The 106,743-nt window shown below is 40.0% G+C and overlaps 2 protein-coding genes and 1 non-coding gene across 3 annotated transcripts in view; all 3 read left to right on the top strand.

Moving 5' to 3' along the window:
- The window catches only part of LOC122452330 (putative dimethylaniline monooxygenase [N-oxide-forming] 6), a 23,444-nt gene extending 9,507 nt beyond the window's left edge, over nucleotides 1-13,937 (top strand). The window contains exons 6-9 of the mRNA XM_043485843.1: nucleotides 1,610-1,809; nucleotides 9,104-9,459; nucleotides 11,874-11,946; nucleotides 13,595-13,937. Coding sequence (XP_043341778.1) covers nucleotides 1,610-1,809; nucleotides 9,104-9,459; nucleotides 11,874-11,946; nucleotides 13,595-13,937 — 972 coding nt within the window. The remainder of the gene's footprint in view (nucleotides 1-1,609; nucleotides 1,810-9,103; nucleotides 9,460-11,873; nucleotides 11,947-13,594) is intronic.
- Nucleotides 13,938-36,846: 22,909 nt separating this feature from the next.
- Nucleotides 36,847-71,724, top strand: FMO4 (flavin containing dimethylaniline monoxygenase 4). The gene is made up of 8 exons (XM_043485625.1): nucleotides 36,847-36,951; nucleotides 41,240-41,428; nucleotides 42,050-42,212; nucleotides 56,798-56,940; nucleotides 58,063-58,262; nucleotides 59,349-59,701; nucleotides 62,300-62,369; nucleotides 69,219-71,724. Exons 2-8 carry the CDS (start codon nucleotides 41,258-41,260, stop codon nucleotides 69,622-69,624), a joined length of 1,506 nt encoding a protein of 501 aa, XP_043341560.1. The 5' UTR covers nucleotides 36,847-36,951; nucleotides 41,240-41,257; the 3' UTR covers nucleotides 69,625-71,724.
- A 2,074-nt stretch (nucleotides 71,725-73,798) lies between these two features.
- LOC122452697 lies at nucleotides 73,799-73,905 on the top strand. The gene has a single exon (XR_006272845.1). It is a non-coding gene; the product is annotated as a U6 spliceosomal RNA (small nuclear RNA).
- The last annotated feature ends 32,838 nt before the right edge of the window (nucleotides 73,906-106,743 follow it).

The raw sequence follows: 106,743 nt of genomic DNA, 5'->3' as shown, positions 1-106,743 counted from the left end.
TACTTCTTAACTTCAAGGAGGAATAGATAGGTAGGGGTAGGATGACAGGTACATGATCATCATGAAAGGAAGCAATGAGACTTTAGCTGTGGCGTGGCAGCACCATGACTAGATAACCGAACTTTGCGTGGATGAATTGTCAAAGAAGGTTTCCCAGAGGACTCCATGCTGAGTCATGAAAGTGAAAGTGAAGTCACTCAGTCGTGTCTGACTCTTAGCAACTCCACGGACTGAAGCCTAGCAGGCTCCTCTCTCCATGGGATTTTCCATGCAAGAGTACTGGAGTGGGTATACATAACCACTGGTATATATACATAACCAAAAGAACTTAACATATTTCTAATACAAGATTAAACTTGTCACAGTTGAATAGAGAGCTCTCTTACTCCCAGGTGTCAGGTAGTCGTTCTTTGAACACCTATGCACTTGATCTCTGGGGTGGAGAGAAGGTAGTTCTCCCCCTAAATACCTAGTTTCAATTATGGACTACTCATCTTGACCTACCTTTTTAAAAGTGTTCCTACGGTAAAGTGTTCTACCTACAGTGAGGGAGACCTGGGTTCGATCCCCAGCTCAGGAAGATCTCCTGGAGAAGGAAATGGCAACCCACTCCAGTACTCTTGCCTGGAAAATCCCATGGATGGAGGAGCCTGGGAGGCTGCAGTCCATGGGGTCGCTAAGAGTCGGAAACGACTGAGCGACCTCAATTTCACTTTCACTTTCACCTGGATATTAAGGGAAATGTACGGAGATATCCATAGATATGTACTAACATATTTCTAAGGAAATAGGTGCTCAATAAATAAATTTTTAAATGGATATTTAAAAATACCTAAGGATTATTCAAAGTCAGATTCCCTTGGGTTATCACAAAAGTGATAAAATAAATAAGCAGTCGGGCTTGTCTTGGGCTAAAGCAGCTGCCCAAGGTCCTGGAGTGTGTGTGTAGCAAGGACTGGAAAAGGAGACCAGGCACAGAGAATAGAATTAAATCCTTGGCATTTCCTCAGGCTAATTTCAGCCAACAAGTTAGCTGCATTTCCCCTACTCAGCCAAGCAACTACCACCAGCCACCACCACTGACTGATCTTTACTATTTTAGTCTTAAGAGTCGGCAAAGACTATACTTGTCATAGTTGAATCATGCATGCGTGCTAAGTCACTTCAGTCATGCATGACTCTGTGACCATACAGACTGTAGCCCACCAAGCTCCTCTATTCGTGGGATTCTCCAGGCAGTAATACTGGAGTGGCTTGTCATGCCCTCCTCCAGGGGATCTTCCCCACCGAGTGATCTAACCCACTTCTCCTGTGGCTACTGCACTGCTTGGCAGATTTTTTTTTTACCACTGAGCCACCAGGGAACAGAATACTCTCATATTCCAAGGCATCAGATAGTCATTCTTTCAACACCTATACACTCGCTCTCTGGGGTGGAGCGAGAGAGGGTAGTTCTGCCTCTAACTAGCTTCTATCATGGACTACTTATCTTGACCTACCTCTTTAAAAGTTTTCCTACCTGGATAACGTACAGAGATGTCCACAGAATTGTGTTGTATCTGCTTAATTCTTACAGAGCAATATTGAAACCTGTTACCTTCCCTACCAGGTCATTATCAGCACCAGAAGTGGTTCCTGGGTCATGAGTCGGGTTTGGGATGACGGCTATCCTTGGGACATGCTGTATGTGACCCGCTTTGCATCCTTTCTCTGGAATGCCCTTCCTTCATTTGTCTCTGACTGGTTATATGTCAAGAAGATGAACACGTGGTTTAAACATGAAAACTATGGCCTGATGCCTTTAAACAGGTACTACAAATAATACATATCTTATTACTCAAAAAAGTGAACACTGGATTAAGTTGAATTCTTTGTAAGTCTTTCTTTAATTATCTCATTAAGCCTGGTGAAATTAAATTAAGGACTGCATAGGTGACATAGTATAATCAGAGACCATGAATGGGATGAAAATCTTATTGAAATTAGTCTAGTGGTAAAAGTAGTAAGAAAGAATACAAAGTGGGGATGGATCTTGTAGCTAGATCACCCTAACATGCAAGATTCATTTATGGCTGCCACAAGCCATAGCACAGAATTTTGAGGGCTGAGACATCTCATAAATGATTTTCTTGAGGAATATTTTGTCCATGCTTATAGATGAATATGGATAGCAATAGCAAGATGTACTCCTCAAGACTATTGTGGTATTCAGTGAAATTTAAAATATAACAATTACTTTGTGAACTATAAAGCTTTACAAATATCAATTCATATTAGTGTCTTCTAATGGGCATACAAGGAGCAATTAACAAAGTAAGTGTTAATCAACATGTCTCAGCAAGTAGATAGTCTCAAAATGAATGTGCATGCCTCCATGGACAGGTTGACATTTCTGCAGGACAGTGAGGAGGTGTGGAGCATGTAAGGCAGGGAGAGACACAGAACTGATGTAACCTGGTGAATTAATGATTCATTTATTTATTTCTCCATAAAGACAGAGTACAACACCTACTAATTAAAAAGGTATCTAGGTAGATGAATCAGCATATCTGAAAAAAAAGAACATTTAAGTGGGTAAGAAAAAAAAAAGAATTCCTTAGAAATTTCATCTTTGGTCCATGAAAAGCAAAAGCTTTTCATTGTGATTAGAAAGACAGGCTTAAAAAGTGAGAGCAAATTGTTAATTGTAGTAATAAATACAAGGTTTAGTAGCAAATTCTCACTCTGTAGCACTTATCTTACTTTGTCTGGCAGAATGCTATATCCCTCTTGAGAAAAATTTTGATTTCATGCGTTTAAAATTATTTTTTAATGTAATAGAAGTTTCAGGGCTTGTACTGGTAAAGATTTTTGTCTTGTAATAGTAACTGCAACCATATTTTGGCTTTATCCTTCAGACAATAAAAACATAGATTTGGAAATCCATTCATCCAGGAAGGGTTCCAATTACCAAAAGGTACTAATGATATCTTCTTACTCCTCCCTTGGTAGGAAGGGTAACAGGGGAGAAAAACAGGTTTGGCTATGACCTACTTATTGACACCCATAGGCTTAAAGAAGAGATTGCAGAATTAAAGAGGTAGAGAACAGTGTGGAATATAAAAAAAAAAAAAATTCTAAGATTTATAAAGTTTCTTAGTCTTTGAGATAGTTAGAGGAAATTCCAGAATCCTTGAAGGAAACTTAAGTCAAAATGAAGAATTTCATCAAAAAAAAACAACATTCCTACAATTTTGGTAACTGAAGTGCAGTATCAACGTTGTACTTTTTTTTCACAACTACAGTTAATGAAAGGAAAGCAAACATAGCATTAAAACATCTCACCACAGTAGATCTGATTTCCTCATGCAAGATGAGAGCTTATTTATAATAATAGTTCACTTAGAATAATGATGCTTGCACGTGTCAGGCACTGTTTTAAGTGCTTTACAGATAACTATTCATTTGAATCTCACAACAATTTGACGAGACAGCTTCTGTACTATCCCTATTTTCCATATAATACAAAATACAAATACAGAGAAGTAGCAGCTAGTAAGAAGAAGAGCTAGGTTATGAAGTTGGGCCACCTGGCTCCACAATCAGCACCCTTAACAACTTTATTGTGACTAGGAATTAGTTTTATCATCATCTATTTGGGGAGTCTTCAAATAGTTTAAGTTATCCACAAGAGAATATTCAAGTTTCAAGAAGCCAAAAGAAGCAGCTCAGACAGATATTCTTTATTTTTTAAGTATAGTTGATTTACAGTGTTTCAGGTGTAGTGAAGTGATTGTTCAAGCTGGTTTTAGAAAAGGCAGAGGAACAAGAGATCAAATTGCCAACATCCGCTGGATCATCCAAAAAGCAAGAGAGTTCCAGAAAAACATCTACTTCTGCTTTATTGACTATGCCAAAGCCTTTAACTGTGTGGATCACAACAAACTGTGGAAAATTCTGAAACAGATGGGAATACCAGACCACCTGACCTGCCTCTTGAGAAACCTGTATACAGGTCAGGAAGCAACAGTTAGAACTGGACATGGAAAAACAGACTGGTTCCAAATAGGAAAAGGAGTACGTCAACGCTGTATATTGTCACCCTGCTTATTTAACTTATGTGGAGAGTACATCATGAGAAACACTGGGCTGGAGGAAGCACAAGCTGGAATCAAGATTGCTGGGAGAAATATCAATAACCTCAGATATGCAGATGACACCAACCTTATGGCAGAAAGTGAAGAGGAGCTAAAAAGCTTCTTGATGAAAGTGAAACAGGACAGTGAAAAAGTTGGCTTAAAGCTCAACATTCAGAAAACTAAGATCATGGCATCTGGTCCCATCACTTCATGGCAGATAGCTGGGGAAACAGTGGAAACAGTGGCTGACTTTATTTTTCTGGGCTCCAAAATCACTGCAGATGGTGATTGCAGCCATGAAATTAAAAGACGCTTATTCCTTGGAAGGAAAGTTATGACCAACCTAGACAGTATATTAAAAAGCAGAGACATTACTTTGTCAACAAAGGTCCATCTAGTCAAGGCTATGGTTTTTCCAGTGGTCATGTATGGATGTGAGAGTTCGACCATAAAGAAAGCTGAGCACCAAATAATTGATGCTTTTGAACTGTGGTGTTGGAGAAGACTCTTGAGAGTCCCTTGGACTGCAAGGAGATCCAACCAGTCCATCCTGAAGATCAGTCTTGGGTGTTCATTGGAAGGACTGGTTTTGAAGCTGAAACTCCAATACTTTGGCCACCTGATGCAAAGAGCTGACTCATTTGAAAAGACCCTGATGCTGGGAAAGATTGAAGGCAGGAGGAGAAGGGGACGACAGAGGATGAGATGGTTGGATGGCATCATCAACTCAATGGACATGGGTTTGGGTGGACTCTGGGAGTTGGTGATGGACAGGGCAGCCTGGCATGCTGTGGTTCATGGAGTCACAAAGAGTCGGACACGACTGAGCAACTGAACTGAACTGAACTGAACTGAAGTGATTGCTATACATACGTATTCTTTTTCAGATTCTTTTCTGCTATAGATTATTATAAGATGTTGAATATAGTTCTTTGTGCTTCACAGGTCTTTGCTGTTTACCTATTTTGTACATTAAAAAAGGTAAAGTGGGAGTTGCTCAGTCATGTTCAACTCTCTGCGACCCCACAGTCTGTAGCATGCCAGGTTCCTCTGTCCATAGAATTCTCCAGACAAGAATACTGGAGTGCGTTGCCAGGCCCTCTTCCAAAGGATATTTCTGACTCGGGGATCAAACCTGGGTCTCCTGCATTGCAGGCAGATTCTGCAGATCTGAAGCACTAGGGAAGGCCATTTGATACAAAATGCTTGTGTATCTGTTAAACACAGTTTCCCAATTTATCCATTCCTCATGTCCCCTTCAGTAACCATAAGTATGCTTTCTCTGTCTGTGAGTTTATATCAGCTTTATAAAATGTTCATTTGTACCATTTTTAAAGATTCCACATGTAAGTGATGTCATATGATATTTATCTTATTTCACTTAGTATGATCATCTCTAGGTCCATCCATGTTATTGCAAATAGCATTATTTCATTCTTTTTATGGCTGAGTAATATTCCTCTGTGTGTGTGTGTGTGTGTGTACCACATCTATTTTATCCATTCATCTGTCAGTGGACGTTGAGATTGTGTCCATCTCTTGGCTATTGTAAACAGTGCTACAATGAACGTTGAGGTGCATGTATCTTTTAGAATTAGTGTTTTTATCTTTTCCAGATATATGCCCAGGAGTGGGACTGCTGAATAATATGGCAATGTTACTTTTAGTTTTTGAAGGAAAATCCATACTGTTCTCCACAGTGGTTGCACCAATTTACATTCACACGAACAGCATAGGAGGGTTCTCTTTTCTCCAGACCCTCTCCAGCATTTAATATTTGCAGACATTTTAATTGAAGTATAACTTATCTACAATGCTTTAGGTATACAAAGTGATTCAGTTAAATATATATATTCACTCAGTTCATTCGCTCAGTCGTGTCCAACTCTTTGCAACCCCATGGACTGCAGCATGCCAGGCTTCCCTGTCCATCACCAACTGCCAGAGCTTTCTCAAACTCATATCCATTGAATCGGTGATGCCATCCAACCATCTCATCTTCTGTTGTCCCCTTCTCCTGCCTTCAATCTGCCCAGCATCAGGGTCTTTTCCAATGAGTCACTTCTTTGCATCTGGTGGCCAAAGTATTGGAGTTTCAGCTTCAGCATCAGTCCTTCCAATGAATATGCAGGACTGATTTCCTTTAGGATGGACTGGTTGGATCTCCTTGCAGTTCAAGGGACTAGCAAGTCTTCTCTAGCACCATGGTTCAAAAGCATCAATTCTTCAGTGCTCAACTTTCTTTAGAGTCCAACTCTCACATCCATACATGACTACTGGAAAAACCATAACTTTGACTAGACCAACCTTTGTCAGTAATGTCTCTGCTTTTCAATATGCTGTCTAGATTGGTCATAACTTTCTTCCAAGGAGCAAGGGCCTTTTAATTTCAAGACTGAAGTCACCATCTGCAGGGATTTTGGAGCCCAAGAAAATAAAGTCTTTCACCGTTTCCACTGTTTCCCCATCTATTTGCCATGAAGTGAAGGGACCGGATGCCATGATCTTAGTTTTCTGAATGTTGAGTTTTAAGCTAACTTTTCACTCTCCTCTTTCACTTTCATCAAGAGGCTCTTTAGTTTCTCTTCACTTTCTGCCATAAGAGTGGTGTCATCTTCATATCTGAGGTTATTGATATTTCTCCTAGCAATCTTGATTCCAGCTTGTGCTTCATCCAGCCTGGCATCTCACATGATGTACTCTGCATATAAGTTAAATAAGCAGGGTGACAATATACAGCCTTGACGTACTCCTTTCCCAATTTGGAACCAGTCTGATGTTCCATGTTCGGTTCTAACTGTTGCTTATTGACCTGCATACAGATTTCTCAGGAGGCAGGTAAGGTGGTCTCCTATTCCCATCTCTTGAAAATTTTTCCAGTTTGTTGTGATCTACATGGTCAAAGGCTTTGGCATAATCAGTAAAGCAGAAGTAGATGTTTTCCTGAAATTCTCTTGCTTTTTCTATAATACAATGGATCTTGGCAATTTGATCTCTAGTTCCTCTGTCTTTTCTAAATCCAACTTGAATATCTGGGAGTTCTCAGTTCACATACTGTTGAAGCGTGGATTGGAGAATTTTGAGCATTGCTTTGCTAGCATGTGAGATGAGTGTGATTGTGCAGTAGTTTTAACATTCTTTGGCATTGCCCTTCTTTGGGATTGGAATGAAAACTGACCTATTCCAGTCCTAGTGGCCACTGCTGAGTTTTCCAATTTGCTGACATATTGAGTGCAGCACTTTCACAGCATCATCTTTTAGGATTTGAAATAGCTTGACTGGAATTTCATCACCTCCACTAGCTTTGTCTGTAGTGATGCTTCCTAAGGCTCATCTGACTTCACATTCCAGGATGTTTGACTCTAGGTGAGTGATCACACCATCATGGTTATCTGGGTCATGAGTATCTTTTTTGTATAGTTCTGTGTATTTTTTCCACCTCTTCTTAATGTTTATGCTTCTGTTAGGTCCATACCATTTCTGTCCTTTAGACATAAGCTGAAGTTGAATGGTTTAATGAAGACCTACAAGACCTTCTAGAACTAACACCCAAAAAAGATGTCTTTTTTTGCCTTGAAATGAGTATATCATGAGAGACGCTGTGCTGGAGGAAGCACAAGCTGGAATCAAGATTGCCGGGGGAAATATCAATAACCTCAGATATGCAGATGACACTACCCTTGTGGCAGAAAGTGAAGAACTTAAGAACCTCTTGATGAAAGTGAAAGAGGAGAGTGAAAATGCTGGCTTAAAACTCAACATTCTGAAAACTAAAATCATGGAATCTGGTCCCATCACTTCATGGCAAATAGATGGGGAAACAATGGAAACAGTGACAGACTTTATTTTGGGGGGCTCCAAAATCACTGCAGATGGTGGCTGCAGCCTTGAAATTAAAAGACCCTTGTTCCTTGGAAGAAAAGTTATGACCAACCTAGACAGCATATTAAAAAGCAGAGACATTACTTTGCCAACAAATGTCCATTCAGTCAAAGCTATGGTTTTTCCAGTAGTCATATATGGATGTAAGAGTTGGACTATAAAGAAAGCTGACCACTGAAGAATAGATGCTTTTGAATTGTGGTGTTGGAGAAGACTCTTGAGAGTCTCTTAGACTGCAAGGAGATCCAACCAGTCCATCCTAAAGGAAATCAGTCCTGAATGTTCATTGGAAGGACTGATTCTGAAGCTGAAACTCCAATGCTTTGGCCACCTGATGTGAAGAACAGACTCATCTGAAAGGACCCTGATGCTGGGAAAGATTGAAGGCAGGAGGAGAAGGGGACAACAGAGGACGAGATGGTTGGATGGCATCACCAACTCAATGGACATAAGTTTGAGTAAACTCCAGGAGTTGGTGATGGACAGGGAGGCCTGGCATGCTACAGTCCATGACATTGTAAAGAGTTGGGCACAACTGAGCAACTGAACTGAACAGAGATGATTCTGTCGTTTTTGAGATTGTACCCAAGTACTGCATTTCAGACTCTTTTTTGACTATGAGGGCTACTCCATTTCTTCTAAGGGCTGGAGGATATATAGATATATTCAGTTAAAATATATTCTTTTTCAGATTCTTTTCCATTACAGGTTATTAAAAGATACTGAGTATATTTCCTTGTGCTTATTTTATATAGTAGTATGTATCTGAAATCCATAATTGTTATTTGTAGACTTTTTGATGATTCCCATTCTAACTGGTATGAGTTGGTACATCATTGTAGTTTATTATTTCTCTAATAATTAGCAATGTTGAACATCTTTTCATGTGCCTGTTAGCCATCTCTATGTCAAACACATGTTCTTAAGGATTATTAATGTCAACAGGAAAGAACTTTCCAAAAGAAGAGAGTTTAGTTGCCCTCTATGTCTTCATGCTGATGTTCAACTGCTTAAATTTTGTTTCAGTGCTATGGACTATTGCAGATATTTCTTGGAAATGAGGTACTTTATAGCATGGGCCTCCTTCTCTTGTTTCTCCACAGCACCTTAAGGAAAGAGCCTGTGTTCAATGATGAGCTCCCTTCCCGCATCCTATGTGGCACTGTATCCATCAAGCCCAATGTGAAGGAGTTTACAGAGACTTCAGCCGTGTTTGAGGATGGGACAGTGTTTGAGGCCATTGACTATGTCATCTTTGCAACAGGCTATGGTTATGCCTACCCCTTCCTTGATGACTCCATCATCAAAAGCAGAAATAATGAGGTCACTTTGTTCAAAGGCATCTTTCCCCCATTCTTGGAGAAGCCAACCTTGGCTGTGATAGGCCTTGTCCAGTCCCTTGGGGCTACCATCCCCACGGCTGACCTACAGGCCCGCTGGGTTGTTAAAGTATTTGCAAGTAAGTGGGCCCTTCTGTCTTTCATTCATTTAGTCAACAAATATTTACTAAGCATATACTGCATGCCAAGCTCTGTGATAGGTGCTAGGGATATAAAGGGAATAAGACGGACATGAGCCTTGACCTCACAGAGCTTAAAACAGGGTAGGGGGAATGCTACAACAGGAAAAGGTTTAGGGTGTTGTGGTGAGGATAACTGGGTTGTGAGTTATTCTCTAAACATAACATGAGAAAAATAAAAATAACATGTTTTCTCTAAAAACAGCATGAGAAATGGTATAAAGGTAAGAGACAACATGGAGTATGTGAGGAACAAGAAGCATTTTGGTGTAATGAAATATAAAGCAGAGGTAGAGAGTAGCAAGAAAGAAAGGAAGGAAAGAACCAGAGCATGGAGAGCCTTACAAGCTATGTCAGAGAGCTTAAACTTCTCATAGGGGGATTGATAGGACTTTGAAAGCCTATAAAAGCAAGAGAAGGACAGCAGTGGGTTACTGCAATGTCAAATTATACTGCAAAGATTGAAAGGGCCCTGGTGGATGTCAGGGCATGCTGGAGACATTATTGGTGTGAACTCTGTCAAAATAGCAGTGTCAGGCCACTCCTATACTCTATTGATAATCTTCTCCCCCTTCCTCCACCTGGATCCCATGGGCTTCAGGGGCAACAAGTATGTTTGTGTGGACAAATTAAGAATATGAGGGTTACATAGAGAAAAGCAACGTCTCAAATATTGATTTAATTTACTCCAGAAAACTAAAATCATGGCATCTGGCCCCATCACTTCATGGCAAATAGATGGCAAATAGATGGGAAAGGTCCATCTCGTCAAGGCTGTGGTTTTTCCAGTAGTCATGTATGGATGTAAGAATTGAACTATAAAGAAAGCTGAGTGCCAAAGAATTGATGCTTTTGAACTGTGGTGTTGGAGAGTCCCTTGGACTGCGGGGAGATCCAACCAGTCCATCTTAAAGGAGATCAGTCCTGAGTGTTCACTGGAAGGACTGATGTTAAAGCTGAAACTCCAATACTTTGGCCACGTGATGCAAAGAGGTGACTCATTTGAAAAGACCCTGATGCTGGGAAAGATTGAAGGCAGGGGGAGAAGGGGACAACAGAGAATGAGATGGTTGGATGGCATCACCAACCCCATGGAGATGAGTTTGAGTAAACTCCGGGAGTTGGTGATGGACAGAGAGGCCTGGCATGCATATGGTTCATGGAGTCACAAAGAGTCGGACACGACTGAACTACTGAACTGAACTGAATCATATTGATCACCACTGTTATTGAAAGTGTGCTTTTATTCAAGGATTCAAGAACCTTGGCAGTATAGTTGTACCTTACCTAACATACTGTCCATAGAAATTTACACTATAGGTAATAAAGAAAAAGTTACAATCATAGAGCATATGTGTATGTTTTCTTAATATGTTGTGGATAAGTAAATTTCTATTTCAAATGGACCATGAAGGATCATTACTTTCAAAAACCCATCATGAAATCTTTTGTAAATGATTCCATTGTCTTTTTCTCTTGAAAGGCACAACAGTCTTATGGGAAGATCAGATACAGTTCATATATCCAAAAAATTTACATGAAACTAAGGGCATCATTTATTCATTCAACAAATATTCACTGAACACCTGCTATGTGCCAGGCTCTGTCTTGGCACATAAGATACATCGAGCAAAATGACCAGAATTCTGGCCCCTTACTTTCTAATAAGGGGCACAGCAAATATCTGACCACAGGGTACTAGCAGGCTGAGGTGAGATACTAACAATGATTGGGGAGTACTCATGAGAATGTCATAATATCCCCTGCCATTATTACAGAGGCAAAGGAGCTATAGTTAGCAATTGGAAGAGGCCTCCATTAATGTGAAATTTATAAAAACAACTAAAAATTTTCTGTCATCCCTTAAAATATCCTCCTTGGCTACAGGCTGATGTTGGAAAATCCAGATTTCCTTCCATTGTCCCAATTGAATTGTCATGGACCTTAGACTGAATTATTTTACCAGACTATCTCTTGAGATAATTCTTAGTAAGAGGATGCAGAAAGAAATATGAAGACACTGATAAGCTATTATATGCATGAGGCATGTTGAGGATTAGGCCCTCCATAATGTCATCAGAAGTATAAGACTGAGTCACTTGAAGCTACAGACTTCGCCACTGTCACTATCTCATGGAAGGCCAGCTTTGCAGTTCCCAGAGCAAGTTCACTGGCTTCTCAAATCTTTGTTTCTGTGAACTATTATTCTGCTAAACACACTAAAAATAGTTCCTCTTGATACAAAATCTTTTAGGGATATAGTTCATAAACACTGAATGGAATTCATCATATATAATTGCATATTTCTGATTTCTTTTCCTTTTTCAATATCTCTGACTTCATTTCTTTCTTAGATTCATGTACCTTGCCAACTACAAATGAAATGATGGATGACATTGAGGAGAAAATGGGGAAGAAACTCAAATGGTAAGAGATGGTACTTGCTAATGAACAAATCTTAAAATTTGCCTTTACAAGTTGGAAAACATTAATAGATTCTATAAACTTGTCATTAGTCAGTTCACATTTTTGAAACACTTGCTATAATCAAGCAGTATTATATGGGCAAATAATAATCATTATATTTTTTCTCTATAACTGTAGCACACAGGTTCCCAAACAGGGGTGATTTTGCCCCCCAGGGGACATTTGGCAAAATCTGGAGACATTTCTGGTAATTGCAAGTGAAGAGGACATGTTACTGGTATCTAATGGGTAGAAACTGGGGATGCAGAGGACAGTCCACCTAAACAAAGAATTATCCACCTCAAAGTGCCAATAGTGCTGAGGTTGAGAAATGACTCTAACTGTTTTCCCAAGAGCTTCTTTCCCATCAGCCACATGTCTATCAGCAAATTAGCTAACTGGAAAGTGAGCAGTGACAATGCTGTAGAAACCAAATAACCAAGTAGAAACCAAGAAAACCAAATCCAGTATTAAATAGAGTTCACCTGCCCTAATATTTTCTTCTAAAAGAATAGTTACTTCTGATTCATCCAATCATGAGTTTTCAAGTAACCATAAATGGGATTTGTAGGAAATTAAGTGACTCAATATCAGATGTATAAATGTACTCTCTTTTGTGTTAATCACTCCTATAAAAGTCAGTCCTTTTTAAATTAAACATTAAAATCTATTAAAAATAATTAGGCAATGGATCACATATAGATGAATAAGTGACCATATAGGAAGTATTTCTACTTTAAAGTCTCTAACATATCATTCATTAAAGGCCCAAGAAAATCATTGACTAAGGGCCTAAAGAAGAGAAGATATGGGTATACTCAGACTCAACAAAACCTTCCCTGTTTCATACAGAAAGCCATCACAATATTGTAATTATCCTCCAATTAAAATTAATAAATAAAAAAATAAATAAATAAAATAAATAAATAAATAATTTTTTTAAAAATTAAAAGATCAGCAAAAAAAAAAAAACCTCCCCTGCACCTCCTCCAGTTCACAGGAAAGCTCTGTGAAATGAGCACTCCTTTGTGCTAACAGTTCATGTAGCTTACTCTGTTTACTACCCTTTATGACTGAAGCCAATGAGAATAAAGAAGAGGGGAAAGAGAGGCCTCAATGTCAATCCTAGTCTTAAGAATTCCTAAAAGCAAATGAGATCACATTCCAACTAAATGTATGAAACAATTTATAAATTGCAGCAAATATTAAAACTATTCATAAACCCAATTTAAAACACATCAATATAAAAATCTAACTCTGGAGAAGATCTTAAGCAAGTGTCATAGAAAGAATAATCATGTATCAAAGACTAAGTTAATCAGTCACCTTGAGACCCTAGGGTCAGTTCACTCTCAGCTTCATGGCTAGAGAGAAAAACCCAAAATGACATCATACCTGAATAGAGGTTAGAAAGGAGAGGAAAAAACAAAGCCAAGTCGTTTAAGTCAAAGAACATATGATGCATTCTATGTTGTGAGAAAAGAGAGGAGTCAGGGGTATTACTGGAGGTGCTGACTAAAATGCTACTTTTCTGAAAGTAGAAAAATGAAATTTGTGCCTCTGTTTACAACTGTGGCACTCACTCCAATGTGTTCTTTTGTTTCCTCAGGTTTGGCCAGAGCCAGACTCTGCAGACAGATTACATCACATACATGGATGAACTGGGCTCCTTCATAGGGGCCAAACCTAACATACCATGGCTCTTCCTGACTGATCCCCAGCTGGCCCTGGAGGTGTACTTTGGTCCTTGTAGTCCATACCAGTTTCGACTGATGGGACCAGGGAAGTGGGATGGGGCCAGAAATGCCATCCTGACCCAATGGGACAGGACATTAAAGCCAACCAGGACAAGAGCTGTCAGTGAAGCTAAAAGACCCCAACCCTTTTACAATTTGCTTAAAATTCTTTTATTCCCAGTGCTTCTTCTGGCTGTTTTACTTGCATTTTATTGATAAGAAATTTATTTGGGTCTCAGAATTCAGCCTAGAAGTTCAATTACAGATATGTACATACATATATTAAATTTTATAGCTGCTGTTTCCCTTCCTGCAGAAGTAAGAATAAATCCTAGCCCATCTGACTAAAGTCTAAATAAAATGGAAAATAGTATCTCTCTTTATGATGAGAATCTATACTTTAAATAGATCTTCACCTTCTCCCACCTTCTCCCACAGAGTCCCAGAGGAATCAGGTGGAGAGGGAGGTGGGAGGGGGGATCGGGATGGGGAATACATGTAAATCCATGGCTGATTCATGTCAATGTATGACAAAAACCACTACAATATTGTAAAGTAATTAGCCTCCAAATAATAAAAATAAATGAAAAAAAAAAAAGATTTTCACATACTGAATGGGCAAGTTTGGAGATGCTCAAGATAAAGAAAAAGATGGGAGGGTATATGGAAGTAAGCCCAGATTTGTTGGCTGAATAAAGTTTAATAAGCTTTTTAAAGTGTGTTTGGTAATGGGGAGAATTTACATCACAAAAAATGTTGAGTCTTATAACCCATGACACTGTATATCTCTCAATTTTAGATCTTTAATTTCTCCCTCTTGTCTCATGCATCCCACCTGCACTGGGAAGACCCAGAGGAATCGGGTGGAGAGGGAGGTGGGAGGGGGGATCGGGATGGGGAATACGTGTAAATCTATGGCTGATTCATATCAATGTATGACAAAACCCACTGAAATGTTGTGAAGTAATTAGCCTCCAACTAATAAAAAAAAAAAATTTCTCCCTCTTGTAGTTTTTAGCATTGTGCCCATTTTATGTCATGTTTATCCTGAGTATTAAGCATTTTTTAATATTATAGCTTAATTTTTTAAATTTCTTATTGTTTATTGCTAATATATAGAAATGCACTCATTTGTTCTAGGAAATTTATGTAGATCCTATATACTCTACATAAACAATCATGTTGTCTAAAAATAAAGATATTTTACTTCTCTCATTTAAAATTAAATGTATTTTATTTCTTTTTCTGCATTATTGCACTGACTAGAAACTCCAGTATTTTGGATAAAAGTGGGGAGATCAGACATCCTTGCCTTATTCTTGATCTTAGGAATAAAACATTCAGTCTTTCACAATTAAACATGATCTAGCTATAGATTTTTCATTAATGTCCTTCATTAAATTGAAGAACATTCCTTTTGTTCCTAGTTTTCTGAAAATTTTCATCAAGAATGGATTTTGTCTTTTTCAACTGCCTTTTTCTGCATCTATTGAGATGGTCTCTTTTTTGCTTGTTTTAGTTTATAAATATGGTGTTTATAAATATGGTGAATTCCACTGTCCGTTAAACCAATCTTGCATTCCTGAAATAAAACCCAACTTGGTTGTGATAATATTATCCATTTTATATTCAGTAGGATTATATTTGTTAACATCTGATAAGAATTTTTATACTTTTGCCTGTTAGGGATATTAATCTGTCTTTAACTTTCCATAATATTTCTGCCTGGTTTTGGTATCCATGTAACAATGGACTCATAGAACAAGTTGAAGAATATTCTGTCCTCTTTGTCTGGCAGAGTTGTATATAATTGGCATTATTGTTTTCTTAAATGTTTAATGGAAATTACCAGTGAAGCCATCTTTAATCTGAAGTTCTTTGTGCGAAAAAGTTTAAAAATTCAAGTTCTTTCATAGATGTAGGGCTATTCAGGTTGTATGTTTCTTCTTAAGAGAGTTTTGGCAATATATGTATTTCAAGCAATCTGTACCTTTTACCTAAGGTAGTTCAATAGTGACATGATAGTCTTATCAACAAATGGTACTGGAACAATTGGATATTTATATGATACAAAAATAGTGATTTGAAACATAAAAACACTTGAAAACAAGAAAAGTGAAAATTTGAACTTGCCTGGTGGTACAGTGATTAAGAAACTGCCTGCCAACGTAGGGTACATGGATTCAATCCCTGATCCAGGAAGATTCCATATGCCACAGGGCAACAAATGCTATGTGCCACAAATACTGAGCCCATGTTCTAGAGTCCATGAGCTGCAACTCCTGAGACCATGTGCCACAACTTCAAAGCCCTCATTGTCTAGAGCCTGTGCCCTGTAACAGGAGAAACTACAACAAGCAGAAGCCCACACACAGTAACTAGAGAGTAACCCCCACACACCACAACTAGAGAAAGCCCGTGCACAGAAACAAAGACCCAATGCAGCCAAAAATAAAAACAATAAAAATAAATAAATAGAAGAGAATGGAATGAAATATTTTTTTTTAAAAAAAAAAAAGAAGAAACATGATATTCTGAGTGAAGATGTCTATGCTTTAAGAACATGTTTCAAGGTGTGAAGAGTCCCCTCCCTATCCAGACCCAATGCTAGAGGGATGTTTTCCCCAACCAAGATTCTTGTGGAAGTGTGGATAAGTACAGTGTTGGCTCTTTCAATCAAAAAAAAATCTAAGCCAACGGGAAATTTCGTTGGCAAATTGGAGTAGTTGGTATCTTATTCAATCAAAAGGACTATACTGATTTTTATCAAACTAAATTTGATGGGATGCTATTTACAACATCTACGTACTTAGTCCTATGTAGTAAACAGACTTAAGTATGTCTTTTTCCCACCATTTTTACCAGTTATGCAAAATAAGATGAGAACAAAGGAACACTGAGGAGCAACAGAGGTCTACAGAGCAAGGCAACTCAAGGGCACTTCATACTCCTAACTGAGTACTTAGCTGGATCTTTGGTGAAATTCATGTTGTATAAGAATGTGTATATGTATGTGTGTGAATATGTTTGTGACCAAATCCAGTGTGAGGATTATAGCAGGCAAACTCATTAACAAGATAAACAAACAAAACCTTTTTTATCTGTTCATTATCAATGATAACCACTGATTTTTTTTTTTTTTTTTTTACATCAGATTGGGAGAAAGTCTAACAGTTAAGCAACTGCTGGTTTCCCATCAAACACAAACTTCTTTTTCCCCAAACTTTAAACTTTTTATTTTATATTGGGGTACAGCCATTTAACAATATTGTGGTAGTTTCAGGTGAATAGCAAAGGGACTCAGCCATACACAAACTATTTTTAATGTTCTCTTTTACTCCTAAAATCTTAGCATACAGTAATAAATTAAATTGAGATAATATACTTACTGTTACCATCACAGAACTCGTTAACATTGACTCTCTTTCATGTTTGAGAGTACTTCATTAATCTTTGTGGCATTCCCTCTAACAGTCCATGGGGTCACAAAGAGTCAGACACAACTGAGTGACTGAACTGACCTCTATTATCATCACCTTGCCCCATTTTACAATGAAGTGGAAACTTTTAGGTAACATGAGGATTAAGGGTAGCACTAAGGAGTCCTTTCCAAGGGTTAATTGACTAGTTCCTATCATTTTCTCTAAACAACACATGAGGGCGTTGAGAACAAAAAGGACATATTTATGTCACCATACACATATGTGTGTATGTATATGTGTGTATGTATATAATACACATATACATGTTTTTATGTACAAATACACATATACATATACACTGTTTGTGTGTGTATGTATAAATATGACACAATGCCCTTAATTATATTTCTGAAGAGTACTATACTTCATATGTGAATATACTGTATATGTCTTTGTGAGTGTGTGTACATATATAAAACATAGCAAAAATGTAACCAAGATTACAAAAACAATGTGAGAGGAGTAGTGTAGGAAACAGAGAAATATTTCCTGCACTTCTCTAGAAAAGGTTCCCAGAGGAGGTGTCATTTGTTTGGACATATGAAGAATATGCAGGAGAAGATGGAAAACAGTATTCTAATAAGAAGGAATGAATTCGTCAAAGCCATGAATAAAACAAATTCAAGTTCAGTGATAGAAGTAAAGAATATAAAAAGGCAAGTGATAGAAAATAAGGATGAACAGGAAGGTAGGACCAAACTAGATACAGTGTTATACTTTATACTAAGGGCTTTCAGTTTTATGACATCGAAGTGCAGTACATGTCACCCCAAAATATGCCACTATGGCATAAGGATTATCTTGAGGTGAAGCCAACTGGAAATCAAACACAAGAAAAGCTATCTGCCTAAAGGCATGACAGAAATTCACAAAGTCCTCATTGTCTTTACCAGCAAGAACAAAGGTTAATACCTGAAGACAACTTTAGACTCTATCAGCCTGGAAAAAGCACCAGAGGAATCTACATAACAAACTTGACTAAATAGTGTTTATCTTCACCCTTGGAAGCAAAAATCTGCTTTATTTTGTCCTGTCATTTCTCCACAAGTTTATTATCTTTTTGTTGAAAATGCTATATAAATCGGAATTCTAAACCATCTTAAGGAGTTACTCATTTTCCTCTGAAGCTGAAACTCCAATACTTTGGCCACCTCATGTGAAGAGTTGACTCACTGGAAAAGACCCTGATGCTGGGAGGGATTGGGGGCAGGAGGAGAAGGGGACAACTGAGGATGAGATGGCTGGATGGCATCACCGACTCAATGGGCATGAGTTTGAGTAAACTCCGGGAGTTTGTGATGGACAGGGAGGCCTGGTGTGCTGCGATTCATGGGGTCTCAAAGAGTCGGACACGACTGAGCGACTGAACTGAACTGGTGGTTCAGAGGGTAAAGTATCTGCCTGCAATGCGGGAGACCTGGGTTTGATCCAAAGTCTTTCCTGGGTTGGAAAGACTTTGATTGGGCAACAATTGGCCCAAATTGTACTTGAATAACTTGTTTAAGTACGTGCAATATTTGGCAAATAGTATGCATTCAATAAATATTTACTAAGTAACTGCACATGTTCATTATTCCTTTAAAAATATCCCCTCATTCAAATATTATAACAGTTGACCAGCTTCACCCTTTTCCCCAAGATTCTATGAATTAAGGCTTCAATTCATGAAATATTCTCCTTAAATAAAGTATGAGCTATAATCCTAGTATGTATTTTAGAATATTCAAAAATAGACCAGAAATCATCCTTGATTTATAAAGTTAAATCATGTAGTTTTAAATTACACAAAATATACTAGAATTGGAAGTTACAGATGTGTATGCAGAGAAGAAAACCAGCAAAAATTGAAGTTGTTTGTTTTCTTAAGAATTATGATATGGAAAGTGTACTGTTAATAAGATTTAAAGGATTTAGTTAAACATAATGAAGAACTTCCTAATAGTGAGGACTGCTAAAAAAGAATGAGTGGCAAAGAGAAATTGAGCATCTCCTTTTCTAAGAGGCTTTATAAAGATAATAGTCCTTCATAAATCTCACTAAATTTCTATGTGGAATTCATAATGTCATGAGTAGAGTATGAGCTAAAGTTGATTTTTGCTAAATATGACTTCTGTTTTTCAATTTGAAAAGAAACTGAATAAAAGAACAATATTTAAATGGAGAATACTTAGACTAATTAAGAAAAACTAATCATTTACTATTACAGCACAAAACCCATAAAAATTAGAATTATGGAAATTATAAAGATGATCTCTTTGCTAAGAAAATGCCTGCTGAGGTCTATGGCACATTTAAAAGTGAACCATATTACATATTTTTAAAGCAATCATTATTCAAGTTTTTCATTGATTTTTCACTGATACCCTCAAAGGCAAATACCAGTCAGTTTATTTGCCTTAAATTTAAAGTTGGTAGGACTATGTCAATAATCCTCAAGAAATCCTAGTGGATTAAGGTACCATTTCATTCAAAATCAATTGATCCTGAATGTGATCATTATTCAACAACTAGGACATGCAAAGCATTTTGCTAGTAACGAAAAAATAGCTAATCCTGCTTTAAAATAATTTATCTAAACAAACACATACACACAAGCTACATATAAGCAAAAAAATCTGGAGCAGCTGAAGACAGTGAGAGCTGTATAGTGACCCCTCTCCCAGGATCTCCTCATCAAATAATTTGAAACAAGTAGAAATAAAAGACAATTTCTACACCAAAACATTCCTTCAGTATAACTTGAAGACAGAAAACACCAAAACTGCAAAGTAACTGTGAGTTAAAGAGAAAGATTACCAAATAACAATGTGCAACTTCCACTGTGCCACCCATCCTCCATAAGTTGCAAGACTTTGTAGAGGCAGATCAAGAAAAACTGCATGAAAGAAAGATGGAGATAGTGAAGGAGGCTAAGGGTGAGCTGAACAATCTCTAGATTAATTACATTCGCCATGCATTACAAAATACTAGAAAAGCATATAGGCAGATCAGAGTACCGACTAGAGGAAAGGAACTTTAAATACAAGGAATTTGAAGAACTGGGCACCATTTTAAGGATTGGTGCGATATAAATTTTTTTAATATTTTTTATTTTATTTATTTATTTATTTATTATTTATATTTTATTATATATTATTATATTATATATTATATTATTTATTTATTATTTATTTTATTATATTTTATATTTTTTATATTATATACAGATGCAATTTTTTTGAGTAATAATGATTTCTTATTAATTAATTTCAATTGGAGGATAATTTCTTTACAATATCGTGGTGGTATTTGCCATACATCAATATGGATCACCCACAGGTGCATACATGTACCCCCAACCTGAACTCCCCTCCTACCTCCCTCCCCAACCCATCCCTCTGGGTTGCCCCAGTGCCCCAGCTTTGAGTGCCCTGCTTCATGCATTAAACTTGCACTGGTCATCTATTTTACATATGGTAATATACATGTTTCAATGCTATTCTCTCAAATCATCCCACCCGCACCTTCTCCCACAGAGTTCCACAGAGTCTGTTCTTTACATCTGTTTCTCTTTTGCTGCCTTGCATATAGGATCATCATTACCTATACGTCTTTCTAAATTCCACATATATGCGCTAATGTAGTGTATTGATGTTTTTCCTTCTGACTTACTTCACTCTGTATAATAGGCTCCAGTTTCATCCACCTCATTAGAACTGAGTCAAATGCATTCTTTTTTTATAGCTGAGTAATAGTCCATTGTGTATATGTACCACAGTTTCCTTATCCATTCATCTGCCAATGGACATCTAGGTTTCTTCCATGTCCTAGCTATTGTAATCAGTGATGCAATGAAATTTGGGGTACATATGTCTCTTCCAATTCTGGTTTCCTCAGTGTGGAAGCCCAGCAGTGGGATTGCTGGGTCATATGGCAGTTCTATTTCCAGTTTTTTAAGGAAACTCCACACTGTTCTCCATAGTGTCTGTACTAGTTTGCATTCACACCAACAGCTTAAGAGGATTCCCTTTTATCCACACCCTCTCCAGCATTTATTGTTTGCAGATTTTTTGATAGAAGCCATTCTGATCAGTGTGAGATGGTACCTCATTGCGGTTTTTGATTTGCATTTCTCTGATAATGAGTGATCAATCACTTCCTCAGTGATCAATGCAAAGAAATAGAGGAAAACAATACTATGGGAAAGACTAGAGATCTCTTCAAGAAAATTAGAGATGCCAAAGGAACATTTAATGCAAAGCTGAGCACAATAAAGGACAGAAATGATATGGCCCTAACAGAAGCAGAAGATATTAAGAAGAGGTGGCAAGAATACACAGAAGAACTGTACAAAGAAAATCTTCACAAACCAGATAATCACGATGGTGTGATCACTCACCTAGAGCCAGACATCCTGGAATGAGAAGTTCAAGGGGCCTTAGGAAGAATCACTATGAACAAAGCTAGTGGAGGCGATGGAATTCCAGTTGAGCTATTTCAAATCCTGAAAGATGATGCTGTGAAAGTGCTACACTCAATATGCCAGCAAATTTGGAAAACGCAGCAGTGGCCACAGGACTGGTAAAGGTCAGTTTTCATTCCAATCCCAAAGAAAGGCAATGCCAAAAGAATGCTCATACTGCACAATGGCAGTCAACTCACACACTAGCAAAGTAATGCTCAAAATTCTCCAAGCCAGGCTTCAACATTACATGAACTGTGTTCAAGCTGGATTTAGAAAAAGCAGAGGAACCAGAGATAAAATTGCCAACATCCGTTGGATCATAGAAAAAACAAGAGAGTTCCGGGAAAACATCTACTTCTGCTTTATTGACTATGCCAAAGCCTTTGACTGTGGATCACAACAAGCTGTGGAAAATTCTTCGAGAGTTGGGAATACCAGGCCACCTGACCTGCCTCCTGAGAAATCTGTATGCAGGTCAGGAAGCAACAGTTAGAACTGGACATGGAACAACAGACTGGTTCCAAATAGGAAAAGGAGTATGTCAAAGCTGTATATTGTCACCCTGCTTATTTAACTTATATGCAGAGTACATCATGAGGAATGCTGGGCTGGAGGAAGCACGAGCTTGAATCAAGATTGCCAGGAGAATTATCAATAACCTCAGATATGCAGATGACACCACCCTTATGGCAGAAAGTGAAGGAGAACTAAAGAGCCTCTTGATAAAAGTGAAAGAGGAGAGTGGAAAAGTTGGCTTAAAGCTCAACATTCAGAAAACTAAGATTCTGGCATCTGGTCCTATCACTTCATGGAAAATAGATGGGGAAACAATGTAAACAGTGACAGATTTTATTTGGGGGGGGGGGCTCCAAAATCATGCAGATGATGACTGCAGCCATAAAATTAAAACACGCTTGCTCTTCGGAAGAAAAGCTATGACCAACCTAGACAGCATATTAAAAAGCAGAGACATTACTTTGCCAACAAAGGTCCATCCAGTCAAAGCTATGGTTTTTCCAGTAGTCATATATGGATGTGAGAGTTGGACTATAAAGAAAGCTGATGACTAAAAATTGATGTTTTTGAATTGTGGTGTTGGAGAAGACTCTTGAGAGTCCCTTGTACTGCAAGAAGATGAAACTAGTCCATCCTAAAGGAAATCAGTCCTGAATATTCATTGGAAGGACTGATACTAAAGCTGAAACTCCCAATACTTTGGCCACCTGATGCAAAGAACTGACTCTTTTGAAAAGACACTGATGCTGGGCAAGATTGAAGGCAGGAGGAGAAGGGGATGACAGAGGATGAGATAGTTGGATGGTATCACCGACTCAATGGACATGAGTTTGAGTAAACTCTGGGAGTTGGTGTGGACAGGGAGGCCTGGCATGCTGCAGTCCATGGGGTCACAAAGAGTCAGACATGACTAAGTGACTGAATTTAACTGATAATGAGTGCTGTTGAGCATCTTTTCATGTGTTTGTTAGACATCTGTATGTCTTCTTTGGAGAAATATCTGTTTAGTTCTTTGGCCCATTTTTGATTGGGTCATTTATTTTTCTGGTATTGAGTTGCATGAGCAGCTTGTATATTTTTGAGATTAATTCTTTGTCAGTTGCTTCATTTTCTATTATATTCTCCCATTCTGAAGGCTGTCTTTTCACCTTGCTTATAGTTTCCTTTGTTGTGCAAAAGCTTTTAAATTTAATTAGGTCCCATTCATTTATTTTTGTTTTATTTTCATTACTCTAGTAGGTGGTTCATAGAGGATCTTGCTGTGATTTATGTCACAGAGTGTTCTGCCTGTGTTTTCCTCTAAGAGTTTTATAGCTTCGGGTCTTACATTTAGGTTTTTAATCAAATTTTGAGTTTATCTTTGTGTATGTTGTTAGAAAATGTTCTAGTTTCATTCTTTCACATGTAGTTGACCACCTTCCCCAGCACCACATGTCAAAGAGACTATCTTTTCTCCATTGTATATTTTTGCCTCCTTTGTCAAAGATGATGTATCCATAGGTGCATGGATTTATCTCTGGGCTTTCTAATTTGTTCCATTGATCTATGTTTCTGTCTTTGTGCCAGTACCATACTGTCTTGTGATTGTAGCTTTGTAGTATAGGCTGAAGTCAGGCATGTTGATTCCTCCAGTTCCATTCTTCTTTCTCAAGATTGCTTTGGATGTTCGAGTATTTTTTGTATTTTTTTGCCACACAAATTGTGGCAAATAGATGGGGAAACAGTGGAAACAGTGACTGATTTTATTTTCCTGGGCTTCAAAATCACTGCAGATGGTGATTGCAGCCATGAAATTAAAAGAACTTACTCCTTGGAAGGAAAGTTATGACCAACCTAGACAGCATATTAAAAAGCAGAAACATTATGTTGTCAACAAAGGTCTGTCTAGTCAAGGCTATGGTTTTTCCAGTGGTCATATATGGATGAGAAAGTTGGACTACAAAGACAGGTGAGCATCGAAGAATTGATGCTTTTGAACTGTGGTGTTGGAGAAGACTCTTGAGAGTCCCTTGGACTGCAAGGAGATCCAACCAGTCCATCCTAAAGGAGATCAGTCCTGGGTGTTCATTGGAAGGACTGCTGTTGAAGCTGAAACTCCAATACTTTGGCCACCTGATGCAAAGAGCTGACTCATTTGAAAAGACCCTGATGCTGAGAAAGATTGAGGGCAGGAGGAGAAGGGGACAACAGAGGATGAGATGGTTGGATGGCATCACCAACTTCATGGAGACAAATTTGAGTAAACTCCAGGAGTTGCTGATGGACAGAGAGGCCTGGCATGCTGCAGTTCATGGGGTCACAAAGAGTCAGATACGACTGAGCAACTGAACTGAACTGACACAAATTGTGAAATTATTTGTTCTAGTTCTGTGAAGAATACCATTGGTAGCTTGATAGGGATTGTGTCGAATCTATAGTTTGCTTTGGGTAGTATACTCATTTTCACTAATTGATTCTTCTGATCCATGAACATGGTATATTTCTCCATTTATTTGTGTCATCTTTGATTTTTTTAATCAGTGTTTTATAGTTTGCTATATATAGGTCTTTTGTTTCTTAGGTAAATTTATTCCTAAGTTTTTATTCTTTTCATCACAATGGTGAATGGGATTGTTTCCTTAACTTCTTTTTCTGTTTTTTCATTGTTATTGTACAGTAATGCAAGGGATTTCTGCATATTAATTTTATATCCTGTAATTTTACTATATTCTCTAGCTATATTACTATATAGCTCTAGTAATTTTCTGGTGCTATCTTTAGGGTTTTCTATATAGAGGATCATGTCATATACAAAAGTGAGAGTTTTACTTCTTCTTTTCCAATAAATAAAAGATTCCTTTTATTTATTTTTTTCCTCTGTTTGCTGTGGCTAGGACTTCCAAACCTATGTTGAACAGTACTGATAAGAGTAGGCACCCTTGTCTTGTTCCTGATTTTAGAGGAAATGCTTCAATTTTTTGCCACTGAGGGTAATGTTTCCTGTGGGTTTGTCATATATGGCTTTTATTATGTTGAGGGATATTCCTTCTATGTCTGCTTTCTGGAGAGTTTTGATCATAAACAGTTGTTTCATTTTGTCAAGGACTTTCTCTGCATCTATTGAGATAATCATATGGTTTGTCTTTCAATTTGTTAATATGGTATATCTCACTGATTGATTTGTGAATATTGAAGAATTGTTGCATCCTTGGAATAAAGCTCACTTGGTCATGTTGTATGATCTTTTTAATATGTTGTTGGAATCTTTTGCTAGAATTTTATTGAGGATTTTTGCATCTATATTCATCAGAGATATTGACCTGTAGTTTTCTTTTTTTGTGGCATCTTTAAGGTAGGTGCAGTTTGAAAGGATAAACTACATGTAAAGAAACAGTCTGTGAAATACACAGCTCTGGGGGAGAAAAAAGATAAAAGAAAGGACAATGTGCCCTTTTAAAATTTGGTGGTGAAGAGAGAAAGAAGAAAAAAAAAGGGAGGGGGGAATCTAGGAACTTGCAAGACAAAAAAAAAAAAAAAGAACCTCAAGATGAGAGGACTCATAACCCTTCCACCACCATTTAAACAAAAGAAAAATTTTAAATACCAGAATTTTTCTATTCTTCAGAAGGAATGAATCATTAAATGAGGAATCTAATAAAACATCCCAATATCATAAAAATAAATAAAGAAGATGAAGACTCAGTTCAGTACAGTTCAGTTGCTCATTCATGTCCGACTCTTTAGGACCCCATGGACCACTGCACGCTAGGCCTCCCTGTCCATCACTAACTCCTGGAGTTTACTCAAACTTGTCTCCATGGAGTTGGTGATGCCATCCAACCATCTCATCCTCTGTCGTCCCCTTCTCCTCCTGCCTTCAATCTTTCTCAGCATCAGGGTCTTTTCAAATGAGTCAGCTCTTTGCCTCAGGTGGCCAAAGTATTGGAGTTTCAGCTTCAATATCAGTCCTTCCAATGAACACTCAGGAGTGATCTCCTCTAGGATGGACTGGTTGGATGTCCTTGCAGACTCTCAACAGTCTTCTCTCAAGACTCTCAAGAGTCTTCTCCAACACCACAGTTCAAAAGATAAAGACTATGCTACAACTAAATAGATGGGGGAAGGAGAAAGAGAGAGGGAAGAATATGGGAAGAAGATAATGGAGGGGGAGAAGGAAGAAGAAGGAGGGAGGAGAGGTAAGGAAGGGGAGAAGAAGGGGGAAAAGAGGAAGGAAGAGAGAAGGAGGAAAAGAGGAAGAATAAAAGGAAGGAGGGAAAGAACGATGGGAGGAAGAAAGGGAAGGAGATCAAATACTTCCCAGAAATCCACTGGAGGAGTTCTGTGTATGTCTCATCGTCAAAATTAAAGTTGCATGGTGACTTCCAAGTGGAAGGGCATCTGTAATAATGAAAATCTTTTCCAGCCTATAGTGTAAAGGAAAAACGAACTTGGAAGCTTTTGGAGAGCCAATAAACAGTCTCCAATATGTCTTTCCTCACAAACTTAATTAGTAAATATTTCAGTTGGATATAAAACTATAAGCTGAAAATTTTATTACCTAGAGTTTTTAAGTCATTGCCCCATTGTCTTTTAGCTTCAGTATTATTGTTAAAAGTCCATTGTTATTTCTATTCTCTTTTCTTCTCACACAACTTGTATTTCTTCTTCTGGAAGGTTATGGAAACTTCTTTATACCCCTGCAATTTTTGTCATAGTGAAGTGCCTTGATTGGGGGTCTTTTTACATCTTCAGGTCTAGATCTTCACCAGTTCAGTTTCTACAAAGATCAAACTTTCAGTTCCCATCCAAGATGGATGAAGGCCAGCCTCATGGTTATGCCATATGTGAGGGAGAAATATCTGTCCCTTAAACAAATTTTAAATCAATCTTGTTTCCTTACCAACATCTTTGAAGTTCCTGATGCCTTCAACTTCTCAGCCATCCTGACACCATCTGGTTTAATTTACCTTTTTTGTGTTACCATTCCTCTTGCAAATACATATGTTAACTTTCTCATTTCTGATGAATCAATTCCCATCTTCAAAAAAAAATACGTTGACACATCTTCTCTACTGTAATCCCCTCTCCTATTCTGTGTATCCTTTGAATTTATGCTTTTGGGGGGTATTCTTAATAATATTTTAATGGGATTTCAAGGGCAACAGAAGAGTAACATGTGTTCAGTTAACCATACTTAGCCTGAAGTTTTCTTAATTACACCTGTAGTCTAATAATAAATCTGGGGGTGGGAAGGAGTGGTTAAGGTGGAGGGCAGTGATGGGCTAAGACTGAGAGTCAGGAGACAATCAGACTTTCAGTAAGAAAGGATAACCACCTGAACTTTGATAGTAGCAGGCATAATGGAGATAAGAGGCCAAATTTCAGACAAACTGAGTTGATAGAAACAACTGCAGTTGGTTATTGGTTGTAAAGAAGTCTAACAGACACAGTATATGAGAGAAACTTGAACAAGTTACAATTCAATATTAGCAATGTAAGTTCTAATTTCTGTGCGGGTTGATCAGGAAAGACCCCAAAGATGGGTAAGAGTTTGATAGATGGAGATGGAGGCAGGGTATTATGATTAATTATTACAGTTTATTTGTAAAAAGTTCTACAAAGACTAGGATTTAGACGTTTTTGAAAGTGATAAAACTGCTATTTCATCAGATACAATTAGTTTCTGCCTTCCTGAGTGGGGACTGTCATTTACCTCTTTAGGTAGATTCTCCCTTTTTCCTTAGTTCATTGCTCCATTATTTCAGTAGTGACCATGTAAGACAAGCATCAAGCACTTTCCTTAGGTGAACCTAGGATTCAGTGAAGTTATCCAAATGCAGAGGCTTTTTTGATGGCCTAAACAGTAACAATTGTGCTTGTTTTAATAGCTATATATTTTCATTGTTCAAAAAACTTTTAATGAAAAATCTTACATTCACTCTTGGCCTCTATCTACCAAGGTCCCATCTCCCTTCTTTTCAGTTCCCATTCTCTGATCCCCTTGACTATTCACTTTTATTAACTTCCTGAATAGTTTTTCAGTTTATTTATGCAAATATGAGAAAATTAAAATGCATTTTCTTTTTATTCTTCTGGTTTTACACAAAGTATACCATGATACATATACTGCTCTGTACCTTTCTTTTTTCATTTAATAACATATCTTGGCAAGCAGTATATAAAGAAGTTTCTCACTCATTTCAAAGCTACATATTATTTGATTGTATGGATGGACTGTAATTCATTGAACCCAGTCTCCCATTGATGAACATTTTGTTTCCAATGTTTTGCTATTTCCTTCCATTATAATCTTGTAGAATCAAATATTTTGTTTAGAAATAAAAAGTGGATGTTTTAGCAAAGCCATGATCATTAAGATCTAGTGAAATGTTTAGCATTATTTTTGGTTTTGATTTTTCATAAACCTGGAGCTAGACCAATCTATGCTTAAAACCATCCATTGAATGATATATGTGAGCTTGTGTTTACTTCTAATTTGCCTTCCAGGATGCAAGAGTAGAAATGAGAATATAACAAAAAGGAACATTCAGGCAGTCTTTCCCTGAGAGATAAAAAATTGAATAGAAAGATATTGGTCTTGGCAGCACAACATGCCCCAATTAGGAGTCACTCACATAGTGTCGAGGCCTCATAACTGCAACTTTGGGATGTCTTTACTGGAGCTTCTCAGGGGGCACTAGTGGTAAAGAACCAGCTTGCCAATACAGGTAGAAAAAAGACATGGGTTCTATCCATGGTTTGGGAAGATCCCCTGGAGAAAGGCATGGCAACCCACTCCAGTATTCTTGCCTGGAGAATCCCATGGACAGAGAAGCCTGGAAGGCTATAGTCCATAGGGTCACAAAGAGTCAGATACAGCTTAGCATGCATGCACTGTAATTCTATTACACTCTTATTCTATTATTATGGTTTGTCCAGATCATAGTAACGTGTCTTTCTTTATGGGCATGGATTTTTACTGGAGAGTATGAAGTTCTTATTGTCATTTGTACTGAGTATGGGACTAATCCCAAGAAGCAAACAAGGCAGACCAGGGTGACTATGCTTTCTGGGTTTTAGAGGCGGTCAGGCCTGGGCTTTAAGGTTTATCTCTACTATCAGTGAAGAGTCAGCCTGGTGAGGGATTCTGAGATTTGATTTGGGCATATAGATTTTAAGAGAAGACACTTTAAGTATCAACTATAACTTATTCTTTAAAGTGTACTTTTATCTCCAAACCTTTGTTAATTCATAGCACTCAATAATCCAAAAAAAGTTAAAAATATGATTAAATATCATTTCACATCTTTAATATTAGATTAAAAGAACCTCTGAAAATGCCAAGTACCAGATTGAATGAGGATCAAATAGAATTAGTCATTGTTGGAGGGAGTATAAATTGGTACATACATTTTGGAGGACAATTTATCAATATCTAGCAAAGCTGAAAATATGAATATGCTATAATCAAGTGATTCCACAATGAGGCAGGTACCCTGGAGAAACTACTGCACAGGTGCTCAAGTAAACAAAAACAGGAATATATTATTTATATAGAAAAAATAGAAATAACCTTTCATTAAATGGAGAACTAAACTATAATATATTTATATCAAGGAATTTGCCACATGATAAAAATAAATGAAATAAAGTTGCATAGATTTAGAAAGCATGGATCTCATAAATATAACACTGAGCAAAAAAGCAAGTTACACAAAAATGTATATGGTGTGATATATTTTTCTGATACTATAATATTTTATTCATTACATGTAGTAAAAGTATAAAGAAATGCACAAAAAAATAAGCAGACTGTTTACCTTTGGCAAGCATAGAAAAGAATAAAATCAAGGAGGGTACAAAGAGGGCTTCAGCTGGATAGTAAGTACATGACTATGAGTATACATTTATAACTTTGTAATATATTCACAAATGTTAAAAATAAACTTACATCTTTATCTTTGTAGTGCAGTAGTGATTTAGGGGGAAGCAGTCTTCATAATAGCCATTCCAAACATTCATCAACTGATGAATGGATAAATAAATAAAACATGGTTTCCATACAATGGAATATTATTCAGCAATAAAAAGGAATGAAATATTTGTATTTTCTACGACATGAGTGAACCTTAAAAAATTACTGCTAAGTGAAAGAAGCCATTCACATAAAAAAAAAGATCATATGATTCCAATTATAGGACATTTCAGAATCAGCAAATCTATAACAATAGGAAGTAAATAAGTGGTTGGCTAGGACTCAGGGTGGGGCTATGTGCAGAGAAATTGGGATGTGATTGCAATTCTGTACAGGAGTTCTTTGGAGGGTGATGAGAATATTCTAAAATTGATTGTGGTGATGGTCACACAACTCTGTGAATATACTAAAAACCATTACATTACACGGCTGAATGGCTAAACTATTTAAATTAAATAAATGAATTACATAGCATATGAATTACATCCCAATAAAAGTTTTAAAAATCTAGTCCAAAGAGCATTTCCTTTGCTCAGACCTGTCATGCATCCATTCCTTCATATTACTTTCCTACAACTTCAAAGAAATTTTGGGAATGTTTCTTTTGGTCCAAAAACTAAGGAGGATTATTTTAAAAGAGAATTGTCCCAGAAAATATAGAGCACATGGAAATGATGAGACTATATACATCACACGAGAGATATAGATGAGTTCATCCAAAAATAAACCTGGGTCAAAGGATACTAAAACTAGTTTGGCTTCTCATTTACCTAATAGTCTAAAGCAACATAATGAGAAAACTTGTCCTTCTGGCTCTGCACTTTCTGTTCTCAGGGAGTGATGCATGTTTTTAAGTTATCTGTTGAAATATATAATTAAAAGTAAAAATGGAAATAAGAAGATATCAGGGCTGATATATACACTGTTCTCTTGAGTGTAGCCATAATTAAGAGAGCTCAGAACCTTCCAAGAAAAGCTCAGGAGGTGACTCCAGGACCCCAGCCATGAGGATGGGTAGTGCCAATAATCTCTCAGTCCTTTAGAGTAACCAGCATAATTTCCAGTCCAAAGTTTTCTCAGCAACTTTGTGCCTATTTTAGAACTACAACTGATAGTGACAGAATCCAGGATCTAAAATCTTGCAGTTAGGACAACTTTACTTCACTATCGCACTCCACCTCAATAACCTCTATTGTCTCCTAACAAGTGGTTTTCCAACCTCTGTTTCAATAAAGTAACAGGGAATTTATTACCTCACCAAACAGCTCATTCCCTTCTTGTACAGCATTGTTAGCCAAAACGTTCTTCCTTATATTGAAGCAAACAGATTTTCTGTAACATCCACAAATTTGATCCTGAATAGACTTTTGTGTCTACTCAAAATAGGCTTAAATGACCTTTACTATATAACAGCCTTTTTGAAGGCAAGTACCATATACTTTTCAACATATATTCTCTGGGCTAAACATTAAAAGCTTTTTCAGGGACTCACTATGATAAGGTTTCCAGAAGCTTATTACCATCTTGGTTATTCTTAAATTTCCTTGTAGCCAAGTTAAGCTCATTTCATACCCATAAAACAAGGATAGGTAACAATGCCTATGGGCTTCCCAGGTGGCGCAAGTGGTAAAGAATCAGTCTACCAATGCAGGAGATGCAAGAGGCACAGATTTGATCCCTGGTTCAGGAAGATCACTGGAGTAGGAAATGGTAAGCCATTCCAGTATTCTTCTTGCCTGGAAAATCCCATGTACAGGGGAGCCTGGTGGTATACAGTCCATGGGTCTCAGAGTCAGACACGACCTAAGCATGCACACACACACACACACACACAGAGTAATGACTATGGTCCTGAATTAACCAAATGAATTAATGTATATAAAAGTATTTTTACATCTTAAAATACTTTGTAAACATAAAATACTATTAGAAAGTATCTGCTTCCCAGAAGGCAACTTCTCAAAACATAGTAGAAACTCGTAATACACAATGTGATCTAAGGGTCAGTGGCATTGGAATCACCTGGAATCGTGTTAGAAATGAAGAATCTCAGACCCATTCCATATCTACTAAATCCACATCTGCAGTCCCAGGTGGCTCAGTGGTAAAGACTCTGCCCGGCAATGCATGAGATACGAGAGACACGAGTTCAATCCCTGGGTCAAGAAGATTCCCTGGAGAAAAGAACGGAAACCCATTTCAGTATTCTTGCCTGGAGAATTCCATGGACAGAGGAGCCTGGTGAGCTACAGTCCATGGGGTCACAAAGAGTCAGGCATGACTGAGCGACTAACACACACACAACAAGTATTTTATACATTAAAGTTTGAGGAACACTGTGGACTTTCAAATGGGCATACACTTAGCAGTTTCTCTTTTAGATTTTTATCCTGAGAATATGATGTGGTAAGTGTGGAAGAGACACACATAAATAAAATTCATGACAGCTTTTTCATAATAGCAAAAACTTAGAAGAAATCCAAAGATATACTAATAGAAAATTGGGCAGGTGATTGATGGTTCATTTTTTGGATATACTCATTCTCCCCAGGAGGCCTTGTTGGCCCTTAGCATACCTAACTGCCAGCTAGGGTTATCTGTTGAGCAAGCTTCTCAGCTTGTGCTAATGGCAAGAAGATGCCTGCTCCCAAGCTGATGGCTGATGCTGTGAGCATAGTTGTATGATCATTTGGACACAAAGGGTATTAATGTCTCCAGACAGATTATCTACCTGGGGAGAATCAAACCATTTGCCTAAGAATTCAATCTCCCAAGGGTTCAATCAGTTTTAAAATACCGCTAGCAGCATATCCGGGTGTTTTCTCAAGTACAAGTATTACAGGACTTTTACTGAGATCGTAATTAACTAGAGAAGGGACAGTGAAGATATAACTAGAGAACTGCTCACAGGCCACTTAAAAAATGTGTGACCCAATGTCAGTAAAGTGGCTTTTTCCCTCTTTAATTAAGAAACATGTTCAACTTTTCTATTCCTTAGTTTTGACCATTGCCTTTGAAGTTTCTTTTACTCTTGTTACAGAGTTACTTTACTTATTAGACCAAGAAAAACCTTCCATTGTGACCAAACAGTTTGGGAAATTTTAGGAAAATGATGTTTCCTGAATACCTTATTTTAAAATATCAAACTATACTTCTTCACTCCAAGAGCTTATTTCTCTGCTTTATTTTTCTCCATGGCACACATCATCAACAATGCTACTTGTTTATTGTTTTACTGATTCCTTGTCTGGCTCCCTCCACTAGAAGGCAAGCTCTATAAAGGGAAGAAGTATTGCCTCTTTTGTCCATTGCTATGTGTACAGCACTTAGGAACTGTCTGACACCTAGGAGGTGTTCAACAAGTGTTTGTTGAATGAATCTGCTTTAAAAAATATTTCAGTATCCTTAGGTCCACTGGTCTTGTTAGCTGGATCCACTGGTCTTGAAGAACAAAGTCCTTCATCATTTAGACTATATCCAAGGTATACTACGGAGTAGGAAATGGCAACCCACTCTAGTATTCTTGCCTGGAAAATTCCATGGACAGGGGAGCCTGGAGGGCTACAGTCCATGGGATCACAACAGAGCACAGCAAGGTACACAAAGGCTTTATAGACTCTTGATTTAGTCTTCCTAATTAACGGTAGTGCTAGTAATTGAGATTGTAAGCAAAGGTAGTTATCCAGTACTATATCAAGGCAAAAAGACAGCAATGAACAGGAAGATATTAGAAGTCCTACTAGATTCATCCAAGTGAGCAGATACCCAAGCAGAGACATATGATGATATATAGCTTTGGGGAGGGTAAGCAGTCTAGGAACAGGTAAGTTAAGTTAGGATCCAGAAGTCATCAAGTCTAAGAAAACCAGGCCAAAACAAGAATGTAAACTCCAGAATATATGTTTGTGTGTTAGCCACTCAGTCATGTCCGACTCTTTGCAACCCCATGGACTATAGCCTGCCAGGCTCCTCTGTCCATGGAAATTTCCAGGCAAGAATACTGGAGTGGGTAGCCATTCTCTTCTCCAGCGGATCTTCCCAACCAAAGGATTGAACCCAGGGCTCTGCATTGCAGGCAGATTCTTTACCATCTGAGCCACCAGGGAAGCCCGTGTGTGTGTGTGTGTGTGTATTTTAAAAGATTTTTAAAAGAATGTAAAATCCGTGAGATCATTTGTCCAGGCACGGTGATATGTCAGAAAAAGAAATCGGTATTTGTTAGATGGAAAATTAATCCATCAACAAAATGGAATTCATGCAGTCATTTTAAAAATGCTGCTGTAACTGGGATGACCCTGAGGGATGAGATGGGATGGGGAGGGAGGTGGGGGAGGATTCAGGATGGGAGACACATGTACACCCATGGCTGACTCATGTCAGCGTATGGCAAAACCACTACAATATTGTAAAGTAATTAGCCTCCAATTAAAATAAGTTAATTAATTTAAAAAATAAATAAAAAATAAAAATGCTGCTCTAAGTTTTATTTGAGACTGTGTGAAATTTGTAGGTTAATTTTGACAAAAAGTTGACCTCCTTATACTGCCTTCTCATTCATTAGTGTGAATTCTCTTTGCCTTTGCTTAAATCATAAAAAAAAATTAAAATTTAGTTCTTTTGCACTGTTCTCATTATGACTAATAGTATTTTGGAATGTTTTGCATAAAAATGATTTTTTTGCATTATGTCTTCTAATGTATATGTATGACCTATGGAAATTTATTGAATTTTTTTAGTATTATTATATTGGGTTTTGGTATTTCTTTTTCTATTCATCCATGTTGCTAAACCTTTGCCATTTTTAAACATTTTATGTGCTTCTGTATTACATTAACCAATTAATGTTTGTTAAAGTGTATTTTGGAGTTATTATTTTAAAAAAATAAATACACATGTTCAGTGTTTTATAAAAAAAAATGCTGCTATAGATATAAAGGTATTGCTATATTGTAGAGTGAAAAATCAAGTTGGAAATTATATGTTGAGTGAGACTCCATTTTTTGTGTGCATGTATTATCTACATATATAGATATGAAAGATAAACAAAAATGTTATGGTGGGTAAAGAGATAATTTGGACTTCTTTTTATTGGTCCGTATTTGCTAACTTGTTAATGAGCACTGGTTATATCCATTATATCAGTAAAGAGGATTTTTAAACTCTCTGTATGATACATGGGTACCTGTACAATGTTGTTACTGTAACCTTTACACTAGGCCTCAGGACACAAGCCTCTTGCTTCATTTCAGGACTCCTGACAAAGACCTTGGAGTTTCAGCTGGCACCATGCCAGAGGAGGAGGACTGGGAGCTCCTCCCATTTCCCACAGGCTCCTCTGACTCTTAAAACCCTTCTGATTACCTCCCAGCACACAACCTACACAGAAAACTACTGTCAGAGAGCGCACTCAAAGGCAAAAACAGAGGTAAGGATGATAGCTGGGGAAAGAGACTCAAAAACAAAAACTCGGCACTCTGAAGAACTTAACTGAAGACTGGCTCATATCCCTGGTACTATGTTATTGAATCGGTTGACTTTGTTAAATAGGTTGCTTTTAACCGTTAAGCCAAGACATGACACAACTTGGTTTCTTTCAAGGGGAAGAGGAAACTGGGAATTGACTGTGAGGCATTTTATTCAAATAGTACTGCTTATTAAATGACCACTGCTACAGCATTTAAAGCCAGTTACTGTCTTACCTGTCTTACCTGTCGCACCATAAGAACTGTCTTACCTGTTGCCTTAGTGAAGCAGCATTAACTGATCAACTCCTTGACAGGATACCATGGCAAAGAAGGTGGCAGTGATTGGAGCTGGGGTCAGTGGCCTGATGTCTCTCAAGTGCTGTGTGGATGAGGGACTCGAACCCACTTGCTTTGAGAAGACTGAAGATATTGGAGGACTGTGGAGGTTCAAAGTAAGTGAGATCGTCTTGTTTCTTGAACAGGTTGTGCTGCAATTGTAGGGTGATTCATACTACTGACTCATCTTGGCTTTTCCTTAGCAGTTTTGATCAGATTTACTTCAAGAAGGAACTAAAGAAATAGGCTGGTGCCCAGGTGGCCAACCCGGCCTGTAAAAGAATCTTTTCCTCTGGATGCAATGGTTGTCTTGCAGCCCACATTTTTGTTATTCTCAAAGCAATATAATGATTAAAGAACATTTTACAAATAGAAGTGACAGGCATTCTGTTCAAGACACCACTTATATTCTAACCACTGAGCACTTGCTTTTTTAGAGAGGGAGTTCTTATTACTACTGACTATTTTCTGACAATAAAATAAACAATATTTGCTTGGCTTTCTAACAACACTCCAGTGTTGTTGGGCACTCTTTAAGTATTTATTGTTATTGTTCAGTCACTCAGTCATGTCCAAGTCTGCTGCAACCCCATGGACTGCAGCACACCAGGCTTTCCTATCCTCTAAGTATACTATACTTTTTATACATATAAAAGGATATATTTTTATACCTTTATATGTATAAAAGTATATATGTATAAAAGTATGCTTATAAAAGTATATACTTTTATACTATACTGTACTTTTTAACTATATTTTACTCATTAAATTTATTCCATTAGCCAAACTCAAATACTGGTAATACTAGCTGTCCTTCAAAATTTGTATAAAAATTAAAGAAAGATACAAAGATAGATAGCTATAAAGATTTATAATTATTTCTTCCCATAATCTTTTAAGTAAATAATTAGCTGGCCATCTCCTAGGAGCTGGTGTGAGTGGCCTGTCCTCCATCAAATGCTGCTTAGATGAAGACCTGGAGCCCATCTGCTTTGAAAGAAGTAGTGACATCGGCGGACTGTGGAAGTTTACTGTGCGTAGTTCATACCCTCCCACCTCCACCAACCATAATCTGGCCATTTGCCTTGTCCCTGCCCACGCACGGTGGCTGTAGTCTATCTGGTGATCGATCATAAAGTGCTTCCCTGGTTGCTCAGTAGTAAAGAATCCGCTTACCAAAGAAAGAGATGAGGGTTCGATCCCTGGGTCAGGGAAGATCCCCCAGAGAAGGAAATGGCAACCCATGCCAGTATCTGCCTGGGAAATCCCATGGACAGAGGAGCCTGATGGGCTGGAGCCTGGTGGACAGTGGAGTCCATGGGGTCTCAAAAGAGATGGACATGACTGAGCACCCACACATGGTGATCATTAAGGGAGCAGCTCATTGCAGCATCACAACTTTGTGTATGGTGTCCTGCTGACCCCATGCAGGATGCAGCCTGATAGGTGATGCACTTGGAGAACTGGCAGGGTAGGGACAAGAGAATTTGGAGGAAAGAGGAAGAAAGAGTTAAGTCTGATACACAAACATAGGATTGGAAGTTACGATGATTTCTGGACCATGAACATTCTAAGACAAAGTAGCAGAGTGTCACGTTAGGTAAGCTGAATCTCATTGGTGAATGTGAAGCAGATGGCACCTTAAGAAGGACAGAAGTTGGCATCAGGGGGTGGAGCCCCAGCCCCAAGGCATTGTTCATGTCTTTTGGAAGAGAATTGGCAAGGGAAAAGGCTAGAATCCAGACCTTGTTAGGTCTAGGGGGTGGTTTTTACATTATCAGAAGAAGAAGAACCCAGGCACTATTTCTCTTCTTAAGAGTGGAATGTGCAGCCTAGGGCATATGCTCGAGGTTCGGCCAGCCAGTAGGTGACTTGAGCATCAGGAAGTAGGGCTGGAAATGGCTAAATGCCATATGAAAGGTTGTTGCTGAGCCGTGAAAGACACTGAGATTCCTGGCCTTCAGAGGAGAGGAATTCAATCCGTGGCCAGCGACGAGGCTTGATTGCTCAGAGCTTTTGTGTGATAAAGTTTTATTAAAGTATAAAAGAAAGAGAGAAAGCTTCTGACATAGACATCAGAAGGGGGAAGAAAGCGTGTCCCCCTGCTAGTCGTTAGCAGGAAGTTATATAGCTACTAGCACGTTGCTAGTTAGAGAAAGGAAATGTCTCAAAACTCAGAGACTGGCACCAGGCCCCTCACCCACAACATGCATTTTGAGATAACATTGGCACAAGGTGAGTTGTCCCAGGCCATAAAATGATTGGCGTGAATCTTGAAGAAAGGCAGGTTTCCAGGCAAATACATAGTCTCATTAACATAGCTTAAGAGAACATTTGCATGAATAAAACATACTGGTTTGTTCACGTAGGTTCTGAGCCTTAGGCAAACTGACTTGAAGAAAGACAGAGTCTAGGGTAAATATAGTTCATTAACATAACTTAAGAAAAATATTTCCGTAAGAAGAACTGCATTGGTTAGCTCAAGGTTTGAAAAAAGTTAAGTTCAGGTGGAACCAGGTGTTGTCATGGCAACACAGAATTTTAAAGGAAATCTCCTTTCAATTTTGTATAGAGAAAGGGAAAAAATCTGTCACATGTAGTTTGTTTCCTCCTGCCGCTTAAGAGAGAGATAAAAGACGTCTGACATTTACAGCCTATTTCCTCCATTTGGAGACCCCTAGCCTTCCTGCCTGCTACCCTCTCACACATGCCTCTGGCCAGAATTGGTCCTGGTTACTGGGAATATCAGGGTCTTCAGTGGGAATAAAGGGATCTGCCCCTGGTAGGGTATAAGGTGTCAAAAGATGGAGGCCCAAATAGTAAATGCTTCAGGGGGAAGAGAAGAGCAGCATTTAGCAGGAGCTCAGGGCTGGGGAGGTACTTCACACTGGTATGAATGAGGGAAGACTGCATGGAGGAAGTGGCATTTGCCAGTCTTGGATGGATGATGAAGAAAACAGAATAAGCAAATGTATGTAAATGACCACACCTCTAGGATTATAGTGTACTGTGCTGTGCTTAGTCACTCAGTCATGTGCGACTCTTTGTGACTCTATGGACTGTAGCCCGCCAGGCTCCTCTGTCCATGGGGATTCTCCAGTCAAGAATACTGGAGTGGGTTGCCATGCCCTCCTCCAGGGGATCTTTCCAACCCAGGGACCGAACTCAGTTCTCCCACATTGCAGGCAGATTCTTTGCCACCAGGGAAGCCCATAGTGTACTAGGGGAAAAAAAAATTTTTTTCTGGTGTACTGTGGGCCTCATCAAGCCACCAACTGTCAGTATGGAAAAAAATATTCGGTCTGGTTTGTGTACCTTCTGCTATTTGACCCTATGGTTGGCTTGGTTTCCTTCTCCTATTATACAGTGATATAAACTAATTTTAGAAAATAATATTGCTACTGTATAGCACAGAGAACTCTACTCAATGTTCTGTAATGACCTAAATGGGAAGGAAATCGAGAGAAGAGTGGGTGTGAGTGTATATATGACTGATTCGGTTTGTTGTGCAGCAGAAACTGACACAACATTGTAAAGCAACTATACTCCAATAAAAAAAAAGTAAAAATAAAAAATAATATTTGTTAAAAGAAAAATACAGGACTTCCCTGGCAGTCCAGTGATTCAAACTTCACACTTCCACTGCAAGGGGCATGGTTTCATTCCCTGGTTGGGAAACTAAGATCCCATATGCCATGAGGCATGGCCAAAAAAAAGAAAAGAAAAAATATAAATTAAATATAATATCAATACTCATGAGCACTAAATAAATTACCACTATTTAAATTTTGATGTAATTTCTTTTAGTCATACACATATTTTTTTTTCCAAAAATGCAATGGTAATATTCATTTTCATTCATTCAAGTATTTGTGATGTCCCTCTCCCAGGACACACAGGGAACAAGATAGACAAGGCCCCAACCCTCCTTAGAATCTAGTGGGGAACAGAAACTGTAAACAGATCTTTGCAATGCAGTGTAATCAATTCTGTGCCCAAAGTACAGGGTACTAGGTTGGGGCAGCAGGTACAACAGCTACCTTGTGAAGATCTATAGGGTTATGGAAAGCTTCTTAGAGAATGTTATGGCAAAGAAAGAGACTTGAAGAAGAAATGGAGATTAGCTTTGAACAAGTTCATTAGTGTCTTTAATATAGGTCTTTTTGTTTTGTTTTTGGGTGGCAAAGACCAAGATTAGACAAGGAGTTGAGGAGTCCAGGAGAAAACAGAGGCTGTCAGTGTGTGATGACCCCTTCATGAAGATTGAAATGAGACAGAGAGAGACATGGTTGTAAGAGGATATTGTTGTAGCCACACATTCCAGGAAACAAATTCACTCAGAAGGACAACACAATAGTGGAGTGCAGTTTATTACACTGGTGGGCCCGAGGCAGAGTCTTCTCTTAGCCAAGGACCCTGACCAGTTTTTGTGAAAACCTTATATACCCTAAGTATATGTGCCCAAACCCACCTCCCCAAATTCCCTGAAACTAGTCTGAACAAAGGAAAAGAAAGATACAAAGTTAACCCATCATCCATATGCCTTAAGCCTAGGTAGTTAACAGTAGACAATTATCAATAGGCCTGTGGTCATACCCCAATAAGCATAATAGAATTTATGATTCTATTCAGTTTCACAAATAATTAGGGTATTCTTTTAGGCATGGAGAGTCTAGGTATGAGCCCTGGGGCTCTTCCATCTGGGGGTCTGGTTTTCCAGCTGGTATGTCGTTTCCATAGATACTGGGCATAGAGCTCAGAGTCCACAGTCCGGCCCAAGATGGAGTCCTGCTTTCAAGATGGAGCCTGTTCTGTTTCCTCCTTCAATATAAGTTGAAAGGGGGGGATTGTTTTGAAATTTTGAGTCTTCAATATTTTAAGTGTGGATGGGAAGGACTCAATAAAGAGAGAGTGATTGAACATATACATAGACAATAACTAGAAAACTTTGTGAGGAATTCCTTAAGCAAAGGCAAGAAGAAGAGGCCCAGAGCCCAAGAGGAGGGAGTAATCATGGCAAGGGAAGAAGAAGATAAGCAAGATGGACCATGGGCCCACGTTCATGGAACTGTTTAAAGACAGTGTTAGTCCTGCAGAGCCCTGTTAAATTTTGTTAGCTTCTTTGTAGTTTGACGAAGATATTATATTTAACAATTCCAACCCCACCAGTGATTTTTGATATCTATAGCAAGGGGATCCAATGCTAAATTTTCCAGAAACTCTTTGGAATTACACATGGAAAGCTAGCTGCTGGTGATCTCTGTTCTCTTCTTCCTATCCCCCTCAGCCCACCCCATCAAGTTAACTGTGCTTTTACACAGGAAACTTCTGAAGATGGGATGACTAGGGTCTACAAGTCGCTAGTGACAAATGTCTGCAAAGAAATGTCATGTTACAGTGACTTCCCTTTCCAAGAAGATTATCCTAATTTCATGAACCAAGAAAAATTTTGGAACTACCTCCAAGAGTTTGCTGAGTACTTTGACCTTCTGAAATACATTCGGTTTAAGGTAAGATGGCTTGGGTTATGGAAGGTCAATGAATAGGGGCTGGCCCATTCACCAATCTAATTGAAATGGGATGCCTAAGAAAACTTCTTCCTAATTTTCTCTCTATATGAATAAGGCAGATAATAATCCTGCTGTTCATGTTTTACTGAAGTCACTAAAATACTGAATTTCCTGGTTCCTTCTCTAAATCCAAAGTCTCATTCAGGATGAAATTTAGAATTTTTTTCAGAAGAAAGGAAAAATGGATTTTGTTCATGAAACCCATTAGAAAGAAATAACTAGAAGTCTGAACCACAGAAATTATAATGGGTCAAAACTCATTTTCCTAAATTTTTCCAACATTCAATATTTTAACTCATTTTCTCATCAGAAATAAAAACTGAATGTTTCTTCCTTTCAGTGCAGTCATTCAGATCTTTTGGGTCCTAATCTTTATGACCACTTTTGAGACTTTGCACAAGTTATTTAACTTCTCTAGGGAGAAGATAAAGCAATATTGAAAGGCCTTCTAACATGAGACTCACTTGACCCACTTGAAATAACAAACACGGTTACCATACAGTCATTGCATGAAGTCCCAAGATGACTGGTGGAAAACGAGTGTCTGTCTTTTGCTTTCAGACCACCGTGCGCAGCATAACAAAGCTTCCTGACTTCTCTGAAACTGGTCAATGGGATGTTGTCACAGAGACAGAGGGGAGGCAGGTCAGAGCTGTCTTTGATGCTGTCATGGTTTGCACTGGACACTTCCTGAATCCTCGTTTACCTCTCGAGTCATTTCCTGGTGAGTCATTTCTCCTGCTGAGAGTAGAAGGAGGCATGCCTGCTCTTCCGGGTTCTACTGGAAGTTACTGATTTGTAATCGGAAATACTTTCTCATGATTCTAGACAACTTTATGTTCACCCTCAGAAATAATATGTACCAAATAACTTTGAAAGACTGAAGCACGATACAGGTATCAGGGTTTATTATGTACTTATAAATGCTGATGTTATCATTTAAGTTTTATCATGCCTGTCTGATTCAAGTTTAGTGATCACATAGGGCTCAAAACCATCAGATCTGTCATGAAAAAGGATAGGCTTTGAATTTTATCATTAAATTACAGGTCATTTGAATCAGAAGTGAACTGAAATTCAATAACTTAAAGGAAGTGACAGTATAAGGAAATTTGACAGAATTCTTTTTTAGGAACTATCCCAGAAATTATACACATAAAGAAATATTGTCACCCTTCAAGATAATCTTTTGCAGACTTCCCTAGTGGTCCAGTGGTTGGGAATCTGCCTGCCAATGCAGGGGAATGGATTTGATCCCTGCTCCAGGAATATCCCATGTGCTGTGGGGCAACTAAAAGCCCACAGACCACAACTACTAAAGCCCATGCATCTAGAGCCCAGGCTCCACAACAAGTGAAACCACCGCAATGAGAAGCCTGTGCACTGCATCAGATAGTAGCCACTCTCACCGCAACTAGAGAAAGCCCACCAGCAGCAATGAAGATCCAGCGCAGCCAAAAATAAAATCAATTAATTTTTTAAGAAAATCGTCACAATAATAATCCATCCATCTCCTAAACTATCCACACAAAGCAGTTTTAGAAATTCCCCTTTGTAAATGCTTTTGATTCAATAGCGCATTCTTTTTAATATACTCACAATTGGCAAAACTCGATCTTTTGAGGTCAAATGAGGATTACTAAAATACAGTAAAGCTACTCTTCTGTTACTTATAAGTGGCCCTAAAGGCAGTGGACTATGAATTTTTGAAACTTCTCTGGGGAATGAAAAGAACTGTTAAGAAAGGAAGATGTAAAGAACATTTGCAAATCTTAGCCAATAAAAAATGAAGTAAATCTGGTGAACCTAATCTCAAATTAACAAGATATTCTATTTTTTAAATGTGTTAGGGATGGAGGGAGACTTCAATATATAATTTTGCAAAGAAGCAATGTTGTAAATTGTGGGCCAGCTTCAGGCTTGCTACTAATCTAGGGGCTAAACAGACAATCACCTTGTACTAAAGGAATATATAACTGACTCATAACAATGTTTCTATGGGGAAAACTTTAATGACCTCAAAGAGGTAGGGGAGGAATTATTGTAATAGAAATACTGAGGTCCCCCTCTGTTTTGCCCTAAAACCCAGATACTGGTGAAGGAAGAAACTCACACATACTGATTTTAGAGACTTATCCTGAGGGGGGGTTTGGTTTATGACCAGACTTTAGAAGAGTCTGTTACATGGGACAGCAGGACAGATAATCCCAATTTCCTCCATGCTGCCAGAGTGAGGCACCTTGGTGAGTGGATATGGTGTAAGGTTTCTGGGAAGTTCCGGTTTGCTGAGTCAGACACAACTCAGCGACCAAACAATAACAACAATGGTTCCCTGCAGACAATGGCCCTGGATAAATAGCATTTAGCATAATGGTTATGAACAAAGTTCTGGATCCAGACCCTGGCGCTATTTGCATAATCTTGGATAAACATACTGTCTAAGCCTCCGCAAAGTGGAAATGCAAATTCCCATTTCAGAATATTGATGAGGATTAAATGTGAAAGACTATGAAATATATAGCCCCAAAGGAAAAAATAACCCAAAAAAAAAAGAAAAAATAACCCAAAATATTGCACATAGTTGGTGAATGGCAGGCAGAAACAGAATGTAAATCTGTTTCCTGTGTGCAGATTCTAAGATTTGACACTGATACAACAAGGCCTCCTCATACTTGGGCTAGACCAATACAGCCATGAGACCCTAAAATCTAATAAATAATTTTGGCTCCTTCTTGGGTCCTTCAAAACATTATATGCCAAACATGATTGTTTCCCAGAACACTGGCTTGCTTTATTACTGTTGTTGCTCTTGTTTTAGATATTTTAAAATGCCAAGGGGGAAAAAGGGGGTGGGATGAATTGGGAGATTGAAATCAACATATATACACTGTTGATACTATATATAAAATAGACAACTAATGAGAACCTACTGCATAGCTTCCTCTATGCTCTGTGGTGACTTAAATGGGAAGGAAATCCAAAAAGGAGGGGTATATGTGTAGCTGATTTGGGCTTCCCAGGTGACACTAGTGGTAAAGAACCCGCCTGCCGGTACAGGAGACGTAAGAGACATGGGTTCTATCCCTGGGTCAGGAAGATCCCCGGAGGAAGGCATGGCAGCCCACTCCAGTATTCTTGCCTGGGAAGTTCCATGGACAGAGAAGCCTGGCGGGCTACAGTTCATGGGGCAACTGAGCGACTTTCACATGACATGACATAGCTGATTCACTTAGCTGTAAGGTAGAAACTAACAACATTGTAAAGCAACTATACTCCAATAAAAATTTTTATAAACAAAATTTAAAAATAAAACACTATAATACAGAGCCCACAATAAACTCTCTGTAAACAACAGCTACTACTGTTATGAATCATGACCCTTTTTGTAAGTTATTATCCACTATCTGAAAATTGCCTGAAAGAAACATGTGATTCCCTAGATTAAGAAGTGTTTCTCCCTCTTAGTTAAGTTATAACCTCAGAAAGCTGTATCCTCCCAGAGCCCACACGGGAATTACAGTACAGGGAGCACAAAGTCCCGTTCTGCAGGTCACGTCTCATCACTCTTCTCTCTCCCACACTCAGAAGTTGTGTAAGAGTGACTCTTTAAACACACATCAGTGGTAATCATTAGTTACAGGTTAATGATCACAAATGCCTAGTTATATTTAATCAAGTATTAACAAATGTCATTGAACTTTGTCAGTGGTGTACCCGGACTTCAAATGCCTGGTCTTCCTTCTCCTAAGGTAGTCGCTAAGCATTTTCCAACATATAACATTAGGGGGATAAGGATAAGGTGAATAAACCACAGTAGCAAAGTACTCCAGAGATATTTGGTGACAAGGCAAGCCAAGCCTTAGATCCCTCAGCAGACCCCCTTTTTCTGAATTTCTTGATTTACCAAGTAGATTCCTTTGGAGGGAAGGGCAATGCATTATTGACATAATCATTGATTCAGAATTACCTATGCATGCTACACTTTTTCTTGGGTGCCCTACTCAAATAGGCAATTACGGAGAATCTATTATTTGAAAAGCATTGTGTTAGGTACACACAAAATCTATGAACCAAAGTCAAGCCTTCAGCAAGCTTCTCTCCAGCCAAACCCCAGTAAATGGCTTGAAGCCCCACTCTCTAATGCATTTGGGGCACAGGCTTTTCCCGCTTCTTGACACTCTCTAGTGCTTCCCTTTTCAAATTCCTAATCATCTTTCTAATGGCATTCTTTGGGGAAAAAAATTCACCTCCTCCAGGATGCCTGCCCTGGTTCAGTCCAGGCCGATGCCCCTTTGGAGCCATTGTAACACCTCCGGTTCTGTGAAACAGTATAGTAGCATGCTTGTCTGCTGAGCTCCAGGGGCAGATGACCTGACTTCTCCAGGCACTGCTACTTACTGTATGGCCTTGGCAAGTTGCTTAACCTCTCTGTGCCTTTTTCGCAGCATTAGTAAAACTGAATCATAATATTGTTTACCTTGTAAGGTTGCTGTGAGGTTTAAATTAATTAACATATATAAAGTCCTTAGCAGAGTGTCTGGGACTTGCTAGTAAGGGCTGAATAAATGTTAGTTAGCTATTGTCTATTTACCTATTTCTTGCTCAAGGATGCACTCCTTGAGTTTAGAGACTGCCTTTTATCCTCACATCTCCTAAGCCTAAAACAGGAAACAGTACCTTGAGTTGTACAATGTTGAAAGTATAGGTCATGTAAGGTACAGTTGTTAACCAATTGTGTTTTGTCTCGTGATGGGCCTGCAGGACTCATCTGTGGGGCTTGTCCTTCTCCTGCCCTTGGTTGCAAGTGCAGGCCATTCCCACCAATTTTCTGCTCACTCTCAAATAATAAACAGTCCTCTATCATCTTTTTTTTTGTCTATGCCACACAGCATGCAGACTCTTAGTTCCTTAACTAGGGGCAGGGATCAAACCCGTGTCCGCTGTAGTGGAAGCACAGAGTCCTAACCACTGGACCTTCAAGGAATTCCCCCAACTTCTCATTTTTATAAGTGAAATATTCTATGTGGTGTAATCGTAAAAACGTGCAGTTACCTGTAATGATGAGGTTTCTCCCCTTCCTCAGCCAGTGCCTGCTCTTTGCTGACTGCGGCCGTGGAAAGAGATGGTGTACCTGGCTACTCTCTTTCCTCTGGCTTTCTTCTCTGTTCCTCTGACTCTCTTCCTCCTGCAAGTCCTTTGCCCACCTGCTCTAGTCTCTGGCACTTCCAGAATTGAAGTCAGGGTAAGGACATGAAGAAGTACAAGGGCAGGAAAGTTCTTTATTGACTGGCACCAATGAGGTGCTAGTTCTTTCAGGCCTCGGCGGTGTTTAGGATCCATGCTTTGTGGGGTTCTCTCCAAGGCTCTGCTCCAGAGACTAACCAGTCCCACTACTAGGGATCTCTCAGTGCAGCCCCTGTTAATAGACCAAGCACTCTGGGGCTGCCCAGTTGACAAGTCCTTCAACCCTAACTCCTCCCCAGGTCATCGCCATACAAACTAGGTTAAGGTCTTATTGCCAGTCCAGATGGCTACCATGTGCAAAGTCCCTTCAAACTGTCATCAGACAGGCTCTCTCCTACACAGCTTTCATCTGGTCCACATGAAACATGCATTCCACACTGTCAGCAGTTAAATGAAAAACTTGCTACCAGCACAGCAAGTTTTTCCACCACCCCTTGCAGGCAACTGCTGTCACACCTGTCAAGCCTGGGTCGCACACCAGTCTCTATGTGCTCCATAGATTCCAAGGGTCGAGGTCACACAGAGGTCTCCCGGAAGCCCCTCAAATCTGGCTTCATGTCAAGGGGACCGAAAATGAAACAGCACTTTAAATCCTTTCCTGAAAGTCTCCTATTTCCAACCTCTGGCCACTTCGACTCAATCCTTGAAAGTGAGTAAGGGGCTAAGGATCACAGAACTGGTCTGCATACACCTTCTTTGCAAATTCTGCCTAGCTGTTTTAGCAGGGCCCTAGAAATGTGGTAACTATTGCATTTAGTTTTCAGCTTTGGGGTCCTCAGCAGGCAAAGACTCCCAATTAAAACACTGTGTTTTATATAGTAGCTCTTCAATAGATATAATTGAGTAAATGAATGAATCAGTGACTGGAGAATGATAAGGTGAGGAGACAGTTTCATCTTTTTACATGAAAATTGCAAAAGTACTTGAAGTGTTAGGGTGAGAGGCTGAGGAGTCCTCTAAAGTGCAGAGCCCCCTTTCTGATTCTTTGTCATCTCACCGATCAATGAGTCTGAAGGTCGCTGGCCCCATGGCTGTTGTTCCCTCTGCCACCTCTCATAATTTCCATTGCTGCATCTGTGACTTTCTAGCTGGTCCCCAAGAAGGGTCCTCCTGCCTGGTGGTTGCTTGGAGCCTAGAGACCAAATTCAGTTCAGAAGCACAGGAGGCTTTACTCTTTGATTGGAGAATGGAGAGGAGTGCGATCTGGCTCTAGAGAATAGCTCTCCAGGAACAACCGTGGGCAGGGCTGCTTTGTAGTGTTCTGTAGTGGGGAGAGGGCAGAGTTCTCGCCAGACAGGTGCAGGCATGATGTTCAGGCTCCAGCTCCAGATTGCAGGGCGGAGCAGCGTTCCTGCACCAGGCCCACCACCCCCAACATTTTTAATTCAGTGATGTGCACACGCTTCTGCGAACACCCCGGTGCTGAGGAATCTGCACAGTTTAGGAGTGTGTTAGCCGCTCAGTAGTGTCCAACTCTGTGTGACCCCATGGACTGTAGCCCACCAGGCTCCTCTGGCCATGAGATTCTTCAGGCAAGAATACTGGAGTGGGTTGCCATGCCCTCCTCCAAGGTATCTTCTGGACCCAGGGATGGAAATGGGGTCTCCCACATTGCAGGCAGATTCTTTACCATCTGAGCCACTGGGGAAACCCTTTTCATACTAGGAACTTGGGTCCAAAGGGCCAGGTGTGAGGCCTCTGCATGTGGCACCCTGTGAGCAAGTGACACTAGACTAAGCATAAAGGAGAGGAAAACAAGATTAGACTTTATCACCCAGAATGGGCTCTGCCAACCACACATCCCTCCTCTGTCTTTTGTCCTGTTCCTCATCCTTGAGGGGCATTAGGGGCTCAGATCTGTCTTCTGTGATTGCTTCCTGTTAATTCCAGGCACCCTCACAACCCCGAGTGGAGGACCAGAGCTTCTTCCCAGCTGCCTTTAGATGTGCTGATGGTCACCAGGCCTCAACCCTAACTGTTCGTATCACTGAGCGACAATTTGTCTAACCTTTTGGAGACAGAGGACACCAGACAATTGAACATACATGGCCCAAGTATTAGCAAGAGCAAATTTTTCCTTAAAATGCAAGTATCTAGGTCTTTTGCCTGTAGGCAAGCATCCCCCAATGTGGAGGCTCACTGCTGTGGCCTGAGTTTTCCTGGTCACACTTTGTTGTTTCCTGGAAGAGAAGCTTCAGATCAGAGAGAGGTTCAATTGAGTAGTGGGGGAGGGGTCTGTTGCCCCAGGGTGTCCTTCCACAGGTTGGGGCTCGGGAACCTCGTCACTCAAGGGTGATGTGCCCACAGGGTGATACCCTGCAACTTCAGGGCAGAGTGTGGGTGTTAGGATCACCAAGTGGGGTCTCTTCGACTTAGGACTGAGCTGGTCTTGCAGGCTGCTAGTTTTCCAGGTTTTTAGAAGCACCCAGTCTCTTAACCAGAATGGGTAGAGAGCCAGGTCGATGGGTGGGGTAATCACCTGGTTACCTCCCTGGCGGGCATACTTGAGTTGTTCCATTTCAAGTTGTTTTCCCTTCTCTGGGGCTTGGGGGGTGGGGGATGGGGGGTGGGAGGTGGGGGGTGGGGGGTGGGAGGTAGTGGGTGGGTCTACCACAAAAAAGTTCAAATGCACTTAACTCTAACTTATCCCTTGGGGCTAACCACACAGGGAGTGAAGCAATTGGAAGCTACCTAATCCAGTTTTCTTGAGCTTCCTGACACAGCTTGGCTAAGGCCCATTTCAAGCTCTGTTTAGATCTTTCTACTCTCTCCAACAATTAAGGCCTCCAAGCTAAAAGCAGGGTCTGCCCACGACACTCATTATCCCTTTCATCATTTGAGACACAAGTACTGGATCATTATTGCTTAGAAAGGACCCTCGGAGCCCAAACCTAGGAATTATTTCTGTTAATAACGCTTCTGTGTGTGTATGCTCAGTTGCTCAGTCATGTCTGACTCTTTGCAGGCCTGGGGACTGAAGGCCGCCAGGCTCTTCTGTCCATGGAATTTTCCAGATAAGAATACTGGAGCAGGTTGCCATTTCCTACTCCAGGGGACCTTCCTGACCCAGTGATCGAACCCACATCTCTTGTGCCTCCTGCATTGGCAGGCGGATTCTTTACCACTAGTGCCACCTGGGGAGCCCTAATAATGCTTCTATCCACCCAGAAAAAGAGTCTACTTGCACCAAGAGATACCTGAAATTGCTGGGCAGAGTGCCCAACGTGACAGTGAAATCAGTCTGCCAGTCTTCCCCAGGATATGTTCTTCTGGTCTGAACAGGCCTTATCTGGGGGCCTCTGAGGGGTCTGGTGTTGGGGTTGTTCATTGTGCAGATCGAGCAGGTCTCAACTATCTAACTGATTATACTTCTCGCGCCAGAAGAGACCATGGACTCAGAGAACCAATTATATGCCCGTAGTGAGTTCCTTCTCACAAAGGAGAAAGGGAAAGATATTCCCATTTGAATGTAGAGTTCCAAAGAATAGCCAGGAGAGATAGAAAGCCTTCCTCAGTGATCAGTGCAAAGAAATAGAGGAAAACGATAGAATGGGAAAGACTAGAGATCTCTTCAAGAAAATTAAGAGATACCAAGGGAACATTTCATGCAAAAATGGGCTCAATAAAGGACAGAAATGGTATGGACCTAACAGAAGCAGAAGATATTAAGAAGAGGTGGCAAGAATACACAGAAGAACTGTACAAAAAAGATCTTCATGACCCAGATAATCACGATGGTGTGATCACTCACCTAGAGCCAGACATCCTGGAATGTGAAGTCAAGTGGGCCTTAGAAAGCATCACTACAAACAAAGCTAGTGGATGTGATGGAATTCCAGTTGAGCTATTTCAAATCCTGAAAGATGATGCTGTGAAAGTGCTGCACTCAATATGCCAGCAAATTGGGAAAACTCAGCAGTGGCCACAGGACTGGAAAAGGTCCGTTTTCATTCCAATCCCTAAGAAAGGCAATCCCAAAGAATGCTCAAACTACCATACAATTGCACTCATCTCACACACTAGTAAAGTAATGCTCAAAATTCTCCAAGCCAGGCGTCAGCAATACGTGAACTGTGAACTTCCAGATGTTCAAGCTGGTTGTAGAAAAGGCAGAGGAACCAGAGATTAAATTGCCAATATCCGCTGGATCATTGAAAAAGCAAGAGAGTTCCAGAAAAACATCTATTTCTGCTTTATTGACTATGCCAAGGCCTTTGACTGTGTGGATCACAATAAACTATGGAAAATTCTGAAAGAGATGGGAATACCAGACCACCTGACCTGCCTCTTGAGAAACCTGTATGCAGGTCAGGAAGCAACAGTTAGAACTGGACATGGAACATCAGACTGGTTCCAAATAGGAAAAGGAGTATGTCAAGGCTGTATATTGTCACCCTGCTTATTTAACTTATATGCAGAGTACATCATGAGAAACACTAGGCTGGAAGAAGCACAAGTTGGAATCAAGATTGCTGGGAGAAATAATAACCTCAGATATGCAGATGACACCACCCTTAAGGCAGAAAGTGAAGAAGAACTAAACAGCCTCTCATTGAAAGAGGAGAGTGAAAAAGTTGGCTTAAAGCTTAATATTCAGAAAACTAAGATCATGGCATCTGGTCCCATCACCTCATGGGAAATAGATGGGGAGACAGTGGAAACAGTGTCAGACTTTATTTTCCTGAGCTCCAAAATCACTGCAGATGGTGACTGCAGCCATGAAATTAAAAGACACGTACTCCTTGGAAGGAAAGTGATGACCAACCTAGATAGCATATTAAAAAGCAGAGACATTACTTTGCCAACAAAGGTCCATCTAGTCAAGGCTGTGGTTTTTCCAGTGGTCATGTATGGATGTGAGAGTTGGACTGTGAAGAAAGCTGAGCACTGAAGAATTGATGCTTTTGAACTGTGGTGTTGGAGAAGACTCTTGAGAGTCCCTTGGACTGCAAGGAGATCCAACCAGTCCATCCTAAAGGAGATCAGTCCTGGGTGTTCATTGGAAGGACTGATGCTGAAGCTGAAACTCCAATACTTTTGGCCACCTCATGCAAAGAGTTGACTCATTGGAAAAGACCTGATGCTGGGAGTGGTTGGGGGCAGGAGGAGAAGGGGACGACAGAGGATGAGATGGCTGGATGGCATCACTGACTCGATGGGCATGAGTTTGAGTAAACTCCAGGAGTTGGTGATGGACAGGGAGGCCTGGCGTGCTGTGATTCATGGGGTCGCAAAGAGTTGGACACTACTGAGCAATTGAACACTGAACAGTGAGTTCCTTCGGAGAAGGCAATGGCACCCCACTCCAGTACTCTTGCCTGGAAAATCCCATGGATGGAGGAGCCTGGTAGGCTGTAAACCATAGGGTCGCTAAGAGTCGGATATGACTGAGTGACTTCCCTTTCACTTTTCACTTTCATGCATTGGAGAAGGAAATGGCAACCCACTCCAGTGTTCTTGCCTGGAGAATCCCTGGGATGGCGGAGCCTGTTGGGCTTCCATATATGGGGTCGCACAGAGTCAGACACGACTGAAGCGACTTAGCAGCAGCAGCAGCAGTGAGTTCCTTATATACCCGTAGTACAAGCCCACTGATGGTTTGACAAGCTGCAGTTTGGGAAAAGAACTATTGCCTATGTTCATTACCTAGCCACCCGTGGCCTCCTAGATCTCTAGTGAATCGCCATTTCCAGGTGTGTCTAATTCTTCGTTTGTGCAGATTGAGGAATCATTGGATGGATCTGGCCTTTGAGGTCTGGGGATGTGGGGGGAATAGTTGTCAGGTTACTGGTTCTGGGGCCACCCTTTGGGCAATTGCACTCGTCTTGTTGTTTCCCTTTATTACCTCTGCATTCTTCTCTTGGTGACCTCTACAGTGAATCACTGCCACATTTTTTGGAAGTTGTACTGCTTCAATATGCTTAAGCCATTTTCACTTGTTTATTCTCTGCAGCAGACATGCCTCTTTCCTTCCAAATAGCCCCCTGTGTGTAGGGTGGTGTACACATCCTGGGATTCTGTGTGAACACCGAAGATCTTCCCTGTCCCAGAGGCTCCAGCAAGGCCTTTTTGACAGAAGTCCCTGGGGTAGGCTTCTTGCCTCTAAGACATAGGCCTGAGAGGTCTCTGCCTATCCTGCCAGGCTTTTTCCTTCTCTCGTAAAACTGCTCCCGTCCATGAATCATTCCTCTTTGGTATGTGGGAGAGGCTCATTTCCTAGGTCAGGGCAACTGAAATAGATCATATCTATGTGGCTTCTATATAATCATGCTCCAGGGGCCCTGTTTCTGTGGGTAGCAGGATTTAGCCTGTCCATTTTTTATGGTAACCACTGGATTGTCTAAAAGCATAGCCTGAACTTGAATTGACTTTCTGGGAACTAGCCAAAGTCTGAATCTGGTATGGAGTTCATATAGTGATCAGCTGACCAAATGTTAACTTCTCAGCTTTCTTTGGCCAGGTTGTAGTAACTGCTACTCCTGGGAGGCAAGGAAGCCACCTCTTAGCAGTTTGATCTAACTGTTTAGAAACATCAGCAACTACCTGAGTAAGGGGTCCCCAGTTTTTGAGCAAATACCCCAAAGATGATTCCCTTTATCTTATGAATGTAAAGGTCAAAGAGTTTAGCTAAATTTTGGAGACCCAGAACAGGGGCCTGAAGTAATTGCATTTTCAGTTCTTGAAAGGTCTTTTCACATTCTGAAATGCATTCAAAAAAATCATCATCCTTTCTTTTTAATTTTTCATAGAGTCCCAGCTATTAGACCACAGTTAGGAATCTAGACGTGGCAAAACCCAGCCATCCCCGGACAAACCCCTAAGCTGTCTTCTAGTTTTAGGAGGGGCAAGGCTGCCAATGCTTTCTACACTTCTCTTACCTTCTGTAAGAACGAAGCCTAGGTAGGTCACCCTAGTGTGTGGTATTTGAGCCTTTTTCTTGGATACCTTATATCCTTTATCCCCCAGGTGGTTCAGGGTGGTTACAGTATTTTCGTCAGAGGCCTCTTCAGTAGGGCTGACGATCAGAATTTTGTCTACATTGGAGGAGGGTTCCCTCCTCCAGGTATAGATCTTTTAAGTCTTTAGTTAAAGTCCACCCAAAGATGGTGGAGGAATTTTTGACCCTTTAAGGCAGGACTTCCCAGCAGTATTATTGTTTTCAATACATGTAAAGCATCTTTTAAATCTGATACAGACTTCCAGGTCCCAGGGGACAGCAGAGTAACCAGCAGTGTGTAGCATTAGAGTCTACTAGATGTATATCCTCAGCGGCTTCACTGATGGCCCTGGGGTCCTGTACCATACATTAATTCCCATTGGGTGTCTTTATGAGGAGAATGGAGGTATTGTATGCTGCTAGGCATGTTCTAATAAGGCCCTGGACAGTTAGGCCATGTGACAGGGCAGTACCCAACAAGACTTCCCAATGGAGAGGGTACTGTTTTCTATTGGGCCATTTATATACACATTTTAGATGGATTATTATGGAACTGGATCTCAGATTTATTCCAAGGAGATTAACTTGCTCTGTCTGGGAAGGTTTGTCATCAGCCATTATTAACATTATCATCTTGTGCCCTTTGTCTAAGAGGACGCCAATCTCCAATTTGTTTCCCATTAGGTGTATAGTAGCCCCCAATTTATTAAGATATCCCTTCCTGGCAGGAGTATAGCGTGTGTGGGAACATACAGAAAGGAGTGGATGAGCCTATGTTTGCCCACTTTACACTCTGATGGTCCTATGAATACCCATTCATGGGCCTTCCCTGATAGCCCCATAATTCTACATGTCTTGTGACTGAGTGTTCCTGATTTGATGTTCAGAACTGAGTAGGTAGCACCAGTGTCAGCTAAGAATTTGACAGGCTGTCTCCCTCTGTCGAATGTCCACTGGGGCTCCTGGGGTCAGCTGGGGAGCCAGTTTAGCAGCTTCCTGTCCCCATCATTCTTCTTTTGTTTGGCATTCCCTTCCCATGACTCAGGATAAGTGGTAGTTTAGATTTGGAGGCATTACCTGAAGCACCTGAAGGAAGGCCAAAGGTTTTCTGTTGACTCTTGATTGATTTCCCTAATCTTTTTCCAATGGACAGGTTTCTTTCCTACAGAAACATTCCTGAGTCAGGGGGTGATACCCAGAAGCTTCCAGTTCTGCTGCACCCTAATGAGCTGTCCTTCCGTATGGCAGACATTTGGTTCCCCATAACTTCGATGTTCTGTTTTGGATTTGTTTCAAACTATCAAGGGGAGCAGTTGAAGTGATTTGTTGGCACACAAATTCTACATGATTTGACATAAAAAGACTACAACTACTACTAAGACTTCCATTTCAGGAAATCTGGAACCAGCACCAAACTGTTAATGGATTCCTCAAAAGACTAAAATGGGAGGCGTCAAAATGGCATGGACTCCGATCTAACTGGGGGTTAAACTGACCCTTTTGAGTCAGTCCCCAACAATATTCCTGCCCCAAATCATTCAAGCCAATAAGAATGAAACCAAGTCAGATCAAAAGTAAAAGTAAGTTTTATTCTCTCATCAGAGAATGGAGATGTGTGAGATTGTGCTCTCAAGAACAGCTTTCCCCAACAGGCCGACTCTGGGGCTGCTTTATAGGTACCTCATCAGTGGGAAAGAGTGTGGAATTCTTAAGGGTCAGGCACAGCCACGCTGCTCATGGCTCCAGATCGTAGTGCCAGGTGCAGCATCTCTGCCCATGGCACCCTGCCACCATCTCGAATTGAGGCATCCCGCACAGCACTTCTGCACATGTTCTGCTGAGCTAAAGGATGAGACGCAGCCTTTTCACACTAGGAACTCTAGTCTGAAATGCTGAGTACAAGGCCTCTGCACAGGATATCCTATAATCAAGTGAAACTAGACTAAGTACAAAGGAAAAGAAAAAGGTTAGCCTTTATTACTCAGATTCTACTTTTATTTCTTGGGAATTGTTAATGGACTTTGCCAGCAACAGCCACCACTGTAAATAGCTCTGCTTCCACTGTTACTACAATTCTTAGTTTTGTATGAACCCACAGTTTATGTCTGTTATAGATGCCAATAAGATAACTACCAAAAAAAAAAGATCATGAGAAGAAATATTTGGTAGCCCTTTTCATATACAGTATATAAATATCATAATAGTGATACTTCTATTGACAGTATTTGGAGCTTGAAAGATCAGTGAGAAATATAAATATAAATAACAAAAGAATAAAGTTATAAATAAGCATATAGTATAATTAAAAAGTAAGTGTATGCATGCATGCTCAGTTGTGTCCAACTCTTTGCAACACCGTGAACTGCAGCACACCAGGCTCCTCTTTCTATGAGATTTCCCAGGCAAGAATACTGGAGTGGGTTGCCATTTTCTACTCCAGGGATCTTTCCAACCCAGGGATTGAACCCAAGTTGGCAGGTGGATTCTTTACCACTGAGCCACCTGGAAAGTTCAATAAGTGTGTAATAAAACACAAAGTAAAATAAGCGCTAAGTAACAAGCCTAAATAACAAGAATAATTATTTACATGAAAACATGCTATAAAATTTCTTTTTGCAAAAAAGGAGTTTTAATTCAATCTGTAAATATGTTATTAATGTATTCATAAATCACATTCTGATAGAATATACTGTTGGGTAAAATAAAGCATCAACAATTTATTGGGTTGTCCAGTAAGTTTGTGTGGGTTTTTCCATACAATCATCCAGAAAAACCCAAATGAACTTGGCCAACCCAATGCTTCTTGTCTAGGATGTTCAGGGTCATGCATGAGATGTTTCTTATTATCATCTACAGTAAGCTTGATTTCCCTAAGTAATTGCTTTAAAATGGAACACACAGAAATATAAGTTTTCCTATGTTTTTAACAAGGCATGTTGTCCTATACCAATGTCTGGGCTTACAGTATCCAGTGGGCTAGCAGATGGTACACTGATTCTACTTCCTGCAATTGGCAGCGGAAGCAAACGGCTGCCCTGTTTCTGAGACGCCCCTTTTCCCAAAGATCCTATGCCTACCAACTAAAGGAGTTATAACTCTAGGTATTTCTGATCCCTCCTTCCCCCCAGGAATCCATAAGTTTCAAGGCCAGATCCTACACAGCCAAGAGTACAAGATCCCAGCAGGCTTTCAAGGCAAACGCGTCTTAGTGATTGGTCTTGGAAACACTGGAGGAGACATTGCCGTGGAGCTCAGTCGAACCGCAGCTCAGGTACACCATCTCTGAATCTGCACTCCCACCCCTAGCATCACTTCTGGGGTCCGGAAGGTGGTATTCAAGGGTATAAAACACACTGGCCAAAATATGTGGAAATTATGTGGAATTGCTGAATTCCACATTTGCTAAATTATGTGGAAACAGGGTAAATGGGAAAAGAAAATCTTGAAAATCCATAAAGCCTTTCGTGATGCATGCTTTACAGAACTGAACCATCTCCAAGAAGGGTCGAGGAAAACTGTATGGATGCCAAACCACTAGGTATTTTTCAGAGGAGCTCCTGGAACAAGGTCAAATAGGCAAATTGCTCTGCCCACATCAACTATCTTTCTTTTACATACTCTCAGTAATTCTGGAAAAACTCCCACATACAAAGAGAAAGGGGAGTTTGTTTTCTGAACATCTCTTCAATTAGGAGTCAGATTTATACTTTGTTTTGAGGTAAAAACACCTCTTACTTTGCCCAAGATGTATACATAATGATTTTAGAAATCCCAAGCATAGGTTCACCAATTAGAAATCTATTCCACTTTATCATAAGTTATAGGAAAATGATTAGATGTGGAAATAGTGGATTTTTATTTAATTCAACTAAAATTGCTATCTCAAAACTCACTTTAAATTCCATATTATTTATGTAAAAAATTGCCAGATAAACAGCACATATCTACTATTCTTTAAACATGATGAGAATATTTAACTGATACATAGATTAGTCAAAGTGATTATGAAAACAATGACAGCAGTTGGAATAACTAGTCATTTGTAGGTAGTGTTAATCATTCGTCATGTCCTACGCTTTGCAACCCCATGGACTGCAGACCACCAGGCTCCTTTGTCCATGGAATTCTCCAGGCAAGAACCCTGGAGCAGGCTGCCGTTCCCTTCTCCAGGGGATCTGCCTGACCCAGCAATCGAATCCGGGTCTCCTGCATTGCAGGCAGATTCTTTACCAACTGAGCCACCAGGGAAGCCCAGTCATTTGTAGATCTGTGTACAAATTCACTAGTCCTCTGTTGTTATAAGACCAGAATGTTATAAGACCATTTCAAATATATTGAAGAAAAATACTACAAAATGATATACATGTATTTAGCCTTCTTGCCTTATTTTTAGGTACTTCTCAGTACTAGAACTGGTACCTGGGTTATCAACCGCTCTTCAGATGGGGGCTACCCATTTAATATGATGGTTTTAAGAAGACACCACAATTTTATTGCACAAGTTCTGCCCTCCTGTATTCTGAAGTGGATTCAAGAGAGGCGCCTCAATAAAAGATTTAACCATGCGAATTACGGACTAAATATTACTAAGGGGTATTTAATTATATTTTTATTTAATGGTAAAGTTATTTAATCAATATTTCTCATTCTCTTTAATTCAGAACTTAAAATGTCCAATAATTGTGACTTTGCCTTTGTTTATCCTTTTCTAAGCTTATTTTCTTAAGACAATGTCCATCAGTACCACAGAAGGTCTTAAAATAGGAGTATTCTCTGTCTGGTAGCAGACTAGTAAATGAAGAAAGAAGGATGGAAACTTTATTTCCAGTTTGAAAATCAGGATTAAAGTGGCCTTGAGTGTTCTCAGGTTGGCTACCATTCACAAGTAAATAACAGCACCAGTGAGCACAGATGGCCAGCTCTCACTAACCTTTAATAAATGTCCACGCTCGCTGAATGATTAGAAGTATGAATTGCCAAAAGGAATTCCTAGAATTATATATTTTAATATACATCTGTATAGACCTACACACTGGCAAGAAAAAAGAAAACCTTGGAAATGCATATAAAGTTGTGATTTTTATTAAATGCTTGACCCAAATATTTTTTCTTTGGTAAGATGGCTTTCACTTATGGAAAAAATGAATAACAATGAATGATTCAATATATAAATTTTATAGACATCTTGTCTGCTGCAATTAGGTAGAATGATGCTCATATGAAAATATGAAAATGTTCATAAATGAAAATATGTTCACTATGAAAATTCATTAGTAAATAGATACAAATTTTTTAATCCAAAAAGTTTTTTGCAATTTCCTCTTTGCCAAATGTCAATCTTTTGAGGCCTGGGTGATGTGAGATCCAAAACTGATTATCAAATGGATTGTCATATACTTGATCCTGACATTGCTCCAGAAATTAATTCCAAGGGAGAGAGAATTTTAAACTGCACAGGAAAAAATAGGTTTAGTCAATTTCTACATGCCTTCTACTGGGAGCAGGAAAACAAAACTTGTTATAGAAACAGCAAGTGACAACTTGAGAATAGACAATTAGACATTAGTCAATTTACTCCCTTGACTTGGCAGGTAATTATTTTGAACTGACTAAATAAATCATTTGATGAGTGTCTCATAAATATAGCTACAGTGAATAATTTTCTCTTCTCTGTCAAAGGAAAAAACCAAAAAAGATTGTGAATGATGAGCTGCCAACCTGTATCCTCTGTGGGACAGTCACTATTAAAACCAGCGTGAAGGAGTTCACAGAAACCTCTGCTGTCTTTGAAGACGGGACAGTGGAAGAAAACATTGATGTTGTGATCTTCACTACAGGATACACATATTCTTTTCCCTTTTTTGAAGAACCTCTCAAAACCCTTTGTACAAAGAAGATATTCCTATATAAGCTGGTCTTTCCCTCAAACCTAGAGAAGACAACATTAGCTATGATTGGCTTCATCAGCCTTACAGGATCCATCTTAGCAGGCACAGAGCTCCAAGCGCGATGGGCCACAAGAGTATTCAAAGGTACCTGGACTCTACTTACAGCCCATTGTGAACTGAGTCTTGAAATCAGTCCCTTGAGATTTATCTAAAATCCAATAAATGTGAGCTAAAGTACCATAAAATATCCAAAAAAAATTTAATGAAGAATTAATTTTGTATGTATGTAATATTATAGTGACTGTGCTTACATCACTAATGTGAGTGGGGAAAGTGAGTGGAAAAAGAGGATTTGACTCTGTGGATAGGATAAATCTGAACAACAGAATAATCACACTTCTCAGAGTCACTGAGGGAGTACTCAGGATCCTGTTTTATTCTGCTGTAGTTGAATCAAGTCTAGTCTAGTCTGTTTACTCCTATCTTTCCATTTATCACTAGCAGTAGAGTTTTATATTGCTTCTTAAGAAAGATATTGGGAGTAATATACACTGTGAATAAAGTTGGTGTCTAAGAAGATAGTGACTTTCAAGAAATGCCCATATAAACACCGTAGACCCTGGGCTGATGGCTGTCAGAACACAGGTGACAGAGTCAGGGCTACCAGAGTCCAATCCCAGTCCAATCCCAACTCATTAGCTTTGCAAGAACCTCTTTAAATCTCAGCCCCTTTGTTAAAGTGGGAATAATAAAACCTCTTTCATAAGGGTTTTGTAAAATGAATAATGTCTACAGAGCAGTTAACACAGTACTTGGCACAGAGTAAATGCTCATTAACTGACAGCTGTCATTCTTTTACTATTATTATCATACCTCTCCAGGGCAAGTTTTACATACATAAGCATTGTAAAGCATTGGATTTGTATTATTACATTTGTAAAAATATAAACAATAATCACAGTTGAGCCAACAATTTGTCCTTTAGCAGAATTTTGCCCTTAATGAATAAAAATCACCAATAATTTATAAATAGCATATAATACAGTATTAAGTAGTACCAACATCTCTCACTGCACAAATGTAGTGTATATCAACTATACTTTAAAATGTTCTCCTAAATTGACAGACATGGTATTTTAATGGGGTGGTGGCAGGAGGTGAAGTGAAGGGAGGAGAAGGTGATTAGGAATCTCATTTATTTGTATTACACAAAAAATTCCATGGTCTTTTATTAAATTATCCAAATGTTTATTTAAGGCAAATTAAAGTGCTTTTACAGCATTTTCCAATTATATTAAAAACACAGAAGACTCAAGTACCTGGGTTTTGGGGGGGTTAATTATTTTTTTAATTGGGGAATAATTGCTTTACAATGTTGTGTTGGTTTCTGCCATACAACACCATGAGTCAGCCATAAGTATACATATATTCTCTCCCTCCTGAGCCTCCCTCCCACCCCCCCAACCCCATCCCACCCCGCTAGGTTGTCACAGAGCACCAAGATGAGTGCCAGTTCCCACTAGCAAATTCCCACTAGCAATCTGTTTTACATACGGTAATATATATGTTTCAGTGCTATTCTCTCAATTCGTCCCACCCTCTTCCCCTGCTGTGTCCACAAGTCTGTTCTCTATGTGTCTCTATTCCTACTCCACAAATAGGTTCATCAGTACCATTTTTCTAGATTCCATATATATGAGTTAATATACAATATTTGTTTCTCTCTTTCTGACTTACTTCACTCTGTATAACAGGTTTCAGGTTCATCCACCTGGGTTGGGATGATCCCCTGGAGGAAGGCATGGCAACCCACTCCAGTATTCTTGCCTGGAGAATCCTTTGGATAGAGGAGCCTGGTGGGCTACAGTCCAAGGGTCACAAGAGTCAGACATGACTAAAGCAACTTATCATGCACACATGCACCTCACTAGAACTGATGCAAATTCATTCATTTTCATGGCTGGGTAATATTCCATTGTATATATGTACCACAACTTCTTTATCCATTCATCTGTCAATGGACATCTAGTTTGCTTCTGTGTCCTACCTATTATAAATACTGCTGCAGTGAACACTGGGGCACATGTGTCTTTTTAAATTATATTACCTGGGTTTTTTAAGTGTTTTATAATGAGCTCAAAAATGCTTATGAGAATGATAGAGCTGACAAAACAAAACTTTATTAGATCACACCACAGTAGTGATTGCATGCCTCTCCAGAGACCCTGCAAGGGAAATGTGGGTACCACCAAGTAGAGTCTTTACAGCTTTATACAGGATACAATGATCCCAGCGGCAAGTACACTCCAGGGCTAAGTCAGAGCTTTCTCATGTAGATTAGTAAGTACCCTGGTTAAGTGAGTTCAGAGAGGGATTTTACCTCCAGAAAATTATCCTCTGTACTCTATTCCCACTCTGTACTGTGTGCTGTGCTAAGTCGCTCAGTTGTGTCTGACTCTTTGCGATCCCAGGGACTATAGCCTGCTAGGCCTTCTATCCACGAAGAGGGTTGCCATGCCTTCCTCCAGGGAATCTTCCGACCCAGGGGTCAAACCCACATCTCCTGCAGCTCCTGCATTGCAAGCAGATTCTTTACCACCTTGGGAAAGCCCCAATCCCATTCTAAGCTTTTTCAATCACATGTTCTGAGGTTGAAGCAGTGGGAGGCCAGAAATGAGGGGGAAGAGAACTCAAAGGAAGAGCCACATGTGACTTTGGTGTTGTTTCTGGCTTTTCTCACAGGACTCTGTAAGATACCACCATCTCAAAAACTGATGGCTGAGGCTATGAAGAAGGAGCAGCTCATAGAAAGGTATGAAAAATAGCCTGCTACAGGGAAAATTTACCATTATATTCCACTACAAAACATTTTTTTCAATATAAAAACCACTTCTAGGGAAGCAGTGAGGCAGGTTGGAAATAATTGCATTATGAGCCAGAAGAATGTATTTTTAGTTCTAACTCTTCCACCCGCTAGATTTGTGGTCCAGTGGTTAAGACTCCATCCTTTCACTGCAGGGGGGCATGAGTTCAGTCTCTGGTCAGGGAACTGAGATCCCTGCATGCCACACAGTGCAGTCAAAAAAAAAATTTGATTTTTGGCTTTAGATGATGTGCCTGGTGGGGGCATCAGGTCGCCTCAGCAGAACACAGAACCTGGCCCTAGACAATTGCAACCCTTTGTTTCAGTTCAGTTCAGTTCAGTTCATTCGCTCAGTCGTGTCCGACTTTTTGCGACCCCATGAATCGCAGCATGCCAGGCCTCCCTGTCCATTATCAACTCCCGGAGTTTACTCAAACTCATGCCCATCGAGTCGGTGATGCCATCCAGCCATCTCATCCTCTGTCGTCCCCTTCTCCTCCGGCCCCCAATCCCTCCCAGCATCAGGGTCTTTTCCAACGAGTCAACTCTTCACATGAGGTGGCCAAAGTATTGGAGTTTCAGCTTCAGCATCAGTCCTTCCAATGAACACCCAGGACTGATTTCCTTTAGGATGGACTGGTTGGATCTCCTTGCAGTCCAAGGGACTCTCAAGAGTCTTCTCCAACACCACAGTTCAAAAGCATCAATTCTTCGATGCTCAGCTTTCTTCACAGTCCAACTCTCACATCCATACATGACCACTGGAAAAACCATAGCCTTGACCAGATGGACCTTTGTTGGCAAAGTAATGTCTCTGCTTTTTAATATGCTATCTAGGTTGGTCATCACTTTCCTTCCAAGGAGTAAGCGTCTTTTAATTTCATGGCTGCAGTCACCATCTGCAGTGATTTTGGAGCCCAAAAAATAAAGTCTGACACTGTTTCCACTGTTTCCCCATCTATTTCCCATGAGGTGATGGGACCAGATGCCATGATCTTAGTTTTCTGAATGTTAAGCTTTAGGCCAACTTTTTCACTCTCCTCTTTCACTTTCATCAAGAGGCTTGGCCCCAAAACCCTGTTCTCTTTGTTCTCCTACTTCTCAGGCTGTTCTTTCTCTATATTTACAAGTATCTCCTCTTCCTCACTCCTAAAAATTGGTGAACCCCGACCTTAATCCTCAGACCTCTTCTTACTCCTGTTAACACTAGTGGGTAACCTCACCAGGCCTGTGGCTTTAAATAACATCATGTACTCATGGCTCCCAAACTTGGGTCTCTAACCCAGATCGCTCCTTGGAATTCCAAATCCTAAACCAACTCCCTCTAGGTATCTCCACTTAAGATATGTAATAGGTATCTCAAACTTAAAAGAAAAAAAATTTATTATGTATTTAGCTGCCTCAGGTCTTCATTGTGGCACACAGGATCTTCACTGCATCATATGAGATCTTTTGTTGTGGCACGTGGGCTTTGATTCTCTGTGACTCGTGGTATCATAGTTCCCTGACCAGGGATTGAACCCGAGTGCAAGGTGGATTCTTAACCACTGGACCACCAGGGAAGTCCTGGTATCTCCAATTTAACATGTCTAGAAACTAACCCTCAACCTCCACCAGCACATGGGCTACTCTGAGGCTTTCCCCTTCTTGGTCGATGGCTACTTACTCCAGTTGAACAGTCAAAAACCTTGGAGTGATCTTTTTTCCTCTTTTTCTTTCACATCCTCAGCAAATACTGTTAACTCTTACCCTCAGATAAATTCAGAATCCAGACCCCTCTCACTACCCTGGCTACTAACCACCCCAGAACAGGCCACCGTGGTCTCTCACCAGGACACTTGCGGTCACCTCTTATCTTGTCTCTGTGCCTCGTCTCTTCTCTTCTACAGTCTCCTCTTGACTCCACACAAGAGTGAACAATGCCACATTGCTCTTCTGTTGAAAACCCTCTGCTTCCCATTTCACTCCCAGAAACTTCCCTGCAGCTCTGCACCCATCCAGGCAACAGCTCCCTCTATGCCCTCATTGTCTCCTGTTCTCCCAACTTTCCCACACTACTCCAGTCACTCCAGACAGCTCCCTGGGTTTCAGGCATGCCCCAGAACCTTTGCACTTACTGTCTCCTCTGCCTGGAATGTTCTGCCCCCTACCCCATACCTGTTGGCTCACTCTGTTCAAATATCCCCTCATCAGAGAGAAGCCTTCTCTAAGAACACTGCATGAAATGGCAACCCACCTAGTCTCATCGTTGCCTCTCCCCTTTACCTGTCTTTGTAAGTCTTCATAATTCCTCTTACTACTTGATATATTCTATATCTGTTTGGCTGGGGTTTTGTTGTTGCTTTTTTTATTTGTTTTTCACTGTGCCAAGTGGCATACAGGATCTTAGTTACCTGACCAGGAATAGAACCCATGCCCCCTATAGTGGGAGTATTGACTCTTAACCACTGACCAGCAGGAAAGTCCCTGGCTGGGTTTTTCACAGCCTGCTGCTCTGCCCTGTTGGAATGTAAGTTCCTTGACAGCAAAGACTTTGTTTTACTCACTGTTGGACTCCTAACACCTAGGATAATGCCTGTCATGTGACAGACACTTAGGGCTGATTGACTGATTGAAGGAATGAATGAATAAGTGAAAGAATGACATTGGCACATCATGAAAATTTACTAATAACAGAAATAGATAGGGATAGAACCTTCCTATACACTATACATTTGGCCCTTGAACAATACAGGTTTGAATGCATGGATCCACTTATATGCAGATTTTTTTTTCAATATATTGGAAAAATTGAGGGAGGTTTGTGACAATTTGAAAACACTTGCAGATAAATCACAAAGCCTAGAAATATTGAAAAAATTAAGAAAAAGTTAGATATGTCATGAATGTGCAAAATATAGGTAGATATTAGTCTATTTTATCATTTACTGCCATCAAATATATAAAAATCTATTATAAAATTTAAAATTTATCAAAACTTGCACACAGAAACACAGATCCTACATTGTGCATTCACAAGCAAGAGAAATATAAATAAGTGTAAAGCATGCATGTGTGCTCACTCAGTCGTGTCTGACTCTGTGACCCCACAGACTGCATCCCTCCAGGCTCCTCTGTCCATGGGATAATCCCAGCAAGAATACTGGAGTGGGTTGTCATTTCCTCTTCTAGGGGATCTTCTCAACCCAGCGATCAAACCCGTGTTTTCTGCATTGGCAGGCAGACTCTTTACTACTGAGCCACATGGGAAACCCAAACAGTGTAAAGATGCAGTGTTAAATCATAACACCATAAATTTAACTGTAGCAGTACTGCAGTAATTTCATGGCTACCTTCTGTTGCTATTGTGATGAGCTCAGGTGTTTCACATATCTGCTTAATATGTCATATGACCCTAATCATCTCTGCATGAACAGTTCACCTCTCCAGCAAATTTCATATCACAGTAAAAAATGATCTCTCACATTTCTCATGTATTTTTCATCGTGATTAGTGCAATAATGTAAACCTTGAATCACAACACGGGACCCATTAGAGTGCCACTAGTGATGCTGGAAGTGCTCCCAAGAAGCAGAAAAAAGTCCCAAATTTACAAGAAAAAGTTGAATTGCTTGACATGTACTATAGACTGAGGTCTGCAGCTGCAGTTGTCTGTCATTTCACAATAAATGAATTCAGCATAAGGACCATTATAAAAAAGAAAATTTGTGAAGCCATCACTGTACCTGTGCCAGCAGGCATGAAAATCTTGCACTTTTTGTGAAATAATTTTTCATCTTGTGTTGAAAATGCAGCTTTTATGTGTGTGCAGGATTGCTATAGGAAAGGCATACTTATAGACTTTTATAGATTTGAAACATAGTGAAGTCATTATATGACAACTGAAAGCAAAAGAAACGTGAAGAAGTACTTAATGCTAGAGAAGGATGGTTTCCTGATTTTAGAAAGCAGTGTCTTTAAAATAAAAAAAGTCAAGATAACAGGAAGAGCAGCTTCTGTTGACCAAGAGGAAGCAGACAGCGTTCCAGGATGCCGTTAAGACAGTCACTGGAGAAAAAGGATATCTGCCTGAAACGGCGTTTAATGCAGACAAGAGTGCCCTATCCTAGGGATGGCGGATAGCAGAGTGCCACAAAGGACATTTATTATTAAAGAGGAAAACTGAACACGAGAATTTAAGGCAGGAAAGCATAGGCTAACTCTACATTCATGTGTAAATACAGTCGGGTTTATGGTCACATTAGTTATTCAGTCGTGTCTGACTCTTTGTGACCAATGGGCTATATAGCCCGCCAGGCTCCTCTGTCCATGGAGTTCTCCAGACAAGAATACTGGAGTAGGTTGCCATTCCTTTCTCTAGGGGATAGGTTCACAGTCAGGACTGCCCTTAACTGTAAAACTGCTAACCCCCCAGCTTTTAAGGGAAAAGATAAATACCAGCTACCAGTCTTTTCATTGTACAACAAGAAAGCCTGGACAATGACAACCCTTTTTCTGGATTAAACCCAGTTCCTTCACTGCTCTGTCCCTAAAATCATAAAGCACCTTGGCAATAAGTGACTGTCTTTGAAAGTTCTTTTGATATTGGATAATCCCCTGGCCACCCAGAACACAAAGCGTCTGAAGTGCTCTATGGAAATGATTGTCAGTGCGATGGAAGAGAATCCCAATAAAGAGAATATCATGAAAGCCTGGAAGGATTACACCATTGAAGATGCCATCGTTGTTATAGAAAAAGTTGTGAAAGCCACTAAGCCTGAAACAATAAATTCCTGCTGGAGAAAACCATGTCCAGATGTTGTGTGTGACTTCACAGGGTTTACAATAGAGCCAGTCAAGGAAATCACGAAACAGACTGTAGACATGGGAGGGGGGAAAAAAGGTGGGGAGTGAAATGTTTCAAGATAAGGATCTTGGAGAAATTTGAGAGCTAATAGACCACACGCCAGAGGAGTTAACAGAAGACAATTTGATAGGGGGATGAGTGCTTCCAAACCAGGGCAAGAGGCTGAGGAAGAAGACATAGGAGAAGCAGTGCCAGAAAGCAAATTGACATCAGACAGTCTGGCAAAAGGATTCCAGTTATTTAAGACTGATTTTGACTTCTTTTACAGCATGGACCCTTCTATGATACAGGCACTGAAACTTAAGCAAATGATGGAAGAAAAATTGGTATCATATAAAAACATTTTTAAAAGAAGTGAAAAAGCAAAAAAGTCAGACAGAAAGTATAGTGTATTTCCATAAAGTTACATAAGTATTTCCATAAAGTTACACGACACGTGCCTGTCTCTCCAGCCTCCCCTTCCACTTCCTCACCTCTTCTCCCTCTGCCACCCTGAGACAGCAAGATCAACCCCTTATCTTCCTCCTCCTCTGCCTACTCAATGCGAAGACGACAAGGATAAAGACCTTTATGATGATCCACTTCCTCTTAAAGAATAGTAAATAATCATTATGCCCCACTGTTAATAGATTTATCTGTTGTGTATGTGTCTTCTGTGAAAATCTAAACCTGCACAGCAAGAACTGAATGAGAAGTCTTTGTGTCATCATGGTCATCACTGCTTAAGTATTTCTCATATATAACTTCATGCGTAAGACTTGTAGGGAGTGGATAGCCCATCCTTGCATAGGCATAAGGTGAGTGACATTTACAGTAATATAAAATTAATAATGTGTTAGCTTTCTTATTGGTTTCTAACTTTGATTTCAAAGAATTATATTACTGTACAATATGCCTCCTTCTTTCATATTTGGAGAAAGAGTTCATCATCACAGGTAAGTGGGTTTTTTTAATGCAACAATATTTCCAATACTGTACTATGAATATGACTATAATACCATATACCATAAAAATTTTATAATGATTCATTCATTATTATGTAGGCCAGGCTTCCATGAAATAATCATATTGCTACTGCTTCTTCATTATCAATGTATAATTCATTATACTTGTAAATAAATATGAATTTCTTTTTCACATTATCTTTTCATTTTTGATGTCCAGCGTTAGGAATACAAATAACATCTACAGTGTTTTGTATCCTATAAGACAATATTGATGTAGGTACCAATAGATAATTCATCTTATAAACAGACAACATAAATTTATGGGATTGATGAGCACAGTATGGTACTGTAAATATATTTTCTCTTCCTTATGGTTTTCTTAATATCATTTTCTTTTCTCAGTTTACTCTAAGAATACAGTATAGGATCATATAACATACAAAATATGTGTTAACCTGCTTATGCTATCAGTATGGCCTTTAGTTTACTAATAATTTATTAGTAGTTAAGTTTGAGGGGAGTCAAGTTTCACTTAGATTTTCAACTATATGGGAGGTTGATACCCCAACTCCCTCATTATTCAGAGGTCAACTGTACTTACATCTGTGTCATGTTCAGTTCTGCTGCACCAAGTATGATCCTCTCGACTCACAATTAACATCAATAAAAATAATTCAGGTGGTTATATATGTGATGCTTTCTGATCATATTTATTTGTTCAATAACTGAGGTATCTGGACTGATCTGATTTTACCCTCATATCAAATTCAAGAACCAGAAACATTATTTAAAGCTCCACTTCCAATCATCTTCTTCTGCCATCTCCTTTAACAAAATTAATTACACTCACAAATACCCTATGCAAATAAACTCCTTTTATTTTTTTCTCTCCAACATAGGAAAACATTCCCAACATGGTTTGACTCCAATGGAAAGAAACAAAATGGCGGGAGGTGGGGAAACTCATAACTTGGACATCAAGTGATCCATCTTTTTCCCTCTCAGGGGTTTGATGAAAGATCCCGGTGTAGACAAACTTGACTACATTTCCTACCTGGATGACCTTGCTTCCTTCATAGGCGTAAAGCCCAACGTCCCACTTCTGTTCATCAAGGATCCCAGACTAGCATGGGAAGTTTTCTTTGGACCATGTACTCCTTACCAGTATCGCCTAATGGGCCCCGGGAAATGGGATGGAGCCCGAAATGCCATCTTGACCCAGTGGGACAGGACACTGAAACCCCTAAAAACTCGAACCGTTCCTGGTTCCTTCAAACCTGCCTCTGTGTCACATTACTTGAAAGCCTGGGGGGCACCTATACTGCTTGCTTCCCTTCTGCTGATCTACAAATCTTCCATTTTTTTGAAATTGGTGCCAGAAAAACTACAGGACAGAATATCCCCTTACTGAATAAGTATTTGGTGAGGGTAAATCTGATGGGTGATGAGGATTGGCCCCAGTCATATTAATTCTGTTCCCAAATATCTTGTGTTTCCCCTCCCCTCTCCATCACAGCTGGTATAATCCAAGTTTAGGTCTAATCATCTCTTACCTGAATTATCGTTCTATCTTCCTCTCAAGTCTCAGTACCTCCTTTCTTGCCTCCTTTACCTAAGCAATTGTTCTAAAATAAAAAATACTGTCATTGTTTCCATCAAGATCTTAGTAGGAACAAGACAGAACTCAAATTAGGTAATTTGTGGAAACTTTATATAAAGATTATGTCCAATGGTTTGAGCAGAGGGTAGGGAAATCGTAAGTAGAATGAAATACTCCCAGACTAGTAACCATGAGATGCTTTTACCATCCATAGTTTTTCTAAAGAGGCAAAGGGAGAACAAATATGAATAAGAGAGCGAGGTTATGTGGAGAGGACCACCTCTCAAGAGCTGTGATCTCCAGCTCACCACTGAAGGCAGTCCATGGTGACCCCAAAAGTACAGAACTAGGGAAATTCATTGCCTAATCTTACGTTCTTCCCTCCCTCTGATCTTCTGCCCATGCTTCTCAATGGCCTAACCCAACTAAAATTCAGAAGGCAAGGTTACTGACTATTGTGGATTTAATTGCATTCATTCCCCCAAAAATATAGTCAAGTTCTAACCTCTGGTACCTATGAATGGTGCCAGAGGTAACTTACTTGGAAATAGGATCTTTGCAAATGTACGAAAATAAGATCTTTGCAAATGTACATAAGTTGAGATCATACTGAAATAGGGTGAGCTAGATCCAATATAAAAAGAGGATCCTTATAAAAAGAGGATAAAGCTACTTCCTGGTGATCTAGTGACTAATTAGAGTCCAGGCTACCAATGCAGGGGGCCCAGGTTCAATCCCTGGTCAGGGAATTAGATCCCATATGCCTCAACTGAAGATCTCGCATGCTGCAACTAAGACCCAGTGCAGCCAAATAAATAAATTTTTTTAAAAAGAGAGAGAGGCTAAGACACAGAGACACAGTCACAGTGGAGAATACCATGTGAAGTCAGGCAGAAGTTGGAATGATGCATCTACAAACCAAGGATCGCCAAGCACGCAAACACTGAAAGAGACACAGAACAGATTCTCTCTCAAAATCCACAGAGGAAAAAGCCCCACCAACAACAAGTCCAGACTCCTAGACTCCAGAATTGTGAAAGAATAAGCCACCCACTTTGCTATGGCAATCTTAGGATATGATACACCAACTGATGTTTCCTGTGGAGGTCAGCCTGCTAGGCCACAGTGCAGAGCAAAGGTGATGGAAAGTGTATGTGGAAGGACAACCAGAAAGGATCCAGAGCAGACATGTTGCTTTCCAGTTTAAAAATCCTGCAAAGTTTCTCCCTGGATTAGAGATAATAAATTCCTTAGTCTTGAAGAGGAGACTCTTCCTGATCTGAGTCCATTTGCCCAGGTCACCGGAATCCTGGACTGTAACCACCCCTCCTCTTCAAAATCCTACCATCTAGCCCTCATACCTCCTCACTTTGGCATAAGCTGTTGCCTTTTCCAGCTATGCAAATTCACACCTGACTGTCTTTCTAGGGTGAGCTTGATTATCTCCCTTTGTGAAGCCTTCTCTGAGTCCCCAAAGCAGAGTTGACTGCCACTACATAATGACTGGGCTTCCCTGGTGGCTCAGGGATGGTGAAGAATCTGCTCGCAATGCAGGAGATCCAGGTTCAATTCCTGGATTGGGAAGATTCTCAGGAGAAGGGCATGGCAACTCACTCCAGTATTCTTGCCTGGAGAATTCCATGGACAGAGGAACCTGGTGCGCTACAGATCATGGGGTTGCAGAAGAGTTGGACATGACTGAGTAACTAACACTTCCACTTTCTTTCATTTTTCATGACTGCCATCTCACATACTACTCCATCATTGTTCTGTTCTTACTATAACATTAATGTAATTTTCTTTTTGTGTCCATCTCCTAATAAATGGTGGGTTCTTGAGAGGAACCATCATCTTGTCCAGCTAAAACACTGCCTGATAAAAATACTGCAAAATAAATATTTGATGACTAAACAGTGGCTTCACTGGCTGACATTCCTTGTCTCTCTTCTACCCACATTCTTTTCTTCTGCCAACTTGATAAATTACTTCAGACTACTTCAGCTCTGCAAATGAACAAGGACCGTCCACTAACATATAATTTTCTAAGACAATCCATGTGGCAGTCAGAATATATACAACTGATCAGCAACTGGGAGCCAGGAGTACTGATGGAAAGCGCTAACTCTAGAATTCAACCTGGATTATAATCCCAGCTCTGCCATTAACTGTGAAACTTTGATCAAGTTACTTAGCCGCTGTGAGCCTCAAGTGTCCTCATCTGGAAAATGAGGCGACAAGAATATTACCTACCTCAAAAGTAAACATGAAGTGAGACAATATAGGGTGTTACTTACATAGTAAATTAACTATTAACAGCTGAAGAGTTTGAGGACATTTTAAATTCTCTGAATTAAAGGATTGGAAACCTGTGGCCTGGCTCTATTCCCTGTTGCCTAATCAGAGAGTGTGGCCTCAGCTGTCTGTGGACCACCTGGTAGCACCTTCCAACTAGGATCCCTCTTTTGTCCTTGTGTTCCCCTCTCCCCCCAAGACCTGAGGCCATTCCCACCACCATCACTGCCATCACCATGGTACCACTCACATGCTTTTCACACAGACCTTCCAGGATGCAGCAAGCCAGTAATACCAAAGGAAGAATTATTCTCCATCATTAACAGTGGACCACCTGACATAACTTGTTGATGTGTCTCTAGGGTTTTAGTGACAACGAGCCCTGGTCAAAGAAGCACCTGATTTCAGATCTTCAAAACCAACTAAAACTAACCAATAGGAGCAGTGTAGTTGGAGGATGGAAGGAACAAAAAGTGCCCACCAAACTGAGAAGGTATCTTGAGACTGAAAAATGAGGTGGACACCTCCATGTAATCACTGGATCACATATTACAAGGCAGCTTACTCACAGGGTGGGATCTGGATCAAGCAGACAATGATCCCGAAGTGTTCACAGCTGCACTCCCTACCACCAAAGGGGTCTTGGAACACTTTTACAGTTTACCTAGGCTATGAGCATATGTCCTTGGAAACAGGACATGCATTGCTAAGTTAAGATTTTTGAACAAGTTAACTAGTCTCATGAGTACTAGAATACATCAAGGAAGGTTTTCCTTATTGTTTGGGGACTATTGGAGCATAGAGGCCACCTGGTCCTAATGATTCTTAAACAATATCATTAACTATAAAGCCCTTGACAATGCAGAAGTGATCTGCTGCACGGTACAGTCCTGGGTAGGGTCAGTGAAAGGACAGGAGAAATTGTAAAGACCTAAGATGACCCTCAGAGCAGCAGCTCAGTGTCCATCCACCTCCTCGATTGACAATGAAACACAGGTCCCAAGGGTGATTCATAGTCCCATAACATTTAGAAATATTATTAAAGTCATTTTAATTTTTATCACTTATTATATAATTCATATTTTTAAACATAAAAGTATAATTTAAATGAAATTGACAATATTAAAGAAGCATTAGGAGGCAAACCACATTTCCTAAGTTCTTTCAAGGAAATCAAAAATAAACCAGCTGTAAAAGTCTCTTGTTCAACAATAAAATGTGCTCAAAGCTCAGCATTACAATAAGATACTTCTGTTATACAATTTCTGAAGATTTATCTCCCCCAAAAGAAATTTTTCAAGTGTAGGGGAAGTCTCTTTTTTGAAAGGACTAAGCTTCAGTTCAGTTCAGTTCAGTCACTCAGTCGTGTCTGACTCTTTGCAACCCCATGAACCGCAGCATGCCAGGCCTCCCTGTCCATCACCAACTCCCAGAGTCCACCCAAACCCATGTCCATTGAGTCAGTGATGCCATCCAACCATCTCATCCTCTGTCATTCCCTTCTCCTCCTGCCCTCAATCTTTCCCAGCATCAGGGTCTTTTCAAATGATTCAGCTCTTTGCATCAGGTGGCCAAAGTATTGGAGTTTCAACTTCAACATCAGTCCTTCCAATGAACACCCAGGACTGATCTCCATTAGGATGGATTGGTTGGATCTCCTTGCAGTCCAAGGGACTCTCAAGAGTCTTCTCCAGTGCTCGCTTTGGCAGCACATATACTAAAATTGGAACGATACAGAGAAGATTAGCATGGCCCCTGCGCAAGGATGACATGCAAATTCGTGAAGCGTTCCATATCTTTGACACAGATATACAGAACAGACTTTGGGACTCTGGGAGAAGGCGAGGGTGGGATGTTCTGAGAGAACAGCATTGAAACAAGTATACTATCAAGGGTGAAACAGATCACCAGCCCAGGTTGGATGCATGAGACAAGTGCTCAGGGCTGGTACACTGGGAAGACCCAGAGGGATGGGATGGGGAGGGAGGCGGGAGGGGGGATTGGGATGGGGAACACATGTAAATCCATGGCTGATTCATGTCAATGTATGGCAAAAACCACTACAATATTGTAAAGTAATTAGCTTTCTACTAATAAAAATAAATGAAAAAATTTTAAAAAAGAGTCTTCTCCAACACCACAGTTCAAAAGCATCAATTCTTCGGCGCTCAGCTTTCTTTATAGTCCAACTCTCACATCCATACATGACCACTGGAAAAACCATAGCCTTGACTAGACGGACCTTTGTTGACAAAGTAATGTCTCTGCTTTTTAATATGCTGTCTAGGTTGGTCATAACTTTCCTTCCAAGGAGTAAGCGTCTTTTAATTTCATGGCTGCAATTGCCGTCTGCAGTGATTTTGGAGCCCAGAAAAATAAAGTGAGCCACTGTTTCCACTGTTTCCCCATCTATTTGCCATGAAGTGATGGGACCAGATGCCATGATCTTAGTTTTCTGAATGTTGAGCTTTAAGCCAACTTTTTCACTGTCCTCTTTGACTTTCATCAAGAAGCTTTTTAGTTCCTCTTCACTTTCTGCCATAAAGGTGGTGTCATCTGCATGTCTGAGGTTATTGATATTTCTCCCGGCAATCTTGATTCCAGCTTATGCTTCCTCCAGGACTAAGTTTCAGAGATTGCATTTTCTAGTTTAATATCAGTACATACATATAATAACGTAAGAGGAAATAAATAAGTCCCAAAACATTTTCTTGGACTCCTCTTATGCATACAAGTTCTAACACCCACTCCACATTGAGCTCACTGTAGCTCTTCAAGTCAGCACTGAGTCTCCAGGCAGGTAGTAATCAGAGCACCTACCATTCACTCTGTAGGACAGAAATGGAACTATATTCACACTCACACAATCCACTGCACTCAGCTGACCTCACTTTACCCATCCCAGGCAGTCCGGCCTCCCTCAGCCACCTTCAGTTAACTTTCAGGTACCTGGCAAGTGAACAGTTGGCAAATAATCAGATGTAATGGTTCATTGGCAGCAGACAAACAGTAACAGACAAAAGCAGAGAAGAGGAGCAACCAAGAAGGAAGACAGGAAGAGGCAGCTCTTTAGAGTCACGTGGAAGAATTAAATCACTCCCAATAACCTTTAAGAACACCAGTAACTTGAAAGACAGAAAACCAGTCAACCACAGTTTTCTGGGGCCAATCAGCAGAGGGCGCCCAGTCTCTCCATCAGTGGTTCGGAAGGAACATGTTGAATTACAGCCTGAACTATACTAAAGCCTAAATCTTTTTATTTTATTTTTTTTTGCGGGGGGGGTGGTTATTTTGTTTTGGTTGCATTGCACAACTTGTGGGATCTTAGTTCCCTGACTAGAGATCAAACCCTGGCCCTGTCAGTGAAAGCAACTAGTCCTAACCTCTAAACCACCAGGGAATTCCTAGCCTGAATCATCTTTTGAGAGGAAATTTGGTTTCTGAAAGCAGCTAAAAATCATTTAGGACTCAATATGAGTATATAAGATGTAAAGACAAACTGAGAAATTTCCTTTTGATTGAAAATGAAACATGATATAAATAATGAAGTTGATTTGCTTCTGTGATTCCAAACAATAAGTCTGAAAAATGGAGAAAGAGCAAAAGAATGAAGAATGAAAATCCAAAGAAGTGATCAGAGCAAGATGCTTTCATACATTTTGGACAAAGAAACAATACATTTGTGAAGACTTGACAAGGCAGAGGGGTTTGGGCTGGGGTAATAAATGGTGAAAATGTAACTGGGAAGGCAAGGGTTAGTTTGACATGGTTTGTAAAGATTTCTCAACCCCAAATTTCCTATTTCTGGTGATAAGAATATCTTCCTTCCTTCTGGTACAGGGAGGGTACCTTTCACATGGAGACTGGTGAGTGTCATAGTGACTTTTCTGCTCCTACTGTTGTCTCAAACTCTTTCAGCTTAAGATATTCAATATGCTTAGTCGCTCAGTTATGTCCAACTCTTTGTGACCCCATGGAATGTAGCCCGCCAGGCTCCTCTGTCCATGGGGATTCTCCAGGCAAGAGAACTGGAGTGAGTTGCCATGCCTTTCTTCAGGGGATCTTCCTAACCCAGAGATTGAACTCAGGTCTCCAGCATTGCAGGTGGATTCTTTACCATCTAAGCCACCAGGGAAGCCCATTCAATATGCCTAGGCGCCCTATTTTGGGCTAGCATGCCCTGAACCCTGTCATACTTTGTACCACGCAAAAGTTAGAACACCACAGGTACACAGGATACAGCAAAAGTTTCCTGCTCACACTTCTTAAGCAAAATCACACAGAAGAAGGTAACAAGGCCAAAATGATACCTGCCTGTTCTTTCAATGTCACATTGAAGCATTGTTTAACAATCCTCTCAAGGATTATTTTATTTTCTAAGAGAAGTCTGAATGTTCTAATTAACTATTAGAGACTCAGACTCTATAAAGTTAACTTGTAGATTTGTGTTTAATAAAGATGCAAATGATTCCTCTCTAGCAAAAGAGATAATCCCAAAGGCTATGGCCTAATGCCCTGCTCAAACATGAATCAGTTTTGTTTCTAACCTAAGTAATTTATTCTAACCTTTCTTTATTAAACTGCCTATAAATACTCAGTTCCTTAAATGCTCTTTGAACCAGCTTTACATACTGATTCCCTCACCAATTAATGAGATAATTAAAGTTTTGACATGGGTTCATAGTTTACATCTGCCAAAAAAAAAGGTTATGTTTTTAACTTCTGAAAATCACACTTTCACATTGTAGAAGTGAGTGAGCCATTGGTGAGAACTCATCTAAGTAAGTCTTTTTCACAATGAAATCTGGTAAGGGAGTGCTTTCTTGGCACCTACTACTGCTCAGGTCATGGGCAGCATGATATGAGGAAAGGGACATGAACTTCAAAGCCAGACCTGAGCTCATATATGATCATGCCCACCAACTCAATGGACATGAATTTTAGCAAACTCTGGGAGATATTGGAGGACAGAGGAGCCTGGCTACTACAGTCCATGGGATTGAAAGAGTCAGACATGACTTAGCAAGTGAACAACAACTGCCACTTTCTAGCTCAACAATTTGGGGAAATTCACTCTTTTTCTCTAAGGTCTACTCTATGTTCATGAAATGAGGATAAATATTTCTTCTACAGAATGTTACTGTTGGTGCTATAGGAAATAATACATCCTGCATTTAACATAGTGTCTGAGTCCTAGTAGACAGTACATACATCACCTTCCCCTTCTCCCAAGGGGATGCTGGCAAATGTCTAAAGAAAGTGTAGTGTGTGCAGATTCTTACAGTATAAACACTCCCACCATGACTGGTTTCAACCCATCAACCTGAACACAGAGTTGGAAATATATATACAATTGGCCCTCACACTGCTATCTGAGCTGGCTCTTTCTCCTCCTGTTCTCCACCTCTGCAATTCTTTCTCCTCTTTCATATCTCACTTTAAACACTTCATCAGGGGAGATGCCCTGACTCCCAAGTTAAGTCAAGTCTCCTATTACTTTTCCTCATAGTACTGTGTGCCTTTAGTTCAGAACTCTTCTCACAATTTTTAATTACACATTTATAACTATTAGTTTACTAACCTCTATCACATGATTAGACTGTAAGTGCCAGAAAGACAGAGAATGTATCTGTTTTGCTCCCCATTACTTCCTCAGCATCTAGTTCAAATCTGGTAGCAAAAAAAAGGCACTCACCTCAATAAGTATCTGTTGAATGAATCAAGCAACCAAACAACTGAAGATGGATAGGTGAATGGATTGATAGATGCATGGATGAATGGATAGGACAGAACTGAGTTTTTTGTCCCTTGGCCAAATTGTATGTAGTTATTTCTCCTCTAACATATGCTCAGTCCTCCTCTAGATATTTTGGTGCAAAGTTGGTCGAATCAATCCTCTTTGGAAGTAAAGAATTTTCTGATGGTTAGAGAAGTGCCAGGACAGTGGCAAACTTTCTGAATGGCAGTCACTTGTAATGTCTCTGTAATTCAGACAGTTCTCCAGAGTCCACTTTGGAACTTGAGTCCACATCCAACTTCCTTCTCTTCTTCATATATTTCTGTAAAAAATAAAAAATTAATAAACAGAATAATAATAAATAGAACATTTAATTAAATAGAGTCAAAAAACCAGGAAAGGGGGCTCTCTTGTCCTTCGATTATAACAGAACTCAACAGGAAGAAGAAAGACTTCTCTTCTTCCCTGATAAGGACTGGTAATGAAAAGCCATGACTCTCTTTTACTATTGCCCTTCTCCCCACTATAAAAATGTTCTTCCTCCCTTGCCATGTGGGAACCTTCACGTGGCTTACCATGGTTGCAAACCCAGAATTGTCATTTTCTGCTGGGCTTCTGGTGGTGCTAGTGGTAAAGAATCCGCTGGTGCAGGAGACACAAGAGACGTGGTTGATCCCTGGGTCTGGAAGATCCCCTGGAGAAGGAAATGGCAACCCAATCTAATATTCTTTCCTGGAGAATCTCATGGACAGAGGAACCTGGTGGGCTACAGTCCACAGGGTCTCAAAGAGTCGGACAGGACTAAAGGGACTGAGCACACATGCATGCACAATGACCCCAGACAAATTCATCTCTGCTGGAGAAATATCTGGCAGTCTCTTTGCTTAGGTCCAACATTTCTTACCACTATTCATACAAAATGCCTTCTATCCAAGTTACAGATTAAGATCAACATTTACTCAGCTTGACTTTGTTCCAGAGAGATAATTTCATTCATAACTAGAAGTATTTTTCCATATTCAAAATTATTATCTCCACTATTCAAAAGCAACTTAGTTAAACTAAGTATACCCCCCAAGAAAAGAAACACTTATTTTGAAGTATTTTCTAGCGTGTTGTATAAAAAATGTCTTTTTAAAACTTCTGGTTAAACATGGCAGAACACGTGATAATTTTTATTTCATCTTTTTAAAACAACAATAAAGGGGGAAAAAGACCACAGCAGATGGGCAATGTCATCACATTTTCAGCAAATAAAAAGCATATGGAAGGGCCTTCTCTAGTGGTCCAGTGGTTAAAGAATCTGCCTGCCAACACAGGGGACATGAATTCGATCCCTGTTCCAGAAAGATTCCACATCCAACCAGGCAATTAAGCCAGGTGCCACAAGTACTGAGCCTGAGCTCTAGAGCCACGAGCCACAACTACTGAAGCCCATGCACCCGCAATGAGAAGCCCAAGCCCTGCAACTAGAGGGTAGCCCCACTCACCAAACTAAAGAAAGCCTTCGCACAGCAACAAAGATCTGGCAGCCAAAAATTTAAAAAAGTAAATAAATAAAGATCTAAATTTTAAAAAACTATTCATTAAAAAAAAAAAAAAACATATGGAAGAGACTTCCCTGGTGGTCCAGTGGTTAAGACTGTGCTTCTGCTGCAGGGATTGGTTCAATCCCTGGTTGGAGAACTAAGATCCCACATGCAGCACAGTGCAACCAGAAAGACAAACACACATACACACACACACAACACAAAAAGCATATGGAAGGTAAGTTACTGACTAACAAAGTAGAGAAAGTTTATAGCTTAAATTAACATAAAGGCATCTAGCGTGGCAAAGGACAGGGATGGGGCAAGTAGATAAAACCAGGTGAGGTAAAGTCTGTATTCTGAAGGAGAAGCCCCAGATCCCATCTTCCTGCCCTTCATAAGTGTAGCACTTACTTCTCTGGAATGGCTTTAGCAAAAAACATCTGGATTCTAACTTTCAGGGGACCTCAGCAAAAAAAATGGAGATCCTAAAATCCCAGCCTGATCACATCCTGATCAGTCCTACTAGTAGAGAAGTCCTGCACAAGCATACAAAGTCACAAATTAACAGTTCGGTTCTGTTCTCTGAAATGTGAACAAAAGACAAGGGTCAATATACGTTTCAGGAAATCATCTCATACAGAAGGCAGGGACCAAAACAAACACAGAAGAAAAGAACCTGGAGGAATAAAAATAATGTATGAGTTAACATCAAAAGGATTATAATCCAGGGAATGCCCTGGAAGTCCAGTGGGTAGGATTCCTCACTCTCACTGCTGAGGGTCTGGGTTCAGTTCCTGGTCAGGGAACCGACATCCCACACGCTAAGGGGCAAGGCCAAAAAAAATTATAATCCATGTTCTCTGAGAGATAAAAGATAGTATTGGGCCTGTGAAACAAGAACACAATATTATTGTAAGAAGAACAATAGAATTCTCACAGAAAGTGGGGCTGAAAAATAAAATGATGGACAATACAAAAGCAAAGGAAATGTAAGGACCCATCTAGGAAATTTAACATCTGAATAATAGGACTTTCAGAAGAGATTAAGCATGATTAAATTATTGTGGGGAAGTAAAGTTTGCCACCCCAAAATGGGTCTCTTTGGCATGAAGATTATTTTAGGCTGATCATTTTTAAGAAACAGAAATCTCGGTAAGTTTTTGTTTTTACCTCTCCCTTAGTTGCTTAAAAAGTAGATAAAGGGTCTGTTCCTGGAACTGAGCTATCACCAGAGACATCTACAAAATACATGGGCTGGGGTGGTGGGGGAGACTTGGCAGGGCCCAGATATCAGAGCCCACTCGGTGTCCCGTTGTCTCTGCCTGGCCCAGCAGACATCTGTTTACCAAACATTGTCTTTTCCATTTCCATGTCAATTGCCTTCCTCCTCAAACTGCTACTTCAGTATCCTGTTTAAAGTCTCAAACTACTACTTCAAGCCTGTTTGGATTTCAGCTGAAGATGGTATTTAATGTGAGGGCTTCAGCCATTTTGATGAGTTACTCAGTTTTCCTGGGTCTCTCCCGTGTATCTATGTTATTAAACTTTTGTTTGATTTTCTTCTGTTTATCTGTCTCATCTCAGTGTAATTCTCATATCAGGCAGAAGGACCTAAAGGAGTAGAGGAAATTTTTCCTCCCCAACATGATTAAAGAAATAATACAACCTCTCCTCCCTCAACTGAAGACCCAGTGGAAAAGCCCATTCATTTCATTCAGCATGAATGAAAAAAGCCTCAAAGTGAGGCACGGTGGAGTTGTTTTAGATATGTGAGTTTTGAGCAGCTGTTAAAAATAACAGTGAAAATATATCACATAAATAGTTCAGTATAGGAGCCCATAGCTCAGGGGAGAAATCAAGGTTAGAGATACAAATAGGAATCCATTAGCTTGTCAAAAAACAAGTATTTGAAGCCAAAATATTGAATAAAATAACCTACAGAGAGTTAAATAGAAAAGAAGAGACAAGAAAGAGAGAAGGGAAGAGACTAGGGCTCAGAGCGGAGTCCTCTAGAGGAGATAAATACAATGTCTCAGAGAACCAGAGAAAAAGAGTACTTCAGAAGATGAGCAAAATCAACTGTATCAAAGGCAACCACGATGGAGGGAAATAGAGGAGATTTAATTGTTATATTTACTGATTGGAGAGCACCAGTCATCTTAGTAAGAACTGCACATCTTTTAGAAGTATTAATTTTTTCAAAGATTAGAGTTGAAGTATGGTGGGATAATGGAGAAGGAAATGGCAACCCACTCCAGTATTCTTGCCTGGGAAATCCCACAAACAGAGGAGCCTGGCAGGCTGCAGTCCATAGGGTCTCAAAGAGTTGGACACAACTTAGCAACTAAACAACAACATGGTAGGATAGAGAAAGATGTAGGATATTAATAACTTAAGTGCCAAATAATGTAAAACATTGTTTTGATATTAAATGTGGACAATTTATGGAACAGAATACAGTATTTACATTAATTTCTGAGATAAATCAGGAGACTTCAGAGAAACTGGGCCATGTGAGGGCTTTGCTGCCATATGTTCCTTCTCTCCCAAGCCTCACAGAAGTATTTTGCTCAGCGCCCAGGGCTGCCCAGACTTAGTAATATTAATATGTTAATACTTCTATGGAAGGACTTCCCTGCTGGTCCAGTGGTTAAGAACCCGTCTGCCAATGCAGGGGACATGGGTTTGATCCCTGGTCAGGGGTGAACTGAGATCCCACATGCCTTGGGGCAGCTGATCCTGTGAGCCACTACTGAGCCCACTCGCCTAGAACCCATGCTCTGCAACAAGAGAAGCCCCCGCAATGAGAAGCCCATAAACCAAAGAGTAGCCCCAATCGGTCACAACTAGAGAAAGCCCGCACCCGGCAACAAAGATCCAGTGAGGCCAAAAATAAATAAATAAATAAAATAATCCTATGAGAAACTTTGAGAAGCCCCACCCAAAACATGAATACATTAACAAACGGCTTCTACTGGTGACTCAATTTTTAGAGAAGCCTTCAAAAGTGACACTGCTATATTGAAAATATCAACAGATAACCAACAAGGACCTACTGTATAGTACAGAGAACACTGATCAATATTCTGTAATAACCTAAATAGGAAGAGAAATTGAAAAAGAATAGATAAATATGTATTTATATTTCAATCATGTGCTGTACCCCTGAAACTAACACAATATTATTAATCAAGCATGCTCCAATATAAAATAAAAATTAAAAAGAAAAAGAACATTTGGGGTGAAACATGAAAAGTCAGACTTTTGGAAAAAAAGAAAGAAAAGTCACCCTTCAGGAGACAGGATTGCCAAACAAGCCAGAGCACATTTGGTGAATCCCCTGGACCATTGTTGGGTCCAGCTCACATACTGCTAATCCTGGGCAGCCTCCTGTCACTGTATACTGTGTTAATGTCTGCTAAGTATTTGAGGACATTTTCCCCTATAGTTTTCTGAAAAGTCACTTACTATGTTTGCATTCCATTAAATGAACTATATGCTTGTTTTTCAGTGAAAGCCACAACTGTCCCGAATGAAGGGATTGGACTAGGTCAATGGGTTTTAACTTTCCTGTTATCTCCTTCAGGAGATCAAAGATAACTGGGTGGGAGGAAAAATTAAAACATCCCTTCCCCCCAACTCAACCCACATCCCTGCTTCTTTATCTGTTTTATATATTGGGGTACATAGTAATATTTTATTGAGAGACTATTATACCCTGGAGAAGACTCTTGGAGAGTCTCTTGGACTGCAAGGAGATCGAACCAGTCAATCCTAAAGGAAATCAACCCTGAATATTCATTGGAAGGATTGTTGTTGAAGCTAAAGCTCCAATACTTTAGCCACCTGATGGGAAGAGTCGACTCACTGGAAAAGACCCTGATGCTGGGAAAGACTGATGGCGACAGCAGGAGGAGAAGGACAATAGGAGAAGGTGACAGCAGAGGATGTGATGGTTAGACAGCTTAATGGACATGAATTTCCCGAAATGCCAGGAGACAGTGGAGGACAGCGAAGCCTGGTGTGCTGTGGTCCATGGGGTCGCAAAGAGTCAGACACGACTTAGCACCTGAACGACAGCAAAAAATTTAGAGGCCACTCATTCCTACTAATTCAAAGGATTACACAGAAAAGGATTCTGTGTAAAAACATTATACTCAGTCAGCTCACTCTCATCCCTAGTTCTGCATCCAAGTGGAGATGCCCAGGAGGTAGGTGGATATTCACGTTTGAAGCCCCCAAAGGACAGTGGGTTCTTGTTCAAAGAAAAGCACTGGATAATACAGAACACTGCACTTCTGTGATAAATTCAGGAGGAGCATTTCTTATAATGTTGTTGTATTAGTTGATGGCATAAGTCACTAAAAGTAATTTTAGGAGGGACCAAAATAGCCAAGTACGTGTCAGAGGCACCAGATAGTCTGGAAGGATTACCTATCCTTTAGAAATCTTCCCTGAATATTATTTTCCTCTCAAATGATCTTTTGGCAAGGGTTTAGCTCCTTACAGATATGTGGCCAATTAAAGGAGTATCTCTCTACACTTTGACAATCAACTCTGCCAATGTATACAGAAACATTTACACAACTCTGAGAACTCAGTCCTCTATACCTGCAATAACTTTAGCCCAAAAAAAAAACCCTTCTTGCTCATATTACCAATTGCCCAACTGGTAAAACGAGAAAAAGAAAATTTCAATGAAATGTTTTTATTTTAAATTTAGCAGTGCATTTTGCAGTGAACCCTTCAAGATATTACAGTTGCAATAGGTAATCCTGGGTAATTAAATGAACTAATCTGTTCATTTCATATGAATTGATTTAACACTAGAACATACTTCCTGAAAATGATATATAAGTGATATACAAAATAGGTGTAGTTCTTGCCCTTTTAGAGCTTACATTCAAGTGGAGAGATAGAAATTAAATAAATCATAAGTTAATATGTGACTACAGACTGAAAGGTTTTGAAGGAGCAGTCTAATAAAAGGAAAATGACAGAGTGACCTAATTTAAACTGTGACAGAATGTTATCAGGGAAGCTATCTGATGAAGTGACATTTAAACTAAAATGTAAAGGATTAGTAATAACTCTCCAGCTAAAGACTGGAGGATTAAGGGCATCTCAGGCAAAGGCCAGCAGGCAGGAAGTCCTTGAGGCAGAAGATGGTATAGTGCTGCTGGAAATCAGTAAGCAAGGTAATTGGCTGGGAGGTAAAGCCAAACAAACCAAACAAAGCAAGACCTTACAGGCCATGGGAAGGATATTGCTTTTATCATGGTAAGTGACTGGACTTCCTTGATGGTGCAGTGGATAAGAATCCACCTGATGGCTGGTGCACTGGGATGACTCTGAGAGATGGGATGGGGAGGGAGGTGGGAGGGAGGGTCAGGATGGGGAACACATGCACACCCATGGCTGATTCATGTGAATGTATGGCAAAACCCACCACAGTATTATAAAGTAATTAGCCTCCAATTAAACAACCAAAAACGAATCCACCTGCCAATGCAGGGGGCACGGGTCTGAGAAGATTCCACATGCTGCAGAGCAACTAAGCTCATGTGCCACAACTACTGAGCCTGCCTGCTGCAACTACTGAAGCTCGCATGCCTATAGCCTGTGTGGTGCAACAAGAGAAGCTACCACAATGAGAAGCCCATGCATGGCAATGAAGAGTAGCTGTGGCCCACCACAACTAGAGAAAGTCCTCTCAGAGCAACGAAGACCCAGCCAAAAATAAATAATTATTTTTTAATACTAAAAAGGTTTTTTACTTTGCCGACAAAGGTCCATCTAGTCAAAGCTATGGTTTTTCCAGTACTCACGTACAGATGTGACAGTTGTGACAAAAAGAAGGTTGAGTGCCAAAGAATTGATGCTTTTGAACTGTGGTGTTCAACTGTGGTGAGAAGACTCTTGAGAGTCCCTTGGACTGCAAGGAAATCAAACCAGTCAATCCTAAAGGATATCAACCCTGATATTCATTGGAAGGACTGATGCTGAAGTTGAAGCTCCAATACTTTGGCCACCTGATGCGAAGAGCCAACTCACTGGAAAAGACCCTGACGCTGGGAAAGTTGAAGGCAGGAGGAGAAGGGGATGACAGAGGATGAGATGGTTGGATGGCATCACCGACTTGATGGATATGAGTTTGAGCAAGCTCTGGGAGATGGTGAAGGACAGGGAAGCCTGGTGTGCTGCAGTCCATGGGGTCACAAAGAGTTGGACGCGACCTACCAACGAACAACAGACGTATTAAGGTATAATTGATCCACCATACAATTAATCCATTTTAAGCATAGAGTTTGGTGAATTTTGTTACATTTACACAGTTGTGCAACCATTACTGCAATCATCCAAAAGTTCACTTGTGCCCATTTGCACCCATTCGTTCCCACCCCTATCTGAGGCCACTACTAATCTGATATTGTTACTGAACCTAACTTATGCACAGCAAAGCCAATCTACTGATGCTGGATCATAGTGAAGAAAAGCATAGTGTAAGGCAGGGGACCAAGTAAGGAGAACGGGCAGTTCATGCTCAAAAGACCCAAACTCCAGAGAGGCTTTCAGGGAAGAGTTTCTAAAGGCAACACTGGGGTTGAGGGTGGTAGGGTACAGGATCAGCTTATGGGTTTCTGATTGGCTGGTGGTGAAGTAACGGGTGATGTTTCAGAAATCTTAATCATTTTCCTTCTGGTTCCAACCAGTCTGGGGTCTACCCTGCTCTATCTTCCACCTGCATTAGGGGCTTTAGTTTCTGTAGAACACCTCAAAGACATGCATCAGGTTGTTCTGTATATCCCCTGAGGAGAAACTAGACTCTGCTTTATCTCTGAACTATTGTTTAAACTATCATTACTTTTCTTGCTTGACTGCTTTTCCTTTGTTTTTACATTCACTCATTTCTCTAATTAGTAACTGCTCTAAAGAGTCTGCTCTTTGGAACTCAGGGAAGGCCTAAGAGACTAAAGCCTTTTTCTACAAATAAGAAATGGGGGACACAGAGGGGCTTTTTTTACCCAGGAGGGCCCCAAAGGATCCTGTTGAGCTTCAGTGACTGTCTCCACAGTTTTCTCTTTTCTAGAAGATTTATATAAATAGAATCATATGATATGTAGACTTCTGTGTCTGGCTTATTTCATCTAGCACAGTTTTTGAGATTCAGCGACGTCATTGTAGCTTGTTCTTTTTTATTGCTCAATAGCATTCAAATGTGTGCATATAACAGGTGTATCAATTCACAGTCAACAGACATTTGGATTATCTGCAGGCGGTGTCTATTATGAATAAGAATGCTGTGAAAACTCATTAATCTTAGTCTCGTAATATGTTTTATTTCTCTGAAGTAGAGAAGTAGAACTGCATGGTCCTATGGCAAGTTTCTGTTTAACTACTTTAAGAAACTGCCAAGTGGCTGCATGATTTTCCATTCCCATCAGAAATACATGTGACTTTCAGTTTCTCTGTATCTTCATCAACACTTGCTATTCTTTGATGAAATAAAGTTCATATTTTATGGCAAGATAGGAAAAATTGAAACATAAAATTTTTCTTTGCCGTTTCAGCCACCTTCCTCCCGTTTCATAGGTATCATGCCTCTGCATTGACCAGACCTCCTTAGGAGATAACATCCCTTCTTAATCTCATCAAGGGTCACAACCACTTAGGAGATAACCTTCCTTGATCTTAAGAGGCCACAGTGACCCATGCCACTTCTTTGTACCTGTAGATCCAGACTGTGTAATCTGTCAAGAATATATCATTTAAGGTACGCCCTCTATCTCAAAACCTATATAACTGTGCTTAGATCTTTAACGGGCAGAACAGTCCTCAGCTTTCTGAAAGACTTCTTCCTGGGTTATCATTCTCAATTTGGTTAGAATAAATTTTCCATTTCTTTCTTAAATTGACTGATTAATTTTTTTGTGGACAGTCTGACTTTTTTATTTTTTAGTCTTACTCATTCTACTGGGTATGTAATAGTATTAATATCTTTTGTGGTTTTAATTTGTGTTTCCCTAATGAATTAGTTCAGTTCAGTTCAATCGCTCAGTCGTGTCCAACTCTTTGCGACCCCATGAACCGCAGCACGCCAGGCCTTCCTGTCTATCAACAGTTTCAGGAGTTGGCATCAATTCTTCGGCGCTCAGATTTCTTTATAGTCCAACTCTCACATTCATACATGACCACTGGAAAAACAATAGCCTTGACTAGACAGACCTTTGTTGACAAAGTAATGTCTCTGCTTTTCAATATGCTATCTAGGTTGGTAATCACTTTCCTTCCAAGGAGTAAGCATCTTTTAATTTCATGGCTGCAGTCACCAACTGCAGTGATTTTGGAGCCCAGAAAAATAAAGTCAGCCACTCTTTCCCCTGTTTCCCCATCTATTTGCCACGAAGTGATGAGACCGGATGCCATGATCTTAGTTTTCTGAATGTTGAGCTTTAAGCCAACTTTTTCACTCTCCTCTTTCACTTTCATCAAGAGGCTCACTGAATAATGATGTTTAATATTTATTTATTTTCAGTGTAACTGTAGTTGATTTAAAATATCATGTAAATTGGTTATCATAAGATACTGAATACAGTTCCCTGTGCTTTACAGTAAATCCTTGCTGTTTTATATATAGTACTGTGTATCTGTGAATCCCATACTCCTTATTTATCCTTCTCCCTTTCCTCTTCCCTGTGGTAACCATAAATTTCTTTTCTATGTCTGTGAATCTGCTTCTGTTTTGTAAATTTGTGTACTTTTAGCTTCCACATGTAAGCAGTATCATATAATATTTGTCTAACACTTCATTTTCTTTAGCCATTCATCTGTCAATAGTTTGGCTTTGACAGGTTGCTTCCATATCTTGGCTATTGTGAATAGTGCTGCTATGAACACTAGGGTGCATGTTTCATTTTTAATTATATTTTTGTCTGGATATTTGCCCAGGAGTGGGATTGCTGGATCATAGTAAAGTTAAAGTAAGTCGCTTCAGTCATGTTGAACTCTGTGTGATCCCAAGGACTGTAGCCCACCAGGTTTCTCTGTCCATGGGATTCTCCAGGCAAGAATATTGGAGTGGGTTGCCGTACCCCTCTCCAGGGGATCTTCCCAACCCAGGGATCAAACCCAGGTCTCCTGCACTGTGGGCAGATTCTTTACCATCTTGGCAACTCTATTCTTAGCTTTCTGAGGAAACTACATATTTTTTTCCATAGTGGCTATACCAATTTACACTTTCACCAACAGTGCAGGAGAGTTCCCTTTTCTCCACACACTCTCCAGCATTTGTTATTTGTACACTTTTTAATAATGGCCAATCTGATGGGTGTGAGGTGATATCTGATTGTGGTTTTCTTTTCTCTCAAAATTTATTTGTTTATTTTATTTCTGGTTGTGCTGGGTCTTTGTGGCTGCACGGGGTTTTCTCTAGCTGTGGTGAGTGGAGGCTACTCTTTAGTTTTCAGTGCTCAGGCTTCTCACTGCAGTGGCTTCTCTTGTTGGGGAGCATGGGCTCTAGGGCATGAGAGCTTCAGCAGTTGCAGCTCCTGGGCTCCAGAGCAGAGGTTTAACAGTTGGGGCACATGGGCTTAGTTGCTCTGCAGCATGTGAGATCTTCCCTGATCAGGGATGGAACCCGTGTCTCCCGCATTAGCAGGCAGATTCTTTACCACTGAGCCACCAGGGAAGCCCTCACTGTAGTTTAGATTTGCATTTCTCTGTTAGTGATGTTGAACATCTTTTCATGTGCATGTTGGTCATTAGATACATCTTTTATAATAGGGAAGAACAAGTCTGACTCCATATTGGATATTTCTTTTACCTTGACCACTATACTCTATTGCCTTTACTGCAAGTTAATCACAAAAGGAAGATTGCCTATAGCTTAAAACATACATTAAGATCCATCTCTGGGAACCCTGCCACCATATCTGAGTGTTACACTAAAACATCTTTTCTTAGCGCACAAAAAAACACCCTGACCAGGCCCACCTGTAAACAGTTGCAGGAAAGACTAGCACATCTCCTCTGGAGTATGGTCAGAACCAGGAATATCTGCAGCAGCTTACTGCCTTTTCACTTTACTTCCTCACCCTTCCACCCATCTGTGTACTGTAAAAGAAACTAGCATCGAAACACAGACAAGATGGTTCTTTACGGCATTAGTCTGCTATAAAAATATTGGTCTGCTGGCTTTCCCAATAAAGTCGTTATTCCTTGCCCCAACACTTCACCTCTCCATTGGTTGGCCTGCCATGTGTTGAGCAGTACTAGCCTGAACTCTGTAATGTTTTGAAGATACAATTCATAGGACGTGGTGATGCATTAGATAATTAGAAGGAGCAGGTATTTTAATTCTAATTTTCTAGCATGAAAATAGATTCAACAGAGACACTATTTTCTGATACAAAGGAGACACAATAAAAATAAGATTTGAGAGCAGGAAATCAGGAGTTGAATTTAACTACTTTTGAGATGTTTGTGAACTTTCACAAAGTTCAGAAAAATTATTTAAATTTTTATTAAAAATAATTTTAAAAGATAGATTCTTAAAAGCAGAATTGCTAGACCAACAGATAAAGCTGATAGATACTATCAAACTCTTTTCAGGGTCCTGTCCCTTAAACCCTTGCTAAATCTAAATGTATCAATCTTTTTTTTATTGACTCCTTTATATAATGTCTATATCCTATAATTTGGAAATTAACATGAAAAACCAAATTTTTATTCACATTTCCATGATTCTTGGTTGAAAAACTGCAATATTATGATTTATAAGAAATGTATATTTGGACTCTCATGGAGGAAGAAATTTTCCTTTCCCCTTCTAGGTTCTTTTTGACTGGTCTAAAAATTAAATTGACATGAAACACATTAACAGGAGAAAACCAAACAAAAGTTTAATACTATATATATATATGAGGTAGACTCAAAAAAACTGAGTAACTTGCCAAAATTGCTGAAACTCTCACCTTAAATAGCATCCTCAGTCAAAGACAAAAGTGGGTGATGGGGGTGATGACTTGAGACCTCAAAGGGGAGGAAGACAATTGGTATGGAGATGAAAACAGAGAAGAATTTAACAAACTTTACTAGATTTCTCCCTGTCTACACACTTAGTTCATACCATAGTTGTCTATGGTGATAGCTCTCTTCTTGAAAGAGGCCCTCTATCTGAATTCTTGGGGTTGGGGTGTTGTTTTTGTTGTTTAGTTGCTAAATCGTGTCTGACTCTTTTGCAACCCCATGGACTGTAGCCTACCAGGCTCCTCTGTCCATAGGATTTCCCAATCGAGAATAGTGGAGTGGATTGCCATTTTCTTCTCTGGGGGATCTTCCTGATCCAGGAATCAAACCGGCATCTCCTGCATTGCAAGTGGATTCTTTTACCACTGAGACACCAAGGAAGCCCCTATCTAAATTCTTTAGACAGAGGAAAACTCAAAACTTTTTCCTGAATCTTCTCAGTCTTGATTGTTTTCAGTTCGAAATAATCTTCATGTCAAGGAGACATTTTGGGGTGGCAGATTTTGCCCCCCTACAGGTTACTCAGATGACCAAAATATATTTCTCTTATAGTATATTTGGTTTTCATCCATGGTTCCTGACTCACAGCTGCCATAACTGTTAGAATTTCCTCAACAGTAATAACATTGGCAGAAACTTTTGTCATAATATTTGGTCTCCTGTCCTCAGTTCCTGAAACTACTTCAGACCATAAGGTGAAATGGGTGGTCTTGTTACTTTTTCACCATAACTGGGTTTATGTTAATGCTGCTATTACCTTAAAACTGGGTTCAGTCTTGGTGGGTGTCAAGTCAAAAGACACAACTAAGCAGATAGGGTAGGGAGTCCCTGGAGAAAGAGAATCAGGCATAGCTTACTTGACATAAGAGAAGCCCTTTTTCCTGTTTCACTATGGTCTTGAAGGAAACTCTGTTATCCATTATGTACCATGAAACATGAAATAGATAACTGCTCTGTTTTATCTTAAAAAAAAAAAAAAAGAGAGAGAGAAGCCCTTTTTGGCCTCAAGCCATTTTGTGATCTAAGATTGGCCACAACACTTGCCCTTAAACAGATCTCATTAACTAATGACCTTCAGTTCAGTTCAGTTGCTCAGTTGTGTTCGATTCTTTATGACTCCATGGACTGCAGCACGCCAGGCTTCCCTGTCCATAATTAACTCCCAGAGTTTGCTCAAACTCATGTCCATCGAGTTGGTGATGCCATCCAACCAACTCATCCTCTGTCGTCCCCTTCTCCTCCCACCTTCAATCTTTCCCAGCATCACAGTCTTTTCCAGTGAGTTGTTTCTTCACATCAGGTGGCCAAAGTATTGGAATTTCAGCTTCAGCATCAGTTCTTCCAGTGAATATTCAGGACTGATTTCTTTAGGATTGACTGGTTTGATCTCCTTGCAGTCCAAGGGACTCTGAAGAGTCTTCTCACCACAGTTGAACACCACAGTTCAAAAGCATCAATTCTTTGGCACTCAGCTTTCTTTATAGTCCAACTCTCATATCCATACACAACTACTGGAAAAACCACAGCTTTGACTAGATGGACCTTTGTCGACATAGTAATGTCTCTGCTTTTTAATATGATGTCTAGGTTGGTCATAGTTTTTCTTCCAAAGAACAAGCGTCTTTTAATTTCATGGCTGCAGTCACCATCTGCAGTGATTTTGGAGCTCAAGAAAATAAAGTCTGTCACTGTTTCCATTGTTTCCCCATCTATTTGCCATAAAGTGATGCGACCAGGTGCCATGATCTTCGTTTTTTGAATGTTGAGTTTTAAGACAGCTTTTTCACTCTCCTCTTTCACTTTCAAGAGGCTCTTTAGTTCCTCTTCACTTTCTGCCACAAGGGTGGTGTCATCTGCATATTGAGGTTATTGATATTTCCCCCGGCAATCTTGATCCCAGCTTGTGCTTCATCCAGCCCTGCATTTCACATGATGTACTCTGCATATAATAAGCAGGGTGATAATATATAGCCTTGACATACTCCTTTCCCAACTTGGAACTAATGATCTGAGGGGAATGAAAGAATAAAGAAACAAAACTGTTATCAGACAAGGGAAGTAACAATAGCAAAGATTATATACCTGTGTTGTTCCAAAGGTAAAGATTAGCCTGAAGTGCTCAACCTACAGATCAACTGTAACCTACGGGGTGATGATGTTGACACTTTCTGACTCTAATGACTTCAATCAACTAAAGCTTGGACTCTGTCAACCTTTGCTCCGATTCTATGCTGAATTCTCCGCTGCTCAAGCCTCTTGATGAATATGCATGTACCCTTAACTTAAACTTCCCCAGCTTCGATGTCAGGGAGACACTGCTTTGGGAAAGATGCCCAGTGTTGTCTTTATTTGCTGCAAGGAATAATAGATCCTTCCATCTTTCAATCTCTGGCTTGGTTTTGTCTTTTGACACCCACCAAGAGTCAAACCCAGTTTTTGGGTAACACAACCAAACCAAAGGGCAGGAGAAGGAAGGATTTATTACTTGCAGTAAGAGAACAGCAGGAATATTTCTGAAAGCGATGTCTGCTTTTTTCCTTTTCCTACCATATTCCAGTAGTAATAGACATCTACTTCACATCTCAGGATGTTCCAGATATTCACTGCAAACTCCAAAAGGTAACAGTAGGGGGTTTTCCCTGGTGGCTCAGTGGTAAAGAATCCACCTGCCAATGCAGAAGACATGGGTTTGATCTTGATCTTGGAAGACCCCACATGTCTCAGAGCAATGAAGCCCATGCACCATAACTATTAAGCTTGGGCTCTGGAGCCCATGAGCTGCAACCACTGAAGCCCACACACCCTAGAGCCCACACGCCCCAACAAGAGAAGCCAACACAATGAGAAGCCCGTGCACTGCAACTTATTTTTTTAAATAGTAGAACATTTTAAAATGTTAACATTAAAAAAAAAAAAAGATTAGTAGGACTTACACCCCCACCTCCCAACTGGCTGAGGTGGACTTTAGGATTTTCAATAATTAGGATGTGGCAGAAAGAGAAAAAGAAGACACTACTTTAGGAAAGATCCCAGGTGTTGTCCTTAGTTGCTACAAGTAATAAATCCTTCCTTCTCCTCCTTTTTGACTTGGTTGTGTCTTTTGGCTTATCATCCACCAGAAGATCAAGCCAGTTTTCAGGTAACAAGATGGCATCTGGAAATCACCTGTGGATGGAAGCTAGCTGCCAAGGGAACCAACCTTGAATAGAGGAGTGGAAAGTTCAGTCCCACCCCTTAATTTCCTGGAAGAATAAGGAGCTAGAGGTTGAAATAGTCACCAATGCCCAATGATGTAATCAAGCATGCCTCTGTAATAAGGCCTCCATAAAACCCAGAAAGAGGTGGTTTAGAGAGCTTCCGGGTTGGTGAGCATGTGGAGATTCAGGGAGGGTAGTTCACCTGGAGAGGACATGGATGCTCCACACCCTTCCCACACACCTTGCCCTATGTATGTTTCCATCTGACTGTTCCTGAGCTATATCCTTTTATATACTAAACTGATAATCCAGTAGGTAAAATGTGCCTTTCTAGCAAATTAATCAAACCGAAGGAGGGGGTCTGTGGGAACCTCTGATATCTATAATTTATAACCAGTTGGTCAGACAGGCAACAACCTGGGACTTGTGATTGGCATCTGAAGTTGGGGGCAGTCTTGTGGGACTGAGTTCTTACCTTAGAATCTGATGCTGTCTCTGTGTAGACAGTGTCAGGTTGAATCGAATTTTACATCCAGCTAGTGTCAGAGAATTGCTAGTTGGTGCTGGTGTGAAAAAGTCCCTTTCCATATACATTGGAATTGGTCCCATACATCGGAACTGGGTGCAGAACCTTTAGCAACTTTTTAAGTAAACAAGCCATTTGTATTTCTTCCTTTGTGGTTTCATAATTCCTATTGTTTCCTGTTTGCTTAATAATTAATGGCTATAGGAACTCTTTTATGATTATCCTCTTGCCTGTTACATATGTTGCACATATTTTTTTCTCCCAGTTTTTCTATCTTTTTTTTTATGATAACTTTCATCATGAAAACATTTAATTTTACAGGAGAACTTTTGTTTATCTGTTTCTTTGTAGCTTCTGGGTTTGGGGTCTTGCTTGTACCTTTCTCTCTCCCAAATTACTAAAATAATCTTTGCTTTATTTGAGTGCATCATAGTAGAGTTTCTTAAGCTTAATCCTCTAAACAGTTTGAAACTTATTTTATAGTATGCTGTGAGATAAAAATAAACTTTTTTCTTTTTCTAAATAATGACTGATATTCTCAATGGCATTTATTCAATACTGCATTATTCCCCTTTGATTTGAAATATTACCTTTAATATACTAAGTTTTCATAAATACACAAGTGAAGCCAGATTCTCTAAAGTTGATCTAAGGTTTTTTTTTCACAATAAGAATTTCAGTTATTTCTGATAATAAAATCATGATATCAGCATATAGGTGTGCTTATCTCCTTAGCAAGCAAGGGATCATGTACCCAGCTCAAGGGGACAGGATGTTGAGACATTATGGAAGAGCTACTTTAAAAGGAGGGCATATGGGCTTCCTTGGTGGCTCAGCTGGTAAAGAATCTGCCCGCAGTGTGGGAGACCTGAGTTTGATCCCTGGGTTGGGAAGGTCCCCTGGAGGAGGGTAAGGCTACCCACTCCAGTATTCTGGCCTGGAGAACTCCATGGATTGTTTGGTCCATACGGTCACAAAGATTCAGACACGACTGAGTGACTTTCACTTTCTTTTTTCCTTCCTTCATTTGTATTTCTTTCAATACAAATCATCAGACTATATCACAATATAAACTACATCACACTACATTTTACTTCCAACTGAATTAAATTATCTATTGACCTAGATCCTCCTGATGCTCTTAAAGTAAAAGTTCTACATTAGCTTCAGTAGTTCCAGGGACTATATGCAGCTAAGTAGTTAAGAATAGATTCCTGACACAGAGACAAATAAGAGCTGCACATAATTTTATGCTGTTTTTAAGAGATTTCATCACAAGGTGATACTTGAGTAAGACGATGGTCAATAATGGAAGAACAGTGCAAAATTTTTCCCTGCTTGTCCTATAAACTATTTACCTAAGAGATTCCAAGTGGAATTTGTCCAGGAACAGACTTACTGGCAAGAATTTTAGTTTTAACAACTGATGAATTAAAGGTCTATAACCTGTGAGGAATGAAGAAATGATCTTTAAAAAATAGAATAGACAACATTTTAAGGCCTACCAGAAGGGACCTCTAAATAGGGCTAAAATACAAATAACTGCTACAAATGAGAAACTATTATTCCACAAGGCTTGAATATCCTAGAGGAAGGAGATTTACACCACACATTTTGCTTACTTGCGGCTGTGCTGTGTGAACATGTGATCAGTCAGGAAAAGACTCAGAGTTGATTTCCTGACTTGGTCTTCCTCTATGAATATAACCCTAAGAAAATAAGAGTGAGGATTTTTAGTTTGTCCTTCTAATGTTCTCATTCAAACAAGAACAATTTACTAAATACCTGCTTCTCAAATTCCATGAAATCAAAATAGTATTTACTGAGCAATTTCTTTGCATGTACCAGTCAGCATCCTGTTATACATTAATTCTCACTAATATTTAGAACAATCCTATTAAATAAGTGGACTTCCCTGGTGGCTCAGTAGTGAAAGAATCCACCTGCAATGCAGGAGATGCAGGTTTGATCCCTGGGTTGGGAAGATTCCCTGGAGGAGGAAATGGCAACCCACTCCAGTATTCTTGCCTGGGAAATCCCATGGACAGAGGTGCCTGGTGGGTTACAGTCCGTGGGGTCACAAGAGTCGGACACAACTTAGTGACTAAACCACCACCACCATTAAATAAGTCTCATTGTCCCCCTTTTATAGAAAACTGACGTTCAAAGAAGTAACTTCAAACTAGTATATGGCATGGACATGGTTCCAATTCAGTCCAGCTGATTCCAGAGTGTAAGTTCTCAACCATTGTACCATACCAGCTCAAAGGGAACAGATGGAAGGACTAGGGCTATGGGGATGAGATAAGTATGTTGTCATCCTTGTGTAGCAAGGAGACGATTAAGAGAGTGGATTTTATCTGATTTCTCTAGAGAGAAATTAGAGGAAGCAATGTTGATTTTCAATAAACCAAAGCACATGAATTATCCTACAGCTGTGGTGTTTAAGAAGTTGATCTTTAATAATTTAGATAACTTCTAATTTGTTGTTGTTCATCTTGTGCAACAAAAGGCAGGCTCATTAAGCCAGCCTGCATTGCCAACAATTTGGCGAAAATTTCCATCCTCCTACCATAATCAAATGTTCAATTTAATTTCAAACTGTAATTAGAAAGTGTTACTTTTTAATGATTATTATTTATTGCTGGCCTAGGCTCCAAATAAGTCCATTTTATGCATGTTTTCTTATTTTGTGTTATTAAAGATAGGTGACATCTATAGGGGCAGTGTGTAAGCTGGTTTGTTATTACACAAGCAGCAATTATTAATATAAGCAGCAGGCTTTAGCCAAATCTGCTGAATAGATCAAGTCAGATTAGGTGGGTCAGAGTAGGCCACAGGGAAAATACTCAGTGTCCCTGATAGAAATATAAACTAGAAGTCACAATAAGTGAAAAAAGAAGTACTTTGTTGAGTGGGGCAATTTTTAAAAGACAGGATGAAATTCAGGACGTCTAACAGCCATTTTATCTTTCAAATAAAAGGGCTAAGAGGGTAAAGGAAATAATCAAAATGCCAAGGCAATTCAGCTTACATAAAGTAGCTGCATCAGTTGCCCTGATTCCAAGTCACATAACTGAGCTATCAAGACTATAGGTAGGGGCTTCCCTGGTGGTCCAGCAGTTAAGATCCTGAGCTGCCAATGCAGGGGACTCATGGGTTCAATCCCTGGTTGGGGAACTAAGATCCCACATGCCATGTGGTACGGACAAAAGATTTTAAAAATAGATAAATAAAGATTGCAGGTAAATCCCACTAGACAAAGGTAAATCCCCCGCCACGAGGACACCCCCTTCCCCTACAGGACCGTCTAAACTTGTCCAAGAGGAGGAGATTTGGACTCACACTCCTATTAATAAACTAAGATTAGTTGCACATTTCATTAATCCTTTATTTTTGTAAACCAGTCCAGTATTTGATTAAAATGTATGAAATCATGCTCACCACTTATTCTAACTAGAATTCTGTTTCTCATGTATCAAATGTGTTAGATTGAATGACACCTTGTACTCATCTTGCTTAAGAACTATATGATTCTACACAGAGAAGGAAATGGCAACCCACTCCAGTGTTCTTGCCTGGAGAATCCCAGGGACTATGGAGCCTGGTGGGCTGCCGTCTATGGGGTCGCACAGAGTCGGACATGACTGAACTGACTTAGCAGCAGCAGCAGCAGCAGCAATGTGCTTGAATACAGAGAGAAGGTTACACAGCTGGGAGAAAGGTTTGGTTACAGGTTAGCAATAAAATATACAAAATCAATGTCCCCACAGCCCCGCGCAGAAAAGGCAAATTTGAAATGCATGAAAATACATTTTATACACAAAGTCATCACAGTACACAACGTGATAAAGCTGTGAGTAGCACTTACAGTCATAATACCAAACAATGAATACTGATGCAACCAAATTGAAAGACTATTGGGAGGATGGAGAGATGGAAGTGTGTGCAGAGGAGAGGGAGGTGAAAGAAAGCCCTTCCATGATGGAAATTCAAAAGAAAATACCTAAAACTGAAACACTATTAAGGAACATGTGATTTGGAGACAAATACAAAGTAAATCGGCTAAAAGCCTTGAGCCTGGTGGCCTCTGGGGAAGGGTGATACAGAAGACAGAGTGGGTCTTACTGTTTCAAAGAAAGGTTTATAGATCTATTTTGCTCATTTAAAATGTGTAGGTGTAATTTTACTTAAAAATGACTTAATTTACAAAAAAAAAAAACTATATGATTCTACAAATATAGAGTTGTAGGAAGAATTAGGCACAACAGCAGTTTCTGAGGGGGAAAAAAAACTGTCCCAGAATGATTATTCATTATGAGGTGAGAAATGCAAACAAGTGGATGAATGTAACAATAGCACCTAAATCAAAGGAGGTTACAAGTTAAGGGCACTCTGTACTTCCCAGCCCACTTTCAGAATATCATATTCAGTTCTAAAAAACACACTCTAACAATGATGCTGATAAAGTAAAATGTAACCAGTAGAGGGTGATCAGGATGGTAAGGCATCAGGATATCCAGGCTAGAAATAATACCAGGAGGAAGCTGGAGGGTTATGGAATATTTGTTTCCAGCTCCTGGTAAGATTGTTCCTCCCACAGCCTTACCACTGGAAACCACTGGAATCCAAACCAGAGCAAGAGGTTATAAATGAACTGATAAAGCTCACCTTTTCCCTAGAGTTCCCCTGGACAAATGTCCACGTGCCTCACCTCTCTGTTTACCTTGAAAGCGAAAGTTAAGTCGCTCAGTCATGTCCGACTCTTTGCAACCCCATGGACTGTAGCCTACAAGGCTCCTCCGTCCATGGGATTTTCCAGGCAAGAGTACTGGAGTGGGGTGCCATTTCCTTCTCCAGGGGATCTTCCCGACCCAGGGAGTTCCTATGGAACTCCCATCAAACTCTTTTTTCTCAAATAATTCTCTGAGTGTTCCCTACCCCGTGCTTCCCAGTAGCCTCTGTGAATATACTGCTGCCTCTGGATCCTTTCCAAGTGAGTATTTTTTCCCACATTCAACATATCACAATGTCTGGAGACGGTATAAGTATCCTTGTTCTTCATTCTCATGTAAAAACCAATTCCCCTCCCTGTGCCAACAAAAATTCAGCTTTTTAAAGAGCACACCATTAGACTCCAAAATCCATTAACTCTTTATTTTACAACCATCCACCAACCTCCCATCCCCCACCCTCGTTCTCCGAAGATCGGAAGCCTTGGATTTTCTGGAAGCCTTGGATTTTCTATGTTCCTTTTTAGCACAACTGTTGTCATCGCTCTTGGTGATTCCACAACCAAACCAAGAGCCAACCAATTTACATTCCTACCAACAGTGTAAGAAGTTTCCCTTTTCTCCACCTCCTTCTCAGCATTTATTTTCTGTGAACTTTTAACATACCACATATACATGGCCTTTCTGACCAATGTGAGGTGATACTTCACTGTAGTTTTTCTCTAGTAATTAGTGATATTGAGTATCTTTTCATATGCCCACTGGCCATCTAAATACAGTGTTTTTAAAAAGATCAATTTAGTTGCTGTGTTAAGTAAAGCCAATAAAGTGGGGGATAGAGTGTCAACAATAGATAGAAACAGGAGCAGAGAGATGAGTTAAGATATGTCGATTTAAAAAATATTCACAACCTAAAAGTTGAGAGTTTTATTTCATTCGGTGGGAATTTTTAGGACTTCAAGCAGGAGACAGCATCTCAAGTAACCATGAGAGAAGTGCTCCAAGGAGGCAAGGGGAGGAACCAGGTTATATAGAAGTTTTGCAACAAAGAGCAGGTAGTCTGAACATCAAAAGATCTGTTGTTGTTGTGTTCCTGTTGTCCTTCAGTTGCTAAATTGAGTCCAACTCTTTGCAAACAAAGCTCCTCTGTCCTCCACTATTCCCTGGAGTTTGCTCAAATTTATGTCTTATTGAGTCGATGATGTTTTCTAACCATCACATCCTCTGCCACCTCCTTTTCCTTTTCAAAAGATTATTGTTAATTAAAGAAAACCAGATATCTTAAGTTAAGGAATTTATTAGCACTTTTCTATGTATGGAAGGATGCAAGAGTCTGGGCTCACTGAAATCATTCCTTTCATATGAACCTCAGCTATCTGGGGCCAGTGTCCTGTGTTTTCACATCCTGAACTTCCTTTCCTCAGGACTCACCGTACAGAGTGGCTGTAGTCTGGTGGCTGTTAGACAGCAGGTATTCTCCTTCTTGACCTCCCTTAGGGCTCACCAGTTCACATTGGAGGGCTGCAATTGCTGATAATGGTGACATCCTTGCTTACTGATATGGCAGGAAATATTCCATTTCTCATTACTGACTCAATGAACACGAATTGGACAAAACTCTGGGAGATAGTGGAGGATAGAAGAGCCTAATTTGCTGCAGTCCACGATGTCACAAAGAGACTGATGTGACTTAGCAACTGAACAACAACAATTCCATTTCCCAGATGCCATTGCAGAAGAGGAATGATAATAACTAGGACCAAAGTTGCAGCCCAGTGGAAGGGAGACATTATCTGATTCCAGATATATTTTGAAGGCACTTGATGATATGTAGTGTGAAAAAGGAAAAGAATACAGGATGATTCCAATACTGTTGACCGTGATAACTAGAAGAATAGACATATCCTTCCCTAAACATTCAAGGGCAATGGTATGGACCTAACAGAAGCAGAAGATATTAAGAAGAGGTGGCAAGAATACACAGAAGAACTATACAAAAAAGGTTTTCGTGACCCAGATAACCACAATGATGTGATCACTCACCTAGAGCCAGACATCCTGGAATGCAAAGTCAGGTGGGCCTTAGGAAGCATCACTACAAACAAAGCTAGTGGAGGCGATGAAATTCCAGTTGAGCTATTTCAAATCCTAAAAGATGATGCTGTGAAAGTGCTACACTCAATATGCCAGCAAATTTGAAAAACTCAGCAGTGGCCACAGGACTGGAAAAGGTCAGTTTTCATTCCAATCCCAAAGAAAGGCAATGCTAAAGAATGTTCAAACTACTGCACAACTGCACTCATCTCACATGATAGCAAAATAATGCTGAAAATTCTCCAAGCCAGGCTAAAACAGTAAGTGAAACGTAAACTTCGACAAATACAAGCTGGATTTAGAAAAGGCAGAGGAACCAGAGATAAAATTTTCAACATCTGTTAGATCATAGAAAAAGCAAGAGAGTTCCAGAAAATCATCTACTTCTGCTTTATTGATTATGCAAAGCCTTTGACTGTGTAGATCACAACAAACTGTGGAAAATTCTTCAAGAGATGGGAATACCAGACCACCTGACCTGCCTCCTGAGAAATCTGTATGCAAGTCAAGAAGCAACAGTTAGAACTGGAAATGGAACAGACTGGTTCCAAATTGTGAAAGGAGTATGTCAAGGCTGTATATTGTCACTCTGCTTATTTAACTTAAATGCACAGTACATCATGTGAAATGCCAGGCTGGATGAAGCACAAGCTGGAATCAAGATTGCCAGGAGAAATATCAATAACCTCAGATATGCAGATGACATCACTCTTATGGCAAAAAGTGAAGAGGAACTGAAGAGCCTCTTGATGAAAGTGAAAGAGGAGAGTGAAAAGCTGTCTTAAAACTCAACATTCAAACAACTAAGATTATGGCATCCAGTCCCACCACTTCATGGCAAACAGATGGGGAAACAATGGAAACAGTAAGAGACTTTATTTTGTGGGACTCCAAAATCACTGCAGATGGTGACTGCAGCCATGAAATTAAAAGACACTTGCTCCTTGGAAGAAAAGCTATGACCAACCTAGACAGCATATTAAAAAGCATAGACATTACTTTGCCAACAAAGATCCATCTAGTCAAAGCTATGGTTTTTCCAGTAGTCACGTATGGATGTGACAGTTGAGACTATAAAGAAAGCTGGGTGCTGAAGAATTGATGCTTTTGAACTATGGTGTTGGAGACTTTTCAGAGTCCCCTGGACTGCAAAGAAATCCAACCAGTCAATCTTAAAGGAAATCAGTCCTAAATATTCATTGGAAGGACTGATGCTAAAGCTGAAACTCCAATACTTTGGCCACCTAATGTGATGCGAAGAACAGACTCATTGGGAAAGACTCTGGTGCTGGGAAATAGTGAAGGCATGAGGAGAAGGGGATGATAGAGGATGAGATGGTTGGATGGCATTACCAATTCCGTGAACATGAGTTTCAGCAAGGTCTGGATGTTGGTGATGGACAGGGAAGCCTGGCCTGCCGCAGTCCATGGGGTCGCAAAGAGTTGGACACAATTGGGCGACTGAACTGAACTGAAACATCCAAGTGCATGGCCTCAACTTTGCCACTAATAATCTAAATAATTTTAGACAAACTATTGCCCTTCCCTGATCCTCACTCTTATCATTTGTATAATGAGAGATTTAAACTAAATTAAAAGTCCTCCTACTGTGTTTGGTGCATGTGCCTCAGTAGGCTGTTCAGGAGATGGAAGGAAAGTCAGGCAAACTGAATTGTGGACTTTGTATATTAAGGGTATGTTAAAGGTCTCATTTGAAACAAGAATCCAGGGAGTTCCCTAACAGTCCAGTGGTCAGGACTCCATGCTCTCACTGTAGAGGGCCCAGTTCAATCCTTGGTCGGGGAACTAAGATCCCACAAGCTTCATGGCAAACTAAACAAAAACAGGAATCCACTAAAAAACTTTCAAAAATCTTTTTAATTTGGGAGGTAATTAGGTCATGAAGGTGGTTCTCTCATAATGGGATTAATGCCTTTATAAGAAGAGATTCTTCTCTCTCTCCCTCTGGTTTCTCCCCTCCTCCCCTACCCCTCTCTGATACAAGAAGACGGTGGTCTCCAAACCAGAAAGAGGGTCATCATCAGATCACTGACAGGTGTGACAGGTGTCTTTATCTTGGACTTCCCAACCTCCAAAGCTGTGAGAAGTAAATGTTGCCTAAACTTCCCAAACTACAGTAATATTTTATAGCAGCCCAAGCTAAGACAATCATTTTACCTAGGTGATTTATAAAACTCCTTCCATTCCAGCTCTAAAGTTATGTCAAGAAGTTAAAATTGTTAATTTGTACAAGTGGCTTTAGTCCAACTCTACCACCTCACAGCAACAGCCAGCAGAAAGACTGAGTGGGTTTTGTTGTGACCATAATCACTATCAGTATAGTAGTGATCACTGACTATGGAACCTTTGTACGTGACTAGTGGGAGAAAACCCAGAGTGGGATTGCTCAGACAATGCAGCACTGATTATCTCAATGGTATTTTATTACTTACCTTTCCTTCGATAAAGTTGTAAGTTTCAGCAGCTGATCTCCTTTTGAAGGCTCTTTCAGGTTTCTTTCATTCCTGACTTGAGCCTTTTGGTAGTAAAGGCGAAATTCTAAGTTATCTGAGCAACTCACCTCAGGTAACTGAGAGTGAAAGAGAAACAGGAAGTAATTATGATAAGAGCCAGAGACAATTGACTGAAAACAAGCCAATGTCTGTCCAGGACATTAATTTCTCCTAAAACTACTGCATAACCTTCCAGTTCATCCAGTATTTTAACACAACATTTTACTCTGACGTGGTCCATTCTTATTATGTGACTAAAGAACTTCTGACTTCTCTGCTTTGTTTCTGCTGTTTTCCATAAAAGGAAATGGGGTGAGAAATGCTGAAATAGCTCCACCCAGATGGTTAAAGCAATAGAGAGTTGGACAGAATTAAACTCACCTTAAAATAACTCCCTTGAACAAAATCCTGGAAGTGAGGTTGCTGGATCATATGGTAGTCCTATTTTCAATTTTTTGAGAACCCTCCATGCTGTTTTGCACAGTGGCTGCACCATTTTGCATTTTCACCAACAGTGCACAAGTGTTCCAATTTCTCCACAGCCTGGCCAACACTTGTCTTAAGGGGTTTTTTGGTTTTTCTTTTTTCTGGTTGTTTGTTTATGGTCTTTGGATAACTCAGCTTAATTTTTTAACACTTGTTATCTATTTATTACTTTTGATTGCACTGGATCTTCATTACTGTCCATGAACTTTTCTCTAGTGGCAGTGAGTGGTGGCTACTGTCCCTTGCGGTACACAGGCTGCTCATTGCATTGGCTTCTCGTTGCTGCAGCACAGGCTCTAGAAGCATGGGCTTCAGTAGCTGCAGCACTTGGGCTTCAGTAGCTGTGGTGCACGGGCTTAGTTGCTCCAAGGCATGTGGAATCTTCTCAGACCAGGGATCAAACTCATGTCCCCTGCACTGGCAGATGTATTCCTATCCATTGTACCATCAGGGAAGTCCTACTTGTTAGTTTTTGATAACAGCCATTCTAACAGGTGTGAGGTGCTTTGTGGTTTTGATTGCAATTCCCAGATTATTAGAGATGCTGAGGATCTTTTCATGTAACTCTTGACCAAATCAGAATCTTGAGGAGATATTAGCACTCTATGTTCACTGCAGCACTATCCACAACAGCCAAATTGTGGAGACAAGTAAAATGACCATTGACAGACAAATGATTTTCTAAAATGTGATATACACACACACAATGGAACATTATATAGCCTTAAAAAGGAAAGAATCTTGCCATATGCAACAACATGGATGAACCCTGAAGACATTTTGCTAAGTTAAATAAGCCAGCTGCTGCTGCTAAGTCGCTTCAGTTGTGTCCGACTCTGTGCGACCCCATAGACGGCAGCCCACCAGGCTCCCCCGTCCCTGGGATTCTACAGGGGTACACATACTGTGCAATTTCATTTACATGAGGTATCTAAAATAGTTAAACTTATGAAATGAAAAAACCGTGATTACCAGGAGCTAGGGGAAGGGGAAATCAGTTGCTGGTCAATGGGTATAAAATTCCAGTTATACATGAGGATTGAGTTCTCAAGATCTGTACAACACTATGCCTAATAGGTAGCAATATTGTACTGTACACTAAAAATGTGTTAAGAGTAAGAAGACATGTTAAGTGTTCTTGTGCTCGCTTCAGCAGCACGTATACTAAAGTTAAGTGTTCTTATCACTATATATGTATATATATAATTAAATTATGTAGTATATACTTATAATTAATTTTTATTGGAGTGCAGTTGATTTACAATGTTACATTAGTTTCTTCTGTAGAGCAAAGTGAATCAGTTACACATATACATATATCCACTCTTTTTAAGAATCTATTCCCATGTAAATATATATGAGTGAGTGAGTGAAAGTTGCTCAGTTGTGTCCGACTCTTTGAGACCCTGTGAACTATACAATCCATAGAATTCTCCAGGCAAGAATACTGGAGTGGGTAGCCTTTCCCTTCTCCAGAGGATCTTCCCAACCCAGGGATCGAACCCAGGTCTCCCACATTTCAGGCGGATTCTTTACCAGCTGAGCCACAAGGGAAGTCCATAAATATATATACATGCATATATTTTTAAACTTGTTTGATATTGACATATTCTTTGAATGACATAGTGATCAAGAGTATTTATAATCTTTGGACCTTGGGCAAGTTATAAAACAAATCTGTGCCTCCATTTCTTTATCTATAAAATAGAGCAATAATAGTGCCTAAATGAGGATTAAGGGCTTGAAATAGTGAAGATCATGAGATAAGGAGTACATATGTGTGTTAGCTTTTATTGTTATTGCTGTGTTTACCCGGAGGAGTCATTACTAAGATAGAGAAACATCTCCAAAAAAATTAAAAACTTCGCCAACTACCTGTGAGCAAAATTCCCACTTTTGTCTCCACTGAAGCACTATGCACCACTTCCAGTGCACCTGTGCCCTGATTAGAATTACTGATACAGGGTATTACTCAGTGATACATCATTACAAAGGCCTAACTTTTCTTTGCAGGCTTCCCAGGTGCTGCTAGAGATAAAGAACCTGTGTGCCAATGAGGGAGATGGGGGTTCAATCCCTAGGTCAAAAAGATCCCCTGGAGGAGGAAATGGCAACCCACTCCAGTAGTCTTCCCTGGAGAATCCCGAGGACCGAAGAGCCTGGTGGGCTACAGGCCATACTGTCACAAAGAGTCGGACATGGCTGAAGTGACTTAAAACACTTTTCTTGCAGTGATCTTTCTGGTAAGGTCCAAAGGGCCCTGATGAGGCTCAATGAAGGTAATTTGACTGGCGTTCCAGGATGGGTCAGGTAAAGTTGCTGAAGTGAGCAAAAAGAGAAGCATTCAGGGAACTCTTGGAACTTTAATGAAGGGGTTGGTGAAAGGGAAGAGGTGGTGAACTCTTTCTTCCTCTCCCTCCTTACCCCTGGGTCACAGATGATCAGAAAGCAGTTGGTTACAAGAAATGTTGAGGTGCTTCTCTCTCGGCCTTCCAGAGTAATTGTTTTTAAATGTAAAAATTTAAACTCCTAAAAAAAAAATTTAAACTCCTATTTAAAAACCTTCAATGCCTTCCCATTTCACATAACCAGTTCAGTTCAGTTCAGTCACTCAGTCGTGTCCAACTCTTTGTGACCCCATGAATCACAGCACGCCAGGCCTCCCTATCCATCACCAACTCCCAGAGTTTACTCAAACGCATGTCCATTGAGTCGGTGATGCCATCCAGCCATCTCATCCTCTGTCGTCCCCTTCTCCTGCCCCCGATACCTCCCAACGTCAGAGTCTTTTC

The sequence above is a fragment of the Cervus canadensis genome, chromosome 13, assembly GCF_019320065.1.
Source record: "Cervus canadensis isolate Bull #8, Minnesota chromosome 13, ASM1932006v1, whole genome shotgun sequence".
NCBI lineage: Eukaryota > Metazoa > Chordata > Mammalia > Artiodactyla > Cervidae > Cervus > Cervus canadensis.
This window is presented reverse-complemented; position numbering and strand designations above follow the sequence as displayed.

Coding starts and splice junctions, on each gene's coding strand:
- FMO4 (XM_043485625.1), top strand. CDS start 41,258: ATGACTAGGGTCTACAAGTCGCTAGTGACAAATGTCTGCAAAGAAATG. Junction 58,263..59,348: donor GGACTAAATATTACTAAGGG/GTATTTAATTAT, acceptor TCTCTGTCAAAG/GAAAAAACCAAAAAAGATTG. Junction 62,370..69,218: donor AAGGAGCAGCTCATAGAAAG/GTATGAAAAATA, acceptor TTTCCCTCTCAG/GGGTTTGATGAAAGATCCCG.